This window comes from Miniopterus schreibersii (assembly GCF_964146895.1).
Source record: "Miniopterus schreibersii genome assembly, chromosome: 9".
Lineage (NCBI taxonomy): Eukaryota > Metazoa > Chordata > Mammalia > Chiroptera > Miniopteridae > Miniopterus > Miniopterus schreibersii.
This window is the reverse complement of record NC_138118.1, coordinates 70,977,475-71,121,653: the sequence shown is the minus strand read 5'-3', so window position 1 is coordinate 71,121,653 and position 144,179 is coordinate 70,977,475. Positions and strand designations below refer to the sequence as shown.

At 36.7% G+C, this 144,179-nt stretch overlaps 1 protein-coding gene across 1 annotated transcript; it reads right to left on the bottom strand.

Annotated features, from left to right (window-relative positions):
• Window positions 1-48,524: 48,524 nt before the first annotated feature.
• ITGB8 (integrin subunit beta 8) lies at window positions 48,525-124,946 on the bottom strand. The gene is made up of 14 exons (XM_081147444.1): window positions 123,426-124,946; window positions 99,332-99,417; window positions 92,599-92,770; window positions 85,237-85,483; window positions 83,689-83,854; window positions 82,935-83,093; window positions 72,730-72,825; window positions 69,433-69,522; window positions 65,802-65,936; window positions 63,030-63,435; window positions 60,185-60,410; window positions 57,288-57,394; window positions 54,141-54,304; window positions 48,525-54,044 (listed from the first exon to the last, which is right to left on the bottom strand). Exons 1-14 carry the CDS (start codon window positions 123,550-123,552, stop codon window positions 53,922-53,924), a joined length of 2,304 nt encoding a protein of 767 aa, XP_081003570.1. The 5' UTR covers window positions 123,553-124,946; the 3' UTR covers window positions 48,525-53,921.
• Between the last annotated feature and the right edge of the window lie 19,233 nt (window positions 124,947-144,179).

The following is a 144,179-nucleotide window of genomic DNA, read 5'->3' as shown; positions in this document are numbered from 1 at the left end:
ATGCAGACATATTGCCCCTCTCCTACCATATCTCAGGTGATACAGGCAATACCACTCCCCCAACAGGGAGATACTGTTACTGGTCTAATTTTGTTGTTTTCATTTTACATATGAGGCATTTGAGACTTGGAATTAACTGCCTGAGTCAGAATACCATGTCAGATGTGTCTGACCCCACAGGCATAAATCAAACCATCAGACTATCCTGTCTTCATTTTCTTTTGTCTGGAGGAAAAGAACCATCTCTAAATTTATTTTTGGATCTTTAGAGCCTGGCATAGTGCTTGAACAAAATTGAAATTGATGAAGATAACCTATTTTGTTCTGCTTGCTTTAATGTAGCATTTGAAATTTTTAATAGTTATTTGTTATTGCTACAACTAAGGGGAAGAAAAAGATCTAAAAGGAAATCACAAACAGCATAGTCACTTCCTTCTGATAAAAACAGTAGTTCATGGCATTAACCAGTATTTTATATTTTAGTAATATTTACAAAAGGATCATACTACTACATGGTAGAATATGATGGAATGATTGCCCTTGAACTATTTGGTTAGTCTATTTCCCATTCTATTAGACTTCTATATTTTATGTCCAATAAAAGGCAATAACATTTTCTTTTAGCTTACTCAGTAGAGGTTTTTTGAAGATTATGGAATAAAATAGGAGTAGAAAAGCAATCAGAAAATAATTTTAATTTAACTGAAGAAACATAATGGAAGAAAAATTTAAATAACATTAAAAAACTCTATTAGATCACTGATTGACCCATTTAAACCCAGCACAATTACACAACATGTCTTTAAAAGTATCTTTTTAAACCATTCTGTCATGTTTTTAAGCCTATTGTCATAAACAACAGCAACAGACATTCATGAAAATTTCAGACAGATGCAGAGAGATATAAAAACAGAAGTAAATATTTCAGTTATCTGAATTTGGTTTACTAGTAAACTTCATTCTTTACAACCTGTCTGAAAACCATGAAGTTTGCAAATACAGGTCTTATGCCTTAAAAAGATACTTCAAAGAGTCCATGTGTTATACTTCTGTGTTCATAGAACAGGTACACCAGGTCCTTGTATTTCCTCTTAACACATTTAATAGAATTGTTTATTGCTTTCCTTAGCTCACTACTTGTTAAAAGAAGCAAATTAAAAAAGGAAGACTTGGGGCATTACTGAGTGCATTGTTAGCAACAAACAGGACTTCAATATGGGAAAATATTTTTAAAAAGTAAGTTTAAAAACATAATTTAATGTCAAACAGCAGGGAGGTAGCAGTGTAGAAAGAATGTGGCTTTTGGAGACAAATAGTCCTGTGTACAAAATCTCCATCTACCTCTTGTTGATTAGCTCTGTAACTCTAGACAAGCTATTTAGAATCTCAGTGTCCGTTTTATCATGTGTAAGATGAAAATAATATAATCTAATTTGTAGAGTGGTTGTAGGGATTAAATGAAATAACTTTGCGAAATGCCTGGTCAACTTTTATTTTATTCTCAGGCCTAAAACTACATCTCTGTGTACACTTCAATAGCTTTCACAACTCAATGGCACCTAAAATAGTTCATGTTTATAATGATGACATACTGGATAGTTAGGAAAAGATTAAAGCTATAGCCAATATATTCTACTTAATTTATGCCAATATGTAATTCATGTTAGAAAAACACATCAAAATGATTATTGATTAAGTTATCCCTGGAATGGGCTACCCATCTATTTTTCTCTTTGGCTCTCAGCACCACCCTCTGGTGACTTGTATTCCACATTGCCCTCCTTCCAGGACCCAAGGTAGCAAGGCAGCCCACGTCGCAAATGTTGCCAAGGCACCAACACTAGGCAAACACTAGCTCTGGAGACTCTTAGTGGCAATTAGATGCTTAGCCCAGAAATGACACATTCCTTCCACTCATGAATGCATCATTGTCATATGGCCTCAACCATCCACAAGGGGCTAGGATGTGCAGTCTTGCCTTCTGCCCAGAAGGTAGAGGATTGGAAATATTTGGGGAACAGCCATATGACTAAACTCAAAAGAATTGATATTTAAACCAAGCTATCATTATATTTATTTTTAAGGAGAAAATCAGGATGGAACAGATTGGATACTAACATTTATCCATGAAAAAATTAGTCCCTTTGCCATCATGTGTGTATTTATATATGTATTTTATTTATTCTTTTAAAAATATATCTTTATTGATTTCAGAGAGAGGAAAGGAGAGGGGGAGAGAGAAACATCCATGATGAGAGAGTCACCATTGATGGGCTGCCTCTTGTGTGCCCCCGACTAGGGATGGAGCCCGCAACCCGGGCATGTGCCATGACCAGGAATCGAACCGCGATCTCCTGGATCCTAGGTTGATGCTCAACCTCTGAGCCACACCCGGCTGGGCTGCCTTCTTCTATATAATGTGTGTACCTCACATTTTCTTTATACATGCATCTGCTGACAGAGACTTAGGTTGTTTTCATACCTTAGCTATTGTGAATAGTACCACAGTGATTATGGGTGTATGGCTATCTCTTTGAGATAATTATTTAATTTTATTTGGATATATACCCAGAAGTGGGATTGCTGGATCCTATAGTAGTTCTTTTTTGTAATTTCTTGAGGTACCTCCATACTTTTTTTGCATAGTGGCTATACCAGTTTACATTCCCACCAACAGTGTACAAGCGTTTTCCTTTCTCCACATCTTTGCCAGCATTTGTTTTCATTGTCTTTTTGATAATTGACATCCTAAAAGGTGTGAGATAGTATCTCATTGTGGTTTTAATTTGCATTTCCCTGATGACTAGTAATGTTGAACACCTTTTCATCTACCTGTTGGCCACTTGTATGGTTTTTTTTGGAAAATGTCTATTCAGATCCTTTGCCCATTTTTATATTATGTTATTTGGCTTTTTTGCTATTGAGTTGTATGAGTTACTTTTATATTTTAGATATTAACCCCTTACCAGATATGTGGTTTGCAAATATTTTCTCCTGTAGGTTGTGTTTTTATTTCACCAATGGCTTCCTTTGCTCTGCAGAAGATATTTTGTTTGATGTAGTCCCACTTGTTTGTTTTAGCTTTTGTTGCCTTTACCTTTGGTGTCAAAAAAAAAAAAAAAAATCATTGCCAAGACCAGTGTCAAGGGGGTTATGCCCTCCTGCTTTTGTATTTTAATTGTTGGTGGTTTGGTTTTGTTTTGACCAAGGTATATTTTACTTAAAAGTTGGCTCTTACATATGTCTGGCCTTATTCTTCATGTTTGGCTTAACTAATTTTATTTTAGGATTGGGAGGTTTCTCTATTTGAGAGAAATGAAAATATCAAATAGATTTTTAAAAAATCTCACATGCTGGGTCTGTTTACTAGGTCATGGGTACTGAAAGTATTTGGTCAGAGAGGATTCTTTGGTTTGATCTGGGTTCAGAAGGGAAGAATAGTGAGATGGATTAGTATGAGGCCATGAATTCAAAGGGCATGATGACTGTACATAAGTCTCGTATTTGCCATGTCAGGGCTAATGCAATAATGGGGACAGATTAACAGTGTCCCCACATCACGTCTCCAGATAATGATGGTATTGTTAGTCACTGGAATTGTCAGCTCAGGAGGAGGAGAGGTAGTATAATTTTAGAGCAGAAAGGGCGTTATTGTAGATTATTATGAACATTTTTATGTTCATGACTATGATTAGTAAAGGACAGAAGACATGCTGATTAAATACGTTTTATTTTGAAAAACAAATCATATTTAACTTACCACATTTAATTGTATGCCTGTTGAAGAAATTTAGAATGTTTCTTTTTTTTATAACTCCAGAGACGAAATCAGATCCAAAAAGGAACTCAGTACTTACAAGGTCAGTACTTGTTGATATGTTTCCAAAAAAGTTCTCAACATTAGTGCACAAGAAAAAAGTTTTAACATTTCATTGAGCAAAAATATACAAACTGTTCTCTTGGGAGATGATTGTCCTTGACTAGGGAGAACATTCAAGGATGGAATGATCTGTATTCAGCTTTCCTGCTGATACAAGGTCTTGAGGTAGGGGTTATGACAGAATATTGCTGGTAGGAGTGCCTTTCTTGAGGCCTACCAGCTGAAGCACTTATATAGGGCAAACGTCTGCCTCCTTGCTGGAAATATTGTAGAGTAAGTGATCAGAATATTTGATTCACTCTACTAAAATTGTCATAATGGGGGTTATACGAAAAGTTACTGTGTGGTGAAAGCTAAAACAATGTCAGTATTAGTTCTTATGTTTCTAAAAACATTCTCAATATCAATATATAAGAAGAAAGTTTAAGTATATCATTGAGCAAAACTACATATATTGCTTCTTCAGGGATTTGATTGCCCTTGACTAGGGGGAAATTTTCTGGGGAAGAATTGTGTATTTTTACTCTAGGAGTTTCTTGTTTCTAGAGACAACTTAATATGAGGTTGAGCACATACTGGATCAATAAATCATTGGCTGAAGTTTCCACCTTTAGGCATTCAAGTTCATTACCCTGCTATGTACTATGAAGTAAGTATGAACAACAGCCTCTCAGATTTCCCTGCAATTGCTTATTCCTATGGGTTTATAGCAAATCATATTCTAGTAGTTAGCATGTGAACTGGACTTCTGATGAGGCTGCCTGAAGAGAAGAAACCTAAAATTTTAAACCAAATTACAAAAGCTTCAGAGTATGTTATCTTTCCGGCTCTCTTTGTTCATAATTCCTGAGTCCAGTGTGGTTTTGGGTCTGGAATTATTGTAGGAATATAGTGAGCTTCACTGTCATTAATCCTGCTCTAAAACTGATATCTTCCAAATCTATCTTGGGAATAGTCATTCAACAAAAATTTATTTAACAGGTACTTTGTGCCAAGCCCTGCCTAGAATGTAGTGTAGAAATTTTTAAAAAGAAAAGAGATATAGGATATAATGGTTTATTGAGGGGGAAGGACAGACCTATAAGGAAAAAATTATAATGAAACAATTATAATAAAACAGTTTCTTCAGCTAGGTTCAGAATTCTGAGGAAACCCAGAATAAATGGGATGTTGGGCAAGTTTCCACTGGAGAAGTGATGGAGATGAGCAGGTGTTTGTCAGCCAGGAAAGGTGAGAAGCCAATTATATTAAAGAGCCTGGAGCACTCAATGAAAAGAAAATAGGGGAGAGGTCAGTGCATATTGGAAACAAGAGTGGGGATAGTTGAGAAGCAGGGGTAAGAGAGGATGATTCAGATCATGTCATACAGGCTCTGAATTCCATGGTGAGGGTATGGACTTAATTATGTTGTCAGCGATGAGGGAGCCACTGTAGTTCTGAAGCAGAAAAGTGGCACGAACAGACCTCTTATTCAGAAACAACCCTCAGATTTACATGGAGGGTAGACTGAAGATAGGGAAGGAGCCTGAGCAAAGAAGATGAGTATTTCTGTGAGAGTTGATGGAAATTTGGTAATTGGCTGCTTAGAATACTGGATTGGCAGGACCAGGTGACTAAGGAAGAAGATACAGTCTTATATTCATCCAGTAATTATTCATAGAGCTCTTATTCTGTGCCGGACACTGAAGTAAAAAGACAAAGTCCCTGCTCTCACAAAGTTGCATTCTAGTGAGAGAGACAGAAATAAGTCCACTAATGTGCATCACCACATCACATCATGTGATGGTAAGCACTATGAAGAAAAATAAAGCATTTGCAGGAATGATGTTATACAACTGCAGAGTTGAACCCGTGCTTTTGGCCTGTGGGACAGTGCCTGAGACGGCCAGCTAAGGAAGCCATTCTAGGAGATGGGAGGGTCTAAGGGTATAAAATGGGGTTGCTTGATAAAATACAGGATACTCCGTGAAGTTTGAATTTCAGAAAAACAATGAATAAGCAACTAAGAAGTATATTTATGTTCCATTTAAAGAAAAAAATATTGGTTGTCTATCTGAAATTCAAATTTCACTGGGCATTCTGTATTCCTATTTGCTAAAGCTAGCACCCCTAGTGTAAAACCATTTCCTGTGTAGACCGAGGAGGGCTCTTCTGTCCTGAAAGGTTATCTCCGAGTTCAGGGCCCTGTTCCTGCTTAGGAGTTCTTTCTCCCTCCACACACGGCTAGTGCAGTGCAAAAGTCATAGAGCAGTAGTTGACCTGCCAAGTTACCTTCCTACCTGGCTTTTTTCTTGTAGGAATCATGCATACACCCTACTTGCATGACTTTTCTTTCTTGTACATATTTGACTCATAAAATATTACCTCGTAATTTCTACTGAGAGATGAATGATAGAGAAGATTAAAGTGTTATTTCCATCAGGGACATTTATACTATAGATAAATACCATCAAAATAACAGATAAAAATTAATTTTGAATAGTAGAATTTTAGAATTTTTTTGAGCTGTTGTTGGAGGTGGTCTTAGAGGCAAAAATTATGTTCTCTTAGCATTCAGTGTTTAGCCTCTCAGGCGTGTACATGTAAATCTGGGGTTCAGGCTCCAGAATTCTGGAGAATTTTAGGGGGAAAGGAGTTATTCTAAATTATTCAAGGCTCTTTATATCCCATGACCAGAGAGGAAAAACAGACTGTGTCTAACTAAAAATAAACACACTATGGAGTGCCTTCCCTTTGTTAGTGTTCCTTCTGCTAAGTGTTCTCACATGTCATTCTTGGAAAAAGTTCTGTGAGGTGGATTATATTATGTCCAGGTTTTAGATGAAGCAGTTTAAGTTCAGAAAGATGGTAAATGGCAGAGCTGTGATTCAAATTCAGGGTTTTTTGACTATGAGGCCAGTGATCTTTCTGTTACACCATGGTAGCAACCCACCTCCACAGCCCCCTCTTGGGAAGTCCCAGGATCCCTCTGAAGCTGTTTAGGGTGTGGGCCTGTGACATGGTTGAAGTAGTAAATGCCCTGTGGTTAAATGACTTCTGATTGAAATTTTTAAGAAAAAGCAATAATACCAGATTACTTCACTGTCAGAGATGGGAAAATGATTCAGAATCACATGCTGTTGGGAAACCAAATTTGGTTGCAAGCTTTTCTTTTTAAGAAGTAGATTTGTTCTTTATCTGAATAAAGCAAGGGTAGAGGGTAATTGTGACACCACCGTTGAGATCCATTTTCAGGGCTATTGGGGAGTTAAAAGGGAAGTGAAGCAAAATTGTGATATAAGGGAACTTCATCTTTGGTGCCCTCACTAACCCTTTAAGCAGCTTTTTTATTCTTCCTTCACCCTGAAGAGCCTGACTAGCGGTTTAGAAAGAATCTAAAAGATTCTTCTATTGTTGTGTTAGCTTATGAGTGCTCAAAATGGAACTTCTCAGGATATGAGGACTTTCATAGGGGTTTTATGAAAAAGGAATAAAGAGTTGAATTTCTAGATGGTGACATCCTAGTAGGTCAGTGAGGGAGGTCTTGTTGGGTGGGAAACCTCTGAAACCTTGCTTCCTAGGGAGTACCACAGAAGAGTGACTGTGAATTAGAGTTAGATAGTTTAGGTGTTGGTTAGTATTATTCAATTAGTAAGTCAAAGGCAAGACTCCCCTGACTTAAAAGTTATGGAGATATGGTGAAAATAAACAGAAAAATTGAAAACATGAGCTTAAATGCTATAAAGTGTTGATAAATATTAGGATCAACTTTTGGTCTATGGGAAAGAAAGACAGAATTTCCCATATAAAGTAGGAATTTGGGGATATGGCTTGGTATTTTTCATCTTTATGAAATAAGCAACTGAGAAAAGACAAAACTGAATAGGATTTTGTGCAGAAATAGTTAATGGGGCATTTTAATGCTGGATTTTTTTTATAGAAAATTGTCTGGAGATACTGGAATTTCCTGCTATGCACTTATCACTTAGACTAGGAGGTGTGTGGTATAGTAGAAACAGTCTAATTTTGGAGTCAGAAAAATCAGACTTTGGTTCTGACCTTACAGCAATTACTTAATCTCTTTGAACCTCAGTTTCCTCTTTGTTAAGATGAGAACAGTAATACACAACTGAGTTATTCTAAGAATAGTCTAAGAACTAAATGAGATGCTATTTATAAAATACTTAGTAAATACACACACACACACACATACACACACACCCATATAGGACTTCAGTGATATACTTCTCTTTCCGTTTATTTTAATAAATATTTTGTAAATAATCCTGCCTAAATATAATAAACTGATTAGTTATAATTCCTAGATCAAAGTTATGCCTTCTAGCAATGAAATAACATTAAAAAGGCCTGGAAATTAACAACAATGTGCACATAGAGTTAAAAAGACAGAATATTGCTTCCAGTTGCAGACGAGTTTCTACCTTAATTTGGTCATACTGTTTTTTTTATTGAGTTGGAAAATAGATATATCAATAGACATGTTTCTCCTAAGTATTTAGGAGGAATAAATTTTATGGACCTTAAGTCAATAACTAGTAGACTGTTTATATTCCCAAGTTTGATCTCCCTACATAAATTTTAATTCTCCAATTATTCAGCAAATATCTATGTAATATTATATATAGTAATATAGTTTATATTAAATGTTATATACTGTTACTTATGCTTATGTATACTATTTACAATAGTATATATAGCTATATGTCTATATAGTTAGCTGATACATAAAGCAAGTAAACCTCACTAAGTATGCTCTTATTGGCAGTAGGGATTCATGAAGTATTAATAGCAATAACGACAACCTATTTCCTGAATGGAGGAAACCCTTTTGGAATTGTAAACTTTGCAAAAGTTCTAACAATTAAATTTCTGCAAAAGCAGATAATCACAGTGGGACAGAGGGAAGGGGCTGCATTTGATAAACATGATTAACAGTACATGACAAATTATTACAATTAATGAAACATGTACCAAGAAATTAGGAACCATTGAACTTGAATTATCTTCATAGGTAGTTTCTAGCTTTTAAAATCTGTTTTAGAAGGAATAGCAAGGAGACTAGATAAGAGCAGGATAGGAATTGAAGGCTTAATCATGTAGCAATTTTAGGCTATTTTGAGGATTTCTGCTTTTGCTCATGATCTGAGATGTTATAAAAGAATCATTTTGGGCACTATGTTGATAATAGACTATAGGGAACAGAACTGAAGCAGGACATACAATTAGGAGGCTCTTATAATAATTAGGTGAGCAATGTGGTGACATCTGAGGTTGTAATAGATCCTCAACTTATTTTGAAGATAAACCCAATAGGATTTCTTGATGGATTGAATGGGAGAGAGTAAAAGAGTAATCAAGGGGAACTACAGATTTCTGCCTAGAATAACTCTGATTGGCAGCGGGGGTTCATGAAGTATTAATAGCAGTAATGATAACCTATTTCCTGATTGAAGGAAACCCTTTTGAAATTGTAAACTTTGCAAACCCAGTGAAGACTGTTTTACTAAGATAGGGAAGTCTGTGGAGGAGCAGGCCTTTGCAGGAAGGGTTTCAGCAATAAGGAATTTGGTTTTAGTCATGTTAAGTTTGAGATGGTTATTAAAGTATCAACTGGGAAGTCCAGAGGCAAATGGATAAACCTGGGGTTCAAGAACTGGAGGGAGAAATTTAAAACTGTCAGAGAAAAAAACCATGAAATTAAGATCACCCAAAGAATGAGAAAAGCTCTTAGGACTGTACTTTGGGGCCTCCAGCATTTAGAATCTGGGAAGATTGGGAAGGGCTCCCAACATAGATTGGGAAGAAGTGGCCAGTGGGGAAAGAGAAGACTCAAGGAAGAGTTTTATCTTAAAACCAAGTGAAAAAGTATCTCAGAAAGCAGGGAGAGACCAACTATATCAAATGCTGCTGGTCAGAGGAATTTAGGACTATAAATTTTTCAGTTCAGCCATGTGGAAATCATTTGTTGCTTTGATGAGTTGTTTCAGTGGAGGGATAGGGACTACCAGGATCACCCTTAACCTTTGCAGGCTACAACAAGAATGCAATTTGAGTCCAAGAACCGTATACCTACATTTTAAAAATTACTACTCAAGATAGCAAATAGTAGATATCTTCTCATTACAAGGCAAGAAGCATTTAAATAAAGGCCAAGATAATAGCAGAAACATTGGCCCTGATATAGTCTAGCCACTAAACCAATGCCAGTAGCCACTCGCATACACCCAAGCTTGGCAAGAGAAGAAAAGGACCATTTCTCATCTCCCCATCATCACAATTGGAAGTGTGCGAAGTCCAGAACATGCAGTATGGGTCTACACTCTTTCTTTCCTGAGAGTGCTAGCATTGAGTATAAACTTGTCAGTAGGATAATACACAGTCTGCTTATTTCTGGGGGTGCCAGGTGCCACAGGAGTCTCAGGGAACAGAGCTGCTTTGAGGTCCATGAGATTAAGGAAGCCATCTCATGGAGAAAGCCATGAGCCCTGTGGGGGGCCAAACTGGGGTGCAGCCCCTGCTGTGAGAGATAGGGGAGCCCCAGTCTCAGATGCTTTGTTGTCTAGAGTGAGCTCCCACTTTTGAGCTATCCTGATCTTGCACTATGAGATTTTCTGTTCCTTGCAGCTGAATGAAGTCTAATTGATTTATAGGCATTCAATAATTACCCATTAAATGGCTGAATGATAAGATAACATAATATACAGCCATTAATAATAGATACAGAGACGTAGAACCATGGAAGAGCCTGACTAATTTCAGAGGGAAGGCGGAGGTGGGGGAGTAGAGGGTGGGGAAAGGTTAACCAAGGAACTTATGTGCATATATGCATAACCTATGGACACAGACAATAGTGTGGAAAAGGCCTGTTGGGGCAGGTGGGGGCAGATGCTTGGTAGAGAGGATCAATAGGGGGAAAAGAGGGGACATCTGCAATACTTTCAACAATAAAGACAAATTTTAAAAAAGTGGTGGATCAGAGTTATAAAATGTGTTAATTATGATTTTATTTATGTGTGTGTTTATATGTGTGTAAATATTTAGTAAATGTCTAGACTATATGCATATGTACATGTCTTTATCCCTTTTCACCCAGTACACTACTTTGCTTCTAGCAAACACTTGATTGATACTAAAATATTAATTCGGAGTCTCAATCTAAGAAGCAGAATAGGTTTGTGTCCTCTTATCAACCACCAGGTTCACTCCAAGTTTCAACTTTCCCAGCCTGTGAAAAACCCCTTTACGTTTAGGACCCCAAATATTTATTAGAAGGCCTCTTTCCAAAATCCTGCTCAAAACTCTTGTTTTGCATTCTCTCTACCAGTCTTCATTAAGTGCTTCAAGAAGTACTTACTTTTTTCCCAAATCCGCTGAGATTTGTGCTTGCCAGGGCCATTTCCGATGATGGCTCTGGACACTTTTGCTCTCTACATCCACCTGCCTCCTAGTAGCCCTTCCATGCTGCTGCAACTCCGCATTCTCAGTGCTCCACTGACATGGAATTGTGGTGTAAACAAAGCTTTCATTAAAGCTTTAAGGACATCCCAGGAAGTACAATGCGGACAAGAACTTAACACGGCCTTAGTGGCCACTGGTCTAGGTCAGGCTTCTTCAGAGAGCGTCCTCTGCTGGATGTCTTGAGGCCCTGCAGGTTGGGAGTGGGGGTAGGCAGGGCAGCTTCACTTTCCCAAAGGGGAGAGTCCTCTTTAGATTTTCCCTTCTTTTTCTTCCTCTCGGCCACATCAGAGCTCCAATGTTTTCTGCCTTTAGCCTAATCCAAAGGAAGGAAAATATCAATACAAATAGCCAAACAAATAAACTAGAACAAACAACCCCATAATTGTCTCCAGGCCATTAGGTCTCAAATGAAGGCTGCCTTTTTATATCATGGCACAGATGGATTAAGGATATAGTCTGAAACATTTGTATTTAGGTACTTAATTCCTACAGACTTTCCTCTGTGGTTCCTTCTCCTTTGTTTGTTGAATAAATATTTATTGAGTGTTTTCTATGTGTCGGACACTCTACGCAGTATTTGGGATAGAGTGATAGATAACAGACACATCCCATATACTCACAGAACTTCCTAATATCAGTTTCCAGCTCCCTTGCTCAGGTCCAGACACCATCTCTGGCAGGAGAAAATGGTTTCTTGCTACGTTAGTAATGAAGAATGCTTGTGGGGGAATCTCTGAATTGTGGCTGGACCTGAAAATAAATAATTTCTAGTCTAAGGGAAGTATTTTTCCAGCCCAAGGTCTAAGGACAGAATGCATCAGAACGACTTGGGAGCTTACACACACACACACACACACACACACACACACACACACACACACTCCATATATATACCACATGCACACATATCCCACGGACAAACCATCCCCTCCCCCCACACAAACAACAGAGCCATATTGCTGAAGTTTCAAAAGGGAGTATTAGGCATGGGTGGTGGGTGGAGGCAGGAATCTTTTATATTCAAAAAGTGACTGGAAATCATAATCATCTACCAGATTTGGACACCAATCTAATAGAGAGACCAGTTGATAGGGAATCTGGAGAACTTGATTAGAAGGATGGTGACCATGTTCTCTGTGATAATCTATAGGGCATGGTAAACTAATGTCCCCCTTGAAATCCTTTATCTCCATAATTGTAAAGTTGTCCCCACCCTGAACCATAATTCAGATAGAATTGTCACTGCTTTCCCAGGTATGGAGCCTTGCTTGCCTTCCCCAGACCATATGCACATGGTAAGGAGCTTTCTTTCACTGAAGGCCCAGGAAAATCATACATATAATACCACATAGGAATTCCAGAAGTTGTGATTTTATGTAAATTGCATATTCCCATATTTGCTAAAATGTAAGCTTTTATAGATGTCTCCTTCAAATCTCCAGTTGGTATCTCTTCCCCATCTTTGGGAAAAACCAGCTGTGGACACAGGAAGAAAAGTTTCCATCCCTTGATACTTTTCACTTTGCCAAGCAAATTCCAGGGCCTGGAGGTTTGTCTGGATTCTAATAAGGCTCCCTCTGTCCAGGCTCTAGTTTCAAAAGAAGGAGAGAGTTTGATTTTCCAAGAGCCTAAAAAGCAAGCGCACATTGCCTTATTTTTTGCCCTGGAGACAACATATTAAGAAAGTGCAGTCCTGTTGTATACAAGTCTTGGATCAAAATTTTGGCCTAAAAATAGCCCAGGCATGACTGTGTTGTGGAGCATCTGATTCTCTTCTGGGCCTGGCTTATTTCAGGAGTCACCTTATTAGCTGTGCTGTCTTAGCAATCCCGATGATGGCACCAGCTGCAGTTAAATTACTTTTTATGTTTCTAATTAAAAATGTTTTAATTACAGTACATTTCAACATACAGAATATAACAGATGGTTATTTTTCTATCACCCAGACATTACAGTTCTTTCAGTTTGCCGTCTTTTTCTTATGAAAAAATTATAGATACAACTAAGGAAACCTCCATCTCCAGCCTTTCCATTTCCTCAGTCCCAACAAGAGCCACTATCCCAAACAGTTTATTATTTTCACTGTGTATGTTATATGTTCATAAACAATATCTAAATTTGTTTTGTCTTAAAGTTTACATAAATAATAATCAAGATTAAATTAAACCTCCATGAATTTTGATGAATATATATTTAAAACATAATTTTAATTAAAAAAACTCTTAAGAATAGCAGAATGGTCTTGATTTTTCCGACACACAGAGTACTGTACATTCAGTTTGATGGGACTAGACTATATTATACATATAATACAGCATAGGAATTCCAACATACAGGAATTCCAACATTCCAATGTCCATTTTCTAAAATAAATGAATCACACACAGTATCATATTTATGTATTTAAAAATGATTGAATGAAAGGGAAAATTCTATCCTTAAAAATCAGTAAAGAAAGGAAATGCATTTGCCTTGCTGTCAAAGAACTAATAATATGGCTAAGACATGACAGCCGTAAACAGTTGGGAAAGTGCTTCATCAGAGAGTGCTCAGAAAGTGCAAATATGGATTTGAGTTTGGGAAACCCAACATGCAAATTTGGAAAAACCCATCATCATGGAGCAGTTACAGTTGCTTCATGATCTTATTAGATTGCAAAACATGAAGCAGAATAGATTTACACATAAATTTTTCACTTTGCCACTGGGAAAATTTTATTACTGTTAGATATATGAGCATTTTGGTAATATATAAAAGTAGATAAAGTGATGCTATAATAATTTGTAAATACTTGCATAAAAAATAAGAAATACTTGACCAGTGATTTGACTTTATTGTTTCCTTTTTGGTTTTTTTTCTGACTTTAAAATCTGTGTGTATTTTTCATACAAAATATAGAGGAGATAGAAAATTATGAAGAGGAAATAAATTGCTCAAATTTTTTTCATCCTGAAATTACCATCATTAGTATTTTTAAAAATTGACATATGAATGTTCACTTATGTAATTATTAATCTGTAACTTCATTTCCTTTCATAGTTTTAAAATAATAAAATATATGATTATTATAAAAAATTCAAGCAATACACACATATACTTGCATTAAAAAGCCTGCTTTTGACTACCACTTCCTATGCAAATTTCACTTAACTCTTTCAAACACTGTTATTTTGTATTTTTACAGATATAGTCTATGCAAACATTTTTAGAACAATAGTTATTCTAATATACTATTCTGCTTTTTCATTTTCACTTAATAATTGTGGTAATCGTTACATTGGTCACCCCCAGTGAATTGTGCTTCCTGTAACCCATACCCTTTTGTACTACTCATTCCCGTTGTGTCTGGGCTTAGCCATGTGTCTTGCTTTGGCATTGGGACATTAGCAAGCTTGGTATAAGCAGAGACTTGATAAGAACTTGCACAGTGGGGCTTGTCCTTTTGGCTCACTGCTTCTTAGAACCCAGCTACCATGTTCTAAGGAAGCTGTTCTGTACTTCTAGATGAAGAGAAGCTTCATGGAAGGGAACTGAAGTGTTTCAGGTGACAGTGAACATGAAATGACAGATGCGTGAGGTCCTTTTGAATGTACCCGTCCCAGTTCACCTGCCAGCTGAATGCAGCACTATGAGTGGCCCCAGCCAACACCAGGAGTAAAAGAATAATTTCAGCCAATGCATACCATCCTGAGGAATAATAAATAATTCCTTTATATTTGAATGGTTTGTTATGTAGCAATAAATAATAATATATGAGTTTATTTTCATTCATCTCAATCCTTTAAATTTCCACTTAGTGTGCAATTATGTGAATATACAACCATTTATTTAGTTCCCACCTTATATTTTGTTTGTTTGCACCAACAAGATTGCATTGGAAATCATATTTAACACTAAGGCAAATATCTTAATATACAAATTTTTATGTATACCTCTGAATATGTCCTTAGAGTAAATTTCTAGATACCTCTGAATCAAAGACTAGTTAGTTTTTAAGGCTTTTGATAGATTTTGTCAAATTGCTCTCAAAGGGTGAGAGGTCTTTATTATTCAGAATGGGCACACTGAAGATAAGAAAGGCCACATTTAATCACTGACAGCTTGGACTCAGCCTGATTACCTTAGCTAATTACTTGCGTTAAGGGAATGGAACCTAATTGTGAACAAAAAACAAACTTCTTTTACTGTCTACTGGAATGAGAATCTACCTAGAATCAAGCATTGTTGGAATCGAAATTTATGTTTGGTAGTATCTGTTAAAAAAGTTGAGGAGGTTGTGAATTTCTCTGACCTCTTTTAAAACAATTTTTCAATATCTAGTTTAGTTGAAGATGCAATTACCTTTTGATCTAGAAATTTCACTTATAAGTGTAGCCTATGGAAACTCTCGTGTCAACACAGATATATAAACATTTAGAACAGTATTATTTATAATGGCACAACAATCCATTTGTCAATAGGAAAATGGTTACATATTGGTACAAAAGAATCATGCAGTGGAAATGTTATTACAGATACTTCTATTCAAGATGAATGAATCTCACAATGATCATCAAAAAAGAGAAAGAAAGTTGCAAAAATGTTCATATAGTTGAAAACATTTACATTTAGTTTTGAAAACATGACAAGGCTATGATACATGTTGTTTGGGAATGCATCTGTATGGAGTAAAAGTATAAAAATATATGGAAATAGCCCTGGTTGAGTGGCTAAGTTGGTTGGAGCATTGTCCCATATACCAAAAGGTTTTGGGTTTGATTCCCGTTCATGACACCTATGCAGGTTTGATGCCCAGTCAGGGCACATATGGGAGGCAACTGATCAGTATTTCTCTGTCATATTGATGTTTCTCTCTCTCTCTCTTCTCCTCCCTCTCCCTCTCACATGAACAGAAACATATCCTTGTGTGAGGATTAAATAAATATATATATTTATATATATGTGCATCAAATTCTTTTGCTTTCATGACTATATTAATATTTTATAACATAGCATGGCAGATCTTGACTTTGGATAAAGGCAAATTTTTACATATCTCTGTTTTCAGCATATTTTATGCAAATAGTTATTAAGAATAAAAATTCTAATTTCAAATGAAGAAAATTCATGACATGCATCTTGGGTTGCAGTTTAATCACTGTATACCCAGGAAGTAGTGACAGTTGCCCTGTGGAAGCTATTAGAGTTGCTGTCCAAGGTTAAATGAAATTGCAGTTTATCAGAGCAGCATTGAGAAAATAAGGGAATCTGTTCATGGCTCTTGATTAATGTCAAGCGTGATCAACACAAGGGGGTTCATTAAGCTATACATCACGTGGATGATTTAACATGTCATTGTGCCTGCTGTTGTCTTTGACTGTGCACAGCCTTGAGTTTCAAAGTTGTACTTCTGACACCATGGAGTTCTACACAGAAGCATCCCTTTTCCTTCTTTTGCTGTATATTTTCCATTATGTATACTTATTTTATTGGACATGTTAAGCATTTCATATAAATTTTTAAATGTGTTTTGGAACAAAAATGTATCTTGGCTTTTTAATGGGTTCCTTTCACAATATATGTAATAAAACTTATAAGGAAACTTTCCTCCTTTAGAAATTTTACTTTTCCCTAATCATATTTATGTCTTAAAATATGATGTGATTAATATGCTATTTCTTAAGTTGGGAATTGAGTACCTAGCTATATGTTGCATTATTTTACACACATTTCATATGTATTAAATATTTTACATACAGATTTGTTAAAGACTGTGTCAGAGCGGTGGGTAATGGGGGAGGTGTTAGGTGTACCTTCTGTGGTGTAATAATTCTTTGTGCTGAAATGGGAAAAATATAGGTAATGTCTGGGGAATCCCCTGTCATACGTACAATCAGTCCTTTGTGTCTAGTCCCTGCTGACTGGTAGAGGAATCCCCAGTATTTTGGAAATGTTTAGAATATCAAGAAAGTTTTTCAGTGGATAGGGCCTTTTCTCACTTCCTTTAAAGTACTTCCTAATATTTCTGTATCATGATAATGCATTTTTGGCTCAACTGGGAAAGTAATCTGTGGCTTATATTTTTACCCATTGAAGGGTCATTTTTTCAGCTTCCTATACAAGGAAATGAGAGAAGGTATTATGGTGTAATGGATACAGCATGTACTGTGAAGCCAAAACTACTTAAAATCAGATCCTAGCCTATCTCCCTGCGAGTTCTATCAACTTGGACAAGGGGTAAATTACTCAACTTTTTTGATTTGTTGTGAGAATCAAATGAGATACCCTTTATAAAGTACCTGATACATTGGGGCTCAGTCATGTCCTGTTTTTCTCTTAAGGATTCTAGTTTCTGAATCATTTGAATACCTACAATGATACAATTGTGCAATTTGTATTAAAATATCAGATTGAAAGTCATACATTGGAACCAAACCAGAGGTTCTCAGGGTACTTGTTTTTTTCCTCGCTAAATATTAAAGTGGAATGCTGAAACAGTCAGGCTACTTTCATCTTACTGTTGAATGAGCCGTTGTTTCTTATCAAAACTTAGGACTTTCCCCTCATATGGAACGGCACAGTATAGGGTTCTTTATATTAGAACAGATAAGACTACATGTCTTGGTATTTATACCTTTTATTTGCAAATTGGTATTTATGGTGAATATTTTCTTTTAATTGGAAAAATCATCGCATTTAAATCCATCAGAATTTTAGACTTTAAGTGGTCTTTAAAGGCCATTCTAAGCCTGTCATTGCTTCTGTTCCTTGGCTCCTCTCCATAGGTTTTCACGACCTACCATGGGGAGGGTGACCTCTGGGGCTTGCTCACCAAGAGACTTGATTGATTAATCCCCAACAGCACCTTTTTCCTGTCTTCCCTCTCTTAACTGTGAGGTCTGTAGAGACTTCATTCTCTAGTCGTCATACTCACTGTCTGTCCTCTTTCTCATCTTGCTATAGTTTTAAGAACTTAGGAAAGAAAAGTGACTCTTCTTCGGGAGGAATTTAGACTCTGCTGACCTCATCTAAGCCCCTCATCTTCTGCATCACAGTTTGGTCACTGTGTCTCACCCTTCACAACTGCTGTTCTGCTTTGATCCCTGTTATAAAATTGTTTGATTTCAATTGCCCTTTATAGGAAGAACTAGGTAAACAGAAGTTTAATAGAACCTAAATAAGGTTAAGCTTCTTTGGTTGTAGCAAATTTGAATGGCAATAAGGTTGAATTAACTGGCTTTTTACATTGGCAGGGACCTTATGCCAATAGAACTATTGCAGCACTACAGCACCAAAATAAACTGAGATAAGGCAGAAAAGAAAGCACCAAAATGCAGGACACCAATCAGATAAACAAAATTCCATTATTTTGACTTTCCAAAAATTCTGGAAGGTTAGCTCAATCCTATTTGGCTTATAAACAAAGGAAATATATGTTCACATCTCATAGCACACATTTTTTTCCATTTTTGTATCTTTCGGTTAGAATATCATTTGTGATCTATATTTTCATTTCCCTTTGTTATTCTTTACATTTTATTTGATTAGCTAATGCTATGTCTTCCATTATGGTAAAAATTCCAGAAAAGGAAAAATCATCAGATGAAATGAAAGCCAAATGGAAAGAAAGAATGACCATATGTGGCCCATTCAACAAAGTAATGACTAAAAGTTCAATATATTTGATGTCAAAAAATAATTGGTTACACATAAATACATTTTTAAAAACATTGAAGATAACTGTTTTAAGCACATTAGAGGAAATATTTGTTAAATATGTTTTGAATAAATGTATCTTTTTCACATTAGAAACTCCAATGAATTTTTTTAGTAATTTGAGGGAATACTTACGAATCTAAGTTTCTCTGTAGGTGTTCCTGTAGAATAGCTGCTACACTAAATGGGCTAAGATGGTTATGGTTTTAGAACTGAGGTGTACTTCACATAGATCTTTTTCTCCTTAGCTTTCTCTCCAGTGTTTATAAATGTTTTCCAATTAGCAGAGACTAAAATGAGACATGTAACATGTTTAACAAATGTGACTGGGACATCGAGGGAATCAATAAATGTTAATCTCTGAGAAGTTTACAATTAGATGTAGAGTAAAAGTAGGTTGATATTGAGGGTTCTTGTATGGGTAAAATATAGCAGTTTGATACACGGAATTTTTCGATACTTGTTTTGCTTTTTAAAAATATATAAATTGCTTACTTTTTCAATTAGTAAATGGGTGAAAGACGGGATAGATTTCCATTAGGGAATAATAACAACATTTTCAAACTAGGTTTTCCTAAGTAATGTAAACCTCTATGACAACACTAGATTGGCACTCTGCCCTAGCCAGAACTCCCTGTCACAGTGACCCTCTGTTAATGCAAAAAGTGTGTAGTTCAGATGAGGGACCTTGAGATAAATTAGATGTTGTTTCATGTGGCTCTAAGGAAAAAGAACAAACTTACTGCCAATTAAGGAACAAGTTAAAGTTGAAAATCTAGGAATTATACTTGTGTAATTTTATGTTGTATGTTGTTTTTAATTGAAATTCCATGTATAAGTATGTAATCATTTGTGGTCGAAGTTAAGCATCTAGCAGAAAAAGAGAAATAGCCAAAATGTCCAACAGTAAGGGAATGAGTAAGTAATTGATGATACATCTATACATGGCATACATGTATAAAATAATTAGTTTTAGATAATATTTACTAAAAGGAAGATGCTCATGATGAAACAAAAAGTGGAAAAAGATAAAATGGTATATGGATTTGGATATCATTTAAGAATATAAAAATATGCATATGCATAGAAAAACAAAAAATAAAACAAAATAGTGGATAATAATTGATGGTGATTTATTTATTTTTATATAATAATAATTGATGGTGATTTTAATAGTTTATTTTCATTTTACAAATTTTCTGATATATGTAACATCTAGTATATCTCTTTTTATATATATGTACCAAATATTTAATATATGTGTGTGTGTATACATGTGTGTGTCTATACATATACATATACATATACATATACATACACATATACATATACATATACATATACATATACATATACATATACATAAATGGAGGGGCTATTTTAAATTAATAGGCAGCTAACAACCACATACTACTGCCACTACTATTACTGCTGCTTTGACTACTACTAATAACTAACATTTATACAGAGCTATTCTTCTTCTTAGTCCCTTGCATATGTTAACTTGCTCAACCCTTCCAACTACCTGTTGGAGACAGTCCTCCACAGGCCTCTTGCTCTGCTCTCCATCTTGCTGGGAATGCCAAAAATGCAAGACCCTGATAGCACTTTACATAGGTCACTTTTCAGGATGGTGTTTGTAGTAACAACCTTGGGAGATGAGGTAATATCTTGCTCTGGAACAAAGAATAGGCTTGCTTTCAGACTGCTGTAGAGCAGCAACTTCCCAGGCCCAGTATTCCTCCTCTGTAACACAATGCACTGTGTGTAGGCATTCGTCTAGACAAACTTGCAGTGCCGCTAGGAACCTGGGTTCAGGGAATTGACACAGCAATGCTGACACTGTGTCTACGGCTTTTGCTGTGAGGAATAAAATCTTTTGTCTCTGATCCAGGAATCTTGTATCTTTTGTCAGTATACATGAAACTTGGCAAGTTAATTTGTGAGCTTTCCATTACTATCCCCCAGTATGTAAATGAGGAAAGAGAGTTACAGAGAGGTTAAGTAACTGGCTTGAGTTTATATAGCTAGTAAGTGGTAGAGTCAGATGTGGATGTGGTAGATGGATGAGCTCCAGAATCCAAACTCTTAATTAACTAAGACTGTCACTTTATAGCAGCTGAAACTAGGTACCTTGACAGTTCTCTCTCTTAAATTTCTTTCCCCTTGCTTCTAGTTTTCAGATTAAAAATTTCCCGTGTAATATAAACTATCTTATTAAAACAGTATAGGAAGATCTTGATTCACTGGGTCTTGGAGAGGGTTGAGATGCTACATTTTTAACAATTTCCCATCTGATGCCCTGGCACTGATCCAAGGAATCCACATTGGATAGCAAGATCAGCATTTCACAAACTTCTCGGTGGTAAGAATCACCGGGACAGCTAAAGTTTATAAGTGCTTTCAGGCTTCACCTTTAGCGGTTCTAAGTAGGTGACTTGGAGGGATGCTTAAGCTATTTATTTATTTATTTATTTATTTATTTAATAAGCAACCCAAGTAAGTTATCATTGGGAAAGTATAGACATGCTCACATGCTCTTCTAGATCAGTGGTTACCCAATATGACTGTACTTGTTAAAAGAACAAACAGACAAACAAAAAACAGTAATGTCTATAGCCGGGAATGAGACCCGGCCAGGTCTATGTTAGGGGCTTAAGAAATTGTTACCTCCATGAGGGCAGGGACCAAAGTTGTTTTTTCATTGCATTAGATAAAGGGCTCAGCACAGTGTCTGACAAAGTGAATACTCATAAAATGTTTTCCTATTGCCTTATTCTGGTATCCCCACAAGCCAGCCCTGTATTAATGAGAGCTCTTGTGATTTCAAGTGACAGAAACTCATCTTAAACCAGCTTATGTCAAAGAAGGAAATTTTGAGGTTAACAAAACGGCAGTCTAAGGTGGTTCTGATTTCATAGGCATAGGTGGATTCAGATGTTCAAACAATATTATCAGGTATAAGTTTCCTTTTCTCCCCACCCCTTCCCTCCTCTCCCCTCCCCCTCCCTCTTTCCCTCCCTCCCTCCCTTCCTCTTCCCTTCCTTCCTGCTACTCTATTTCTTTCTTTTTTTTCTACTTCAACTCTAATTTTCTCTACATGGGAGAAGATGTCCAGGGGCCTCTCCAGTTCTACATGCTCCTTAAATCTTAAATATCAATGGAAGAGAGAGTCTCTTTCCCCGATAGTGCCAACAAAATCTTAGAGAACGGCCTAAGTGGCTTATTCTTTTTTTTTTCCAATGGCAACACAGATGGTGTTTAAATCCCATACATGCCTCACCTTAAAAGTTATCAGTGTACCATGGAGTGCAGAGTGGCATGGATAGAATGGCATGGAAAGAACCAGGATTCTTATGAGAATGGGAGAAATTAATTCCTTGGAGGAGAAAGAAGGAGAGATTGAAGGTGGCTTCATGTACACCCCTGTTATAGCAGCATTATTCATAAGAAACAAGACATGGAAGTAACCCTAATGTCCATTGACAGATGAATGGATAAACAAAATGTGGTATACACATACAGTGGAACAGTATTCACCCTTAAAAAGGAAGAAAATTCTGCCACTTGCTAGAACATAGGTGAACCTTGAAGATAATATGCTAAGTGAAATAAGCCAGTTAGAAAAGCACAGTTACCTTATAATTCCACTTATATGAGGTATCTAGAGTAGCCAAATTTATAGAAACAGAAAGTAGAATGGTGGTTACCAGGCACTGGTGGTAGGGGAAAATGGGGAGTTGTTGTTTTAATAGGTATAGAGTTTCAGTTCTGCAAGGTAAAAAAGTTCTGGAAATTGGTATTTCACATCAACATGAATATATTATCATTACTGAACTGTATGCTTAGAAATGATTAAAATGGGAAATTTCACATTATGTGTTTTTAGCACAACTTAAAAAAAAGCTTCAGAGAGAAAGATAATTTGAGTTGAACAATAACATGAGTGGTTGCAATAAGTTGACACGAATGAGGAACAATTCTAGGAAATCTTAAACCAAGAGAATACCTTGGGAAAGGAGACAGATGAAAAATGCAGAATAGTCACAGATCAGCAACTACCCAAACACATATACACCAACAGGAGTGAGATCCAGCCAGGTCTCTGTTAGGGGCCTAAAAAATTGTTACTTCCATGAGGGCAGGGACTAAAGTTGTTTTTTCATTGCATTAGATAAAGGGCTCAGCACAGTGTCTGACAAAGTGAATACTCATAAAATGTTTTCCCATTGCCTTATTCTGGGCTCCCCACAAGCCAGCCCTGTGTTAGTCAGAGCTCTTGTGATTTCAAGTGACAGAAACTCATCTTAAACCAGCTTATGACAAAGAAGGAAATTTTGGGGTTAAAACAGGGTAGTCTAAGGTTGTTCTGATTTCATAGGCATAGGTGGATTCAGATGTTCAAACAATATTATCAGGTATCAAGTTTCTTTCCTCCCTCTCCTCCCCTCCCTCCCTCCCTCCCCTCCCCCTCCCTCCCTTCCCCTCTCCCTCCCTCCCTCCCTTCTTTTCCCCTGCTCGCTCTTTTTCTCCTTCAGCTCTGATTTCCTTTGTATTTTCAGTAGAACTCTCTACATGGGAGAAGATATCCAGGGGCATCTACAGTTCTACATGCTCCTTAAATCTTAAATACCAATGGAAGAGAGAGTCTCTTTCCTGATAAAATCCTAGAGAGCAGCCTAAATGGACATTTAAAGCTGGGAGGTGGTGGACATATATTTGTGCAGGATCAAATAGGCTCACTCTACATTCTCAGCCTCATTGCTTGACTCAGTGTATCATGACCCACCCTGAACTAGCAGTACATCCTCACTCAGTGCTATTGTGTTAAACCCTTGAATGATTTTACAATTCTTTATAAGATGAAGACCACATTTCTTTTTTTCCTCTTTTTAAAAGTATATTTTTACTGATTTCAGAGAGTGGAAGGGAGAGAGAGAGAGAGAGAGAAACATCAGTGATGAGAGAGTCATTGATCAGCTGCCTTCTGCACGCCCCTGCTGGGGACTGAGCCTGAAACCCGGGCATGTGCCTTGACCCGGAATCGAACCTCGAGATTTCCTGGATCGTAGGTCCATGCTCAACCTCTGAGCCACACCGGCCGTGCAAGACCACATTTCTTAATGTGATTTTTAAGGGCTGCTTTTCCCTAACTCTTTGGTCTCATCATCTTCCAAGTTCGCCCTCAGCACCTGCCTGCATTCCAGCCACACCTACCTTCTTGGCTTGCTATGGGCCTTTCTAACACCAGGTTTGTTGCCCCTTTCTTCTTCTATTGGCTAGCTTCTACTTTCCCTTCAACCTTTGGAAAAATAATCACTCAAGGAAGCATCTCTGACTGCCAAAACAAGGTCAATTTCTATTATTAGAAGCTTTGATAACACTGGAGAGTGAGTCTCTCCTGTGTGCAGTTATCAAAGGTGTGATTTCACATTTGTTCATGTGATTCTTTTGGTTAATATCTGTAATCCGTGTGGGGTCTTGCGCGTAACATAATATTTCTTGTTCCTAGTATAATGCCTGGCATACAGTAGGCACTCAGTAAATATTCGTCGAATAAAGAAAAAAATAATGTATGAAGCTGGACCACAAGAAGACTGGGTCCCAGGGTTGGTTGTGGTTGTCCCCTTACAGAATCACTTTCATGGAGAGGCATTTTAATGTTATTCTCTTATCAAGACCCCATGAAATGTACTAACTGTGCTTCCTGTAGATCTGTTGATGAGAACTTTTTCCATCATATTACTCAGTTTTCTATATAGTAAGTAATGAAAACTAATATATTTTTCATCCTGTTTTGGCATCACTTCTCTTTCCCAAAGAGAGTAATCTGTTTTCTTTCTTTTGTAAGTGAACAGTTAGGGGTGCAGTCCAAATTCATTTTCTTCAGGATTGAGGCACACACAACAAAGTTCCTGGGAGAATTAAAAGCTGACTGTCAGTTAATTCCCTTCCCATCCTCCCCCAATTTCCTTCTGCTGAAAAGAGCCACTGTCCCGACGTTATTCCACTTCTCGGAAACAGTCTATATCAATGATGGCCCAATTTGGGCAGAGTTGGGTGAGAGGTATAAAGACTTGTGTTATCCAAGTGACACAACTCTGCACAGCCACCCCAGCTTCAGTGCTCCCCATTGGGGATCCCTTGTTTGTTGGCTTCATAGCCCCAATTCTCTCTCTGCCCATTATACTTCTCTCTCTCCACCTCAGGAGCTAATCCCAAGAGCCCTCCTTAGTAAACTCCCTGAATACAAATCTCTGCCTAGAAGTCTCCTTTCTAGGGAACCTGACATGACTTTCTCTTTCTCCAAAATGAGAATTGAGTGATTATATTCCCCTTTTACTTTATCTAGAAACTTAGAAACCCAACTAAAGAAGCTCAGGTGGCTTCTATGATCCACATATTAAGAGATTTCATCTAGGTTGTCTATTTGCATTGCCTATATATCCAGATCCTCTCTTTTTATTCATATTATATATTTAAAATGTCCCAATTCCTTTGGTGAACAGGGGAGGATTTCAATGAGCAAACAGACCAAGTAAATAGGAATATAGCCCGGAAAACCCTATAAACACTAAGCACAGAGATTTAGGTTTACCTAGGGCATGTTGAAATTTCTTGCACTAAAGGGAGATAGATAAGCCCAATATACTGGGCATCTTGATTGTTTTCCCTACAGTGTTCTGCCATCAGGGTACAGTTATGACTGTTTGAAATAGAAGTTAGCTGGGCAGAAAAAGGAGGAGTGAGTACACTTGTCTTTTCCCTAAAATTTATTGCTTAGGAAGCAAGCTGGGAGAAAAGAAAAGCTAGCCACAAAATGGGACTGTATGGAGGCAGATGGTCCATAGTTCAGCCATCATTCCTCATTATACTCCTCTTAGACAGTTGACCTTAAATAACCTTTATCATGATGTCTGGATTCCGCACTATTTCATGCCAAGAATCTACTGAGAAACGAAGTAACGTGCACTGTTAAATTGCTTTTATAAAGTGGGTATAACTCTGCTTCTCAGTTCCTCATTTTTTAAACACTTGCTGTAACCAGAGGCAAAAAATGGCATGAGTATTAAATAACAGAAACATTCACTAATATAGTCATTCAGTTCATGTACATGAATCTCATAGGTTCATCATTTTTAGCACATAGAAAGCAAGGCTTTTAACACTGTGCTTTCACTTGGGTAAGTGAACTATATTCTCTGCTAACATTCCTGATAGACTGACTTTTGTGCCCATATAAAAAACAATTGCATTTTCTGATCCTATTTCCTTATTTGAAATTTCATCTCAAAAAACGAAATCAGACACACCTGCTTCCTTTACAGTGGTGGGGGGAAATGCCAATATCTCTTTTTTTCTTGCAATTAAGATCTTCCTTGAGAACACTGTGTCTCTTGAAAAGGGAACCCTTTACATAACTAAGGGACTTTGAACCTAGTGCATTTCCCATCAACGACAAATTACTTCATGAAGCCAAGAGTTTGCATATGATGTTTTTTAAAAAATACTTTGATTTTTAGAGAGAAAGGAAGGGAGAGAGACAGAGAGAGAAACATTGATGTGAGAACAGAACATCAATTGGCAGCTTCCTGCATGCCCCCTACTGGGGATCGAGCCCGCAACCCCAGTATGTGCCTTGATTGGGAACTGAACCAGCAACCCTTTGGTGCACAGGATGGCACACCTGCCAGGGCAGGCATATGATGTTTAATGTAGACCTCAGAGATCATTATAACTTGAGTACTTAGCTTGGTACTATCAGAGTGTCCTAGCAGAAAAAAGAGATGAAGTAATGCCAGAGGTTCATATAGACTATTTGCTAACTTTTTTACTAGTCTATGTTATGAATACAAATTAAAATCTGTTTATAAAAATAGTTGAATATATAGTTAAAAATTTATCATAATTGTCAGGCAGGAAAAGAATTTCTCCTTCAAAACAGTTCATCTAATAAGTTAACAAAATGCTAAATCATTAAAAATCTGTTCTTTAAATCAGTTTATTCTAAAATTATCCTGAAGAATGTGACTTTTAAAAAAATAAAGCATTTTTTTAACAAACTTTGGGAGATTAAGATAGTTACTTAGCAGAATTAAGATTGTGTTGAGAAACATGGCTTGGATAAATGAAGAACATTAGGGTGATGTAAGAACATCACTCTACCCCCTAGGAAGATAACAGAGAAAAGTGACAGAAGTTATGACCTCCTTAACCCAATTGCATTTTTAAAAAACACTATCTCGTCTTGCAATTTGGCTATAAAATCACTAAGTATACTCATAAATAGAGGATGAAAAGAAAAAAGAAAGACTGAGAATTTAGAACAGTTTTCAACCGCGGCACATTGGTGTGCTGCAAGAATTTTTAAAACATGCAATACCTTTGAGTGAAATCATATGGTATTTGTCTTTCTCTGACTAATTAATTTCAGTTAGCACAGTGCTCTCCAGGTCCATCCATGCAGTCACAGAGAGTAAGATGTCCTTCTTTTTTATGGCTGAGTAGTATTCCATGGTGTAAATGTCCCACAGCTTTTTTATCTGCTCATCTTCTGATGGGTACTTGGACTGCTTCCGAATCTTGGCTGTTGTAAATCATGCTGCAGTGAACATAGGAGTGCACATGTTCTTTCAAATTAGTGTTTCGAGTTTCTTTGGATAAATTCCCAGAAGTGGAATCGCTGGATCACTAGGCAGTTCCATTTTTAATTTTTTGAGGTAACTATTCTGCTTTCAACAGTGGCTGTACCAATCTGTATTCCCACCAACAGTGCATGAGGGTTCCTTTTTCTCCACACTTGCCAGCACTTGTTTGTTGATTTATTGATGAGAGCCATTCTGACAGGTAAGAGGTAATACCTCATTGTGGTTTTAATTTGCATCTTTGTGATGATTAGTGACACTGAGCATCTTTTCATATTTCTATTGGCATCTGCATGTCCTCTTCAGAGAAGTGGCTGTTCAGGTCTAACGAACAAAATGAACTAACAAGCAAAATGAGACAGACTCGTAGATAGAAAGCAGGCTGACAGGTGTTGGGGTGGGAGGGTTGGGGGTGGGTGAGGGGGTAGAAGAATTGAGCAAAAAAGAAAAAAAGTAACAACTCACAGACACAGACAACAGTGTGGTGATTGCTGGGGGTGGGGGATGGGGTAGAGGAGGGTGTAGGGGATAAATAATGCTGGGAGGAGACTTGACTTGGGGTGGTAAGCACTCAATATAGTGTGCAGGTGATGTGATGTGGAATTGTGCATCTGAAACCTGTCTAATTTTGTCAGCCAATGTCACCCTGATAAATTCAATTAAAAAAATCATGTTGTACCTCACTATTTAGTCAGGGGCACTGACCTCTTTTGCCTTAGATTGTCAAATAAAAAAAGAACACCAGCCAACACAACAATAGCTATCTGATGGGAATAAATCAAAACTATACCTATTTTTTGTCAGAGGTTTCATTATGTAGGCAATCATTGGCCACAGTATTGAACTCAATCTCCAGTTTCTCTCTCCTCTTCAGAGGTTGAGCAGATATCACTTGGCTCAAAGCCCTAACCCTGTAATCATGTGGATGGTCTTTCTAGCAATGCTAGTTTCCTTCCTGAGTCATCTCTTTAGCACAAACTGTGCAACAGACTACTATTTGTCACCTTGTTAGCATGAACTCCAGTATGGTTCCAAAGGCCCAGCATGAGTAGCAAAGACTTTCCTATCAACTCCCAGTAACCAGGGACAAAGGCCAGACAAATTCATTATTAAACAAAGGGAACCAAAGTATTATAGGAGAGTGGCCTTGTAAAGAAAAGAAGATGAAAGTGTGGTAACTGCACTTTAATTTTTAAATTATTTGTGTAATTATAATTATATAAATTATTCTGGGGCACAAGTGCCATTGGTGCTTAATGAGTCCAACTACAAGGTGCAGGTGTTGCTGGGCATTTATCACACAGACTAGTAGCAAAATGAATTTTTAAGAGCTCTCTTATTTTCAGAGTTTCAAGTATCCAGCATCCATTTTCATTTTACAAAGAGTGACAGGAATTACCAGGACAGCACAAAATACTAAAGGTGTTCGATAACTTTATATGATACAGAATATGGCAATTTTTTTGTAAAATATATTTTTTAAAAATTTCATTTTGATTCAGAACCAACCTCCTTGTGTAGATAATTTGATTTTTCAGATGGAAGTCAGGATTAAAATTCTGACTTATTTTGTGTTAATCAACTTTTTGCACAAGAACTGTGATCCATTGAAAGTACTAAAAAACTGATATATTTTAACATGATTAAGACACAATGATATTTACTCCCTGAGTTTTGTATTTAAATGTTTACAATTAAATGTTTGTGTAATGCTAATTTCTCTTTTTTTTCTCTAATAACCCACTCTGCAATAGATGCAATTTTAAGGGTTTGACAGGGCTGCATAAGAAAATAACAGATGATGTTTACTTGGTTCCAATTAAGAAATATGTGCTTCTAGCTTTTCATTTTCTACCTAATGACTTCCAAAACTTTAGACTGTAATAATCTTAGTTCATTTATCAAAAAGATAAGAAAGAAAGCTATTCCAAATAAATTTGTGGTCTTAGCTCATAGGGTCTGAAAACAAGTTTTGAACTTTAGTCTTTTTACACCGAAATGCTTTGTGTTTTCTAAAGGTAATAATTTTCTCAGGCTTTCGGAAAGTTTTCAGAAAGGTATTTCTATCTGGAGAACCCTCAAAATAATTTTTCTTCAAAGATATTCTTGAAGATGACTTGTAGAAAGGCATACTGATTAAAGAAAAATAAAGAGTAGAAGTAGATCTCATTCTTTCATTGGAAAAATCACTTGAATTACTAGCTGTGTAAGAATTTCTCCCACTCTTTTTCCCTTTCCTCCCTCCTTTCCTTTCTTATTTTGAATTATATGGTGCTTGGTGAGAGAGAAGTTCTAAATTTACTGATAAAAACTTTTTTCCTGCTAGTCATTTATAGTTATTTAAAATGCTGCTAATAATCTACCTAAAGTTGTTTCCTTGTGATTTTAAATTCCAGCACATTTTTTTAAAGTATATTTTTTGCTGATTTCAGAGAGACGAAGGGAGAGCGAGAGAGAGATAGAAACATCAATGATGAGAGAGAGTCATTGATTGGCTGCTCAACCTGGGCATGTGCCCTGACCAGAATTGACCCGGATCGACCCGCGATCTCTTGGATCATAGGTTGATGCCCAACAGCTGAGGCACAACAGCCAGGCTTCAGCACAGTTTTGAAAAAAAATTTTTTTCTGAAGATCCTAGAATAAAAAGTAATGAAGCTCTTTATTTTTGTGTGCTAACATACTTTCAGAAACTTAGCAAAATGCTTCATCATCCAGCTGTATAATAATCAAATCCAACATATGCTACTATTCATATCCTAAGCACGCAGCCCTAGGCAACTCAGAAAGTGTGTGGTTATTGAGCCAAGCTCCTTGTGAAACTATTTCTCACTCTGTTCCTTCTTGTCATCTAATAGAGTGGAAACAGTAGCTAAATGGAGACCTGGAAAAGGGCCAGGTTGGTAAGTGGAACGCCCACTGGAGACCAGGGCCTTCCCTAATCATCACTGCAAAACAGAGGACAGTCTTCTTTGGTATTTTCCCTGCCAAAATTAATAGCTCTGTTTATGTCCTACCTCCACAGGCCTAGAAACAACCTACCAGCCTTTCCTTTATCTGTTAATACATTATCTCAATTAAATATCCTCCTATAAAGGATCTGATTAGTGAATTCACACTGATAAGAAAATAATGATTGATAAGAGCCAAATATGTTCTTTTTAAAAATTTTTTTTATTCAAAATATTACAGTTGTCCCTTTTTCTCTGCATTGACTCCTTCCATCCCACCTCCAGCCCCACCCCTGTCCCCAGTCCCTCACTACACTATTATCTGTGTCCTTGGGTTATGCATATATGCGTATAAATTCTTTGGTTAATCTCTCCCCATGCCAAATATGTTCTTAACTCTCTTGGATACTGTACCTTAGAGATAATGCTTTGATTCAAAGGAACAATGTTTAATGAAAGGATTTTATAAATTTTACAGATGACTTGCTTATAACCTAACCAGCACAAGAAAATAATAAAAAATGCTTAGAATTAAAAGAGTAGAATGAATATAATAGAAAAATTTTAAAAATAAGTAACCTTCTTATATACAATGTATATTTGGTTAAAAGTTATAATGAAGGGAGGGTGTGGGTATTCCTTATTGCAGCAATTTTTGACCTTTTTCATCTCATGGCACATGTAAACTAATTACTAAAATTTTGTGGCACACCAAAAATTATATATTTTGCCGGTCTGACAAAAAATAGTATAATTTTGATTCATTCACACCAGACGGCTATTGCTCTGTTGGCTGTTGTCATTTTTTTAATTTGACAATCTAAGGGAAAGGAGATCTTTGCCTCTAACTGAATGGTCAGGTTTTGCATGTTTTAAAAATTCTTGTGGCACACTAGTTGAAAATCGCTGCTTCATTAAATAGCAAAAAAGAAAGCCTTCTAACATATACAGAAATAACCCTCCAAAACATTTCTGTGGCATGTGAATAAATATACAGCTTTGTATTGAGAGGTATAAAAGAATAATTGAATTTGCAGATTTGTACAGGAAGACAACATTTGTTTCTAAAGAGAAGATTCTTACTAAATTAAAATTTGAAATTTCAATGTAATTACTAATAGGATTTCTTTCTTGGGTGGTTGTGGGAATTGATGCAAAATTTTGAATTTCATTTGGAAGAATGAAATTAGCTAAAAGGATTCTGAAGAAAAATATAAAATGGAGGTATTTGCCCTAAAATGCATAACTATTGTGATTAAAATATTATGAGTAGATTGACAGAGTAATAGATCAGAATAGATAATCACCCTAGAATAAATAGAATAGATGGATAGATCATCATAGTATTTATACTTTATTCACCGCAATCACAAAGGACTCATTCCTGAAGACTTCCCATAATTCAACAACTCATTCAACATGAATCCTGACTAATGGCATTTCTGCTTTCCAACTGGAGCATAAGCTGTCCCCATTCCAATTCCCTGGGCCTCACTATTGTAGTCTACTTCCCCCTAGTCTTCCTTCCTTGTTATCTGGCTGCTGATGACAGGTCCACCTCCAGAGGTGGCTGGAAGAGCTGGAGAAGGCCGGCATCTTTCAATGATAGGCTGATGGAGTTGCTGCGTAAACTGACTCAGGAATGTACTTCAACATGCTAAAAGCCATATATGACAAGCCAACAATTGACATCACAGTCAGTGCTGAAAGGTGAAAGCATTTCATCTAAGATCAGGAACAAGACAAAGATGCCCACTATTGCCACTTCTATTCAGCGTAGTATTATTGGAAGTCCTAGCCAGAGCAGTTAGGTAAGAAAAAGAAATAAAAAGCATCCAAATTGGAAAGAAGACATAACACTGTCAGTATTTTCAGTTGACATGATATTATATGTAAAAAACCCTGAAGATTCCATCAAAAAACTGTTGGAATAAACAAATTTAATAAAGTTACAGGATGCAAAATCAATACATAGAAATCTGTTCTGTTTCTGTACACTAATAATGAACTATCAGAAAGAGAAAAGGAAGGAAGGAAGGGAGGGAGGGAGGGAGGGAGGGAGGGAGGGAGGGAGGGAGGGAGGAAGGAAGGGAAAGAAAGCAATCTCATTTACAATTGTGTCAGAAAGGATAAAAACCTAGGAATAAATTTCACCAAGGAGGTGAAAGACCTGTATATTGAAAACAAGACAATGAAGAAATTGAAGAAGATACAAGTAAGTGGAAAGATATTTCTTGCTCATGGATTGAATCAATATTGTTAAAGTCCCCATTCTATCCAAGGCAACCTACAGAGTCAGTGCAATCCTTATCAAAATTCTAAAGGCATTTTTCAAAGAAGTAGAGCAAATCATCCTAAAATTTGTATGAAGCCACAGAAATCTCTGAGTAGCCAAAACAGTCTTGAGAAAGACGGACAGAGCTGGAGGCATCACGCTCCCTGATTTCAAGCTATATTACAAACTATATTACAAAGTTATAGTTTTGATAAAGGGCACTAAAATATAATTATTAATATGAACTTTAGAGACAGAAATGGATAAATTCATTGGTCTAAGATTTGACTATTTTCTAGCAGTGTAACCTTGGGGAATCTAATTAATCCTGTTGTCTCCATTTTCTTATCTGTTTAAAGGAGATAACATATCTACTCATAAGGTTGTTTTGGCTATTAAATCAAATTATCTAGATAAAGTACTTCCAGAATGCCAGGGACATGACAAGAATTGGATGAAATCTAATTCTAAGCATTATTATCTTTACAACAGGTTTACATGTTTTATAAATAGTGAATCCTTATAACATTTTTGAAAGAAGATGAACACGTCATAGAGAAATAAAAAAGACACGTTAAATTTACAAAAGAGATTCAAATCATTAAGTGCTAGATATTTATTCTAAGCACTTTACATGCATTCATTGTTTTAGTACAACAGCCTTATAAGATATATACTATTGTTATTTTTATTTTAATGGGATGAGTAAAGTGAAGCACAGAGAGGTTAAGAAACTTGCCTGTGATCACATATGTAGTATTATTATTTTTTAAAATTTATCTTTATTGTTGAAAGTATTACAGATGTCCCCCTTTCCCCCCTCATTGATCCCCTTCACCCTGCATCTCTCCCACCCCCAGGCCTTCCCAATACCATTGTCTATGTCCATGGGTTATGCATTTCTGCATATAAGTTATTTGATTAATCTCTCCCCACTCCAGCCTACCCTCTGAGATTCCTCAGTCTGTTCCATGCTTCTATGTCTCTGAAGGAGTTTCAGTGATTATTAAAAAATATACTTTGAAAATTTGTTTATATAATGGAAAGTACAAAAAACTTTAAACTATTTTTAAATTACTTTTTTATTAATAATAAAATATTATAATGTTTTCTTGATGGAAATTGGTTGAATTATCCCCTCTCATCCTCACAAGACTTCGGAACAGTGTAAAAATTAAATTTATTTGAGTGAGTTGAATCATTCTTTTTTATCTACTTTCTCCTCAAAAAAACAAAATATTTGGTGTTTATGGAGAAGGAAATTGGGTGACTGGGGACAAGAGTAGGAGAAAGACTTAATAAAAAAGTTCACTAACAAAAAATTTTCAATAATGGTCTAAAATAGGGAAAATTATTTATGATATAACTAATACAGTGGAAAACTGGCAACCTAAAGGTCAGAAAAAAATGAGAGATTATGTAAAGAATTATGTAATCTACTCAAAAAATTTTAAGTGTAGGGAGGCACTTCATATTTTGGCATAAATGACAGCATTAGGGAGCTCAACAGCATCATCTAGAGCCTTATGAAATCCTTAAGTACTGTACCTGTTGTTATTCTATACTAATCAAGGCAGCAAGGCTGAGATTCAACATCAGAGGTGGTAAGGATGGTGTTTCATATGGGAAATTACCTTGGTACAATGGAAGCCTGCAAATAAACAATGAGGAAGCTTTCCCACTGGTCACAGAACAGAAAGACTCAGAAACTAAAATAAAATAATCAAAGCTTAACCCTAGCCGGTTTGGCTCAGTGGTTAGAGCATCGGCCCGCGGACTGAAGGGTCCTGGGTTCGATTCTGGTACCTCAGTTGCAGGCTCAGTCCCCAGCCCCAGTCTGGATGTGTGTGGGAGGCGACTGCAGCCACTCTCTGAAAAGCAATGGAAAAAATATCCTCAGGTGAGGATTAAAAATAAAAAATAAAATTATCAAAGCTTATGGTTTATTGAATCAATGTGTAAAATAAAGAGTGACAAAAGCAAGTGCAGAGAGATGGGGTAGTTTAACACACTTAGGAAAGGGTAAGGGTTAGAAGGACCACACTATGTTAATTTTATGTTATACAATGTTGTTTCTATGTTTTATCTTTCTCTCTGCCTTATCAGCCATCCCGCCATCAGTGTGATTACAAGGACCAGAGTTGAGAGTAAGCAAAACACTCAGCCAAGGGAAGATGCCTGGAGTCAATACATGAGTGTGCTATAGGAGAGACACAGGGGTAGGGAAGCCTGGCCACAGCCGTAGCTTGCCCATTAGCTTGCCAGCAGTTGTAGATTTTATCTGCCTGTCTCAAGTAGAGGACAACTAAGCCAGAATGGGTATCACCAATGGGTGGGGGGAAATTAAAATCTCATAAATATTGAGTGTCTCATGAATATCTGAGATCTCTTTGCCTCATAAATATTTAATAAAAAATGAATTTTTGGTTTCTCATGTGCCATACGAATATTTGGTACCTTTGGTCTTTTATTCCTCACCTCTGTTTATCACTTATGCTCTTTGTACTTTATGGAGGTCTAAGGTACCTCAAAGGTTACTAACCTATCTATGCATAACACAAATTAAGAGTTTCTCCTGTGTCTCATAAGCTACTTTTATACTTAATGTTTCTTATGAGTTTCATTTATTCTATTTGCTTCGCTTGTCTTCTATAGGAGAACTGAATGCTTTCAAATAATTTGGCAGACACACCTTACAAAGGGGAGGGTGTGAAGAGGGACAGAGAGGGGTCAGGGGATATACAGAGGGAAGGCTTCTGTGTGTTTGTGGAGATTAGTTCCTCAGTGTTGTACGGTTCTGCAGGAGCTGGCAAATGATGAACAAGGCACAGGACTCCTCTTTCTTCTGGGTATTTCCTATTCCCTCGCAGATCAGATCCTCTGGATTTTCTATACTGGTTCTCATGAATGATTTATAGAAGGAGTCTTTTTAAAGAAGACTTTTCATAGAGCTATAGACTTGAAAAACATTCCTTTTGTAAATTGTTTTCTGTTGTTTATTCTTCTCCCATTACATCTTTACTAGAATAAATTATTTACTTTAGGTTGACAAGGCTTAACTAGAAAAACAGTAAAAATTAGAGTATCAGAAGATAGACGAAAGGGGAATACAGACTTTTTTAGGCAGATGACTCCTAAATTATTCAAGGCAGAATTAAGACTTGCATGTAGAATTTGATTGTAGGTAACACATAAAACTGGGATTCATCAAGTATTCTAATCTGCAATTCCTATTGCAATTGATTTTTGTTTGTAATTCAAGGTATACATTTCCTTTTGACCATTAAGTGCTATAAATTCCAGCTGAACTTCAGTTAGCTGAGTACTAAAGCAAGGGAGAAAAATCCCCACTATCATTTACAGTATGAGACTTTTTTCTTTGTTTTTCATCTTGGATCATGGAAATCACCAAATTTTTACTTCTGTGTTTTAAGATTCTGATCCAGAGGTTGGGGTGGAGAGGTAGTGCTAATCCAACATTTGGAAATTTCTGTTTACCCAGGCAGTTACTCTGTACTGTATTGCCACACTAAGGCAAATAGATTTTAAACAGCATTATTTAACAATTTGCAGTTCCTTACCCAGGTAATTTAATAATCATCTGGAGACTGTTATGGAGGCCGAAACTGAAAATGTCCAAGAGCCTGAGTAGCAGAATACTTCCATGGAAACAGGTCCCAATTTTATCACAGGAAATCCTGACAGCACCAGAAGCTGCACTGTTCAGAGATCCCATACAGTTTTAATTAGAAAAGCTGTCTTTAACCAATTCATTTTTAATTTTTAATGAAACCCAATTTTCTAGATTTTAACTGGGTTTTCTTTTTAAAGATGATAAGAAAATATTCAAAATGATTTTTACAAATTATTCCATAATTGTTTGATAATGAAACTGGTTGTGTAAAACTATGCAAAATAGTGCTAAATTAATTATGTGATTATGTAATCATGTATTTTAGTATTTGTATATTGAATAGCACTTTTTTGTGGTGGGAAGGCAGCTGAGTGTGTGTGTCTGGGGTGGTGGGCTACAAAGAAATAGGGATTTCAACACAAGAAAGAGTAAGTATATATAGGATGTTATGTGTAATTTAAATATGTCAAGTGGATTTATTTTTTTATCTCCACAAAGCTGAACACAGTGTTTCACACAAGGTATTTCTGAGCACTTATAGAGAAAATAAATATAACATTTTATCTTATTCTTTCATCCATATTTTCACAAAAGATTTTCAGAGAAACAGGATGTTCTCTTTATCTTTGCAGTTCCATTAAAAAAAAAAAGAGCACGGTCTTCCAGAATTGTTCCAAGAGCAGTAAGGGTGGGAGGAGGATTGTCTATGAGCATAACATTACTGGAATCTCCCCAGAACTAGAACAAGAAATTCCCTGTGTTATTGTACTGGGAGAAAAACACCAATTGTAATACTCAAATATACTACTCTGCCTTCCCAGTACTTTCTCACATTAACTCTTATCTCTGTCCACTGATCCCAAGCAATTTCTCTTATTGACATGGCTTCTTGCTAATAAAAATGGATTGGAAGAGTGCTCAAATGGTTGGCCCATGAAGAGGGAATTTAGATAACTGGTTCATGGTGTAGGTGGAATTAGATTAGACCTTGAAGAGAGGGGGAGATCCAGATAGGTGAAGGGAAAAGAGCATTGTGGGTCAAAGGATGAGCAGTCAAGTAAGATAGATAGGACTTGTGATTGCACCTTGTGCAAAATGTGGTTGAATATGTAGAGTGAGATTATATGGTGGGTCTTTAAAAGCACTTAGGTTATGGTGAGTGCCAGAGGGAAAGGGGGTTGGGGGAAGGTAGAAGAGGGTATAGGGAGGATAACTGGTGATGGAAGAAGACTTGACTTGGGGTGGTGAACACACAATACAATATACAGATGAAGTGTTATAGAATCGTACACCTGAAACCTATATAATTTTATTAACCTATGTCACCCCAATAAATTAAATAATAAATAAGAAACAAATAAATGTCAAAAAAACCCCATCTGGGTTAATTCAACATTAAATCAATGAATATAAATCATATCAACAAACTAAAAAATGATCATGTCAATAGATGCAGTAAAGATATTTGAAAAAATTCAACATCCAATCATGAAATAACTCTCAGCATATGAAGAACAGAAGGAAATTTTCTCAACTTGATAAAGGGTATACATATAAAAACCAATAGCTAATAACTTAATGGTGAAAGACTGAATGCCTTTGCTCAAGAGTTGGAGACAATGCAGTGTCTGCTCTCGTCATTCTTATTCAGTATTATATTGGAGATCCTAGCCAGTACAGTAGGGTAGGATAAAGAGTATAAAAGCTATACAGATTGGAAAGGAAGAAATAATATTATTTTTATTTACAAGTGATATGATTGTCTAAATACAAAATCCCCAAAAATCTATGAAAAAGCTACTAAAACTAATAAGTGAGTATAGCAAGGTCACAAGATAAAAGGTTAATACACAAAAAAATCATTGCATTTCTCTATACTGACAATGGAAAATTAAAAATCTAAATTGATAAAATAGTACTATTAAAATTGCATTAAAATGTAAAATACATAGAGATAAATCTAACAAATTACGTGTAATATTTGTATGATTAAAGCTAGAAATCATTAATGAGAGAAATCAAAGAACATCTGAATAAATGGAGATATATCTTGTTTATGGACCAGAGGAATTAAGATTATTAAAATATCGATTCTCCCCCAATTGCTCTATATTCAGTAGAGTCCTAATCCTAACTTTAACAAGTTTTCTTTTATAGAAACTGAAAAATGTATTTTAAAATGTATTTAGAAAAGCAAAGTACCTAGAATAACCTAAGAAATTCTGGTAATTGGAAAAAAAGCTAGAGAATTCATACTACCTGATTTCAAGATTTATACGCTAAAACTAGCATAATAAGGCCAATGCAATATTGGCATAAGGATAGACAAACAGATCAATGGAATAGAATAGAGCCTAGAAACAGAACCATACACATAAGTCAATTAAGTTTTTTTACAAAGGTGCCCAGTTTATTTAATGGGGAAAGAATAGTCATTGTAAAAATCATGCTGAATCAATTAGACTTTCAAAAAATGAACTCAGACAATATTTTTTTAAAAACCTCAAAAATGGATTATATACCTAAAAGTAAAACCTAAATTTATAAAACTTCCAGAAGAAAACATAGGGGAAAAAATCCATTGACCTTTCATTAGGCTAAGATTTCTTAGCTATGACACCAAAAACATGAACCATAATAGAAAAAATAGACAAATTGTACTGCATAAAAATACAAATTTTTTTCTCTTGAACAATTCTATTAAGAAAAAAGCCAACAGTTGGGAGAAAATACTTGAAGAAAACCTATCTTATAAAGGACTTATAAACAAAGGATAGAAAGAACTCCTTAACTCAATAACTATAAGACAAATAATCCGTTTTTGAAAAATAGACTGAAGAGCTGAACATTTTACCAAAGAAAAGATATGAGTGGTATGTTATATATTGTTGTGTAACAATTTACTAAGTGCTGGCTTAAAATAATGATAAACATTTATCTCATAGGTTTTGTAGGTCAGGAAATCAGAAGCAGCTTACCTGGTTGTTCTGGTTTTCATTGAAGTTGTAGCCAAGAGGTTGGCTGGGTCTGCAGCCTTCTAAAACCTTTAGTGGGGCTTTAGGATCTATCTTCAAAATGGCTCACTCACATTGCTGGCAGGTTGGTGCTGGCTACTGTCAGGAGAACTGAATTCTTCATTACGTGGCTCTCTCTCCATAGGGTTTTTTGAATGTTTTCATTACATGGCAGCTGGTTTGCCTCAAAGTGAGTGAACCAAGAGAGATCAAGGAGGAAGCAGCAATGGCTTTTATGACAGCCTTAGAAGTCACACACACTATTATTTCCACAGTATAATATTTGTTATACAGCTCTTTTAAATTTAGGAGCTAGCTGTGTAGAGGTGTGAATACCAGTTATCTAGGGATCATCTGGGGAGCCATCTTGAGTGTTCACCACTAAAGAAACACTTGATAAGTTTTCATATCTTTAGTCTGTAGGGAAGTGCAAATGAAAGCCACAAAGATAAGAGCAGTACACATCTATTAGAATGGCTTTTAAAAACCTGACACTACAAAGTCTTAAGGATGCAGTGCAACTGGAACACTCATATATTGCAGCCGGGAATGTAAAATGGTACAGCCAGTTTGCAAAGCAGTTTGGTAAAGTTAACCATACACTTACCATTTAGCCTAGCAATTTTATTCCTAGGTATTTAAACAAGAAATAAAAAATAAGTCTGTACAATGTTTTATGAGAATGCTTATAGCAGTTTTACTCATAATAACCAAAAACTGGAAAGAGTACAAATGCCCTTCAACAGTGAACGGATCATCAAATCATGGTACATTCGTACAGTGGATTCCTACAATTGTATAATTCCATTTTTATGACACTCTGGAAAAAGGAGACTATGGGGACAGAAATTAGATAAGTGGTTGCCAGGGGCTGAGGATAGAGAAAGAGAATTGACTATAAAGGGACATTGGAAACTTGTGGGTATGATGGAAATGTTCTGTATCTTGATTCTGGTAGTGGTATACAACTATATGTATATATTTGTCAAGATCCTTCTGAAAAGAGTGTAGTTTTCTATTATACTACCGTAAACCTGACTTTTAAAAAAGCAAGTGTAATTTATTTAAATGTTATGCTAGCTTCCATACTTTAGTATTGCTATGAGAAAATTAGGTTTGGGTAAATGTCAGGTGAGTGCTATTCTGAGGGAAATGACAAGTAAGAAAGCTGTTTAAATAGAAACAGACAACAGACTAACAGTTGTCAGGGGAGGGGGTTTGGGAGGCTGGGTGAAAAGGTGAAGGGTTTAAGCTTTACAAATTGGTAGTTACAGAATAGTCAGAGAGATATAAATTACAACATAGGGAATATATCAATAATATTATGATAACTGTGTATGGGGCCAGGTGGATACTTGAAGCATCAGAGGTGGAGCACTCTGTAAAATGCACAATTGTCTAACTACTTTGCTGTACATCTGAAGCTAATTCCGAATAATATTGAATGTAAACTGTAATTTTTGGGGAAAAAAGCTGTTTGGTTATGGTAGGAGAAATCAGTGATTGTATTGAAGAGGAAGTGTATTAGGTTTTCCAGAGAAGCAGAACCAATAGGGGATGTGTATGTATGTATGCATGTATAATTAAAAGGATTTATATTAAGGAATTGGCTTGTATAATTGTGGAGACTTGATAAGTACAATACCTGATGGGGGAGGCTAGAGACTCACGAAGGAGTTGAAGTTTGGCTTCAGAGGCAGTCTGCTGGAGAAGCAGAAAGAGCTGATGTTGCAGATGAAGTGTAAAGAGCTGATGTTGCTCCAGAGGCAGTCTGCTGGAGAATTTTTTCTTGCTTGTTGGAGTTCAGCCTGCTGTTCTACTTAGAACAGACTGATTCAACTGAAACTGATTGGATTAAGCCCATTGTGGAGGGTAATCTGCTTTACTCAGAGTCCACTGATTTAAATGTAAATCATACCCTGAAATACCCTCACAGAAATAACCAGAATAATGTTTGACCCAATATCTAGGCACTGCATCTCAGTCAAGTTGACACATAAATTAACCATCACAGAAGAAGACTTATTGACTGGAAAGGGGCATAAAGAACCTTCTGAAGTTACAGAAATATTCTATATCTTAATTGGGGCGGTGGTTACATAGGTGTGCACACTTATCAAAACTCAAGTTGTAAACTGAAAATCTGTGCATTATATTGTATGTAAATTACACATAAAAAAATCCTAAAGGGGTACTTGGCAGCTGTGTCATGATTGATGTGATATGTCATACAGAGTATATGTAATGAGAATGTGTATATATGTATATGAGTGTGTGCGTGCGTGCATGTGTGTGTGTGTGTGTGTGTGTAAGGGTTTGTGGATAAGTGAAGATTTTCCCTGCTATGACATTTGTCTCCTTTTTTTCTTGAACCACCCACACCCATTGTAAAGACTCAATGACACCTTCACTCATCATCATTTTTAAGAATGCATTACTTTCTCCCTACTTCTTTGGAAGTGCGTGGGAAATTCTTCATCTATTCTACTCTTGTTTTCAAATGATTCCTGACTAATTAGGCAATTTATCTACCCATTTCTAGAATAGAGAGTTATGATATATGCTATTCTTAGTAAATGACTGAGGAGCTAGGAATAAACTTAAATTGCATATTTATCTTTTATTTTAAAAGGCAGTTTAAAAGATGACATATAGTTACCATTCTAGTTATTCAATTTTGACTACATATTTTTTACTCAGACTCAGTGTCATCAGATTGAAATGAAATCTTGAAGTTTAATAATTGGTCTTTCACAGTTCTTCCAAGGGCAAAGGAGAGCACCTTTTAAATGTTAATGTAGCCATTTTAAATGTTGGAAAACATCTTGTATTTCTGTTTTTTTAAAATAAAAGCTCTTAGTCAAACAAAAGGAAGCTCGGAAATTACCAAGTGGAAAGTAGCCTGTATTTGCAAAATCAATCTGTAGATTAAGGTTACTATTGCTTTATACAAAGTAATCTCATAAATTTTAAATGCACCAAAAAAAACCAACCTCCAGTCAATTTAAAGAACATAATGAATAGCATTATCGAACATGTTTTCAATATATACATTTTGTGTTTTTTTTTCAGATTCTCTGGTCAGGTGAGAAGGAGTTGTTAGATCCAAAATCATTCTTGAGAATGATTATTTTTATATAGTCTGATATTATTTTGATACTTAGAAGGAAAAATGGCATTTATTTATTGTTTCAAATTATACTCTAACCTATGGAATAAGAATAGACACTTAATTAGAATTAGTATAGGCACACCTAGTTCTAGCCATTTATCCTCTTTAGTTTTCCTGGGAGGAGACAGGACCCGGGCCATAGCCTTGTGAGATGAAATCCCTTCTGGCATGAGGCAGGCATCAGACTTCTCTGTCTCCCAGATGCAGAGAATACATTTCAAAGCTCCTAGTGGTTCCCTTGAAGCCCTGCTAGGCTGGAGGTTAGAGAGGATATCTCCCTACCCAGTCCTCAAAGGGGTGTAGTAGAGACTTAAAGCAGGGATCTTTCAAATAACTTTTTAAAAAAAAAATCTTTCCTTTCCATCTCTGCGTCTCTGTATCCTCTGTGGCCCAAGGGATCCAGAGTACCAGAACAGGTTCTCAGTACCATTTCTTATTCTTTGGGTCTACCTTACCCTTGCATACACATATATACATATTTCCTTTCTCTTTTGCTATTTATTGACACCATAAGGTGTTTTTTCCCCCTTTTCCTGGCCCAGAAATACTACCAAAATAAGTGCAGAATTTAGTGGACTAGAGACAAATTGGATGCATGCCTGTAGAGCTACATTTTTTTTTTCGAGATGAGATAAAAATTGGATCTAGGGCAAGGGAGAAAGGACTGTTTTAGATATGAGAGAAAAAGATAAACAAATGTGATTCCTCAAAATGTGACAGAGCAGAAGGATTTTCTACTACAGTGACCAGGAAGTAGAAGGAAGGGATGCTGTGCGCAACTGTTGTTGGCGTGACTTGTGTTCCCTGAAGACAACCAACAGACCTAGATGGTTATGTTTCTTATTGATTGATTGATTGATTGATTGAGAGAGAGAGAGAGAGAGAGAGAGAGAGAGAGAGAGAGATCATAGTGAGAGAGAACCTGGCCGGCATGGCTCGGTGGTTGAGCATTGACCTATGATCGAGGAAATCCTGGTTCGATTCCCGATCAGTGCACATACCTGGGTTGTGGGCTCGATCCCCAGTAGGGGGCATGCAGGAGGCAGCTGATCAATGACTCTCACCACAGATGTTTCCATCTCTCTCTTTCCTTCCCTCTCTCTGAAATCAATAAAAATATATTTTTAAAAAAAAAGTGAAAGTGATACATTGATCGGTTGCCCCAACCAGGGATTGAGCCCCAAAATCTTTTGGTGTATGGGACAACATCCAACCTACTGAGCCATCTGGCCAGGGCCAGATCTAGATAGTTTTAAGTGTCTTTGAGAGAGGAGGGAGAGAAGTTACATACTTTGTTGGAGGTGAGAATATGAAGAGATTTATTCCTATAAGATGAAATGCACAGACCATGTTAGGAATTTCCCTATTCTTTAAGGCAGTGGTGGAGATCCTTCAGTTGTTTCATACACACACACAACTCTACATGCATTTAGCTTTTGCTAAGAATAGAGGGGGTTTCAGTGACGGAAAAATGAGACATGGCTGTGGATAATAAAAGTATTTAATGTAGGCCTCTACAGATGTGATGTTAGGCTTGTTATAAAAAGTAATTGAAGTCAATCTTATACTTTTAAACAACATACAGAGAATTATTTTATTACTTTGATTTTAACTGTAACAAATACAGACACATTTTAAGCCCAATATTTTCTCAGGGACATGTCTGAGGGGCTCATAGAAAAGAGCGTATCTTTGGCTGACTCAACACTTACTTAATTGAGTACCCACACTGGATATTAAGTGTCAGGTACTGGCCTAGGTTCACTGGTAAGTATTATCTATCACTGTGGCCTCCTGATGCTAGTTTTTACTCTTTATGGAAATGATTCTCAAACTTTGGCAGGCGTCAGAATTGCTTAGAGAGTTTGTTAAAACACAGATCACTGGGCCCCATTCCCAGAGTTTCTGATTCAGAAGATTTGGGGTAGAGACCAAAAGCTTGCATTTCTAACAAGTTTTTATGTGACACTGATGCCTTTGGTATGGGGACAACTCTTTGAGAACCATAATTTATCTCCAATTTAATAGGGAAAAATGTAGAAAAATTGTTGTTAATGGCAAATTAAGATTTTTTTAAAAAATAAATGTAGCTCAGAACTTTAAGCAGAGCTTTTTAAAAATTATTATTATTTTTAATCCTCACCAGAGGATATTTTTCATTGCTCTTCAGAGAGAGTGGGAGGAGAGAGAGAGAAACATCGATATGAGAGAGACACATCGATTGATTGCCTCCTGCATGGGGCTGGGCATCGAGCCTGCAACCGAGGTACATGCCCTTGGCTGGAATCGAACCCGAGACCCTTCAGTCCACAGGGCAACGCTCTAACCACTTAGCTAACCAGCTAGGGCATAAGATTTTCTTAAGTGGATAATTATCTCTCATGACTTTAGTGATGGTCAGAATGTATTTTGTAGTCATAACAATGGAAAAACAGCATAGAGAATGACAAACCCCAATAAAGAAAGAATTTCCCTTCCATCATTATAGTCTGAGAATTTTTTTAGACTTTAAGGCAATTCACTGGAAGAAGTCTAAACAGCACCAGGTCCTAAGGACTAAATAATATACCAGTCCAAAAAAGTGCTAAAGGATTACGAAGTTGAAAGCCAAGGTACCATTTGTTTTTTTGCAAGCAACCTACCACTGCTTCTAATTATGATAAAAATATTTATATATAAAGAACTAGATATAAAGGAGATCCTGTGTATCTTTTAGATAGGTTTACTTTGATAATATTAAAAGCATCATCATTGACATGGTTTAAAAATTTACAGCTTTAGTTTTGTCTGGCCAAATATTTTGATGAAGTTAGAATTTAGTCTAAAAATCATGGATTGGCAAGAACAATGTGGTGTGTGAGACCAGATTGGGAGTTTTATCCAATTTGGATAGAAGTCTATAGTGATTTTCCGAGTTGGCATTAGAATTGTCTTTGACTAACTCCTTTCCTTATCACCTATATCTAGACAGTCCCTAAGTTCTCTCACATTTTCCGTGCAGCAGTGTCTCAGATTCCCTTCCTTTGTACTTTTGTCTAGATCTTTACTTCCTCATGAAAATTCTCCAAGCTCATTTGGCTGACTCCTCTGTCACAGTTTGAAATGTACCCCTATTGTACTTAGACCAATCCAAACCTTCCCAGCATAAACATTTCTTTCTACAGTGGCTCCTCTTCCATTATAATTATGTGAATTTCTCCCATTCGAAAAACAACTTATTTAACCATCTCCTGTTGTTAAATACTGAAGATGTTAACCAATGTTTTATATTTGGTATCATATCCTGTTCATTCTTTTTCTCAATGAATTTAGGAGCAATGATTGTGGCACATTCATGGGTAGGATATATCCAACTATTAAAATGATTGTTTAAATTCTTGATATGGAAAATGTTTGAAATGTTTTTGAAGAAAAAATATTTATACCAGACTCTTTATAGCATGTGTTTCTTAATTACAAATAACTTATCTATCATCTATCTATCTATCTATCTATCTATCTATCTATCTATCTATCTATCTATCTATCATCTATCTATCATCTATCTATCTATCATCTATATCTATCTATCATCTATCTATCTATCTATCTATCTATCTATCTATATCTATCTATCATCTATCTATCATCTATCTGTCATCTATCTAATCTATCATCTATCTCTTTATCATCTATCTGTCATCATCATCATCATCATCTAGCTATCTAGCTATCTATCTAGCTATCTAGCTATCATCTATCTATATCATCTAATCTATCTATCACCATCCATGGCAATGGTCAACTCTGGGTGTTTGGATTGGACTAGTATGTATTTTAGGATGTTTCACAGTAAACAATAAAAGTTATAAAGTACATAATAAAATAAAAAGAAAATATGCGTACATCTGAAAGTGATTGCTATTAGAGAGTGGGATTTTGAATTTTTTTTCTGCTTCTGTATATCTCTAATTTTTTTATTACACTAGTACTAAATAGTATTTAAACTTAGTATTAAGTAGCATTTAATAGCATTAAATATTTAATAGTATTGAATATTATTTACATTTAGTATTAGAGGGTATACAATTAATTAAAAGGGTTTAATTAAACATTATATTTATGTAAATATATGCCAGACCATATGTAATTTCCGCAATATCTCTTCTGTGAAAAAACTTTAGAGCTTTATTTTCCCTAGTATCCAAAGTTCAAACTTGTTAGTCTGGAAACCAGGCTCTCCATAACTTAGGGCCTGTAGGTTCTTGGCTTTCACTATCCAGTGTTTCATCTCAACAAGATTTCAGTGCTCTTGGATGGAATCCCAACTCTTTTTCTGCTTCACCATTTCCCTAGTTCTCCTTGACACTCACCTATCCTCCAGGCCTAGGCCAAATGCTGTCTCCCATGGTCTAACTCAAGCATCTGTGTACACTTACGTTTTGTTTTTAATTTTTTAAGGTCTGTTTATTTCTTTCCTATGTAGTATTTGTACGTACATATTATTAGCTTCTCAATTTCATTCATTGCACATGTGTTTCTTGGGGGGGAAATGGGGGTATAGTTAAACTAGTAAAATCTATCCTCTCATAACGTATGATTACTCATTCATGAACTGTACAACACATATGGGTATGAATTGTCGCTTGGCCACTTGCTGACTGCGTGCATTTAGACAAGGTATCCAACCTCTCTCTACTTCGTTTTGCTTATTTGAAAATTTGAGGAAATGGTATTTAGTATTGCTAAGGATTCAGTGTGACAATTATATGAATATTATAGATTATCTGATATAACGTCTAATGCAGTGGTTTGGCTAAAAAGAGATTGTTTTCCTACCAGGGATGTCTTGAGGTGAGAATTTGGTAGCTGAAGGGGAAGCTCTGACAATTTCAGCACAGGCTTCCTTTGCTAAGATGCTGCTCCAGTTTTCCCAGACAACAAAAAGGGGGGGAAAAGAAGTGAGATCTGGGGTTGCACATATCATTTCCTCTCCCATTCCACTGACCAACATTTAGTCCCATAATCACATTTAGCTGCAATGGAGTCTGGGTAGTTAAGTCTCCCTGTGTGCTCTACTCAGGGGGGTGGGTCTTATTATTTAAGGTAGAAGGGAAGATTGGGGCCAAACGATATTCATAATAAAATCAGGATTCTGATCCTGAAAGACTGTAACTCACACCCAACTGGGTTGTGAGACCTCCGATAGCTTCCTACTGACTTTTCTAGTGCAATCCTATCTATAGATATGCTACACATACCTTTTCCTTCAAACTGTTAAAACTCATAAAGGACAGGGAATCTGTCTACTTGTCTTATTTAACTTTTAATGTGTACCCTTATATTCTTTACTTTCTCCTCTAGGTTAAATAAAGAAAAACCACAGCACAGGGGTATTCCATAGTTTTCAGTAGTTTAAATATGGCTCTAGAGAATGTGGGATTGAAGTTGGTGAGCATGTCATATTTGTATCCGGATGCTGATAGAAGGCTCTGGCTGGTAGAAAAAGCCTGATTTATCTTTTAGCTACTTTTTCAGTTCTTTGTAATTAGGATATTCATTCTACTTCCATCATTGCACAGCAGTCAAAAGGGAAGTAGAGCAATTAGCATTGCCCCCACACCTTTGTCATTGGCCCTACAATTTTCAAGAAGTAGTAGTCTTTGAGATTATGTAATATCCTCTACTAATGACAATATATGAATGTTATTACATTTCCTTTTGTGACAATGTGCTGTTGTCTGGCAGTTTTGAGGGTCATGTAGGACACAATGGTAAATAAAGAAGAATTCTTAGATTTTTACATTTTTATTTTAAAACAAAATTTTATAGTAATTAACACCTACTTTTAAACAGAATGATGCATTAATTAAATGCCTTGTCATAACTATTATAAGCTCTGTTAGAAAAATAGACATCTCACAACTACAGTGTCAGCTCTTTAATAAATACATAAAACAGCAGTTAGTAGTCACTCAATTATATGAACAGCTTCATAGTATATTATGTGAAATTGTCATATTCCTCAGTCTTCTGTGTCATTTAAGGAGACTTAATTTTATGTATAATTCAAAGCCAGAAGTAATAAGAAACTTGTTTAATGAGAATTTATTTCTTAGAGCTGTTTTATATTTAAATATTTTAATTTAAAAATACACTCTATGTTAAAAATTTTTTACAAAGGCAAGACTTGTTAAATGAAACAAATAAGGTTATATTACTGATAATTTAAAAACATTTCAAAATTTTCTTTGCAGAGGTTTAAAAATGAAGTAGCTGTTAAATGTACAATAGTTTAAAGTTATGTTAAATATACACAAAATGAATTTCTATATTAATACGTGCAAATTTATATTTTCTTATAATTTAGAATTAAAATATATTCAATATTCTTAATAAAATTTATGTACCATGCTTGTCATTGTGTGTAATTCTTACCAAATCACATTTCTCTATGGTACAGTGTAAAGTTAGTAAAAGTTCTTTATACAAATCACATTTTCCATCCTTGGTGACTGTAGGGTTTTTTGGTTTTTTTTTGTTTTAATTGTTGGGTTAAATAATTTTAACTGAAGTAGGTTGTAAAGGTTAGAGACCTGGTTAATAGAAATAGCTTATAAAGATAAATTTTATGGAGGAAAGTATTTCAGGTAGATAAAAGTAGTGTTGTTACTCTCAGGTATTTTATTAACAGCTGCCCAAATAGCTGAACAATTGTTTCATATAATTAAAATAATTTAAATATGCACTTTTATGACAGTCATTACATGGGCTTGAAGGTAAATTTATCAGAGCCAAAGAAAAAAGCCACTCAAAAGAACAGAAATGTTAAAGAAGAATAACAAAGTAGAGGACTCAAAGAGAAAGTTTTTGTTTTTTTCCCAACAGCACTGATTTGTTGTATCATATTTTTCTTCTGTCACTGACATAACACATATGAGATGCCGCAAAATCTAATTATTGATGGTTACATGTACCATTCTTCCACCTAATTCTGTTTAACAGCGAGATGATAATATAGAAGTATTCTTTACAAAGGAATAGAAAGCATAAAAAATTGTTAACAAGACCCGGAAAAACCCACTCATTCTTGTCAGTTAAACTAGGGTTTGCAGAAATCATAACCATTGGCATAAACAGGAGGCAGAAAGAACTTTTATAACATAAAGGTCTGCAGGATGTGAGCTCATAATCATACAGTTAGGATCCATGTTGAGTTGTATGTGATCTAATTGTACTGAAAACTGGCTCATGTTATCATAAATAAATTTTCAAATATTTTTAAGAAAGGAATGTCCCTATACCCACGAACATTTAGTTAAATTAATTAGTGTACTATTTATTCAATCACAACCTTCAACACTACATCTAACAGGCCAACAGTTGCAAGATACATCACAATTTCAGAGATGTTATACTGAAAGAGTAGATGTCTCAGAATCAATGAAATATGAATATGTATAATCAATTACCCAGAGTAAATTTTCCATAGAGGAATCATTAAAGAGAAGGGAAATGATCTGAAAGCTAGTTTTATATTTCCTTGAAAAGTAATATATTTCAATTTGCGTTGCATGAAATGGAGTTCTTAAGGTCAATATTTATTGATAAGGACAATCATAAATTAAATGTTAAGAGCAACTAAAACAGAATACAATCTGCACATGCTTGAGCTCCCAAGTAGCTATATTTCACTCAAAACTTTTATTAAAATATATAGGCCTCAGATCCTTTAAAATTGAATCTCTAACAGTTGTGATAATTTAAAATTCTTAGTTTTTAATGGATCTTCCTTTGTTCAGGTGAATAGATTCAAGTGAGTTTTAAAATTAAGTGATGTTTGGAAATGAGGAACATTACCATTGCATTTGGTTACTTTTCACAATTAGGCTTATTGAGTTGGAAGTTTTAGGGCAATCCCTTAGGAAAGGGGAGTGGAGAAAAACAGGAGTAAGGCAAGGGAGCAAAAGCCACAGAGTTGCTATCCCAGGTACCTGGAGGAATATAATTCTATAGAGAAAAATTTCCATAGTCCATCATAAAACTATTTCAGTGTTTCATAGGTACCTGTTGTCATACATAAGAATATCTTCAATGGAGATTAAATATATATTAAGAAATATCTGGAATTTATTCCTTAGTGATGTATACACTGATTTTAATTTTGAGTTTTGAAAAATTTGCCTGTAGAAAAAAGTCTATTTTGTTTAGCTTAAGTTTTTTAAATCTTTATTAACCAATGCTACTTTGAAAACTTAGGACTTAATAAGGTTTTTAGTGAATTTCTGAGTCTTGCAGAGAATATCTATGACTTCATAAATATTAACGAATTGGAAAAGACATCAAATGCTTATAAATCCATGAACACTGCAGTGTAAAGATGTCCCCAGAGAAATAAAATGCATACAGTTATATTGTAGTGTATGGCACATTTCTAAGTCATTACATGGCACATGTAATTTAAATGTAAGTCATTTAGGGCACAGAAATGCTGTCGTACCAAAAGTGTTCAAGTTCTTAACTTTGTTAACCATTAAAAATTTCATTACTTGTGTTTAATATCAGTGAATTTCAAAAGGCTCCTCTGGTCATATTGAAAATACGCTCTATTTACAAATATTTTATCTAAGAATACCCTGTTTTCCTTTACCTTTTAATTAATTCTAACTAGTCAAATATTAATTCTCTTCTCACAAACCATTAAACAGGAACATGCCAATTATTCAAGTAAAATATAAGCTCTAAAATCTTTAAGAATTAGATCTTTAAGTAAAAAAAGAAAGAAAGAAAGAAAGAAAGAAAGAAAGAGAAAGAAAGAAAGAAAGAAAGAAAGAAAGAAAGAAAGAAAGAAAGAAAGAAAGAAAGAAAGAAAGAAAGAGAGAGAAAGAAAGCGCACATCACCAGCATAACTACAGTCATCATCTAGCATTGAACTGCCTATCAGGAAGTTTGTCCCTTCCTAAGATAACAGCGTTGGTGCATTATAAATTAGTGCAAACTAGTGAGAATGTCAAAATATAAACCCTGGACTTTTAGGGTTTCATTTTACTTTGCTCTTTTGGATAGTTCATTCCACATGGAAATTAGTTTACAAACATCGTAATGTTCATTTTTTTAAATTGCCAGCATTTTAAGAAATGGATTTTTCCCACTTTTTCCTTTTGGGGGGCTGTCAGGTATCCATTTATTTTCTTTTGAAAAAGGATGCTACATGTGACAGGCAGACTGCAAAATACGATTTTTACATTGTCCTTGGTGGTCAAGGGGATCTTACACAAGTGAGTCAGAGTACTGAATTATGTCAATGTCCCCAACCTCTCATTTGGGGAAGGAAATACAGTTCAACTTAGAGTCACAATTGCTTGGCTATAGGGGATGGCTAATGGAGCGCTGCTGTGTTCGTTGGCTCCAGAACAACTTACTATATGTTTTAAAATGTTCTTTAGGATAGAATATGAGGTGGAGGGTTAGTCTTCATTGAAATGCAAATATCTAGCACTTTGATTAACCCAAGTGCTGGAAGACAAAAATCTGGGATGTTAATTATAAGACATTGTTGTCATAGGCAAAGCTCTGTACTGCACACAGGATTACTGGACTTCTAGCCAGTAAAATCAGACTAAGCCTGTAGGGCTATGGTAATTGTGAAGATGCCTCCATTGGCCTCTGTATTAATCTCTGGTTGAACACTGCACAGCTCTAGGGGGTGCTGTTCATACAGGCTAAGGCGTGAATGGATTTCACCCCTGTAGTTAGCTCTTCGAAGGTGATTAGCAGGGAAGATTGGAAGCTAGTCACGGCCAGTTCAGTGTGGATGACTCTTTTCTGCTTTGCTTTGCAATATTCTCATGCTCATATACTTAAGACTTCAGTAAATCACATTTAAAAACACTTGCCAATTACATATTTTAAAGACTCTAGAGGTAGCATTATATTGTGCAATGAACACTAGCCTGGCAATAAGAAGATAGAAGTCTTCGAATGCTGCCGCTTAATCACTGGGATAGTTTTTGAGAAATCACTTAAAACTTTCTGAGCCTTTATTCTCTGACTGACTAAAAGGATGAATTAGCTTTTTTCTAAGATATTGTCTATCTTCCCCCAGTTGCATACTTTAAAATTCTGGCCAGTGGGGTTGAGGTGATAAAGGGAAAGAATGTCCATAGGCTTCATGGAAGGGCAAAAATAATATAATTTACTATAGCTTTTAATTTGAAAAATGCTAATAAATAGAGTAAATATCTGAGAAAACTCAGTCAAAAGTGTGGCACTTTTCTTGAGGAAGAGTTTCTCAGTATCTTGTGAATTTTAACCTGATGATTAGACAAATGAAATGGTGAAACAGTCCATCCAGTTTACCAGGGAAGAAGATATAAAACTCCACATCTCCAAACAACGAAGCTGTTCAAATTGTGATGTTACTTTACAGTGTCCCTTATTAAACATTCAGCTTTTAAAACCAGTATTCTAATAAAGTGACATTGTATTAAGTTTTTATGGCAGTAGTAACTTAGCACTTATTTAATCCAGTCATCTGTGACATATATAAACTTATCCTGTAAGAAAGAAAACCAAACTCTAAAGGCAAAGAGGAGAGAATGTTGGAATTAGTATCCATCTTGTAAAAAGAAAACAAACACACATGCATAAAACTAGTTTCAAATGCAATATCCCTCAAGATAAGGTTTTATCTGTTCACCTCTTGAATCAGTGGATCACTAACCATTTATTCATCTAGCTGTTCTTGTCAATTTGCTGCCAAATTTTGAAGAGTTTGGCAACTTAGTATAACTGCCGTATTATTTTTCTCATTTGCACCTTCAGTGCAGGGATTACTGTACCCTTGCAGTGACACAATGCCCAAACTGTCTCAAAAGCATTGCGTCTCTCTGGGAAGTGTAGGAATGGCAGGTACCTGTAAAGTGTAATCAGTGCTCTTCAGATGATCTACATTCTATGCTGATCTAAATAAGTTATATATTACAGTAAAGTGCTACAACGACACTAGTTTCAAACAGTAGTAAGACACATTTTTCTCTGAAAAAGTCAGCAGCGATGTGAGTCACATGATGATGAGGATGCTTGTCAGTCTTCATTCTAGCGAAAACCAGCAACTAGCACGATCTAGAACAAGTTGTCTCCTCCTGTGACTTCTAAAACTATAATTTTTAGGAGCAATTATTAAAAATCCAGTTTCCATACAGTACTTTTTATCTTTTCAGAAGTTGCACCTGAAAGTTTCATGAGCATTTAATTTGCTGATATCCATTTTTATTTCTTCAGGCTTCTCACGTCGGTAGGTTACTGCTCTTGTGCAAACACTTTGCAGAATCAACTTGTCCTTGACAGAGAAGAAATATTAGCATTAAGTAAGGACCTAAATACAGGAAGTAGACAATGACATGCTGATAGTAATTCTTTTTTAGAATTCACTGACCTTTTTTGAGGCCGACACCCTGTAATCTGCTGAGGACTTTATTTTATTACTATTCCATTGTAATATCACCTGTCTAATGATAAGGACTTTAAGCAGCCCAATCAAGAATGTAACTATGAAAATGATGAAAAATATCCTCAAGTAGCTTGGGCTAGAGAAGCATTCTGTAATGAAGCAAACAAATGAATGGATTAAAAACTGTAATTAGTAAATCAAGGGATTCCAACAAGTAAACAGTGTTTACCATCTCATTTAACAGGACCAAAGATATTTAGAAATCTACATTTTGAAAACAGATAACTGCCATTACTGTCGATTCAAAGAGAAAATTCTAGAATTTTTATTACATATTTATTTTTAAAATATTTTCAACATAAAACTCTGCTTTGTAGAATAGCCACAATTAAGGCATTTAGTAAGTATTTTTTGCAGCTTGATTCTTTAGTAGTATTAACTGGAATATGGCCAAATTCCTTAACCAAATATAATTGTATCCATGATAGAGAAAGTGACAGGTTTTGTGGTGTGTACCCTTGATCACTAGTGGAAAATAGGATTTAAAAAATTATTTAACAACTCTACTCGCTGGCTTATGTTTCTCTTATTATACTCACTTTTTATTTGTTTCCCTCCAGTAATGGAAAATAAACATCTGCAGAAGCTAAAATCGGTACTACTATAGCAGATGAGTAATTATTTCCATTGAAATTGCAGTGTCACTTTTCATGATTATTACACATAGCTCCTCCAGGAAATAAGAGTATCCAATTCAGGACAATACACAAAATCTCTCTCCTCAGATTTATTTATTTATTTATTTATTTATTTATTTATTTATTTATTTTACTTGTCTGTTAACCAAGTCTGTTCTGCATCTAAACATTCCACTTGTATTTTTTCTAGAATAAATAATTACTAGTTGGAAAAGGATATGCTGCATTAAGAGGAGGGGCATGTCTTAGCACTAGACTTTTGGCAAACTCTAATTGGAAAGTCTACAGACTCTGTGACTGCCAGAGGTATTATTCAAATCTGAGAGGAACATGGTTGCACAATATGCCAGTATTCCACAGAACTTACCAGCTGTCCCAGACTCACAAAATAAACTCCTGGCCTAAAGAGGCATGTGTTTTTTGCCTATTCTCCAGATTTTGGGGACTTCACCTAAATGTCTGAAGGTCTCCCTGGGAGGGCCTTTCGGGAGGGGACCTGCCAAGACTTAGAAAAGAGATCACCCAGTCATGGGTGATTTGTGTCTGAATTCCCAGGGATGACCAAGCATGCTCTTGAATAATCCAAGAGCTCAGTAACAAGGGCAAGGGCTCCTCCCCAGGTGGGAAGACAGTCATTTCCTGTTGGTCGATGGTAAGATTCCCTGAGAGAAAGGTTAGATAGAGTCTGGAGAACTACTAATTGGAATAGAAGCACCAAACGCAAGATGCAACTTTTCCCTCATTACGAGTCTTTCACACACACAGAATCCAAGATGCTCCATTCAAAGGTGATGCCCTTGGAGTCTTTCACAGTGACCTTGAAGTCTGTGACATGCACCCCGTTCATCCTGACAGACTGTCATTTCCCTTGGCTGACTTAGAACTACTCAATCAGCTAAGATCCTTATAGGGGGCATATGGCTTGATCCCACTTACTGGCTTCTTGCCTAGAAGCAGCTTAGCCAGAAAGACCAAAGAACACCCTTTAAGTGTGATTGAGTGGATAGATAATAGAGGTGGCTAACAAATGCCCTTTCCCTCTCCTTGCACAATAGTTGTGAAGAGGAGGGGATTCCCCTAGCTACCGATACATTTTACAAATGTTTCCAATGGGTTAGGATAGAGGACATTTTCAGGGCCCAAATCCAGGTGCATTTTTAAATGTCATTTTGGATAGCCAAACATTAAGCCTTGGCCATGACTATCTTCTTAGTTTAGGTCAAGCAAGGGCTTTTCCTAAGGAGCTTTAATGGAATACTTTTTGTAACCACACTTAGGTCACAGTAGGTTTGTTTACTTAACATAATAAATGACATGTTGACAGGAAGGGCTCCATTTATTAGAAAAAGCACTTGGCTTTCTGGAGTGATTGCTACAGCCCCAGCTGGCAGCACATGGGCTCTTTTCAGAGCCAAATTCAGTATGGGCTAAAATCAGTATAGATGTGAGGGAAGGAAGCAAAACTCTGGAGAAAGTTTATTATTTTGTGAACTCTCTCTAAGATCTGGAATTATTCTTATAGGTTAGAAGAGAGACTGGACATAGTAGTAGCAGTAGGAATGCTTTCAGTGAAGACATTATTTCAAATTCATGTGTAGTTTAATACCTTACACCCAAGCAAGGCAGGGTGCTGACTTTTGGGTTCTAATGAAATGGTCTTTGAACACAGCTTTCACATGTTTCTCTCATTTATGTGTCATCTTTTAATTTACATAATTCTTTCAGGTTCACTGGCTCATTTAATCTTACACAGCTCTGAGATTGGTATTACCATCTCCATTTTACAGATGAAAAACTTGAGGCTCAGGGAAATATTGTAAAAGGCTCATATTTCTTAGCTACTAGTGTCAAGGGACATATCTTAAGCCAAGGTCTTCAGACTAAAAGTTCCATACCCTTTCCATTGTGCCACCTTTATAATCAATCATTCACCATAAATTTTATATCAGAATGAAAAGTACCAGGAAGGAATGGCCTTTTTGAAGTTACGCATTTTTAAAAAGCAGATCATTGCTATTTAGACTTTTTTTTTGGCTTCACCTGAAACATGAAAATGTTGGTTTGACATGAGGAAGGTTATAACTGGAAGCAAGTTTGGTTTATAAGGGATAATTATGGCTTCATAGATGTCTCTAAGGGTGAAATGGACTCTAAATAAGAAAATCCTTGGCTCAATGAGGCCTCTCTAGAAAATATGTTTGGTGTATACCCACAGAAGTGCACAGCATGGGAATTTAGCTGGGTAGTTGAGATGGGATATCTAACAATCAGCCAATTGTGACAAACATACTCAGTTGATTTTTTAGAGTACTATTTCTGGGAGATTGAAAACATTGAAGCAGTCAGTCCATTCTTTAAGATGGTTGATTTTGGACCCTTTTGGGGAACGTGATTCATTACTTTCTCAATGTTTTGATTATTAAGTTTGGTTTACCTGATGTTTGGTCCATATAATGCTGTTCCATGAAAGCACATGAGGATTTACACCGATCAAGTATAGCTTGAGACAGATTGTGGGGGTGAAGGCATTGCACACAATTCCTGTAAGGGGAAACAGAAGTGAAAACATAATCTTTAAAAAGCTTGTAGCCTGTAGTATTTTCTACAAGAAATGAAATAAAATAAAATACTGTTTTAGGACAGCAGCCTTGTGAAACTGGGAAAGAAAACTATGACACTTATTTGTAATCTTGGCTAAATTTTGTACTATGGGAAAGTTATTTTCTAACCACTTAACATGGTTTAATAATGTATGAAATCAAAATACTGATTTTTCTGCCTATGCTTTCTTTTAGGATTTTTATGGTTTCGAGTCTTACATTTAAGCCTTTAATCCATCTTGTGTTTATTCTTGTTTATGGTGTCAGAAGGTGGTCTAGTTTCACTTTTTTGCATGTATCTGTCCAATTTCCCCAACACCATTTATTGAATAGACTGTGTTTACCTCATTGTATGCTTTTGCCTCCTTGGTGTGGGTTTACTTCTGGGTTTTCTATTCTGTTCCATTGTTCTATGTTTCTGTTTTATGTTAGTACCATGCTGTTTTGATTACTGTAGCCATGTTGTATAGTTTTAATAGTTTGATATCAGGTAGCATGATGCCTCTGACTTTGTTCTGCTTTCTCAAGATTGCTGTGGCTATTTGGGGTCTTTTGTGGTTTCATATAATTTTTTTTTATCATTTGTTCTAGTTCTGTGAAAAACAAACTTTGGTATTTTGATAGGAATTACATCAACTCTGTGGATTGCTTTGTGTAATATGGATGTTTTAATGATGTTAATTCTTCCTAAGCATGAGCAGGGTATATGCTTCCATTTATTTGTATCTTCTTCAGTTACTTTCTTGAGTGTCTTATAATTTTCCAAGTACAGGTCTTTTGCCTCCTTGGTTAAATTTATTCCTAGGTATTTTATTTATTTATTTTTTATGCAATTGTAATGGGACTGTTTTCTTAGTTTCCCTTCTTGATAGTTCATTATTGCTATAAAAATGCAATGGATTTCTGACCTATTATGCTAAGTGAAATAAATCAGTCAGAGAAAGACGAATACTATATGACTTCACTTATATGTGGAATAAAAAGGACAAAACAAATGAACAAACAAAATAGAAACAGACCCATAGATACAGAGAACAGACTGGTGGTTGCCAGAGGGGAGGGGAGTTGGGAGACTGGATGAAAAAGGTGAAGGAATTAAGAAGTACAAATTGGTTGTTAAAAAACAGTCATGGGGATGTAAAATACAGCATAGGTAATATAGTCAATAATACTGTAATAACTATGTATGGTGCCAAATGGGTGCTGGAAATATCAGGGGAAACACTTTGTAAAGTATATGATTGTCTAACCACTATGCTGTACACCTGAAAGTAATAGAAGATAATATTGAATGTAAACTGTAATTGAAAAGTAAAATTTTTAAAAATAACTATTCTATCTTGAGAAAAAAATCTATAGGAAATGAATAGATACTCTCTCACACACATGCATACACACACAAATAGCATAGATGCTTTAGAAGATGACTATTACGACACTATTAGAAAAGTTTAGCAATGAATACACAGTTCAGATTTTGGTTGGTTTCATTATAATTAACTCCATTATTATGCATCATTATGTTGAATTTCTAAGAGAAACACATAATTTGCTCTGCATTCTTTAAAAATTTTTACTTAGCTACCAATCCCAGAAAGTGAAGGTCATATAAATTTCTTTTTTAATTTTTAAATTTTATTTTTGTTTAAAATATTACAGTCATATAAATTTGAATAAAACAAGTTGGAAGGTACAGTGATGTTTAGAGTAGTGGTCTTTGAACTCAAACAAACTGTTAACTGGAAAATTAATTATTGGCACAAAACAATAATGCTACCTTCATTTAACATATCACCTTTCATTTATCCATCATTTATTTCTATAATGTTTCATAACCACCATCATTCAATGGTAATAGCTAACATTTTTTTCTATGATTACTGTGTTCTGAGTTTTATTTTTTTAATTAGAATCATCTAATTCTTTCACAGAACTATAACAAGGTATTATTATCCTCACTTTTGATATCAGGAATATTGACAGAGAATATTCTCAGAAAATTCACAGAGAATTTCAACGACTTGTCCTAAATCAAACAGCTAATTAATAGTAAACTGTGAAGCACGCAGCCCCTAAATCATCATATTGTAAACCTTAAAGTTGCATAGGTTATATGCCAATTATGTATCAATCAAACTGGAAAAAAACCCAATGAACCCTTATGAATACTGAATATTATTCTTAAAAAAATACCACCTAATTCAACAAAAGCTAAGGCAGTGAATGCCTAGATAAATTCTGATATTCCACAGCTATCTAGGGGCCAAAGATTAGAATCTAAGTCTTAAAATTCCCAAATCCCCCATTCAGTTCTATTTCAGCAGGATGATAACAATTTATTTGGAGTAGAAGATCCAGTGCTTCTAAGATTATGGAAGGCAGAATAAAAAAGGAGAAACATGCCTTGGCCAGTTTGTCTCAGTGTTTTGAGCGTCGGCCCTTGGACTGAAGGGTCCCGGGTTTGATTCCGCCCAAGGCCGTGTACCTCGGTTGCAGGCTCTATCCTGGCCCTGATCCGGACACGGGCAGGGTGCAACCAATTGATGTGTCTCTCTCACACCAATGTTTCTCTCTTTCTCCCTCTCTCTGTCTCTGTCTCTCTCCCCTTTCCACTGTCTCTGAAAAGCAATGGAAAAAATATCCTCAGGTGAGGATTGAGGAAAAAAAAAGGAACAAACACAGCTATAGTGGAGGACTGTTTTATGCATGTTTGGCATCAGAGAACACATACCAGTTTTCATTGCAGGCTGTGTGACACGTGGGGCAGTGCTCACAGAAGCGGCCGATGCTCCTGGGATCGGTGCACTCACACTTGCCGCAGACACAGGTGCCTCTTCCACTGCACACTTGCCCCTTAGAATTGATACAGTGCTGGGCTGAAGTTGACGGGCACTGGCACCTATCTCCTTCCCAGCCACCGAAGCACTGGCATCTGCCTGCTTCACACTCTCCATGCCCTGCAGCAAAGACACCCCAGGACCTAAGTTATTGGGGCCCCCGACTTTGTGAAGCATTTCCAAATGAGAATTCCCCTGCCATCTCCATGGAAACACACTGACAGTGAAGTGAGTGTAAATAGCATCATTTTGTATTTGTCTGACCTAAACAATGCCAGGATATAGGAGTGTCTATCTTCAAAGCTGTTCTAGTGCAGATAATCTGATGCTATTGTATTGTGCTGGTAATTGTGAAGTCTGCCTTGCTGCAGTGACTGCCTGACTACTTGAAGGTCACTGTACATTCAATTTTAAATTTAAAACACAAATATAAAGAAGCTACGAAGGTTGAAGTAATGTTAATTGCCTGACTTGAAAAATGGGTATTTGATGAATAGCTTCCATAATTTATTTTGTCTCTCCTTATTGCCAAGGGCCTGGGATCACTTTGAAAGTTCGTGAAACAAACCCTTCTAGTGTTTCAGTTCTGCTACTGCCATGTTTAAAGGTAAAATTTCCAGGGAAGCCAAACTAATCCTTTCACATCTTCAGGACATTATTGAGCAGGGCCTGTCAAAAGTATGCTGTGCACTATTATTACAGGGTAATGAGAGAAATCAAGGCGGTGGATGTGGGTTTTGGGGTTGGGAGCATTTATACAGACAAATAAGTTAAGGGAAAACAATGGTTATATGTAGTTAATGGATTTTAGACTGCAGAAATATCCAAAATTTAATATGCTAATGTGAACTAGAAATCTTCAAGAGGGGGTACATTTTACAGGGTTATGTAGTATTTCTCAAGCTTATTTAGCCACAGACATTTTCCTTCCTTCCTCCCTTCCTCCCTTCCTTCCCTCCCTCCCTTCCTTTCTTCCTTCACTCCTTCCTCTCTTCCTCCTTCCCCCTTCCCTTTCTTCCTCCCTCCCTCCCTCCCTTGCTTCCTGGCTTCCTTCCTCTCTCCCTTCATTGCAGAGCACCTCACAAGGTAACTGTTCCATAGAGTGTACTGTTGGATCGGCTTAATTTGCTAAATGTAAAACTAATGAGGTCCAGGCCAAACACACGCCTGCCAGACCCTGTTGCCTGTAAGCGGGCTGCATGACTGATCCTAGGCAGCCGACCTGTGAACATGTGTTTTTATTCTCAAAGGAAACCAGTGAAGAAAATGCTTGTCGGCCTCCAGTTTGCACTTACAATTTATACACAAATAATTCAAAGCAGATTCTCAACTGCCTGTGTGTCAGTAGTATCATAATCATATAGAAGAGGGTCAGTACATTAATTTGTGATATTTTACTATAAACAGAGACTGGGATTTTCAGTATATTTCAAACTTCTTTGAGATATCGACAACTGTGGGAAAGGATTTCAGAATTCTTTCTCTTCCCTGTCCCAAACAGGATTAGCTCTAAAAAATTAGCAGGTAATTACTGGTTTGTTCTAGTCATCTATAATTCATTTTACCCATACCAGGTTGAGTTGAATAAATGTTTAAAATATAAAATATTTTGTATATATAATAGAATAAAAATGCAATTTACCATCACATTTTTATGTGATATAGGGCAAATTTTTAGCTTACACAGAATAGAAAATTTATTTTGTATAGTTTTTTTACTTTATGCTTATGACAATGAAATATTTATCAATAATTTAATTAATATTTAAATTTATTAATAAAATGCAAACACTAAAAAGTTGTTTTAACAAGTCAGCAGTTCGATTCCTGATCATGGCACATGCCTGGGTTGGGGGCTTGATCCCCAGTAGAGGGCATGCAGGAGGCAGCCGATCAATGATTCTCATGATTGATGTTTCAATCTCTCTCTCTCCCTTCCTCTCTCTGAAATCAATAAAAACATATTTTAAACACACCATAAGTGGATTTAGCATGTTGTCACAGAAAAATTAATTCATTTAAAAACAATAATTTGTATTAATTTTTAAATGCTGCAGATTTTCTGGACTCTAACCTCTAGATGGCAGTAAACTGAATTAGCCAAAAAGTACTTTAGATGTTTTTGTTTTAGAATCTGGTCTGTGTGGGGCCTCTGAGACTAATCTTCTAGATTACTAATGAAACCAGTATTTTCTTGAAGAATACTGTCTTTTGACAATTTTGTGTCTGATATTGTTCCAAAAATAAACTGGAAAGTTTTAAATAACTACAAATTTCTAATACCATCTATAATAATGCATTAAGAATTTTCCAATGAATGAAAAGTACATTTTTATAGCTCACTGTCCTCTGAGCAAGCTGGAGGGAGTAACCACTTATGAAAATGAATCAGATCCTTCTAGAAGAATACTCTGATTACAGAAAGCCTGTTGGACATCATCAGTAATTTCCTTTTCTGGTATCTATCTTCACAAGGTCAAGGCATACTTGAGAATAGCAATTAATTTGGGGTTTTTATTTTTAACTATTTTATAAAATTATTTAAAATAGAAATATCAGAATCTTGTGATATAAATCTGTTGCCATGCCCTAATTTCAGGGACTTTGAAACTTTAAATATTAAATTCAGATTCAGGGTTAGTAATTATAAAGATGTGATTTAAAGACACTTTAACATATATACTAGTTTAATAGTGATTCATAAAAACTGCATGTGTAATATTATATATTTATACTCACCAGCACACAGGCTTCCATGGTGATATGGACAAGAAAAGTCATCCTTTTCACAGTATTTTCCATATACTTTTCCAAGCTTAATTTTGTGACACAAACATTTCCCACAAATACAAACTCCTCGACCACTGCAAACAGGTTGATCCTTGTGTGACTTGCAACTCTCAGAAGGGAATTGATCTTCATCAAAATGACATTTATTCTCATCACACTGGAAACATTTGGAGTCTAGAAAAGTTTCATCTACACACTTTCTTTTAGGTCCTCTGCTGTTATCACACTGACAGCTGCAGTTTCTGTGTATATGAATTTTAGTGGTTTCATTGAAACCAATAGGTTTGATTATTGCATAGTTTTTTCCTCCTGTGACATCACATTTTTTCATTGTAACTGTTACATTGAAAAAAACCTAAATTTGGGGCAGGGTAAAAGAAAAAATATATGTCTTGATTATTTTTATCACCAGTATTATATCTGTTAATGATATTTTGAATCAATATTCCATCTTATAGAAATTAATATTTATAAATTACACACGTACTCTTTCATACATACATGTAACATCCTTCTTTAATTTTATTTATTTCCTAATTAATAAACTAGAGAGTGAAAGGATTCAGTGACTGCTACTTGCTTAGATTATTTGAAGTGTCTATTCTACTTTCAATTATTAATTTATGTCCTCAATTGATTTCTTAGCAAACTTGAGAGAGACTAGATCATTTTCCAGATTCTGTCCTTAACATGGGGGTTAACAGAATATTTGATACTAGGGATAGATCAAACAAACTAGATCTCAAGGGTTTAAAACAGTAGAATCCCTTGAGATGGGGTGTTCAAATGAACAATTTTAATTTTGTTTCTGTTTTCTAGGGGGTCAAGTAAAGTTTCAGAGTTACATTTTAGTTTATACATGGTGTTTACAGAGGAAAACATGAGGCTTTCTCTAAGTCAAGGAAAAATAACCTAGGACTGTAACTCTCAGATCTTCAGATCTCAAGGCAAGGCCATACATTTGTCTCAGTGGAGATATTAGCCCCGAACTAAGAATCTGGGCTGGCAGGAATTGGTTTCCTCATGAAACTACAGAATTTCTTTCCCCTGCCAAAGTTTTCCTTTTTCTCAGTTTTTTATTTATGCACATGATTGGTTTAATGTGTCTGTTTATATTTGTCAGTCCACCTTATGAACTTTAGGTACTTTGGCAAATAAGGTTATATGGTCTTTTCCATGTTAGACTGAAATCTGTTACAATTTAAAAATAACATGTGCTAGACTCTTTGTTTGGAATGTAAATAGATAGATATAAATAAACATATAAATATAGATATATATCTATCCATATAAATATATCTCTCTATATCCCAAACCAAAAGCCTAGCACAAATATATATATATATATATATATATATATATATATATGCATTAGAAATCAGAATCAGTCTCATAACATTAAAATCAATACAGTTGGTGTTGTATTTTAAATATTTTTGTCTTTAAGAAATTAAAGGAGTAACAGATGCGTATGATAATGTGGGCACTGTCAGTATTAATAGCAGAGCAAAATGTAGGGTTTATATAATTAAGAGGTCATTCCTGACAGTCAGACTGTTTATATTACTTGTTGTGAGGGGAGTAAAGGGATGGAGACAAAGACAAAGAAAAAAAATGTAAAAAGTAAGGAAAAACATTCTGCCAAAACCGATTTTGAAAGAAAGAACTACTTCTAAGAAGGTAACCCTTTCTCAGAAAGTAACTTAGTGCTATCTTTTGTTACCACAAAGTTTTCTCTATATTTAATGGATATCAAATATGTATTTTGTAAATTGATATGTAATGTGTTTTTTTTTGAGAAAATCCAAGGAGTGATTATGGGGGAGCCTACAGAACTCAAAACTAGCAATAATTAATTTCAAATATACAGTTTGCTGGAACAACTATACTACCTGCAGATTCTAAATTTACCAAGAGGGAAAAATATATTCAAACTAAAGAGAAAGGAAGATTCTCTTTTATTCAATCTTAGGACCTTAGGACCTTTTATTTTTATCTCTTTGAATAACTCTTGTTCTTTTTCTCTATATCATGAAATTAAAATAATTAATAACATCATACAGTCTTAGATATGGAAGCAAATGGGATTATAAATCTTCTAGTCCAAGCTATTTATTTAAATATGGGGCATCTGATGCCTCAAGAGGTAAATGACTCGCTGAAAATCACTTCATCCAAGAAGAATTCCCTGTGAAAGCATGTTCCTGTGTGTTTGCTCTCTGTAGTGCGGGTCCCAGGAAGGTCCTTCTCTCCTGCGGTCCTGTTCCTGATGGTTCTCTAACCTGGGCCTTGCTTTCCCACGTTTCACCCTTTTTTAGTTAAATGATGACACTTCTTTTTTATTGTTCTTAACAAATTTCCCTGCCTCCTCCTAAATCATTATGAGTGTGTCAGAACAATCAAAATGAAAGATTTTGGGATTCTCAGTTTCAATCTACTGCTCCATCACTCCCATTCTTTTCTGCAGCTTCCTCACTTTCAGTTTCACATTTGCTCTGAGAATTTTCAGATTTGAAACCAAAAAGATACTATCATCATCAGAAGTACAGACACTACTTATTTGAGGAGATGTGATTTCCTAATATGTAATGGCTGTGACACCTACATTTAAAGATATTACTGCTGAATAAGTATTTAATATATATACTTATTTATTTTAACTTGAGGGTTATGCCAAACATCTTAGTTTACTGGACATGGGAAAAACGCACACCAACTTACTTCGTCATTGCTCGTCACATTTCCGCATCCTTCTGTGCCTGGCCTTCTGGTCCCATCTGGACAGATGGCAGTGATGTTCAAATGGATGCCTTTCACCTGGTTTTCCACTTGAACTTTCACTTCTGAAATAAGTTTCTGCAGAGGCATCATTTTTTAATTTTATGTGATAGCAGTATCAAATGTAAGCAAGTAAACAGTGTCACTTTTATCAAATCATTCTAGATTTAATGAAAAGATTCTACCTCTATAAAAGGATGAATAAAAACATCAGTTCTACATAATGAAATACGTAAGAAATACTAAAGATTTTAACCTGTCTGCATTTAATTGCTCTATTTTTTTTACTTATTTCCATGTATTTCTTGCATTTTGATCACTTCAAATGTAAATCTAACTCAGACTGTGTTACAAAAATAATCATTTTTGATCCAGTAATCTTTATATATTCTGTGATAAAATTTAAATAAAACATTGAGAACACATATCATCAAAGAGAGTAAATCTTGACAGCTTAAAATCTGAAACATGTTTCTGACATTTACAGATGTTAAAGAAACATTTCAGTTTCAAATACTTTAGACTCTCATGAAAGCTAAAATGCCTTATTGACACAGAATTGAAAGGAAGTTTTGGGGAGCCCATTTCTATACTATAGGCTTAAGAATTACCTGCCAGATATGGTCCTATAAATTCTCCATGAATGGCCTAGGATTTTTGCCAAGTTCCTGGGACTTGCTTGTATCAATCAAATCTGTTCCAATTCTTAATGCTGAAATAGATCCCCTTACTGAGCAGAAAACCATTCACTCATTTATGCAATCTTTCAGAAACCATTTATGTAATGCCTATCATGTGTCAAGCACACACTAATTTCTTCCATCACAATCTCTGGAGTTTCAAAAATTCTTGCTACATTAAATACATATTGTAGACTTGTGTGTATTTAATTTTATAAAACTAAAGATCTACCACATGCAAAAATCCTTAACATATATTGTAAACAAAAGGAAGAGAAAAGATGACGTATATACCTAAGGAAAGAGTAACTAGATACGAAGAAAAAAATTAATTTCTAATGTCTTCTAATTCTTCACTTGAGTAATTTTTCTTCTTCAGTTGTATAAACAATAAAAAGATATATGCTGATTAATAATTAATTATGGAATTATGGTAGTAAATCTTTAAAACAAGATACTTCCTCAAATTAGTAAATTTTATTTGGATTAGGTAAAACTGGCAGGCACATTTTTTATCTTCCAAAGAGGTCATACATTGTAATCACTTAATTGAATGATTTGGGCAAACCAACAGAAACTTCTAATGGTATACAACAGGTGTTGACATGGTGATGGTTTGACAGATTAGAAGGAAATCCCTAATATAATGAGTGTTTTCAGTTTGCCCTTCTGAAATTCTGCTTCTCTTAAAATCTTGAGCTAGTTATACCAATGTTTTTTAAGCAGGGTGTGAAGACAAATATCTAAAATGTTGACCAGTTTTGGCATTTAGAAGTTAAGCTCCAGACATAGTTATATAAACCTCACTTTTAATATCTAAAAGGTATAGAGGCAGAATCTATTATTTTATAATGTATAATTCTTTTTTAATTCAATATAATTTTTTTCCCTTCTTAATTTCAGCTAAATCACTATTGCTTTTAGAGTTATGATTTTTATATAATTTTGATTCTACTGACTGCTGATGTAAAGGATAAAAAATAAAATATAGTAACATTCACCATGTACTAAATTTGTATGTGCTTTTATAAAATTCTTAAAAAGGAAGTGCAAAAGATGAGAATTTAGAATGAAAATATTTTTATTTTTTTCGTCGATGAATTGTGAATTGTTTCTGTTGGACTGTGAAAACAAAATGAAATTTCAGAAGAATTTTGAAAATATGGACATATATAAAATAATAACAGAACCTCAACTTAAGGAGATTCGTTAGCTAGAGTAAATTTTTGTTGGATTTACTAGTATTTTTCCATTGTTTAAGGTTAATCAAAACTGCAGTTAGCTTAAGGCTTCAGATACCTATCCTAGGCAAATAAGGAACATGAAACAAAATGCTGTTCTCTTTTCATTGGTGCAGTTTGATGCTCAGGCAACTCTGTTAATTTATATCCCTTGATTGGGGTAATAAATGGGTTCATACTATAAAAACGAGGGTGGCTTCTAATACTTATTTTGATTATTCCTGGGAACAAACTATGGTTGGGCATGAATTGTACACGTTCGGTATTCTTTGATAGAAGCTCCCTCCCCCAGCCCTAATGTTCTTTGGTAACAGTGAGAAGGAAATATAATTAAAAATGCACTTCCTTATTTCATTGAACGTATTTTCAGATATACAACAACTGTTTTGGCAAAAAAATCACAGGATTTATTTTCCTTTTTAAAACAATTTTACAAGATTTATTTTCCTTTTTAAAAAATTTCAGAAGATTAATTTTTCTTTTAAAAAAAGGAAGTTTAAACAAGACCTTCATTTTCTATCCTGTGTGTACTTTCTTCCTTTCTCGTTTGTAGCCGTATTGAAGGCAGATGTTGCATGGAGAAAATGAGAAGAGAAGCCTGGGATTTCTCACAACGCTTGGCCTACTATTTCTGCTATTCAACCCTACCCTGCCAGAAAGAGAATCAGAGAATTTAGGGAAGTGAAACTTTATTAATGGTCCCTAAATTCAAGGTAGAATAAAGCACAACTTTGGATGCTACGTAAAATTAAAAAACCAAAACAGGTGGTATCACCTGGGGCCTAGAGTTAAGGAAGCCTTAGGTTCTGTTCCTGCCTCTTCTGCTTATTAGTTGTTTGACCCTTGGTTAATTTGTGTAGCTTCTTTCGGGTCTACAAATACTCAGTGGGAATACTAACTCCTGCCTTAGAGGTCAATTATGCATATTAAATGAGGTCATGTATGGAAAGTAACTTGTTCTTAGTGGAATTAAAGTAACAGTTACTATTATTATAACATCCTAACAGATAATTCTTTCTAGGAATGACCTAGGTTGAAAGAGCAGATGTTTCTTTAAATCTTGGCATTTGGCACCCACTCTTCACAGACTAGAGACAGCATATAACTGTCCATAAAATAATCTCTCTTTTAAGGTGATTCTTTTGCTTAAAGTAGTTTTATAAGACTGCTAAAATAACTGATTGGACAATCAAGTGATTGATTCAGGAAACCTATCAGAGTCCTCTTAGTAATCTCTGTATCCCAGAGAGTTCATTTTACCTGACAGGTTGCCGCTTTAAATAAGAGTATGGATTTCTTATTTTATCTTTTTGACATAGGAAATTGTGAAATTTCTTGGTAATAAAGTATATTCTATAGCTGTGATTTGGTGACTCAGTAAATATTTGATTTGGAAGGAAATTTAGGTTGCCTGTAGCCTAACCTGGGTTTACTGTCTGTGAGACAGTGAGGCACAGAAGGCTGAAGTGACTTTTCCCCAATGTTCTACGGCTGGTTAGCAGTAGAGCCAGGGCTGAATTAGGATCTTAATTCCAAATGTAATGTTCTTTCCTCCACTCCTTGCAGGATGATACAGCACTAGTTTATACCTTGCCACAGAAATTGGGGTTAAAAGTTTATTTTAAAAATTATGTGGAATACATATGTACATACCTGATAGGCTTCTACTACCAAATTATTGAGGTTTGCAGCTTTGGATTCTATTTCACCAGCAATGGTACCAGGCAAGAGGGGCAGAAGGTCCTGGAAAATATACCAATAATATTTATTAATGACAGTCATATGCAATGGTTTAGCAATCAACAAATAGTAAAAATTCTTGTAGTTACCAGTGGAAGGTTATATTACATGAATCAAAAAGTATAAGAGAAAAGAAAAATAAAAGCAACCAACTAGGGCAGCCAAAACAGATACACCTGAAATGGTAATGTGTATGTGTATGTGCAAGAGTGTATGTGTATGCACAAATTACATGCTGACCTAAAACCCAATCAAAGTACAGACCAGCATTTCCCAAAATATCTTCAATGGAGCATAGTCTCAAGAGATTTTAAACATGAAAGGGTTCTAAGGGCAGATAAGTTTGCCAAGTTCTACACATGGTTTCTTCCACTTAGAGACTCAAAATGTACACTTGCAAGTTAAAAGTTCAGAGAAGTCCTGCAATTCAGAATTATTTAGCATTATTTAATGCAGCATTTCCCACCATTTCCTTAATTACAAAACTCTTTTCTCATGTAACATATATAAACATTTTGCAGAATGACTGTTCATGGAATGAACTTTATCACATGTTGACCCAGACTGGAGAAAGAAAATCATAGTCACAAGTGGAAGCTTCATGGAGCAGGTGTTCTTGATGGATGTTCTTAATTACTGAATAATTATGGAGAAGACTCTAGGTATTCCTAGTGAGAAAACGAATTAGCAAAGCCTTAAAGGTTTATCTGAGTTGTATGTGAAATAAGAACAGAAGAAACCAGTCTGATTGGAGTGAAGGATGTATAACTAACTTCTAAGGAATCAGATTATGAAAAGTATTGAAATCCGTTTATACACTCATTTTTTATCATTCACAAGTTTCATTAAATTCCGCTGTGTGCCAGCTACTACTTAGACACTAACAATTTTGTATCTCAGGTAATAGGGAAAATGTATCACCTACAGATTTTTAAAATCCATTTATAAAACTTTTTGAGAACCTATTGGATACCACTTTGGAGATGCTAAATTGCTAGGCCCACCTAGTATCCATCCTTAAGGGTCCCACAGGTACATAAATGACAATTTCACAAAACAATGTCCTCATGAAGCAATAGAGAGAATGCACAGACCCTAAGGAGAGGGGTGCCCAGCAAGCATTTGAGGGTTGGGGAAGGTTGCCAGGGACTGTTTCCTGGAGGAGGTGACACATGAGCTGTGTCTTAAGGATGAATAACAGTTAGCCAAGTAATGAGGGTGAAGGGCTTCCAGGCATGGTGGTATATGGCAAGGACATTGGCACAAAGGAGAAAGAGCCTGGTAAATGGTGTGTACAGAAGAATTAGAAGCATGGCTGGAGGGACAAGTGAAAGGCAAAGAATAGTGGGGGATGAGTCCAGACAGGCAAGCAGGGATGAGATGATCTCTTAAACGATGTTAAAGACTCGATCCTCAAAGTCAGAGGGAACCCTAGGAACATTTTACTTTAGGGAGCACTCTGGTCCACTTGTGATTTAAGTAGATCATCCTGCAGCCAGGTGGCTGATGGATTTGGGAGATGTGTTAAAAAGCTGTTACAACTCAAACAAAGGTGGTTGATAGAAATGTCTCTGGGCAGTGAAAGAGACTTTGTCTTTGACTGTAAAAGTATATACAGGACTCACAGTACAGCCTGTCAGGTTTTCAGAACCTGTTTATCCTTACTTTGCACACAATTCAATTATGGTTTATCAGTCAGTGTAAATTTTTTTAACTGAGCAGGAAGAAACTGCTAGAGCCAATAACACCATCAAGAAATAATAATTAGCAGAGAAAAATGAGGCAAAAGCAATGGAAACAGCATAAGGAATATAGTCAGTAACATTGTAATAAGTATGTTTAGTGACAGATGGGTAGTATCTTATCAGGGTGAACACAAATCACTATGTTTTTGTACACCTGAAACTAATATAATATTGTATGTCATCTCTAATTGAAAAAAAAAATTAACCCCTCTCCCCAAAAGCTACACAATAATCTGAAATTCAACTATTAAGCTTAGAGGTTGAGAGCATAGGATTTAGAATGTTAGGAAAGTTTGGGAAAGTATATAGCCTCCCTAAATGTGTTTCCTCATCTTTAAAATTGGACATATTATTTACACTACCCTCATTGTTATGAGTTGTTAAGAGCATTAAGTGAGTTAATAAACTCAATGCCTGACAATAGTAAGTATTCAGTAAGTGGAAGCTGTTAGTGTCATTAAAAAAGTGGTTTGGGCATTGGATTTGGGCAAGAACCCCACTTCTGTGAATGTTAGTGGTTGTTACATTAAAAGGGTGCTCCACGGGATATACAGTTGGGAAAACAATGAATTAATAAAGTTTAACTATGATGTCTAAGGGAAGAAGTGGTATGATTAAAGAAGTGCTTTCAGGTGGTCAGTATGGCAGCCAGGTATTAGGGAAGCTGGTGGACGGAACATCAGCTCTGGGCAAATGGGTTCAAGTATTTGTTGAAGACAAATGAAAATGTAGTTTCTCTGAAGTATTAAAAAGTAAGTAAAGGGCATCAGGAGTAAGGAAGAGCAACAATGACAAAGATAAAGAAGATACAAGAACAGACATGTGCAGTGAAAATCAGGGTATCACAGTATCATGGAAATGAAGGAGAAAAAAGTGTTTCTCCGAAGAAAGAGCCTAAGACTGCAAAAAGAAAGCTATAGTAAGGTCACAGAAGAATAGTTCTGTGTTGGTGAAGGGGGGCAGTCCCATGGTGCTGCCAGATTGACATAGCTGCCAAATGTCTGTTCTGCTTGTGGGTCTCTCCTAGCCTGAAGGATTCTGGACAAAACAATATTCTTATGCAGGAAGGCTTTGGACTAGTCAGCCACTTTCACGGTTCCTCCTGTTCCTTTGTTGGATGACTTTGACCAAACCTAGGTATGCTGGTGCTAATTAAGTTGATATTCCCAACCCAATCTAGCTGGAGTGTGAACTATTTTTTACCTGATCAAAGTCCTTTCAATTATTGTCACAGTTAGAACCACCCTCAATTTCGGTGCCCACACTTGGTTCTAGGTGCTGTAGATAGAATTTATACTTAAACGCTAACTTAAGACACTTTGTAGTATACATTAGTTAATACAGTATTCAATTTAGATTGTACGAAGTACATAACTCTAGAATTCTTACTTTTGGTACTAAGAGGTATTCTAGTCTCAACTACCAAGGCAAACATCTTAATTTTTATATTTGGGAATGAACATACCTTATACCAATGAAACTGTTTTCCTTGAACTGCAAAGATGACATTAATGTTGTTGTCTATTAACTTTTCTGAGAGTTGGCCTAGTGAGGGATGTTCCTGTTAACGGACAATGAAATAAAGAAGGGAGTGAAATTTAGTAGCTTGATCCCACACATATCCAAAAATTTCTTATAAAGGAAACCATATGACTGACATAAAAACATGTTTTGTTGGAAAAGGTTATGGCTTTACTAGAGACATTTACATTCTTTTAAAAAATAAGATCAACATCATTGTATTAAGGATATTTTATAGACAAAAGTTCTATAAAAACATATCTCAGAAAAATGAAAAGGGATGAATTCAACATAATACAAAGTATTTGGCACATTTTTAGGTTAACATTGGGGTTAAAGGGGTATAACTGAAAGATAATTGAATATTCAGACAGAGACACATTAGTGACAATCACATTCTGAGGCAAAATTCAGTAAAATGTATTGAAATGCAAATATTTGTATATACATACAGATACACACACATACATATATATATTTGATATATAACATGATATAGTACAAACTTTATTTAAAAGCAAAAAGCCCTGTACTCAAATCCCAAGTTGTCACTTTATGATAAAAAAATTCTTTCTCATGTCCATTCCCTCCAACATGTGAATGGTATCTGCTTTCCATGCTTGGTGGCAAGATGAAAAAGATAACAGTATGTGAGCTACTTAGTACAGTTTCCTGCATAGAGTAGGTACTCAAAACTAATATTAATTATTATCAGAATTTTTACTTCCCACAGCTTATACAAGGTATAGGTTACAGTTCTTCAACTTATTATTCTATTTAAACTTTTTATCCTATATGTATATATTATAAATCTGTTTTACTTTGATAAATAGAGCCAACTGTGACATTCTTTGTGGTAGTGAGAAAGTTTGGGATTAGTGGAAGGGGAATAAAATTTAATTTAGTAAATATGGGAAATCTGACAACTTAGAAATTGCTATACCTGAAGTTACATAGTTAGATACTTGATATTTTTTCTTTCTATAAATACTCTTCTAGAAATTAAATTAATAATCTCAAATAACAACTTCATACTAGACACCTCTCAAAGACAGGTGTCAAACTTTACCTGCAGTGGTTTTCAACTCTCCATTGGTGCCTAGTTACATTAGCCAAGGATCATGTGACTGAGCCTAATCAGTAGCATGTGATTCAAGTTCAAATTACTATGTAGTTTTTACTTCCCCTTCTATCCTCCAAAGTTAATTGTGTTTTCTTAAGGGGAAACTTTTGCTAAACCATCTTGGTTAACATTTCTGTATTTTGGCAAATATATGAACTTAGTAAAAGAGCTAAAAGTATTAGTTTTGCTTATAGCCTAAGTCCTGTGACCCACATATTAAATTTATATACACATACATAGGAAATAACCTTGTGCTTAATAATACTATCACTAACATGAGCAACTTCTATGATCTGAATATTTGTGTTCCCCTCCCCAAATTCATGTGTTGAAATCCTAACCCCCAAGGTGATGATGTTAGGAGGCGGGCCTTTGGGAGATGATTAGGTCATGAAGGTGGAGCCCTCATGAATGGATTAGTTTCCTCATAAAAGAGGGCCAATGGAAAAAGCTCCCTTGCCCCTTCTACCATGTGAGGTTACAGCTAGAAGGTGTCATCTATGAAACGGAAAGTAGGCTCTCACCAGACCCTGAATCTGCCAGTGCCTTGTTCCTGGACTGCCCACCCTCCAGAACTGTAAGGAATACATTTCTGTTGTTCATAAGCCACCCAGCTTACAGTTCTTTGTTATAGCAGCCCAAATGGATTAAGATAATAACCATAACAAATATGCCTTTATTTTTATATAATCCATAGTTGATGTGGTAGAAGCAAATCAAATTTTCATGAATTGCATTTAAATGTGATATGAAACCAATTTATGAATAAGTTAAAAAAGTATGACCACATGGATTTCCATAAGAAAAATTTTGCCCAGAGCAATTCTTAAAATAATTTTAAAATAATAGAAAAATAATCCCCCAAATATAAATTCTACCAGATAAATTCTTATTCCTTGTTCCTAATAATATGTATACTCTTAAAATAGATTTATGACAGTTTGCATAATACTAGTAAATTAAAGAGAACGAGTAAAGGAAGGGTAAATCTAGTTGTACTGGGAGTATTTTTTAATGGCAACAACTACTTTTCAAATATTTTTGCTTTGACAAAAAAAAAAAAAAAATCACAATTTGCCAAGCATTCCCCCTTCTTAATTTTTAAAACCATTCATATTTTACAGAAAATTTAATCCATATGCTTTTAAACAGCTTATACTTAACTCACATAAAATCAATATTTAAAGAACAGTTCAAGATGTAAGCAGCTTTTGGAGCCTTCTTAATCTCTTTCCCCTTTCAAAAACAGGAAGTCACATTGATCAAAAATACACAAAATTAAATCTAGAAAGTTCTAGTTTGGTCAGAAGGTCATTTTTAAACGGGTGAGTTGGATTTTTTATCTTAAAAGAACACTTTTTTTTTTTTTAATGCAGAAAGAAATCTGTTTTTTAAAAGAAAATTCCAAGTACCTTGATGCAGATTTGTTAAAATTACAAATGTTTAACAGATGTTTAAATAAACCACTGTTGACAGGAGAGCTGTGGATTAATGGCCATTGTCGGAACCCCTTCCCCTTTCCTCCATGAAGAACATTATCTTTTAGGTATTTTATCTTTTCTGTCTTGTATTTCACTAGCAGGAACACTCCCTCTCAGCCAGCTGTTGTAGTGACGTCACTGTTCCTCATCCCTAACTCCCCCTTTGTCTAACCCAACGCATTGTTTCTCTAAACTCTGAAAATAATTAATAGAGATAACAGGCATTCCAGGAAGAAAGGAAAGCAATGTGCCAAGACAGCTGCTATGTAATTACGGGCAAAAGGATTCCTTTCACATTTTCACCATCACCTTCACTGTGACTTGTGGGAAATAACTTAAAAATGTCAGAAGGGAGGAGTAGGTAAGGAAGATTCACTGAAAGCGATTTGGTTAAAGAGACAGCTGTATAGAGATGTGTGGAAGAATTTTAATGTGCATATGTAGTGGCAAGGAAAGAAGTGTTTAAGATTTTAAGATGCTCTTCATGAGAGTAAGATTTACAACAAAATTTTGTAAACTAATGTAGAATTTGTAGTATTGGATATCATGATATGCAGAAAAAACCCAGTGTCTTCATTAAAGCACTCAATTATCTGGACTATTTTTTTACAGTTCACTTTTTAGAGGAAAGAGACAAATAACATGAAAGCAATCTTATAACAGACTTATTTAGAGATAATGCTTTTGTGTGTCTTCAGACTATTTTCTATGTACATGTCTACACAATAAAATTGCATAGACCAGGGTTTCTTACCAGTGACACTATTGAGACTTGGAAACCAGGTATTCTGTGTTGTGGGTAGGGGACTGTCATGTGTAGTGGAAGATATTTAGCAACATCTCTGGCTTCTATTTACCAGATGCCAGTTTCTCCCACCTCTCCCAGTTGTAATAAGCAAAATGTCTCTGGACATTGAAATTTCTTCTGGGGGGCAAAATCACTCCAGTTGAGAACCATACCAAGAGTAGGGTCTCTAGAAACAGACAATTTGGGACCTCAGCTCCTGGCTTTGCAATTACTAGCTATGTAACACTGGCCAGCTGTCTTAACCTCTCTGTGATCCAGTTCCTATATGTATAAAATAGGTATAAATACTAGTATCTACCTCTCAGAGTTATGAAGGGGATTAAACGGGTTAACCTGTGTAAAGGCTTTGACTTACCATTCTGTAATTATTAATCTTAGATTAGCAATGAGTAGAAGCTCATGTCCGATGTCACAATGCTTGGCATGTGTCATAGGCACCACTACTTAGGGCTGTGTGACCACACACAAGTTCTTGACTCTCTCAGTGCTTCTGTTTTCTCATTCATAAAATGGAGGTAATAACAATATCTATACCTCCCTGGGTTTTGGGTGGTGTTATGTAAATGTAAAGGACAAACACCACACAACCACCCAATAAAAGACAGCTTTCAATGAAAGACTTAATAAAACACATTTGGAGGCCATTACTAAAGGCTAGATGTTGGGCTCTTGGGTATTGCTTTGTTTCACTTGTCTGGTTTATGTACCCTTCGTACAAGGCCCCTGAAGTGCTTTGAGTTTGTGGCTCCTCCCCAGCCCAGTATCAGTTGTCATCATGATATCCTAGTTACTGAAGTGAGGGGCATGGACTTTTTGTAAGCTTTTCCATCAGTGAGAGTGGTAATAAAAAGTGTTGTGCTTAGATGTGAACTGAAACATATAATTTAAACATATAATTTAATTGAAACATTTCACTTCATGAATATTTGCATCAAATTTTGTTTTCATTGTGTCACTTTGGCAAACCATTATTTTTTCTCATTATCAAAGCCATTATAAAAGCAGTGAAGTCTAAGCCTGGCCCCGGTGACTCTGTGTGCAACTTTTGCTTTCGATTTAAAAGAAAGAAATAAACTGAATATTGTTTGTAGAGGTCATTTCCTGGCTATTTTACTGCTAGCATGAGAAGCGTTCAAAATTAGGTATATTCTGAAGTTACTGAAGTCATTGTTGTTCTCACAACATTTATAATTTAGAGCAGATAGTTCAGAGAGCAGTAAGCTGATATCAGGCATTTTGTTAGTTTTAAAAGTTGTAAACAATATTTTAAAAAAACAACTGCACGTGGACTTAAAACTCTTCAGGCACATTCTGCCTGGGTGACATTTCTTTTACTTTCCTGATTATGCATGTTTATAAGGCCCAAAAATGCTAATACTATAAACTGACATCATCTCTTCAATTAATTAACAAAGTTATATTTTTATATAATGTTAAGCTGAGTCAAATATAGTAAGAATCATGAAATAAGGTGAAAAATTTTATTATATACTTTAGTTTGGCCATATTAGAAATAGTTATTATCCTGAGACTAAATAAATATTAATGTCTTTTTCCCTTAAAATTATTGTTTTAGTTTAGATGGCTTCTCCACTTGACTTTAAATAACTATTGTGCTGTTAAACCTCAGTTTGTGACAGCAGGTAGCAGATTTGGGGTCATTCTAGATCTTTGTTTTCTCATTAGCTATAGGATTTGGTATTATGCAAAATTAGGAATACTGTATAGATTTGGGCTGAAGAAGTACATCTTTTTCAGGTTTTTAAAATATCCAGGGAGAATATTCAGAGTTGAATATGCTTAAAATATTTTTAAAAATGACTTCTAAAGTAGCTTCTTTCAGTGTCGTCAGAATCACTTGCATTTACTGGTTTTCTGAAGGGCAGCCAGTACTGAGTTAGTATGAAGATTGAGGCATATGGGGCAAGCTAGAGATCTGAGAATCAGGTACCTTGGGCAAGATCTTTATTCTCCCTCTCCACTTTATTCATTGTGTATGGGTGTGATGATGCCTAACATGTGAAGCTGCCTTGGAGATTTAATGAGCTAAGGTATGTGAAGGGTCTGGCAGATGTCCCAGCTCAAAGTCAATGGTAATAAATGGAGGCAGCCAGCACAGCATCAGGTTGAAGCACATCAGTGGATTCTGCTGGTACATAACTTGGGTGCGGATCTTGACTCTGATATTTGTAGTAGCTGTGTGACCTTGCATAAATTAACCTGATATCTCTAAATTTCACTTTCCTTAACTATAATGGGTTGTGGTGAAGTCTGGATGAGATAATATAAGCAATAGCATCAGCATGGTGCCCAGCACAAAATAAGTGCTCAGTGAATTAATATGTCTATGAGTAAAATAAAAATGTGTCTAGAACAAAGAAGCTTAGAAGCAGAGAGACATTTAACACTTTCTGAAGGTGAAGAGGTGATTTCTTAGGCGCAGAAAAAGTAGTTGTCTCTTTACTAAAAGATTAAGCTTGTATCTTTACATGGAGTGCTGTTTGATATTAGAATATAGAGCAAAATGTCAGAAATAGCCCAATCAGGAAAAAAATAAAACACAGATGGTTATAATAACTTTATGAAAGTCTGTTAACTCAGGTAGCAAAGTTATGGATTAAATTAATTAGTAAAGTATCTTCTCAAGCTCCATTTCTCATCTGCAGTCCTGGAAGAGTTGAATATAATTCCAAGTAGTTGAGATACATGGTAAAAAGACAGCTTCCACAATGGTTTACTATAAGTCAAGAACATGTTAAACAAACTTGCATGAGAAGTTAGAGGCAGAATATTAACATTTTTTACCCATAAGGAAGCAAAACTCTTGAGTAATGCCAAATATGCCTTCTGCAGTTCAGCTTTACTCCTCTAATATGGTGATCAACTCAGAAGCTATTCTATCCAAATGAGGCTACAGGAGAGGGAATGAACTCTGAAGCCAGCAGAAAGGAAATTCTGAGGAGGTATATGATAGGGGGGATGAAGGATCACTGACCATAATATGATGAGGCACAGAAAAAAAAAAAGAAGGCCCAGTACAGAAAGAAACACCAAATCTAAATGACTAAATACAATGAGAAAAGTAGGGTGAGATCTCACCTATCTGCATCCCTCCATCCAGGACTGAGGCTCATAGAAACATTTTTAAAAAATCCCATAAAAAAGGGTTCATTGCATGACCTGTGTGCCTCTTCCAAATACTTATTCCTTGGCCCCTTTTATTGTTACTGGAGACCTTGGTATTATGCTTGGCCTCTGCCAAGGGTGGGGTGAATGATTGTGAGGGCTGAGTGAGGTTGGGAACTACTCTGGAGGACGTGGGTGCACAGAGAGGGTGAAATTCCAGACTCTCAGTATTAATAACCTATCTTCTATACCATGAACAATTTTTATATTAACACCTACCATTTTTGAAAGAATACCATATTTTAAACTGCCGTTATTACTGGATAAATTATAAAATGATATTACTACTGAAGATTTTCATTCCAGCATGTAGAGAAAAAGCCATGGAAAATGTATAACATCATTTGCCATATACAATATTGCAATAATGTGTAAATATAAGCTATTTTAAATTATATTTTTTGTAATTTATGTAAGCCAAATTATCTACTTTATTTCTTCCGTAAGTAAGACTGCAACCAGAAGTCAGAGCAAAAATTACAACAAGAATTTCATTGCTCTATTTCTTCTACTTTTCCCTTGACACACTGTGGCAAAGTTGTTAAGAATACAGATTTTAATAAAGATTGAACTGGACTGAGCCCCAACTTTGTTACTTACTAATTTTTGAGCTGTCTGTTCTTGGTCAACTTAATTCTTCTACCCTTAATTTTTGTGTTTATAAGAAAAGGATAATTATGACTGCTGTAAAGCGTTTTTGTAAGGTAAACTTGATTCTGTGTGCAGTGTTTGCTATCGTGGTTTTGGTTAGTAAATACTCAAAACAAGATAGTTGTTATTATTCTGGAGTTCACATTGAACTGGCTATGGATTCAAGTAGCAGAACTCTGGCCCAGGTAATCTGAACATATAAAAGGTGTTTTATCCTTAAAGTTGTTTCCTTTGCAAATAAAAGAACCATAGTCTTGGACCAAGAAGTTCAGATAGCATTCAACATTGGCTTCTGGAGATAAAGCCAGGAAGCAAAGTGTTTGATGGCTTGTCTAACATACCTTTTAAAAATTCTCTATAATGGCCAAATAGGAGGGGATGGAGGTCATTTTAAAATGTGCAGGTAAATATGCTTAGAGTCAGGTTCAGGGTAGGTGTGGATATAGGTTTCAGAGCAATAACACATCTTGTATATATAAATGCATAGTCAAGGGGTCAATCAAAATGCTTCAACTTTTATTTTAGGGAATGTCCCTAGAAATGAAGGGAATGAGAATTTTTAGGAAGAGGATTCCTTAAAACTTAGACATGGAATGAGAGAAAAGTATTTTTCTAAGGTATTAACAAAGACACTCCTCCTTGGTTTACTCAGTACACATCAGTGACATGTGGAATGTTCATTCTTTTAAGTAAGTGGAATGATGTGGAAGAAAGCAAGTGAAGTTCATGATAGATTATACTAATTCCTGATGTCATAAAAACAAAATACTTTGTAAAATTCCACCAGAATTAGAATTTATTTCCATAAGGTTATATGGCATGACATATGTCTAAAATTATGAGAGCATTTCTTTGCCTTAAAGAATCCTTTCTAGATGAGCAACAACACCCTCTAAAATACAATTACGGAGAGATGACTTCAGTGACTTGGCAAAACTTCAAAAGAATAATGCATTGCAATTTGAAAATAATTCGATTATTGTTTTTTCTTTTTAAAAAAGCTTCTCCTTGTCTCCTCCTCCACTCCCAAGTAAATAAATTTAAACTCCATCTCAGATTAAAAAAGGCTCTGGTAGGAAAGAAAGATAAGAAATGACTAAATTGGAGTAGATGGGTTTATCAAAATGAAATGTGGCTGAGTAGAAGAGAAATAACAAAGGGAAAGACAGCTGGACTAACTCCAAATCCTAAAATGAAAAATTCAAACTCTAGTTAACTTTTAAAATCTTTAAAATGTGAGGCTGCCTTCAAGAGACTAAACCAAACCAAAGGTTAAACTTGTTTTATGTGGTATTACAATTGCTTCAATAAATCTGGTAGCATGTTCCACATTAACTAAATTTAAACAACTTAAATTTTACTCATGGGAACCACCCACATTTCAGCATAATTTATATGTTTTTAATATTTTAGTTCCCAAATTGGGCATGAAGTGCCTTGGAGCACTGCAGTACACTCACTAGGTCACCTTGAAATGTGTTAAATTTTCAAGGGAAGCACAGTGATACTTTGCATTTCTCAGGTACCTGGAGGTAGTTCACAGTTTTTGTTGGTTTTTTTTTTCAGAGAGAGGAAGGGAAAAGGAGAGAGAGAAACATCAGTGATGAGGGAGTCATTGATAGGCTGCCTCCTGCATGCCCCGCACTGGGGATCCAGCCCGCAACCTGGGCGTGTGCCCTGACTGGGAATCGAACCTTGATCACCTGGATCATAGGTCAATGCACAATCGCTGAGCCACACTAGCTGGGCGGTAGTCCACAGTTTTAAGATTACATTTGGCTCTGTTCCTTTAGAGGACATCATGTCTTTATAAAGCTGTGCAGAATTAAAATCAGTGTGAAGCAGGAAATAAGGGTGGTGATGTCCAATCTGATTCCAAGGCTTGGAAATTCCCATCAGTAACTGATTCACTAAGAATGACACAAATATAGGGTTATGTGTTTCAAGATGTATATTATTTTTTAATGGGCTATTAAGTTTTTAGGACATAAATAGTTAAGTTATTTCACTACTTAAAAAGCAGAATTGTCAGGTTTTTGTTTTGTTTTGTTTTTGTTTTGGCCTGGGGCGCCAGGGAAAAAAATTACTGACACTAGAGTGGGAAGATCTGAGAAAGTTTGGAAGTTTCTGTTCTAACATTTGCATGAATGTATAAATATGTGTCAATGTCAGACATAAACGATGCTTTGTGCATTTGATTTTCCACATGTAAAATAAATAATGCTGGGAAAGATATGACACTAGGAGAGTATATGTAAATATGTGATTCAGAGTTGAAACACCCTCAGGAAGCAATCCAGATATTCGCTGATTAAAAAAAAGAGTCCCTAAACATAGATAAGCTTCACAGGGAAGGAGTGAGCTACAGAATATTGAAAGTTGGCTTTATTTTACCCTTTCCCCCCTTTGTCTCTACTTAGATTCTACCTGTTATATTGTGAGGTTTCCTCAGGTCAAATAGACTTTTCTTACCAATCCTTAATATGTTTTTAGATACCAACTCTGCAGAACTAGTTAATTTATATAAAGCAAAGGTGTATATATATATATATATATATATATATATATATATATATATATATGTGTGTGTGTGTGTGTGTGTGTATATAGGTCCTTCAGTTGCATAAAAAGTAAACTCTTCTATCATTTTTGTTTTCATAAATTATATAGTCCTTTGCAGCACATCAGAAAGTCAGCTGCTAGATGTTGTCACAGTATTTTAGCTTTATATTTCATTGATCAGCATTTATAGATTACATTGTTCCAGAACTTCTCTCTCATGGCTTACCCTATGTGTGATGCCTGTTGTGCTAATTTCTTGGTACAAGAATATCTGAATTGCCCATTTAAACTTATGCTTCAACCAAGTCATAACTACTAAAAGGCTACAGCTACATTACCATGCTTGTTGATCTGACGTAGATGTTGTTTTTCAGATGGCAGTTTCCATCGTTTGGCACCACTATGCCTGCCAATTTGCTATCAAGAGCAAGATGAGATGTCTGGTCTGTCATCACCAGCAGCAATCTTTTAGCTTCCTTTCGCCATCCAATATGACTCTTAAAATAAACATGTAATTAGAGCTTGTACAATAACATAGATCTGTAGTGTGGTCTTCATCTTAAGTGAACGTTAAGTTCAAGTGCACAAACATCAAGCCAGGCTAGAAGGATGTGTGTAATAAACAATGCCGTTTCTTAAATAGAATTAACTTTTATTTGTGTATTCTCTATTTTCCCACAGCCATCTGAGCACAGTAGCTCATGGCTAGAGATCTCTCGTGCTCCCGCAGTGGAGAATGAGGGAAGTATAAGAAGCGCAGAGCACCCAGTGTGGTGTGAGCAGGGCAGAGGCTCCTCCTGGCTCTTCTTTGGATGGTGGTGAGAGGAAAGAGCAGCCCTTTTGGAAAGGATTTTCCAAGTGCATAAGTTATTCTTTCCCTTTTATCTTTTCCTATTTATAACCCACTCCAAATTTAGCCTCTCTGTCCTGAACACATGCCAAAATGAGTAACACTGGTGACGAATAAGAGATAGAGGTATTCATCTATGCTTTGTTTTCACTCTACAAATAAAAAAGAAAGTGAAAATCCTATCCTAAATTCTTGGGGAGTTCCGCATTTGCATAAACACTCAATGGTGTGAGATGTCTTACCTCACAGACAGCTGCCTGAAGCATAGCATCAAAACCTCCTTCAGGTGTATCGATATTTCCAGAGATCTTCTGTCTATGAACCGCCTTTTCAAACTCAGTGATGTTCTCTGTCAAAGACAGCACGTGGATGTACCCATGAGGCGGCATACAGTCTAAATTGTAGTCACTGTGTGGGTTAACAAGAAATGCAGTTTCTATTTTGCTCTGCTTCCTTCAAAGATCCAAAATACTACTCACAGTAAAATTGTGTGATTGGTGTGAGAAGGTAATACAGTATTTTTTTTTGTTTTGTTTTGCCAAGGAAATTTTATCAAAGAAAACCTGTACTTTTATAAAGTCAGAGGAAAGTTCAATATTGGTGAATATTTCTTTGCAAGTAGGAAATAGGACTATAACAGTTTGGTGTTCAAAACTAAAGAAGATTAATGTTTCTTATATAATATAGGACACCTAAGGGATTTTATTATCCTAGCATGTAGTGTTAATTTTTAAGAGGAGAAAAGAATTTGTAGTGATTTCTTATCACGTTTGACCGTGGAGCAACTGAAAAACACTTTTTGGGAAATTTTTTTTAGGAATTTAGTAAAATATTATACTATTAGATTATTTTAAAATATTGTGCTATTTTTAAAGTGATCTTGGTGTGCAATTATTGCTGAGCATTCAAAGTTCATTAAAATAGTTTTGAGAATTCCATGATGTTCCAAAAAGTGAGACTCTTTCCTCAGGTGCATCCACACAGGGAGAAGGCTCATGAAACTCCCCAGGGAGATGTTTCAGTCCTGCTCTACTACATCAGAGCTGTTTTGGTGAATTACAGTGTGTACTGTAAAGTGATCTGGGCAGTTTACAGAAGTAGGAAAGATGTTGAAATGAAAAGTTTTGTTAATGAAGAACTAAACATTTATATTTCTTTCTGAAAATTCAACAGGTAAATTAGACTATTGTGTGAGAAACTTGTATTTTTAAGGTCAGTTTTTGTTTTAGAGTGGGGCATATGCTGTTTAGAATTGGACTTCCATAATGATAAGAAAAAGGGCTCATTCTAGAAGGCAAATTCTCATCTTTTGCCCTACCCTCCATGTGCTAGCTGAGTTTTCTTTGAAGTCACATCATAAGTAATAAAATCATCAGCAGTCACAATACAGTAATAGGAAGGTAGATACTGGCAACATAAGTGCTATGAATTCAACAAAGCTTAATTCAACACATTTGAAGCAATCAAAACAGAAATAACAGAATTTTTGAGGAGGTATTTATATACATGGAAGCCTGATTATTGAAGATTTGCTCAAAATTGTTCATATTATTTGTGGGTTTTTTGGTGAAAAAAAGTAAGTGAATGATATTTGAAAATATATAAAAAAGCCCAAGCAACAGGTAATCTCAGAAGTTTTCAGATAGGAACATACTTCCCCTCAAATATTTTTACTTCACATTTAATAAAACAAAAATATAAAACTTAGCAATTCCTTTAAAAACAAAGTGAGATTTAATAATAAGAAAATTTCATTTAGCACTATGAAATCCTCCTCAAACACTAGATACCTGCATTGATTATGAATCCTTTCTGGGTGGATGCTAATGTACGGTGAAACTGTTTTATCAACGTATGAGCCAAATCCAAGACGGAAGTCACGGGAGAAAAATGCCATTTTTTTAGATAAATCATTCCCAACAGAATTTAATTTTTCAATATTATTGTGCATTGATGCTGAGACATCGACCAGATAATAAAGATCCACAGGATATTTCTTCAGAGGATGAACTTTCAGCATAAAATTAGCATCAGCTCCTAATTCAAAGGAAGACAAATATATTTATTTTAAACATCTCAGGATAAACTGTCAATGATTCAGATGCATTTTAAATATAAAACAGTAATCACAGACTTGTGCATAATGAATGAAATCGGGACTATTTTAGAGTAATTTTAAGGCAATTTGAAAATCACACAAATTTATGAGTTTCCAACTTCTACAGTGCAACTCTGTAAGACAGACAGAGATAATATCAAATGTACCAGCTCAATATAAATGTAATAGGGAATGTATTTATTACCAGATGAACCTGTATTTCTAGTATCTTGAGAAGCACAGTCCAAGACAGCAAGCAACATTCTATTTCAAGAGAGAGTAGGTGGCTACGTTCATTTGAAGGTGACTTTCAGGTTTGAAGAGAACCAGAAAGGTATCTTAAGAAAAATCCTCTCTTATTGGATGCAGGTATAAATTCATTCTTTTGGATTAAGGCATATTTACCTATGAGGTGTGCGGCTCTGTTACCAAGACACTAAGCTACTCAAAACAATGAGTACCGCATCAAGAATTACTTGATAAGATCCTTCTCAGCAGTTAGTTGAGAGAAAGAATGGGAAAGTGGTCTAAAGAACAGCACCCAGCAGTGCCACATTGAGGACCTGGGCAATGGAGGGGACAACGTGTCCAACTCATCCTGGGTTCTCAATAAACGTATGTTGAGGAGGGATTACAGAGGCAAGGGAACTGAATGAGAAGAGGGTCTCCACAAGGAGAGCTGTGGGAGCCCCCCAGGACAACCCTGGAGAATTGGTAGCTCTGTGTGTGTTTTTAAGTAGATGGTGAAAAGTTATCAATTTAAATACTTTGTGAATTTTACTTTTGAAAATAATAAAGCATATGCTTTGTAAGTCATTAATTATTTGTCCATGAAGAATATTTTGAATGGAAAAAAATTTTTAATAAACACCAACTTGTCTGCGTAATTGGTAGCCTGCTCTACCTATTAAAGGAATCCTCTAATCTATCAAATCATAGTTTCAGTCTTAATGTGCTTAAAAGTAGCAATATTTTCTCTTAAATTATTTCACAAGTTAGATGTTTTTCAGCCAGATTAAGGAATGTATTCAAAATAGTTTTTTTCCTGGTACTTAATAATTATGGGACAAAGGGACTACTTACTCATCCCTAATTTGCCATTATGTGGAAGAAACCCCTTTACTGTAACATGCCTAATTTTTTGGCCCAAGAGTTTGGAAGGAGAATTTGGAAGAGTATTTATGTTGTCCATCCCAGCCAACTCTCTCATTCCTTAACATTTAAGAGCTGGGCTACCTCCAGAGAGGCTCTGCTTTCGGGTATTTGGTGAAAAAGTCTGCCCATGTGGAAGTACCCTGCAGTTTGGGTAGAGAATTTCAATTCAGGAGAGTGGCTGAATTTGACAGACAGGGCTGGATTGATGAAAAACAGAAACAGAGTATAACTGGGGAGTGTGGTTCATGAGGAGGAACTTTAATGTGTGGGTCAGTATTAAAACATTTTATTTTTACTTTTTTTTTTTTTACAAATTGTGTAGTTGTTTTGTAATCATTGACTTGGACACACGGCTGAAGGCCTTAGGCACTGGCCACATGCTATTTTCATCTTGGTGAATCATTGCAGTTTATGGTGGCTCTGTCTAAAGATGAATGTCTGTTTTTTATACAGTCATTGCAAAAAACCAGTTAAGCGTATTGTGCAGGTTGTTATATTGTTGCTTATCTCAGCCAACAGGCAGAGTCTGTGAAGTATCAGTAAAACACAGTCCTTGGTGGCTTAAGCTATTCAGGGAGCTCCAAGCCCCCTCACCACACACCAGCTGCTCATAGCCTAGCGAGCAAATCCTGGTCTTACTAGATGTTAGTAATTATTACCATTACTATTACTGGATTATAGGCAACATTAGGGTAAGAACTGTTTATCCATCTCTGAAGCCTCTTGGTTTTATACATGCATAGCGACTTATAAATGTTCTTCAACTAGGCAATATTTGAAGCACACTTATATATAGCCTTTAAAAGGCCCGCATATTTACCACAAAAAGAAACTAATATCTATGATTTAATTCCCACAGTTTAGGGGGAACTTATTTTCTCTCTTTAAGAGGAAAAAGTATCATCTTGCCCCACAATGTTTATGCTACTACCATGTATATTATTATCTCCAGGAAAGCTTCATTCTCATGTCTTTTGAGATTCTAAAGGCTCAGATCCTTGTTCCCTTCAATTAACTTCAAAGGGAAGAAGTGAGCCTATTACGTAGAATAAGAAAGAAGACTTGGAGGAAAGTTGAGACCTACTTACAGCTATTGCCAGTATTGGTTTGAATAGCCCAAAGAATTAATTAAAAGTTGTTAGAATGATTTTGAGTCACACAAATAATTGTGTGAGCATCTCTGAAGTACTGGCTACAAATGTGACTGGACATTAAGAAAAGATAATTTTAAAATGTTCTGCATAAGATGAAATTGAAAAACCGTAACAGAATGTGTAAAAGTGTAGCAGGAAGAAAGAGCAGCCAGTTGTTACTAATTATACTTGGGCAGGGGAAGGAGAAGGCCCAAGAATGAGACTGGTTTGAAACAGGAAGGCACAGACAGACTCTAGCACAATTCTGAATTTTTGTGGTGGGTAAAATGGGGTGTATGTGCAGGAGTGGGGAGAAAATGCATAATTTTTATATTTTTATGGGGGTTTTTTTGGGGAAAAAATGAATTTAGGAAGGATACCTGAAACATCTTACATTTTAAATTAAGCTGCACCAAATAAAGGACTTTTTTCTTTACAATATTAAAATGGATCAAGTTTGAAATATTTTTTGAATTAATGAAGTATAAATTATACTAATCTTTATCATATATATTGTATTACTCTGAAGCAGAATTAGAGAATTCTCTTCTCTTTCCTGTCTTCCTAAAGATTTCATTTCAGTTTTCATAGGGAACATCAGCTAGGATCAATAACCTATTTCTGTTACTATTTTTCCATAAGATTGATAGGTAAAAGTAAGAAAGAAAAAAAAAAGTATAGTTTAAGAAGTGAAAAGTAAATGTCATTTTCACAACTTACTTTAAATATTTATTATATATACACATTTTTATATAATCCTACTAACATTCTTTTAAAATTTGTCAGTACATGATATTGAAATATCCGTGAAAAAAAATTTAAGTTAATAGCTGCTATATTTAAAGTGATGAATTTTTATCAGTTATGAATAAAGTGGTTTTCTACAACTAAACCAAATAAATAAAAATTGATATTAGGAGATAAATATATTTTACACTTAGGTATGCATTATATCAAACCCTCAACTCTTGTACGTATCATGGTGGAAAAGACTGACATTATGAGGAGTGATGTTTCTATATATGTGAAGTTGGTACAATTTAGCTTTATATTTTATGCCCCAAAGCTGGCATGTCTTTGATGTCACAAGGCATCATTTAGATGAACTTAATAAATCTGATTTCATGACTCTTTGCTATATATGCAGATTATAAAATATAGTTATGTCATAGCTATGTTGGAAAGATGACTTACATACACTAGACAGTTATACCAATCTGCATATGTAAATTCATATAGTAGTGGGAAACTGAATAAAATCGAGCCCCAGAATGACTGACATAGACATTAAAACATTTCTCTTTTCAGTCTTCTGTTACTCATGATCTCATCCATACTGCCTTCGCTTGCCATCTCATGTTGATGTCTCCCGTGTCTCTATCTCCAGCCTGTATCTCTCCCCTGAACTTCAGTCTCATACAAATAATCACTATTTCAAGCTAAGTCGTCCCAATTTGAACTCATTACCACCCGGTCCACAGAGGGCAGCCTTCCGCCTCTCACCTAGCTGCATGAGCCAGAGCCCACGTGCACCCATGTTCATCATCAATCACCAACCTCTGAGGATGCTGCCTCCCCATTATTTCCCAAGTCCGTCCAGTTTTTCCTGCCTCATTACCGTTACTGTCATTATTATCATTACCATTACTATCATGTGGAAACAGCACAGAAACAGCTTTCCAACTTTTGAACTGTTAATTTATAATCTTGGGAGGATTCAGTCACCCTTATATCTACAAAAGGGACCACGATAAATTCATTGAAGTGTATAAATCTAAATGTAACAAACCAGTAGGAAAAATGCACCTTGTAATTTAAAACCTTCAAATTTTTTTTAAAAGACAGTTTTAAAGGACATAGTCATATTAATTAGAAGCAAATAATATATAAGCTTCATGTGTACTTGTATCTTGTTTCGTAGGGTTTCCCCATTTCTTGAGTCATTTTTTAATCACGTTTTCCTACAAAATTACCTATATTATCAAGATTTATACATTTTACCGGAGATTTTCATGTTTAGCATTTCAGAGTCCTACCCATTATTGTGCCTCTGGTCACAGTCTGTACAGCTGGGCTATTTGCTTTCTGTTCTCTTTTCTTTTTTTAAAATATATCTTTATTGATTTCAGAGAGAGGAGGGAGAAGGAGAGAGAGAAACATCAATGATGAGAGAGTCATTGATTGGCTGCCTCCTGCACACCCCGGACTGGGGATCGAGCCCGCAACCCGGGCATGTGTCCTGACCGGGAATCGAACCTCAATCTCCTGGATCCCAGGTCGATGTTCAACCGCTGGGCCATGCCTGGTCAGCTTATTCTCTTTTCCTAATTAGATTTGCCAACAATTCACCCATTTGATTGGGGTTTACAGAGAGGCAGCTCTTGGGTTTATACATTCATTTTACTTTTGTATTTATATTTTACATTTCACTACTTTTGTTTTACTCTTAAGTTATGAATTCCTTCTTCTTATTTTCCTTATGGTGATTTTGTTTCTTGTTGTTCCTATATCTTTACTTGGATATCTAGTTCATTTTCTTTCATTCTTCTTTAATAATAAAAGCATTTAAAGTTTTGACTTTTCCTGAGAATAACTTCAGCCACATACCATTTAGTCTGTGACTACAGCTGTTATTTATTCCTAGGGATAGAATTTATTTAGAAGGTTTTCTTAGTTTCTTTGTCATTTCATATTGGTTCATCCTCTCATATTGATTCCAAATTTTATTGCGCAGTACTCAGAGATATTGGCCTGTAAAAACAGTTTCACTTTTTGGAATTCAGTTTTCTTGTTTAAAATGTGATTAATTTCTGAAAATATGTCATGGCCTTTGAAAATATTATTTTATTTATCAAGTGCTATGGACTGAACTGTTTGTGCCCCTCCCCATTTATATGTAGACGCCCTAATACACAGTGAGATGGTGTTTGGAGATGGGACCTTTGGGAAAGAATTAGGTTTAGATGAGGTCGTGAGGGTGAGGCTCTTATGATGGAATTAGTGCCCTTATAAGAAGAGACACTAGAGAGCCCTTTCTCTCTCTCTCTCTCCCTCCCTCCCTCCCTCCCTCTCTCTCTCTCTCCCTCTCTCCCTCCCTGTCTCTCTCTCTCTCTCTCTCTCTCTCACCCTCCCTCCCTCCCTCCCTCCCTCCCTCTCTCCCTCTTTCTCTCTCTCTCTCTCTTCCTCTCCAGGAACTGAACCAGTTATCACCTTGATCCTGGACTTCCTAGCCTCCAGAACTGTGAGAAAATAAATTTCTGTTGTTTAAGCCACTCTGTGTATGGCAGCAACAGAAGGTGGCAAGTGTCACAATCTTACTTTCATTTTCTGGGTACCCTTTTCCAACTGTTGCTCATATATCTATACTATGTGCCGTATAATTGTCTTATATGGTGAGGAGCACAGTTTTATTTATTTTTAATTTTTTTCTTTATTGTTGAAAGTATTAAAGATGTCCCCTTTTTTCCCCCTATTGATCCCGTCCACCCGGCATCCACCCCTACCGCCCAGGTCTTCTCCACACTATTGCCTGTGTCCACAGGTCATGTACACAGTGGTACCTCGGTTTTCAGATGTAATCTGTTCTGAAAGACCATTGGAGTTCTGAAACATTCAAAAACCGAGGGATCAACAGCTCACCGCTAGGCCTCAGGACCTTGCACTCGGTGGAAGCCGTGTGGCATGTTCGACTTCTGAGGCGTGTTCAAAAACCGTAGCATTTCCTTCCAGGTTTACGGCGTTGGTAAACCAAAATGTTCATCAACAGAGATGTTTGAAAGCCGAGGCACCACTGTATATGCATTTAAGTTCTTTGATTGATCTCCTCCCCCCGACACTCCCCACTCCCGCCTTCTGAGGAGCACAGTTTTAATTGGAAGCTGGAAACATGCTTAAGGCCCCAAAAGAAATGGACTTTGTTTATCTGGTAATCTAAGAGTGTGGAAGAAATAGTTCAGCTTTGGAATAGGGAGGTTGTGTGTCAATAATGGTTATTTAAAATTTTAATGACAGGACAAGACCGCCCAGAATGAAATAATGAAGTCTTGCATACTGGTTAAAACGAAATACATTTAATTGAGTGATGCATACCTGTATACCTGAACTTATCTTGCCATATGAGGTAGTACATTGGGATTCTCTGGTACTGGAGGAAAATGAATAATTTCTAGTGGCCTACTACAAATGCCAGACTGTGGAATACAATGTGATGGAAGGGCAAGTACACAAGAAATATAGGAGGAAGAGTGTGTATTAATCTCAGGGGCCATTACAAAGCTGCTCAAGTTAATTATGACAATTATGAATTATAGTTTTGTGTCTAAAAGTTTATCATAAAGACTCTAAGGACTTAGCCTAATTCTCATCTCTTACTAATTAACTATTCAACTAATATGTTCAACAAATACTTATGGAATGATTACTATATGCCAGCATTCTTCTAGGTATTAGAGAAACAGAGTGGAATAAAATATGTTTTCTTTCCTCCAGAACTGGCAGTAGAGCAGGAACACAATTACACTACAATGTGATCAAGTCTAGAAACACATAATTATAATATAGTGTGGTCAGGTTTGCTAGAGTGTCTGAGGCCACACAGCTAGCTAGCTATAGGCACAATAAAGGCTAGAATTCTGATTTCCTGATTTTGAGCCCACTATTATTTTCACTACGACAATACTGCCTGCCACAAAATATTAACAGTGAGAAAATAAAACTAAATGTAATTTCAAATTAAGAATCATAAATTTATTTGGAAATCACCAAACCTGGACGCAGCTGGACCAACACGTCTCCTGGTGTCACCTGGGTATTAATTTCATTTTCAACTGGTATTACATGCACAGACGGGTATTCTATTGACTCAATCGAGCATCCTTTACTTATTAAATTGGAAACAGTATCACAACGTTCACTCCTTGATCCACCTGAAATGAAATCCTGTTTAAAAGAAGGAAAATCACTGACATTTTTAGTGCATATCATCTCAATTATAACCAAAGAAAACCACATAACAAATGTTGCAAAGAAGCCATCTTCTAATCTTGCACCACTTATGCAACTGTTCAAAGTAGCTGCATGTTTCCAATAAAAGTACTGACAAATTTGTTTTAAGTAAAGCTTTAATTTCTAAATCTTATTTAAAAAGAAGAAAATGAATATTAAAGAGGAGATTTAAACCACTTACTTTAAATATTGTTAACTGGTCACTGTAAAATTATACCAATTTAATTCTTTCTAAATATTTTACTTTGGAAAGACTGCTCCAAAAGAAAATTTATCTCAAATGGACCATTCAGTGGTTCTAAATTTGAGCCTTAGTTCTCAAAGAATTCAACTGGTATGTTTATTATATACTGTTATGTTTGGAATATGAGAGCAAGTCCTCAGATGTCACATGCTTAATTACGTACAGAAAATTCATCAGAGAGTGAATTGGAAATCTGCAGCTCTTAGACTATGAAATCTGCCAACTTCTTATACACAAAAGAGTAATTCAATAAACTAAGGATGATCGATGCTCATAATGAGGCAGGGAGGTAAGATGGCAGCTCAAATTCTCTTGATTTTGCAACTGAATCTAGAACTTTCATTACCATTCAGCATTGGCTAGTTGATGTTTATACAATAACCATCCAATAAATTGGAATTAATGGAGCAACCTTAAAATTTAGTTTATCTTAGCTGAGAAAAAAAACACACCTGATGTTTTTATTCTTCATGTAACCATTCAGGTTTTTTCCTAAGAACAAGATATATATTGACAAGTATAGAAATATGTTTTATTATATATAATGTTGGCTTGAATTATTTGTGATATTTGCTTACACATTAGCTAGATATTTATTTGCTCAGTGATCTTCCTGGCTATTTCGATCTAGCATTCAGTTATTCCTCCTTTAGTTCAGCTGATTCAGAGGACTGGATTTCCAATCAATTAATCATTCAATCAAAGAATGTTGATTGGATACTTACTCAGAGAAGTTTGTTAGGTGCTGAGGATACAGAATGCAACAAGATAACAGAGTTCCCTTCATCAAAGAGTCAACAGACCATCAGTGAATCCAGCCATTAAGCAAGTAAATGTAATTATCACGGACATTAAAGTTACGGGACGTACATATTGTCCTAGGGCTCTGGAGATTATTAATCTTAATATGAGTTGAATATGAGATCACTCACTAATGATGAACAAAAACATCCCTGGCAGTGGAGAGTAATTAGATGGCACGGTGATAGGCAATATAAAAACATTCATACAAGGATTTTAATTTAATTCTCATCTCAATTTAGAATAGGAATGGGAAAAGCCATGGCTTGTTTTTGTATGGCTTTAGTGCTAAAAAAATGCTTTTTACATTTTAAAAATGCTGTAAAACAATAATAAGGAGAACATGCAACACAGAGAGTATGTAGCCAACAAAACTTAAAAATTTTTACTATGTGACCCTTTACAGCACTGATCCTTAGAGTGTGGAGAACACTTGTAATTTAAACATAATTAAAAGACAATAGAGAATATTTCCTTTTCAATCAAGACTTTCAGGTGTCATTTGGTAAAGGACTTCGTGGAAACAGAAAATTCAACTTGGTTTGCTATTGACCATACACCTAGATTTTAGCCTGAAGTTTAAAGTGTTCAAAGCCTTAATTTTGTGTATCCAAATGTATCCTTTCTATTGATAAAATTTAGAGGTACTGAATGTGAGCTGTGGTTTATAAACAACTTGGAGAAAGTTGTTTCTCTGGTTCCTCAGAGAGAGGTGGCATATACTTTCATCATATATGTTACTTTCCTTCAGAAAGCCTCAGGCCAGATTGGGATGGGGGATCCCACCTGTGCCGGAACCTGAGGAATATGTGTTCATTCAGGCCTCACACGACAGGACACAGACCAAGGGCCACATGTGTTTTACAGATGTAAAAATCCCAAGCCTTCAAATCAGAAAAGGAATAAAATACAAATAACTCTGATTTTTCTTTTCAGCCAGGGATTTTACTATTTGTATAGACAGAATGGAAAAGAAGTGAGTGTGGTTAATTCACTGCTACTATACATCACACTATGCCACTTGACCTTTGAATGTCAAATCGGTTTGCTGACACAAGCCAAATAGTCTCAATTATTCTTCAGTGTCTAAAGCAGCGTGGCTGTTTTTACTCCACTGTAAAAATAATGTTGTACACCTGAAACTAATATAATTTAAAATTTTTAAAAAGAATGTGAAAAGGAGATGGGATATTGTTTGCATTTTCAAGTAGCATGGTCAGATGACATTTGAACAAAACTGTGAAGGATCAGAGAGTGAACTACAGGGACTTCTGGAGGAAAAAAAAAACAAACACATGAAAAGCGAACATACTGTGTAAATGCCCCAGGCAGAAAGAAGTATGCCTGGCTTGGGCAAGGCCAATGCAGAGGCCAGAAATAATAATAATAGGAATAAAGTAGCTAACTTCTGTCGAAAAAAACACACCAAGTTATAAAAACATTGCCAATTTGACAATTAGGTTTGAAAAGGAAAGAAAAGACTGTGGCATCAAAATAAAGAATGGAATGCTGCCCCTATCTACTGTGGCCTACTTTCCACTTTGTATAAAAGAAAAGAATTTCAAGCCACACCCGTTTAATTTTTGGTGTTTTGTGGCATTTTAATTTCTTCTAATTCTTATGTTTTACTTTTTCTACAAGAAATACTCCAGCAAATTCATACTTTGATGGTCTACATCTAAAACCTGTTTGGTGGTGATGTTTTGTTGAGTTGTACACTTGAAACCTGTATGGTTTAGTTAACCAATGTCACCCCAATAACCTCAACAACAACAAAACTAGGATTAGATGTTGAGTTTTTAAATTTGGCATCAAATTCTATAGTATAAATATAGTTATTTTGAGGTTATTAACTGAATTGATATTATAGTCATGGAAATTTTATGTCATATAAAAATTTCCTCAAAAGTGTTTCATTTTGTTTATTATATAACTTAAGTATTCTTGTTCTTTCTAAAATATATTACTTCGTATTTTAAAAAAAGAATAAAACCTATTTGGAAAGAAAAGCCCATGTTGACGTTACCCTGGTTGGCTTTTCCTCAGTTATTTCACCCATTTAATGGAATAATCTGGGGAGATAAATAAGAAAAGCGTTTTCTCCTACTCATTTCTGAGCCCTTCTGAGTTTCAAATTGACAATCTTCACAGAAATGAAAATTATATCATCTTCTTTATGACAGTGAATGCCCTTTGTATCATTTTAATATAATTATGCTGCAAGGCTGCCCTCTAAACTTCTGGCTATGCAATCACAACCTGTATCTGACATATCAGGCAGGAAAGGAAGAAAAACTGGTCAAGTTTTTCACATATGCTGAAAAGGAGCATGAGGCATTAAACTAGGTAGTATCGCTAAGATTCCATCTTAAATATTTTTCAGTTGCTTTTATGTAGCATGGAGAGAAAGAGAAGGCAAAATATATATACACTGGCATATTTACATGCTACACAAGAATGCAGGCAAATTGAGTAAATATCCTGTGTAAGTTTTCTAGCAATCTTTTACTTTTTGTTGTTGTTGAAGAGAAAGAGACAGGGGTGAGGGAGAGGAAGCAAAAAAGAACAGAGAGAGAGAGAGAGAACACACAGAGAGGTTTTTAACACTTTGTTATTTATAGTACAGTTGTCATTCTTATCTTAGTACTAGTTATTTTATCTACTATCTGGTCCTAGGTTTAATTTTATTCAGGTCATAATAGTCTCTTAGCTAAAGGGCTTACAACAAACTGATCATTAGTTTAGCTTCAGGGCATGAATACTAAAAAAAAGATACCAATTCTATTTCTTTAAACTTTTTAAATTTTATTTTTTAATTACAGTTGACATTCAGTGTTATATTAGTTTCAGGTGTACAGCATATAGACATTTATATAATTTATGAAGTGATCAGCCCAATATGTCTGATACCTTACATAGTTATTACAATATTAGTAACTATATTCTCTAAGCTATACTTTACATCCCGTGACTGTTTCATAACTGCCAATTTCTAATTCTTAATTTCTTCACCTTTTTCACCCAGCCCCCCCAAACCAACTCCCATCTGGGAACCATCAGTTTGTTTCTTTATCTATGAGTTTGTTTTTGTTTTGTTTGTTTATTCTGCTTTCTAGATTCCACATATAAGTGAAATCATATGGTATTTGTCCTTCACTGTAACTCATTTCACCTGGGACAGTACTCTCTAGGTCCATCCGTGTTGTCCCAAGGGGTAAGGTTTCATCCTGTTTTATGGCTGAGTAATATTCCATTGTGTATATATGTACCACTTCTTTTTTTATCCATTTGTCTTTTGGCTGGCCTATTTAATCCACTTACATTTAAGGTAATTATTGAGAGGTATGTACTTACTGCCATTTTACGAATAGTTCTCTGATTGTTTTTGTAGTTTTCTGTTCTTATTCTCTTGCTCTCTTCTCTTGTATGTTGATGACTTTCTGTGGTGTTGTGTTTGGATTCCTTTCTCTTTATTTCTTATAAGTCTCTTGTAGAGTTTTGGTTTGTGTTTTCCACGTGCTTCATATATACCAAGCTATGTTTATAGCATTCTATTTTAAGTTAATAGTCGCTTAAGTTCAAACACTTTCTAAAATCACTACCATTTTTACTCACCCCCTCCATGTTTATGTTTTTTTTCATTATATTTTACTTCTTTTGTGTGTTTGTATGTATCCCTTAATTTACTGTTGTAATTACATATGATCTTCCTACTTTTGCCTTTTAACCTTTGTACTAGCTTAGTGTTGGTTGATCCATTGCTTTTATTATGTGTTTGCCTTTGTCGCTGAGATTTTTTTTTCTTTGTGAGATTTTCTTATTCATATTTTTTATTTTTTCTTCTTCATTTTGAAGAAGTCCCTTTAACATTTCTTGTAATACTGGTTTGATGATGATGAACTCCTTCAGCTTTTCTTTTACTTTTGACCAGCTTTGAAAATCATATAAACCAGGCTTAATTTGTTACTGTTTATCTCTTCTAATCATGAACAGATAAAACCGTATCTTCCTTCCTTGTCCCTCCACCCTTGCTGATTGAGGATGATAGACATCAGTTGCATGCGTGCCTAAGCAATGGACAATCTTTCAAAATTTATTACTACGTTCTTTCTCTTGATGATGTCTGGTCAGCCTGTAGGAGTGGACAGCTCCTTTAATGATGTGGCTAGTGGAAGCAATGAGATTGGTCCCAGGAACTTTGGAATTGTCCTCTTATGGGATTGCCTGGCTCCGTGGGTTCTGGTAAAGCACCACTTAGTTTTGAGTGACATCTGATTTTTTCACTGGTAAAACCCAGTCTACATTGAAGAAGCCTTGAGGCTCTCAGTAGGAGGAGTGCTTACTTTCAGACATGGCTGCTGTTTTGTGAGCCCCACTCCCCCATGCCTCTTTCTTGACTTGATTCATAGAATAAAGTAATGTCCACCATCCTTTGCTACTTTTCACCTTTCTTTTTCTTCCTGGGGGATGCACAAGAGCAAGCAGTAATAAGAGAGGTTGAAAAGATGATGGTAGGTGCAGTTTTTGAGCTAAATCAGAGGAGCTAAAGCTAGAGATTTCCCTTCATGTGAAGCAAAAGGCCATTAAAGATCTATTTGTTCCAAGTCTTAGGGGCTACATAAAATAAATGCAGAACTGCCTAGGCCCAGTCTCATAAAAGAAACCCCAAATTAGCAGATGGCTTCTTTATTGCAACTTATTATAGAAGGTAGTTCTGATTGAAGATTACCAACAACATTCACAACACAACTTTAGAGCCAAGGAAGAAGGAATGCATTATAATTATTTTACTAAGAAGTTACTGGGATAAGTTTCTCTTGTTAGAATATAAAACACTAATTTTGAACAATAAACATTACTGAATTATTTTCCATTCCGCAGAATTTAAATGTGCACAATATCACATGAGCAGGGTCGCGTGTCAAAAAAAAAGCACCCCATTTTCCATAAGTAACTAAAGAATTGATGCACAATGTTATGATAGAGTAAATGACTTACCTTCAAGTATTTTAAATAAAAATGAATGAAACAGACCAATAAAATAGCTTGCTTTTTTTAAATAAGCAAGTACAAGACAACGATCCAGCTTGGATATATAACCTAATGCCCCAAGCTGCAGCAAGAATTTCACACAAAGCCTTCTGACCTAGCAAAAGTTACTCTCAGTGTTTGCCAATTTTCTCTATAGAACAGATGGAAAACATAAAATGGTTTGCACTTCATTTCAAAATTACCATAATTTTCCTAATAAAAAGGTTATACTTTATATTCAGCCAGATAGGCTGTTTCCAAGCATAAAACCAAGTAAATTTTTCCTGATGCTCATCAGTATCCTTTTCTTGATGCACCTTCAAGGTACAGAATTTCAGGGCAATGAAATTATGCTAGAGAGAAGGGCAACTGTGAGAAAAACAGAATAGAGCAAAAAAAGAAAGAAAAAATGGGCACACCTCTTGAGCACACCATCCACATTCTGGACCCAGCGCAAGGCACCTGGTGCAGGATACTGCATTGGAAGATGCACATCTGCTGTTTTCTGTAACGCAAGACAAGATGGGGGGTTATGGTTTACTCTCCTGTTTGGAGGTATATAGAATTCTAAACGGAAATGTTTTTTGAAAACCGAAATAAACTGACCAACAGTTTTAAGTACATGACATCAAAAACTATACAACTTCTTTGGGAAGATACTATTAATAGATACTGCATTTCCCAGAGAGTTATTTTTGGATTTTATTATTTGGGGAACACGAGAGCAGTTAAAATGTGATTTTAGCTAGGTTTGGGGGTTTGGCTTGAATTCTGCTGCAATAGGAGAGGACCCTCCAAAGTGTTTAATGTATTCAAGTTTCACTGTATTTCATATTATCTGAACTAATGAGGTGTTTTTGGATCTAGGATTTTTCCTGTAAAAATAATCAACACAGACCTCAGTCTCAACGTGTAAATCCATGTTGAGTCATAGTGAATGAACTTTCTGAGAAATAATCTTGATGGACATATATTGTAATTAATTTGTGTTAATATTATTTTGCCTTGAAGGACATCAGGACCAGATATGATTTAGTATTTTAAAGATAAAGTGGTTAAAATGAATCGGTTGTTTTAGTTATTTTCATTTCTCTGACTTGATCACTTTAACATCATGACCACGTCACTTTTCCATAGATACCTACACTTGGGTGTGACATTTTCATAACATAGCTGTGCCTGGAAACTATTTACCTTTACCCCTCTAGCCACTAACTACTTATACCATTAAAAAAAGGCTTATCATTATAGACTTAAACACATAAAATATAATAATGAGTCATAAATTATTAGGAGTTTTTAGTGGACTAATCACATACTTTCTATATTCTTCTTACATGCTTCCTACATCCCACCCTTTACTATTTACTGTGAAATGTCCCAAGGACACTGGAAACCACAGAATTATGTCCAATTCACAGGCACACAGTAAACAACGTAGACATGCTGGCTGTAAGGAGCTGGCAATCCAGGTGAGAGGAAAACTAGAGAAACAAACCATGAAATACAGTGTGATAAGCACAGGGGATCACCAAGGCACTATGAACATAGTGAGGAGCTTCCCACTACGCCTTAGAGGGAAGGGTGGGGGTGAAAAGGGCGTGTTTAAGGATGGCTCCCCAGAGGCAGTGGAATCTAGTATATCTCTTTGTCATCTCATTTTGTTTCTTCTAATCTGTGTTTATCTCTTTAAAAAAGTGTAATAGGCACGAAAGAAGACGGCATGTGTGCGCACAGTCACACGGACATGCAGTTTGAACGAGAGAGCCCACAGTCTCTAGCCGTCCCCATCCAATTGGTTTCTCTTTTTCTTCTTTTTCAGCTTGCCCCAAACATTCTAGAAATCAGGTCTAAAACAGCTCTTATCTGGAGGTAGTATGGGATGGGAGCTGGCAGTGGGAAGAAAGAGAGAGGACCTGTAGGGGTTAATCATAGCAGAGAGGTGCTAACTTGGATGGTAGTGAGTACTCTTCCCTGTAACCCGACACCGAGGAGTTAAGCTGCAAGTACCCTTCCCTGACATCCCTGCTGCTCTATTATCTCCTGTGTCCCCTTGCACCCTTTGTCCTTGGCTTTATATCAACTCTTAAAATACATTATCTAAAACTTCATTAATATAGTCACTGGCCTAGAATTTTCTTCACTGGCCTAGAATTCCAAGGACAAAAAATAACTAATGTTTTGGGCTCCCTTTACTACCAGTGTGGCCACCTAACTCTGAAGACTCCATAGACTAAAAACCTGCCAACTGGCTTAGCCTGGAAAACTGTAAAATCTGCTTATTCCTAAAGTAGTCAGAAGAGCAAGTGACCTTTTTACTTGTTCCCAGAAAGAAAACCACTTTAGGTCTAGAAATCAAGCACATTTGCAGACCTAACTTGACCTTTACCAACTCTTAAGCTTGACCCAATTGGAACAGGGAATTAATTTTATTACAGATCAGACTTGACCAAGCCTTTCACTGAATAGGTAGGACTTTTGCTCTGGCAGTTAAGACTGTAGTCTCCTGGAAGGGAAGCAGCAGATTCTATGACATTCTGCTCTTCATGTTTGTAATGGTTTTCTCTGTCCTAAGTTAACCCAGATTCAAGTTCAAGTCAGGCTCCCACTTCCATAGCACATGAGGTAAATAATGAATGTACAAACAAAACTCTGTTCTCTTTGTATTCTGCTTTCTTTAATAAGTTCTTGGTCAACTTCTGTTCTTAAACTTCAGATGCCTCAGGATGATGACTCAGAAGGGGAGAGACTTTGGTTCTGTCAGTACTTCCCAGGTTCAAAGGCTGACATTTCTCCACATCTATGTAACTACCAGAAAGTGATCCCATAAATGGATATGAGGAGGTGGGCCTCATGGTTCTGCAGAACTGGAAACTGGAGGAAGGCCATAAATTGGACTCCATGGGAATAGTGTCAGATGTAATTGCTGGAGAGCGTCATCGTTAGACTTTACAGAAGACAAGCCAGATACACTTCAGTAAAGAAAATTGTAAGGATTTTCTTTTTAATTTTAAAAGGTGCAAGTCATTAAATACCTAACACAAAAGTATAACATCAATTATAGCAATTCTTTACACTAAATAGACATGCGACTGTGGGAGCTATTTGTCACTATGTGTTAGGAATCTGTGTTTCTATCATATACACACTTCTGTGCAAACAGAAAGCTTTACACTGCACACACATCAGTGCAGGACTTCTGTTTACAGACACTGACAGTTTGTCATCAGCCTCTGGGTCTACTCAGTTCATTCCTATCCCTGATTCAGTGTCACAGGAAGGCTACTTTTTAGAGGTGGTTTCCCAGCAGCTCTCATATTCTTCCGTCTATGATAGTGGCAGGTCCTTGTCCAGTTATTTGTCCAGTGATGTGGCATTAAACACCTTGTTCTTTATGTTCTCGCACAGTGTTTTCATTAAGGATAGTTTTTTTTATGGATCATACTGGAAATCCTTAAGCCAATGGAAGCATTAAACCACATATCCTCAGATCCGTCTTTTGTACTTTTTTTTTTAGCCCTAAGTGCCTCACAAATCACATGTAGTTAAAAAATGTGCTGTCTTGACAGAAATCAGTAGAAGATTAAACATCATAGTGTCAGTATGTTTGTATATTCTGAATAATTCTATTCCTTCATCTCTGAGAATGGGCTGAGAGCCTTACTTTTTCTCATTTTGTTAGAACTGGAGGTAACAGATGCGATGAGGTAGCATTGCTAAATGGATACTGGGAACAAAGTTCCAAATTTTCATAGCACTCCTCCATAGTAGCTATGTGCCCTTAGGCTAGCTATCTAAATTCTCTGAGGCTCCTTTTCCTCCACTGTAACACAGGGCTAGCTACACCTATATCAAAACACCAATAGGAGATGAAATGAGCAAGTATAAGCATGCCAAGAATAGTGCTTATGGTATAGTAGAAACTCAGTAAAGGGACTATTGTAGTGTTATTATAATTAATATTATATAATTTATATGTGTGTATATATATATATACACACAGATATATATATTCATACATATACTTGATTTAATTCTAGCTTTCATAAAAGTAAGGCATTATAAGTCTTTAAATTTGTTGTAAATGTAACTGGCTGTCTTTAAAATGAAAGTCACTTGGGTCATAAAGGCAAAAGTTTAAAAATATAGCTAATATATAAAAATCACTATTAAGGTAAAAGTTACTGTATTTTAGTTATTGATTTTTAAAAGCCAATTTAGTCAAGTATATACATATCAGTTCAATCTATCACAGATACAATTTTGGCGTGACTATAATTGGATTTCTGAAGATGTCTTCAAACACCTTCAGTTTGTTCGCATTTGCAAAGTGGACATTGGCTTAATCTGAATAATTTTTGAGTTATTTCCCAGAATTAAATGTTTAGGACATGTGTGAAAAGATCTCTGTAACTGTCTTTCATGAAGTATGATAAATATCCATTGTTAACAGGATAGAGTACACAAAAATCAAGAAACTGCATATTCATGACACTCTCTTGGGTGGTCTTTAATTTAGGTGATGGGTTTATTCATATTATTTTGAGCATATTCAATCCATAGAAGTGAAAGGAGGAAGAAAGTGGACAAAAATATTAAAGAAGACAATAGAAGAGTCAATGTTTAGATTGGGATCTTTCTATAAGGCAAGTGATCAGATCAGTAAAAGTTTTAGGAAACATTTTTAATGTTTTTCTGCTCTAAAGTCTATGCCACAAAATTTTAACAAAATTTAAAGGATCTCCATAGTTTTCTGGAAGAAGGAACAACTAAAATTGATAAATATTCATTGTAGACTCCCCTATTACTCCTGGTAGAATGATTTGTAAAAACAGAAACGCACTATTTTTTTCCAGGCAGTATCCTCTTCCTAATTACATTTACTCTACAAATTAAATTAAACTTGGATAACTATAAAAGCTACTTCCTTTAAAAAACAATAACAAAGTAAACACTGTTATAATGAGTACATATTATACTCTGATAACATTCAATACCAGGCAAATTGACCACAGATAGAATAAAGTTTGCAGTGTAACTTTGGGGTCTCCTTGCTCTAGGGCAGGGGTGGGGAACGTCTGGCCCCCTGGCCATATACAGCCCGTGAAGTCATTTAGTCTGGCCTTGCCAAGGCCTCTCCAAAGAGAAGCAGTTCCAGCCATCACATTAGGGGTGAGTTAATTAAATGCTTCACCAAATATAGCAGGCTAATTTTTAAGCTGATAATTTTGTATGGCCCTCGAATGATGTTATAAATGTCCAAATGGCCCTTGGCAGAGAAAAGGTTCCCCACCGCTGCTCTAGATGTTCATCATCGTCATGTAAATTTTATAGACACCTTCAAAATATATAACCTGATAATTGAAAGCTCTGTTTCTCACAGAAATTTAAAATATGCTATCGTTTGATAAGAAAAATCAAAATGAAGAAATAGATCTTTTGCCACTACCTAGTTATTCCAAGTTTTGATTGAGGAACTGTTTCCTAAAAGCCCCTACAAAAATATAGGGAGGGAAGAAGTTGTTAGGGCTACTTCTTGGAAAAGCAGGCACAGGTAACAAAACCAAAGTCAATTAAATTTTAATAAGGGTTAATTAAAGGGGCATGGGAGAAAAGGCAGAAGCATGGGAAAGGTAGGTCTGAGTAGGAAGCTCTGAAGATCTGGAGATGTATTAGGGGGAAGGTAGCGCCTGAGGCAGTGTGTCAAAAGAGGGAGCAAGGAAATAGTACAAGTACTGGTATTTCTCTCTTCTGCCTAGTTTTTTCCCATTAAACTTCATATAAACATAATACAAAACTGCATTCTTTATTGAGTAGCATTTTTCATTGGCTCTTTCACTTAGTATTCAGAATATATGAAACATAATTTTACTGTTGAAATAGACAAAGAAACAGATATAGTTAAAAGAATTAAAGTAATAGATTTGTGGCAGAAATTCAGCTTACTATTTTTTGCAACAAATGCATATGTCTTCTGTGTTCATACATAATTCGTTGAAAAATTAATTTTAATTATCATGGTTTGCTACAAAATTATACATCCAGAAAGTACTCCTTAGCAGCAACACCCAGCCTAGAGTATTCCTCTCCTCTACGTCTACCATATTTGTTTCAAACTAGTAGCAAACAAGCAATCAGCCCATGAAAATGAAGATGGGTATCTTTAAGGGGGAAAACCATTTTGTCTAAAGAATTTGGCCTCTACTTGTACTTGAGAAAACATACACCCGTATTTATGTTCAGTGAAAAGCAGCGTGGATTCATTCCTTGTCCTCTCTGTCAGCTGTTCCGGCGATCAGGTTTGATGGTCTCAAGGTGCGTTTGGAGGAATAGGTGGTGGTATGATGATGTTCAGTTCTTACATAGGGGCTCAGAAGAAGGGGGAGGGAATGAGGACATCGTGAGGAAAGCTAACTGTCTTAGCTCCCCAGAGGAAGAACCTGAGATAGACATCCTTGGCAAGTGACTTACTGAAAGGGAAGTGAGGTAAGGGGTCAGGACTGGCAAGGCGCTAAGCAAAGATGTTATTGTAGTTGAAGTTGGCCTCAGCCTGATTCCACCCAGAACTCAGAGCACAAATGACACAACGATGTTGTGCCACTTTGGGGCAGGGGGTAGGGGTCTGGCTTTTATACCCTCCCATCAGCCTGTCACTGATGAGGGCAGTCTGGAAGGGGCTGGAGGGGCTAGGGTGGGTTAACCTCATGCATCTCTGAGCCATGTGGTCTGCGTTGACGGAGGACAATTCTTTTGAGAAGGTAGCAGCTATGAGCCATTAATGGCCAGAACTCAGAGCAGCAGGGGATAGTGCACCAGCTGTACGAAAGGATGTCTAGACCAGCAGCGGCCTTCTTCGTACCCAAAGGATGCTTTCTCACTGAAGCCAATGCTCAGGGTTGCAAAAGGTAAAGGAGGCCTGGGCCACTCACATCTCTGTGGAGTTGCTGCCCCCATTCTCGGTTGTCTCTCAGAACTGTTTCTGATGTAAGAGGAAAATTCATCTGCATTTTGATAATAAGAGAAAGACTTGAGCAGGATTAATGTGAATGCTTTTTTAAGAAATTTTAAGCAGAACATTACTTTATATGAAGTAGACCATACACTTTGAAGAGGTGGTTTGTTTGTTTTTTCATGTTTTCTTTTTCCTTGGAAAAGAAATTGTATAACTTGGAAAAGTAAGATACTAGGCTGACAGTCCTTGGAGGACAGGTGTTTATGTTTTTTCTTTAGGCCCCAAATCTGAGCCTAGTGCTTGGAACGCACTCAATAAATGTGTGAGGAACAAATGATAGCCTAAATTGAGATCAACTTGGCAGTTTAATTTCTTAGGTTTTTATAGCTCTTGATTATTTACATTTTAAAATAATCTTCACTTCCCAGACCTATTTATTGAAAAGGGCAATATAATTATGTTTGCTTAATGATATACATCTGTATTAACTCATCCTGATATTTCTAAGTGTGAAACATGAGTTAATTCAAATTTCTTTATAATTTCTTTATAATTGGTTTTCTGGTATTGTTCTGCTGATTTTTTTTAAAGCAAGGCTAGTTAAACTCTGAATATATGATGGAATGATACTGAATTAAAATAGGACCTTTTAAATGCTACCATTATCAGATGCAATACCATGACAAATCAAATTTCAATTCAGCAAGTTCCCCTCCTTTCCTCCCCCTACATAAGGTTAAGTAATTTCTTTTGGAGAAGAATGTCCATATAATACCCTAGTTAAGAAATAGCATTTTATCTTTGCTTCTCATTAACCAGGTTTATTAAGCTTTTATTATAATCTTTATGTTTCAGAGACAAGTTTCAACCTCCCTTGTTACATAGCAAAAATTCATGTGAATTAAGTAGGGTTTTATGCTTAGCATAAAAATTTCTAGAGAAGCAAAGCAGGGGAAAGCCACTTTCAACACTGGGCAGGTTAAGAAATGTTAGGGCAGTGCTACACATTCCATCAGTCTGCCCTGCCCTGTTTGGGGCAATCCCAACATGAGTCAGAACTTAAAGTGGGCTGGGATGGCATAAAGCAAAACTCTGTTCATGACGGAATATATAGGAAGAACCATGGAGAAGCCACTGATGACTCTCATTTGTGTTGAAAGAGGCCATCACAAGAAGGGTGCTCTTTGTTACTCATTTACACATGTTCTAATCAGTTTGCAGCAAACACTGGGCAATTGTATAACTTAAGCTGTACGTGAGCCCACGTTTTAAGTTGAAAGGGGGCACTGTTAATTACACGGGTGCAGCAGGTGTGTACTGGAATTCCTCAGGTAAGCTGGGGTCCATGGTCACCCTAAGTGAACAGTAGTAGTTGGTGGTGTAGTTCAAGAAATAAAAACAATAAGCAAGGCGATCCATGCTGAGGTGACAGGACATGTGGAAGGGGAAAGAGAATGCCAGAGTCCGTGATGGAGGAATCTCTCCACATTAAGGAGGGTCTGGCAGGTGTTGAAGGGTCAGTACAGCACGGAAATCTGGTTAAAATTTATTTGTTTTTAGATTATATGCTATATACACCTTGATATATACTCATTGATTTGGGAAGGAGATGAAAGGGTATTAAGAATATTTGTCATTTGCATGTGAAAATGACTTTGCAGTTCATACTATTTCCTAGACAGTGAAGTTTCCCTTGGTGGCCAAGCAGGTATCCAACATACAACATAATCATTCCTGAAGAGGATCACAGTTAGTTTTGCAGTTGCCCCTTTACCTGAATATATCAGTTTGTCTTCTGACACTCACTCAGCTGGTGGGAATTTGTGAGAAAGTGGGAGAAACTCAGGAAGAAAGAAGGGGGTCAAAACACAGCACCTCTCAGTATAGTTCCAGACTTGGAACTACCAAAAGGATCAAAATCTGAAGGTTCAGGGAGGGCTCCAGAGGCCCCCCTGAGGCAAATTCTGGTTAGGGCTGCATTTGTCTAACTTGGAAAAGCAATATTAGTCATGTGCTTTGTGTCTTGTTTTAACTGGAACTTTTCCATACATTCCAACTGTCCTGTTTATGAGGCACACTCCCTTTCTGTAAAAGCCAGAATATCCACCGATTTCCCACTCTGTTGCTCTAAATAATGTTTTTAATCTAACACACTAGAGTTCCAGGGCTCTTCCTATTTTCCTCTCCAACTCTTGGCAGGTAGGAGTTTCCTTTCTCCCCTTACCAAAAAAAAAAAAAAAAAAAAAATCACACTGCAATTCATGTCAAAACCACAAATGCCATAGTGAAGGAGGTAAAAGAAATGCCTCAAGAGAGTAAAAATGCATTTTCTACATTATTTTTAAACCTGAAGCTGTATCACAGGTGTGCACTTGATTAGAGCAGCAAAGGAACACCCTGTATTGTAAAGAATTTTGTTCTATAGAAAAAAATAAATTAATTAAAATCCAAAGTGAATTTTAGTTCATTTAGCATTTGGTTTTCCTGTAATTACATTTGAAAGACCAAAAAGGTATTTATTTATATTTTACTCTGCCACCTGAAAAATCAAATCTATATACCCAATAGGTTAAAATGAGAGAAAATAAAAATAAGTATTTATTAACTGATTACTCTGTTTTGGGTCCTGTACCAAGCACTTATATATATTATCTCATTGAAACTATGAAAATCCTATGAGGAAAGCATTACTATGCCCATTTAACAGATGGGAAACTAAAGCTTAGGCAAAGTAACCTCCCAAAGTCACACAGCTAGTAAGTACAGAGACCAAGTCTGAACCCAGTTCTGACTACAAAGCCTTTTTTTCCCCTTAAACACTATATGCAGTAGGGAATACCAAAAGAAAGACAGTTATAGCAAAGCATGATTTAAAACCCTTGCTAATTATACTATCATTAGTCCTTGAGTGATGACTAAAAAGTAATTCCCACGTAGGCCAAGATAATTCTTTCACACAAGTAGTATGATATTACTTTTCCTCTCATTAGTCCCACTTTAGAGATGAAGATGTTAGATTCTCCCCATAGGATTATTTTCTATCCTCAGTGCCAAAGACCTTCCTAAATGCTACAGTGCCCTTTTCTAAATTCATTTTGTTTCCATGCACAAGGAAACTTTGAGTTTTAATGCCAAAGTCCCAGCCTGAACATCTCACCAATGCCTAAATTAGACTGGTTGGCACTTGCTCAGTATGGGGGAGCGCTTCTCCATTTACAACTGTGTTTCCCCAGCCTCTTGCCAGGGGATGGCTCTGGGCTGCATGCTAATTAGGCAGAAGCACTTGAAATGATGTTTGTAGTTGCTGTTTCCATTTGTGAACTTCCAGTTCTGCCCTGGAAGCCAAATCTGGAATAGGGCAGCAGGCAACTTGTTCTATTCTCTGCCTATGTTCTGACCTTGGCTTCATAATTTAACTTTGCTGAGGTTCTGCTTCCTTGCTGATGAGGGAGGGGAAATGCTCCTGCTCTTTGTGCACTATATCCATCCCCTGAGTTGTAAAAACAGTTTAAAAAGTAGAGTAATGATGTGATGCGGGAGAACATGTGCTCTACAGCATGTGCAGTTCTTCTAATTTGTGGGAATATTTTAAGATGCAATATATTATAATATGAAAGGTTTATTTTAAAAGGCCATCCCAAACCCTATCTGTTAGGTGTATCAGTTGCCCAGTAATGCAGAATCATTTGCTGTTTTATGTTTTAACGTTGTCAGCAGAGAGACACAGCAAACATTTTGGGGCATGGAAGTGTTCTCTATGCTGATTGTAGCGGTAGTTTCATGGGTCCACACATCTGTCAAAACCCACTGATTGGCACTTTAATTAGATGCAGTGTATTGGTGTAAATTATATCAAATTTGATCCAAATTATTATTTTAAATTTTACTTTTGGGCTCAAAGGAAATTCTGAATTATAGTGAAAAGATTTTCACCTAAATATTTTATAGGATAGAAATTTAATCTTCCATAATACTTTAATTATTTTAAATTATTTCAGATAGTAATTGCCCAGTTTAATTTCATTGGCTGGAATCTTACTAGGTACTTCTTTTTTTTAAAAAAACACACACATATCTTTATTGATTTCAGAGAGAGGAAAGGAGGGGGGAGAGAGAGAGATAGAAACATCAATGATGAGAGAATCATTGATCGGCTGCCTAGCCCACAACCCAGGCATGTGCCCTGACCGAGAATCGAACCCCGATCTCCTGGATCCTAGGTCGATGCTCAACCGCTGAGCCACGCCTGGCCAAGCTAGGTACTTCTTTATAAATTTATATCGATTACCAATGCTTTGCCTCATAGTCTTCAGTGTGACTTCCTAAGAGCAAGGATATTCTCTTACAAAACCACCACAGATTAATTCAGGACATTTATTATTGACACTATATCATGAACTAATCTATAATCCATATTATATTATGAAATTTTTGTTCCATAGTCTTCATATTTCCCAAAATGGTCGAACTACTATTTCTCCATCAAAGCTCATCTTTGTCAGAGTTCATCATTCTTTGTGTAAATCTTCAACCAATGCTTTAATCTCCTTGTTCTCACTGGCTGCTTGTAGAGTTCTCCCCCACTCCCTACCTCCCAACAGTATCAACCTCTATTCTTTCAAAGTTCAAAGCTCTTATTTAATGTGCCCCTCCCCACCTTTGCTCCCATCACCAGAGACTTTTCTAAAACTTATATTCATCTTGCTGATGGTTTTCTACCTCACTGGATTCCATGTAATCATCCAGATCTTCCTCTCATCACACTGCCTTCACCTTGGACAGAGTCATTGGGAATTCCTGGGGCCAGGGAATGTGGTGGGGAATTCTCATGAGCTAAAGGGGCCCCTGGATCATGAAACCATAAAAGAATTCCTAGGCCCAAAGACCAAAGAGAAGCAGAATGAGTGACAAATTCAGGAGGAGCCACAGCGTGGGACGGAAGGCAGGCTTCTGAGCCAGCAATTCTAAATGTGAAGTTGGAAATAAACAGAAGTAGATCAGACACAAATGGGGTGATGCAACAGCTTAAATCTTAGCATCTGAAACTGCTTTTATGGGGTACTATCTGTCATGGGTGTATTAAGGATTGGGTGTCTTCCAAATTCCTTTCTTACCTCACCTAGCCCCTAGGCCTTGCTTTTATTCATCTCTTGTTGACTTTCCCTCATCGTTTCTTACATTCAACTATTTTAATTCTTTCTTCTCAAATCCCCAAAAAACTTCTACCAAGTCTGCATACTTAAACACCTCGCTAACCGGTCACAAGATAACTCGTGTCTGCCCTTACATTAATAAGTAATTTTAACACCTTGCTGACCAAAATAGCCTGCCACACAGGCGATTTCTGTCTCAAAATAGCTGGTCAGCAACGTGCTATGACCCTAACCCTACCTTTGTATTACCTAGAATATCTAAACAACTTTATTTAAAATATACTTAAAATTGTTTTTGTTCTCCTTTCAGAGGGAGAAGAGTTTTCCTTTTTGGGAAGATCATTACCTCTCTCTGTTTAGTGAATTGCTCACTCAAAAACAAACAAAGATTTCCTAATTTTACTTTGCAACTAGCATTTAGCAATGTTTAAATGTCCTCCATCACTTCTTCCACCTACTTATCTTCTTATATCTTTGACTATTTTTACATCTCTCTAAACTATTCCTTGATGGCTTCATGAACTAACATGACTATAAGTCTCACCTTCTTACACATGATCACCAACTAGTATCTGTAGCCCCAAACTCTCATTCAAATTTCCATCTTGAATTCTCAACAAACTGTTGGACATTCCACTTAGATTCCTGCTAGAACGTCAAAATCTGAGAGTCTCAAGTAAAAATTATCTTCCTATCCATTAGTAGCTCTTCCTGACTTGACTGACATTTCTGTTAATTATTGCTATTTTCCTGGTTATTCTGCTTTAAATCTTTGTGGTGAACCTTGACTTCTCCCCCTACTATTATCCCAACAACCTGAGAGTCACCAAGACTTTTTTGCTTCTACCTAGGTATCTTTAACATTCACCTCTTCCTTAGTGAACGTCAACCCTAGTTTAGAAACATTATCATTTGCTTTGCAGGGGTGGGGAAACTTTTTTCTGCCAAGGGGCATTTGGATATTTATAACAACATTCATGGGCCATACAAAATTATCAACTTAAAAATTAGCCTGCTATCTTTGGTCAAACATTTAATTAACTCACCCCTAATGCGATGGCTGGAACTGCTGCTCTTTGGTGAGGCCATGGCAGGGCCAGAACAAATGATTTTTTCAGGCCATATAGGGCCAGTGGGCTGGACTTTCCCCACCCTATTGTAGCAACTTTCTCACAGTCTTTTACCTCGGTCATCTACCACTAAGATTCATTATACCCATTAGTGCCAGATTCACTTCCTGATACGCTGTCCTTAATGTATCACATTACTACCCTACTAAACAATCAAATAAAAAGCCTTTGATGATTTATTTCCTGCCACCTGAATAGTAAAGTTCAAACAAATCTACCTATATCTAACTCTGTGCTCTCTTTCACTTCTCCCCTGATGCCCTATTCCTGACCAGTATGTCTGCCTCCTCTCTCTGCTAGCTGGGCATTTCCCTGTGTTACAATCCTTCCAGTCCTCCAGTATGCAATTTAGAAACTTATCTCACTTCCACATCTCTGCCATCAATTTCTTCCTGCTCCCTTCGGATATAGCTGATCTCTCCACTCTTAAAAATTTGCACTGTGATCCTTACATTCTGCATTGAATTAGAGTTATTTGTATGTATGTTATTTAGTTATTTGTGTTTTGTTTGTTAAGTTAGCTGTGTGTTTTTCACAACTGTATATAATTTACATATTACACATATGGAAATTTATTTAGCAAGAAGCAAATTCCCCCAGGAAGATGATCTTAGGTAGTTTGGAAAGTCTTCAGTAAACCCTTTCACTTCCAAAACAGCTGGTTTGTGCCACCTTCAGGTATAATCCTCAGGTATTGTGCGCTTCCGCAGGAAGTCAGCTTCGTCATCAGGGGTCAAGGGAATCCCAAGGCATTCAGAGAAAGTTCATCTCCCCTTGGCAGAAGATCGGGTAAAGTGAGCCCTGTCAAACCAGAACTAAATCAGGCTTCCTCACACCTCTTCCCTTCCTTCCACTGGAATCAAGAACAAGCCCAGAACCTCTCCCTCCCCACTCAGAGCCTCACTTCCACTGTCAGCCTTGAGCACACAAAGACTAATCTCACTTATCCATGTTTATGTCAGTCCTTTCAAGGAGTCTGAGACTTGCAGATGGCCCTCATCCCCCAACATGCTCTAATCTCTATATGGCTCTACACAATCTCGTCTTTCCCCATCTACACTCCTTTACAACTCCAGAAACCCTCTCCTTGTGCTCTCCAAAATTCATAGTCCATTCCCAGAAGAATTCCCTGTATTAGTTTTCTATTAATTTTCCCATTCCTTCTTGCTCTGGCTCATCCCTGAGGATGAGGCATCTCACTGACCTCATGAATAATGGCTGGTGTTTCTCCCACAAGCCTGAAGACACTGGGCCTGGAGGCAGATAGCTGGCCTCCTTAGTTGCATTGCCACTTCCAGGGTCTTCCCCCTCCCACATCTCTAATCCCTCCCAGCTTTCACACTCTGCACTCAGGTTATGTCACCCATAACCCTGAATTATTGCAGGCATTTGATGACCCCAGGGCGATGCCTTCTCATTTCTAGAGGATTTCCACTCCTTGCCTGTTGCTACCCTCTCCAACAGTACTGTTTCAGTCCGTGGCAATTTCAGCGCACAGGCAGGTCATCTTTGCAATACCTGGATGTCTCACTTCCTTGTTCTCTCCAAGTGTTTTGTCCTTCACTCTGATTTAACTACTTGCTTCCATGGCCATGGGTTTAGATCTTGCCATTACCAGTAACTGCAGCCCCTCTACAGTCTTGATTTCCCACATCACCCTCTCTGACCACCACCTCCTTTCAATCTAACTCACGTCTAGGATGTAGACACCAACAATCTGCCACCTCCAGTCCTCCCATCCTCCCACCTATTTCACATTTCTTACATCCCCAGAGATCCTCTCTTTTTTTGACCCCCTTCCAGTTATCCACAAGGCTGACTCTGTCACCAGCCTTCAAAACTCTGCTCAGCCCTGGCAGTGTGGCTCAGTTGGTCGGAGCATCATTCTGTGCACCAAAAGGTGGCAGGTTTGATTCCTGGTCAGGGCACACACCTAGGTTGTGGGTTAGATCCCTGGTTGGGGTGCCTGTGGAAGGACCAATTGATGTATGTCTCTCCTACTCTCTCTCTCTTCCTCTCTCTAAAGTCAATACAAAAATAATTTTAAAAACTTTTCTCAAACATCCCTTCTTAATTAGATCAATCCCATCTAATCCGTTTAAAATGGCAACTCCCATCTACCCCCTAATCCTGCTCTCCTATTTCCCATAGCACTTACCACTTTCTAACCTACTGTAAAATTACTTATAGTCATGTTTAGTTTTTATTTTATTTCTCCTGCATCCAAAATATAAGACTCGTGAGGACAAGGTTCTTTGTCCTTTGTTTCCTAAGGTCTTTTACATATCTTGACCAGTGCTTTTGACCCAGTCATCAGTGAAAAAATATATGTTAAATGACTAGCATTTATTGGATTTTAGTTTAAGTTATAGAATCTATTAGATTATAATATATGTTTAAGTGCCAACCTATTAAATTATAATATGTTTAAGTGTTTGCCTTTAAAGTGGCATATCATTGAGGTAGATGCTGTCCTGTTCATATTTCCTTCCAGGTGTGGGGGCTTGGCATAGATACCACATTCTAATGGGACAAAGCAGACCATAGACAAAATAAATAGAATGTACAGCAAACTAGAAGTTGCTATATGTCTAGCACCTTCTGTAGAGAAAAACACACTCAGATGGAGAGTAAGGAGTGCTGATGGGCAAGTCAAGCTCTATGCTATAATTCTCTGCCAAAGCATAGGAAACATTATAACAAAGTATTAATATTTAGAAGACACTTCAAGGTTCTCCCTTGGTATCAGGACACATTTGACCTATATCCTGTCTGAATCAGAAGAAGTCTGAAGCCCTGCAGCACTAATGGCCCAGACCACCCACATCAGCTTCACATCACTCTCTTGTGCTATGTACTCACATGGTTCCCCAACTGTAGCTTTCCCATCTGCATGAAGTCTTACTTGTCCTCTGCTCCCAGTACTTGTGCAAGCCTAATGTACTGAGTAGGTGCTCAAGAAATACCTTTTGATTTATTGATTGAATGATAACTGTGAACCTTCCTCAAATCTCAAAAGCTGAATGATATACATACCATGACAGGAAATTTTACAAATACATCTTTAAAAGATTTTCAGAAGAAAGAGTGAAAATATGAATGATCATGGATTTAACTAACTAAAATAATACCTTTCATATGCACTATCGGTAACCAGGGTTTTACTGTAACTCATTCTCATGGGCAGCTCTGTTAGTCTCATTACAAGATTCCTTGATTACAAGGAAGAGTGGGCAAATATTTGGTTAAAAGAGGAAAGGACATTGTCATCTGGGAATAGAAAGCAGAAAATTCCACTTCTTAAGGAATTTGGAAGTTGTATTGATTTAGATGGCATTCATCCATCCATGAATTATTTGGTAGTTATTTGATACCTGCTATAACCATGACATTATGTAGGGGATTAAAAATAGGGTACCAGTCTTGTGAAACTTATAGAATGACATCAAAAATTGACATATAACAGAACCTTAACAAATGTGCTACAAAAAGGAATAGGCAGGGTGCTATGGCAGCAGATGGCAGAAGGCTGTCACCTCAAGGGGAGACAGGGAGGGTCAGTGAAAATTTAAGGAATTTGCCAGGTCCTTTTATACATGATTGCCTCTCTATTCTGTCTGGCTCCTAAATATATGCTGTCAGAAGTCACACAGTGTTGTTAGGTTGCTATTGAGAGTCAGCCCATTTAGCTGGATCAGTAAAATATGGCAAAACAGCAGCAATCCACTCAGAGAAATGAAATCATCTCCCAGCATCCACCGCCCCAGGTCCAATCTTTGATATCTGAGCCCCTGTTTTCTACTCAGCTTCCCCTTGTACTTCAGATCTCTTTTGTCTTCCAACACGCAATTACCCTTTTAGGTTCAACTCCTACACTTCTACTAAATGCTCCCAAGCTGCCTTTTTAAAAATAAAAAATAAAAAAATAAAATATATATATATATATATATATATATATATATATATATATATATACAATTAAGTATGATTATATTTGAATAGGTAAAAAGGAGTACTCCCTCACCATGACAGGCTATAGAAAGCCTCTCTACCCTGTCAGACCTACATTACAGATCCATTGAGTTTGCAGAGATAGGCCAGTTTATCCACTTCTCCTGGCCTGGAGGGCTCTGCTCTATTTCCAAACAAATGACAACCAGAATCCAAACTCTGTTCCTAGGCTTCTGTGCTCTCACCTGTGGCCTTACCTCCTGAACAACCCGAAATACCCAGCTTTCCAGCACACTTCGCCTTTGCACACCAATGACTTAGAGAGGGGATGAATGAAAGGCATCTTTCCAAATATGCCATTTGGTAATATCCTCTCAGATTCTGGAATTCCCTGCCAGTCTCCCAGTGTTCATGTGGTATCTCCTATGATCTCTTAAATGGAGGTGGCCACTGTATATCTGGGTAATATCCAGCAGCCTGCCTTGTTTAACCAACTCATTTGGACCATCCTGGGCCATTTACTGTACAGCATCCTCAGAACCCTAGAAAAGTGAGTTTGTGCTATTATGGGTAAAATTCTTGGGAACCCAAATTTCTTCATATATAGGAATGCCACTATACTAGAGAGGTAGGCTTCGAAAGTTTGTGTAATTCCATATTTCTTGGGATCTTCTAGGTGGTTAGTTCCCTGTTTGTCAATCAGGACCCCTAACAAATTGCCACTATGGCAGCTCTACAGAACTTGAAGGCCCAATTCTGGGAGAGTACTCTGGAGCTTGAGTTCTTTAACACAGAGCTAGAAGCATCTAATTTGGTCAAAGGGTCAAGGAAACCCTGGTTCCATACATGAGATTTCTTGTTTTTAAAAATAAGCCCAAAGGAATTGTTAAGTACCCATGTAGGAGAAAAAAATCTTATGCCATCTGGGCAGTATTTTAGAAGTCTATCCTGTAGGGAATAGGTGTGTAACACCAGTGACAATTCTAACTGACCAAACATTTCTGCATTGCCAAGTAATTCAGCCAAAAGTAGTATTAGTCTTTTTTAAACTTTAAAATAAAAAATATCTCTGGGAGGCATAATTTGTCCAAAAAGTCCTGATATCTGAAGTTTCATAATGCCCATAAATCAATTTCTACTATAATAAGTCTATCACTGGATAATCTAGTCTGCAACCCTGTTCTCAGAGAGCACTGACCTGTGGCATCTATGCTATGCTGCCCTCCAAGCAGCCAAAGGTGAGCCCTGGACATGTATATCAACACCATATGCACCATGATAGGGAGCTTTGGGCTTTATTCTCCAGCTGTTCTATGCCGCCCTCAGTAGGGCACAGGTACATGCTCAGGAACTCCCTCCCCTTCTCCCACCTCTTCTGAGTTCCATCAGATGTCTCCAGCATCATGTGGCCTGGGTGGGATTCCTTAGGAGGCACAAACATGCTCATACTCTGAATTAAGGACTAATGCTAATAACATTTCGTCCTCATTTCCATTACCAACCTCAGAGGTCAGGCACCGTGATTATGTACATTGGCTCTCACCTTAGTGCTCTGGTTCTATGTGGTTGTGGTTGAAACACTCATTCAGAAGGACCTTTTAAACCAAAACTCAGAATGCCTGAAACTGACTCCCTTCTTGAGTGTCTTTTTCAATGTTACTACCTTCCAGATAAATTCTCTTGAAACTTGAGCCTCATGTATCATTTCCAGAGAGTTTTCTTTTGCAAATTATGGTGTACTTGTCTTCAATTCACCATAAAAATCCAAGCCAAATGCACAAAAAGACAATAGAGCAATACCTTGGGAGGTATGCCTTGTACTAAGGAAGAAACCCGCTAGATCATTTTTCTGCCAGTAATACAGTTCTGCTACAATGAACTCTTTGTTTCCAACTAGAACAGCCAGTCCTACAGCAATTCCTGCACACCCCAAAACTTCCCTGCATTCTTTGTTCTACTGCAGTTAATGAATACCTTTACAGCACCAGGCGTAGCCAGCCTGGCCTCCTAGCCCCACTCAAGCAGGCAATTAGGAAAGACATTCCTTAGTTCGGCACTCCTTAAGGTACCTCCTGTTAACCTAATTTTGTAGAATTTTGAATTTTTTTTAATTATTTTTTTCGTTTGACCTCATAATACTCGAAAGCTCCTTTGAAGCATAGTGGTAATACCTCATTCCATAAGGATGAAGCTTTCGACCAAGCTTCTTTCCCTATCCAGTGTCTGTAACAGTTTCTAGGGGATTAAATATATGGCCCTCACTGAAATCAGAAAAAAAAATGCTGTATGTGGGAAACTGTGGTTCAATTTCAAGGAAAGGACCCTGGTACTTTGTGTTCACGTGGAACAACAGTATCTCAACTCTGGCTGCATTTGCCCACCAGCATATCTTGAAATACCAGCTCTTTTGGTTCTAAAAGGAATTTGGGTCCAAAACAACACAAAATATTAAAACTTCCCTGGCGAAGAGCCACTGCATACCTCACATAGTTAATAAGAAATATTTGGCACATTTCTTCAGAGCTGACGTATTTCTCGTCTTCATACTCTGTCTTCATTACTATCCTATCCCTCCATCTGCAGACTCGGTCTCTTCCATGGATTGTGGCTTGAACTAGCCTTGGCAGCTATTGAACTACCTGGGGCCTATGATTTTTTTTGGAGGCAATTTTCTAGACTAATCAAACTGCACCAATACTGATCTGGAATGGCAACAGACTCTGTCTCTGACAAATATAACAGTATTTGTTGATTAAAACAAAATAATAGAAAAATAACAAAAATACCTGGGAGAGATAACACATTTCCAAACCCACTAGAGTAATGATGGTTGGCTTATTGATCAGCTCAGCATGAAAGACCACTCTTTGAAACCTCATATGCTGTCTTAAAACATGAACTTTTAGTACTTTGAATAATAGCACTCAAAATAAAAGCATATTTTAAAATCATCTTAAGAGTATATATCCAATAAAACCACCATAATTTAACATTTCAATTTTACTTTAATGATCTTATTCTTATTTCCTAAACTGATTTTAGTTGGGAAACTTTTAAAGTAACTCAGGAAAGACAATTTTTAAAGTAATATATGTACTTTATTAATGCAGTATATAAAAGTACCTTTTAAAATAGCAACAAGTTTATTTTTGAAAAACATATTAGGGTGTCTTAGCTTGAGTAATAACATTCAACCATGGGATGGTCTTTGGCAAGACAAATGCATGTTATGTTAGATATGAAAATGCAGCTATAATTCTTATCCCAGACTAGTTCATGGACATATTGAACTCTCCATGGACCCCGCACAATATGATGTAACCCTCCTTAACCCCCTCAGACCTCGTCCCTCACTATTCACCCCTCTTGCTCTTCTCCAGCCACACTGGCCCTGTTTCCCTTTCTCCAGCACTCCAGGCACACTCCAGGATCTTTGAGCCTGCTATTGTCTCTATCTGGACTCTTCTTGTTAATACCTATATGGCTCAGTCACATCAGGAAAGATAATTTTAATATATACTTAATATTAGTAGTTTCCTAGCACTCTTACATTTAGAGGTTGGGACCTGAAGAACTGACATCAGAGGAGAAGGAGCTTAAACCCAGAGAACGTGGGTACAGGAGGGAGTGGTCAACAGTGTTCACTTACTGACAGATAATGGGATGAAGACTATGATGTGGCCGTGGGGCTTGGCGGTAGGCAGCTCCCTGTGTTTTTAACAGAGTAGTATACTTGCGGAGGTGATAAACAAGGCCTGACTGCAGTGGACTCCAAAAGCAGGTGTGGAGAATTGGAGACAGCAAGTATAACAACTTTTTGAAGAATGTTGGCTATTAATGAGCGTGAGAAACAGAAGGATCCTACACATGTATGGATATGCATATGCTATAAGTGATCCAGCAGAGGGGAGCAAAACTGATGATTCAGGAGACCAGGGTAACAATCCTTCCAACAGACTCAAACAAGGTGCACTTGCTGTGATTCCATCGGGATAAAGCAATTAGCATTTGGCCGGGGAAGTAGATTTACCCATGTTATTTTTTCCTTCTTCATATACATGCATATCAGAAAAGCTGTTACATATGCATATTTTTAAGAAAAATATTTTTAATGGAGCCATAGTAGAACCATTGAGAAGTAAATGGTTGAAACTGTCTTTGCTTGTTGAGTTCCCATCAGAGATAATGAACAACCTTGTGGCCCTAAAACTCAGCTAAAGAAATCCATGCTCTGGGATTAATGAGTGTGTTACTCCTCACTAGTATTTTGATTTACTGAAATATTTTGGAGAAAATGATATGAGATATTTGCTTCAAAATAATGTAGTTGGGGAAAAGAGATAAACTGGGTGGGGAGAGAAATGAAAAAAGTTGGCCCTGAGGTGATAGTTCACTGAAGCTGGGTGATGGGTATATAGCGATTCCTTATACCATTCTCTCTGCTTCTGTATGTGTTTCAAAATTTCCATAATATAAAGTTCAAAATTAGAAGAAACATAGTTTCAATACCATGCTTAATTCAAAGAAATCCATTCAATGGTGAAATTTCAGATAATTTGGTAACAGGTGAATATTTGAGGGCACAGGAATTTTTCTGGTATTTTCAAATCTTACCAGTTACTTTGTTTTATATAGTGCACAAACTTATTTTTTAATCAGAAAGTGTCTCTGTTGCTTTACAATATAATTAATTTGGATGCCTATTGTACAAATAATTGGAACACTGGATTTTTATAAACGAAGGGTTGGTTCTCTTAAATATCCTCTCACTTTAGGTAAGCATAAAAACCCCGAGAACACTTATGTTATAAAATATGTTCTGAGGTAATGTAATACTACAGTTAAAAAACAACAGTAATCCAGGTGGTGTTACTTAAAAGACTAAATACTTGATTATACACAGAAGGTTAAATTAAATTGCAATCATAGTTTCCACTTTTAAAAACTTCTGAAATTTTTCACTCTTATATTGCTGTATACAATTTTAGTTAAAAAAGATTTTTAGCCCTGGCCGGCATGGCTCAGTTGGTTGAGTGTCATTCTGTGCACCAAAAGGTCGCTGGTTCAATTCCTGGCCAGGGCACGTTCCCAGGTTGGGGGTTCGGTCGGGGTGTGTAGGGGAGGCAACTGATCGATGTTTCTCTCTCGAACTGATGTTTTTCTCTCTCTCTCCCTCTCTCTTTCTCTAGAATCAATAAAAACATATTTTTAAAAAAGATTTTTAACCTTTTAAAACTAGCAAATGTAGAAATAACTGTTGCTACATTAAGTCTTCTTCAAATATTAACCACTAGGTAGTCTTTAGTGTTTTCCAGTTACTCATTAACCATTCTTTAGTGTTATTGTTACTCAATTGTCAGTAATTTCCACCAGGGAAAATTGAATAACAAAGTCCAATAAATTTTCTAGATCAGAATAATATTCAGGTTTTATTAGTAACATTCCTCTTGCTCAGGATATATTCATTAACAAAAGTCCATATGTAATTTGAGACCTATAAATTCTACTTCAAAAATTAAACCCAAAGTTACATTGTGCAGTTTATGGTTTCTTTTGTATGGCTTTAATGCCCTCAACATTTCCTTGGTGTAAACTACTGAGCAAGGGAACAAGATTTCCTTTGTAACTGATACCTAAATTTCTTTTCTGCTTTAAGCGTCTAATTTGCACTGCAAAGACATATAATTTGAGCCTTGTAGCTATATCACAAAAGTACAACAGTTTATTCTGATCTTTAATTTTCTGAGTTGTGCTGGCTGTAATTTAAATTTTTTGCATGTTTTTAACTGCAATGCAAACCAGTATACATGAGAAACCTTTGTATATTGACAGAGGCTGGGAAAAGGATGCCTTGTTCTGATTTCAAATAAGGATGCCCTTTTCACAACTGCAGGTGCAAGGGAGCTCATTCATAATATTTGCTTCAAATCAGTTATAGTTACTGGCTGGAAATACAATGCTACTACAGGAGAGCTTGACTAATCTTTACAAGCACAATGAATAAAAATTATTACTATTAACAAATTCTAGAGGCAAGTAGGACTTTTCCCTTTGCCTACATATTGGGGATATAATATATGCTGTCGACACAGTTTTGGTCATTTTACTATTATGTGTATGTGTTTACTAAATCTAGAAAAACACTTTGTTAGTTATTAACACAGGATGGAATTATGCTCAGTGGAAAATCTGCTGTAACAAATTCATGTTCCACTTAAGAGATAATTGATAATGAATGTTACTCTTTCCTTTCCCTAAGTTTCACTTATTTTTAAATCAACACATAAGCCAAAAAATAACCACAAGATAAAAATTTACTCTAATTGCTCTCATTTCGTAACTGGGTAAGTCTCCTTTTGAAACATATAGTAGATAACTATATAAGCAACAAATAAGTGAAGCTAGCTGGATGTTTCCATTAGAAACCTTCATTTATAAGGTTATGACTTTACTGTTTTAATTAGCTTCAGGCAGAAACTTGGCACACCCAGTTCAGAACATCAGAGAAAATTTTAGTCTACAAAACAATTATAACTCTCCTTCAACAAGAGAGGTCAGAGAAAGGCTCTAACAGAATTTAAGGGCTGGATGGCCAAACACAGATAAAGTAAATTAAAAAATAAACTGTGGCAATAATCATTGCATTGGCAAAAGTAAGTGTTTGGTTTATGTATGAAACCAATAAGAACTCATCCTAAGTTGATGGTTATTACTATTACTCTGTGTTCTACTGTTTGCTAGCAATGCAGTAGCGTCACCTTACATTTGCATATAATTCAAAAGTGCCCACACACTTTTGCACTTTTAATTCATTCAGGCTGAGCACTACCATAGGAGAAACTTGTAAGCTGCCATCGTTTGCTTTCATGGCCTCAAAAACAGAAGACTCCCATTGCACCTATTTACCCTCAGCCTTGAATCACATGCAAGCTAGTGGTTAGACCCACATGCTAAAAAGATGGGGGCCCTCTCTGAGGATGCCTGCAAGGATGGGGCAGAACCCCTAAACTGGCTGCTGTTAAATACCACCGCCCACTCTTCCAAACGTCCATTCTGTTACTGCCTCTCCAGCATCCACGAGCAACACACCGTGTCTCCACTTATAATTAGTTATTGCTGTCACTCCAGGGCGGAAATGCTTGACACCTGGCCTCCCTCAGGCCACATGCGGTGGGGGACACTTCCACACACCACCCCTCTTAAGTTCTAAGGGCAGATGGAGGGAGACTGACACCGGGCCACTTACCTGGCCGGGATGCTCTTCCTGTCAGCTCAAGACCTTTGAGGAAGAGAGGAAAACAAAAGAAAAAACACAAAAAAAACTTACCACTCTGGCCCAGTCCAAGACCAACTGCAAACACCCAGGCCGCCCGGAGGAACGGGGCAGGACCTGGCCGGCAGTTTTGCAGGCAGACAAATGCGGCAGTAAAAAAAGCCAGGGCCGAGCAGCACATAATGCAGAGCAGCCCGCACCGCGCCTGCCGCCTGGCTGCTATCTGGATGCGCGCTCGCGCCTCCGCGGCGCACCTTGGGGCCCACGGACCAAATGTCGCTAAGACGTTTCCAGCAGGCCGGGCAGGCGGGCCCCGCGGCTCGGAGCGAGCGGTGCAGGTACGCTGGCCTGGGCGCCGCTCGGCATCTCAGGGCCCCCGCGGCCCTCCCAGCTCCGCACGGCTGGTCCCGAAACCTCCGCCTGAAGCACTTCCTCCGATGGCCAATGGCTCGGGTTGGCGACGCGAGCGGGGCTCCGCAGCCCGCTCTGGGACAAAGAAAAGAGCTTTTGTTTCTCTCCAGCCGACGGGAATTCTGCTGCATAAATCAGCTTAGCGAAGAGCCAAACACAATCAAACCCAAACAAAGCCCGAAGCTGGGGGGAAAAACCAGCCTAATGTACATTCACTGGGTGATGCTGCTTCTGTGGGAGGGGACGCCGGTGAGGCCAAAGGGGAAAAAAAGTCGGCGCATCAGTCAGCGCGAGCTTCTTCCACAGGTGGGCAGGGAGGCCAACTCCACTTAGCTGAAGCTCTGCAGCCTGGTGAGCTGAACCGCGGGCAGAGTCGAAGCGGCAGCGTCCTGGGCTGGCCGGAGGAAGCTCGCGGTGCCAGCAGCCAGGGGACGCGGCTCCGGGAGCGCCCTAGAAGCCCCCGCCGGCGCCGGCAGACACAGAGCGAGGCATCTCGGCTCCCGGCTGGGAGAGGAGTGGAGCGCACCGCCGCGAGCGCGGGATGTTCCGCGGGGGTGCCGAAGCCCGGCCTCGCGGGGCGGGAGCTTCGTGCCCTCGTTCTTTTGGCCCCAGTGTACAGCTCAGACGTCCGGCCGTCTAGAACCCGGGCTGCTGGCGAGCTCTGGGGTGCACCCCGCGAGGATGAGAGGGAGGCGACTTCGGGGGGGGGGTTGTGGTCCTTCCCGCGCCCCCGGGTGCGGAGGGGGGCGTGGGGGGCTACTCCCGAAGTGCTGATAGTTGGGCGCGCTCCGGCTGAGTTGCTAGGAAACCGCCCCACGCTACGGAGCGCCGGCCCCGGCAGCCTGCAGGGAGGCTGCAGCTCTCAGCAACAGCAAAAGCTCGGAGCAGCGTGGGCGGGACATTAGTGAGGCATGAAGTCACCGCGGCCCACACTCGCTCTTTGTTTTGCTCACTCCAGCTCTTTTTCTCCCCCTTGGCTCTGATGGTTGCCATTCCCACAGTTCGCAAGGATTCTTGTTGCGTAGCCGCGCAACAGGAATCGCACGCTCTGTTCTCTTTCCCTCTCCTCCCGGAGTTCCTGCACCCCAGCGCTCGCCTACCGGGTGTAGAGACTCGCTCAGCACGAGTGGCAGCTGCGCGCAAGCCCCAGCCTCTCAGCCGGGCTCTGCGCACTCCTTTGTTTGGAGATACTCACTGCTCCGCAGCTGCCGCATGCAAAGTGGAGTCCCGGAGCCTCACCCCACCCCCAACACCCTCTGTTCAGCGGGTGCGCACTGACTACTTTGCCTGCAGAGTTAGGAGCTCATCCTTTGCCCCACCCCAAGACTGTCCTGCGTCTCCCCATCCCGTGGAGAGTTGGGCCGGTCTGCAGAAGCTGTACTCGAAGCCGCTGGCCGAAATTTCTCGCGGCTCTTCCACTCGGATCATCAACCCTGGGCTGGACAGCCCTTGTTTTTTCTAGGGTCTGGTGGTGGCTCTGGGCTTTTGCTATAACATGGGTCTTTTGACGTTAAGTGTTACCTTCCCAGTAAACGGAACAAAGAAATTACAAAGGCCTGCGAAACAGGAGAGAGAAGCTAGGGAAGGAGATGGGAGGGCATTTCTGTCTGCTTGCAGATCAGAAATTCAGGTGCTTGCAGGGAAGGGGTGTTTTGCTGGGCAATGGTCAGGGAATCCGCGCGTCTCCTTGGGTCCTGTCAGTACCAGGCTAGGCCGAGGGAGAAAACCCAGTCCTCCGGATCAAAAAAAAACAAGGCGCTGTTTCCAATCAGACACAGGGTGATGCTTCTCTTCTGCCTCTAGGGGCAGGAGTGGTTTGCCCTGGTAAAATCTGGCCTCTCCTTTCCCACTAGCTGCGTGCTGACCTCTTGCTTAGAGCAGCCTCCTCTTACAGGCATCAGATCCGTCCAGCCAGGTCAAGGTGAAATATGTGGGAGTTTCCCTCCTTACTTGCTTGATAGTTTCCATCTCTGTATTTGGAGTAAAAAAACAAGTAGGAGGCTTTCTCTGTTTTTTTTCTTTCTGTTTTCTATTTGTTAACTGAGTGAATGGAAAGTACCTGATTAATAAACCACAACATTGAAAACTCCCCCTTTTCAGGTGTGGAGTGCACGCTGAAGCCCACAGAATTAGCTAAGCAAACCAGGAACCCAGCTGGAAAATTACAAGTGCCTTGAATCTACAAAGCAGGTTTCTTTCAGAGACCAAATGAATGATCCAAACCTGAAAAACTGGTACTTATAAACACAATTCCACTATAGACAATGTACTCTATGTACAATGAAATCCAGCTCAGCTTCATTATTTATTTTCTTTCCTTAGTTCCAAGTTTGAGCAACTATAGTTTTGATTTTCGTGGTCTTCAAGGACCACTTCGTGGCCTGAGAAGTGGCTGGATGGGGCTGAGGATTTGAAGTCTGAACACAAAATGAACATATTCAAACCCTAATTAGTATTCTTCAGTGGGGTAGCATGTATATTTTCCTGAGATTATTTCACAGTCCAAAGAAATGCAGCCACCCTTGAGACAGTGCAGTGCTATAATAAAGAAAAAAAGTCAACCCATGATACCTATAAGGATGTGCGTGTAAGTGCATTTTATGTTGTAAAGAAAGACTTCCACATTTTATTTTATGAAGCCCAGTCAAAAATATGTCAGGATGCCACTTTTATGGAGTTGTTGAAGAGTAAGCACAGTGCCTTTTATCACCACTTCCTAGTTGCAAAGAGGTTACAATTGTGGTTATCAAAATAAAATAAGACAGAATATCCCAGTTGTGAGACTGTGATCCTTGTAAGTTATTTACAAACTAGTTATCTGTACATCTTGAGCTATAAAGATAAAAGTGAATTCTCTCAAGCCCTGCAAATCATCTGTAGGGTTTTCTTACAGTAAATGTAACTAGTGGCCTAGGAACAAAAAGTTTCCGTGTTTCCTATAAATGTCATTGGTCACCACAACTCATTCTTTTTCCTGTAAGGAAATGTACAGCATGTTGTGAAGAAATGTGGTATTATCTTCCTCATATTACCTGAATTCAAACAGAGAAAAAATGTTCCCGATTAATTCCTGTCTTTATCAAGTTCTCCTGCCGTGCTTTGAAATTTCTGACAGCTAATTTTTTATCATTTGTGGTAATGAGAGCAAATGAAATTCACAGATAGTGTAAAAGTAGTAACATTTTAGCTATTCATTCCAGCCTTCGTATCATCAGATTCTTTTAGTTGCTAAGTAAGTCATAAAATTAGATGAATTAAGTTTCTTTCCTACTTCTTTAACCTTGACTTCTCACTAACTCAGTTTATGGTGAGAATGAATAAGCTATAGAAAGATCGCAGGAATGAGAGAGACATCTGGGAGATTGCTCCTTTTCATGTGTATCCAGCCTTTTAACTAGATTTTGTCCAAATTACTGACCTCATAATTACAGTTAAAACTATATTCACATTTTAATATTACAGATGCTCCTCAATTTATGCTAGAGTTATGTCCCAATAAATCATCGTAAGTTGAAAATACCATGTCAAAAATGCATTTCACATGCCTAACCCCCTGAGCATCATAGCTTAGCCTACCCTATTTTAAGCATGCACGGAACACTTACAGTAGCCTACAGTTGGGCAAAATCACCTAACGCAATGAATACACTGTAGAGTATCAGTTGTTTACCCTTTTGGTCACGTGGCTTATTTCAAGCTATGGCTAGCTGCTGCCCAGCATCATGAGAGGGTATCGTACTGCGTATCGCTAGCCAAGGAAAGATCAAAATTCGATGTATGGTTCCTACTGATTTCATATTGCTCTTGCACCATTGTAAAATTAAAGAATTGTAAGTCATACCATTGTAAATTGGGACCATCTGTACCAGAAGTTGCTATCAGAGATATTCAATAAGTTTTAACAGATGTTCACAAGCTGTCTATAAGCTTGCTTCATCAACAGCTCTTACAGATGATACAGCCCAGACAGTCGGATGTATTATTGTGACCATGACTTCAAGCTTCTTCCAATGATAAAGAACATAAGCCACTGAAAGTTACTTTTCACTGAAATATTATATAAATTAGTGTTACTCATACTCTGGACTGTACACTGCCTTGTACATAATCACCTGTAGGGTGATTCCTTAGTTCTGTTCCAGGAGATTCTGACTTTGCGGATCTGGTGTGGTGCCCAGAGATATGCATTATTACAAGTGTCTCAAATGGTTCTTATGCACTGAGGTTTAAGAACCCCTACTATAATGGATGAAGACAGAGATTCCTCAAAGGCCTCATGTGTGATTATTGACAAACTCCAGTATCAGGTGCAAAGTCAAAGAAAAATGAACTGCTGGATCCAGTGTCTGAGATGTTCATGTTTTAGGCTACCAGATTTCCATAATTAAGTTTGGAGAAAAATGCTGGGTTAAAGTTAAATTAAATTCTTTACTGGAGGATTTTCCAGAAACTTAAACAGGCCAACATTCAATTGGATTCTCCAAAGGAAGATTCCTTTATTTGGGGAACATTTTACAGACTAATTTTCTATAAGGCACACTGGTGAGACTTAATCCTACTTTACAAATGTGGAAACTAAGAACAAGGTTGGTGAGGAGACTGACCTCACTTCAGGAGAATTACTGAGCAGGTACAAATCAAAGCTCTGATTCTTCTCGACCACCTCATATCATGATTACTTTTGGTTTCAAGTAAGAGAGTCAGACTGTGGCTGCCTTAACTAAAAAAGGAAATTACTGGAAGGAGATTGGGAGCTTACAGAATCAGATTGAATAGGTCAGGGTTGAATAGGCCAGAAACCAAGTAGCAGTAAGTGGCCAGGTAACAAGAATACTTTCTAATCATCCCTCCATTTATGGACCGCTTGTTCAAGATTCAGAATCCTGGTTGGCAATGTCTAATTTTCAGAACTTTAGTCGCATATCAGTCCTCTGGCTTTCTGGGGGTGAAGGGTGGGGGGGAGGAGCTCTTGCCTTTGGCTTTCTCAGTGGAAAGTCTAATACTGTTTCCCAACAAGATGACATAAAATTGTCTTAAAAGTGACCAACACTCATTATGCACATATCCTGATTTCCACATGCTACAGCGTTTCATTACAGTTTGATTTGAGGTAATGATGCAGCTTTGATTTAGCTACCCTGCCCACTAACTGATGCTTTGGTTGGCAGTAGTAGTTATCTTCATGGATACTTTTGAATGAAACAAATTATCTGTGCATAGTTTCACCCCAGCTTTGTGTTATTCTTACATAGCCTGCAACAAACCAATGCTTATTTAGCCTTTAGCTCCTTACCAGAATGATTATAGAGATGTGGTGTCTGAATTAATTATTTAGCTTTGTGAAATTCTTTATTGACCAAGTCTGCAGCAGATGCTTTGTTGATCCCCCATGTCCCTCCAGGTGCGCTGATTCATTCCACACAGCCAGAAGCTCTTTGCAATGAATATTTCTCAACCAAGGACTAACCTGATGGGAAGTGGGGTATAAATACCCTAGCCCCCTTGCTCCTTGTATGGAACCACTTTGGGCCTTGTGTTCTACACTAGTGCTTCTCAAACTCTTGTTGGACCAGTCTTTTACGTATTTTCAATCCATCATGGATTGGTACTTTCAAAAATGAATTATTTAAAAAATGGGTGTCATAAAAGTATCAAATTGTTATAAAAATTTCTAAATACTTACTTTTACTTTTTATACATTCTTTGTACTGAACCCGTCTCAAACAGTTCAAGGACTGGTACTATCACACACCACGTTTTGAGTAGTATTGAACCCCCTTGCCCCAGGTTCCCTTGGGAGTAAGTGCCGTCGCCCACAGTGATAACTATTCAAACATGTCCTTCATTGTCTGCCCCCCCCATTTCCCTACTGCTTCCGGTATTTCCTTGTCTCAGGGTGCTCTTCTGGGGGACCCTAAGACAAGTAATTAATGAGCCCGGAAACTACTGCCTGTGCCCTCCATGTGTGAACTTGAATTTTATTGTTATCTAGCTTATATAAAGCAGCCAACAGAATGAAAAGCACTAGGGTTCTGGAGTCTGAAGAACACTACGCTTGAACCTGCTACTTAGTAGCTGTAGAACCATGGGCAAGTTATTTAATATCCTTGAGCCTCAGTTTACTTATTTATGCAACAATGAAATTAAAATAACTTCCAAAACTGCAAATTATATACCAGGATACTACTACAATTCTATTAGAGTGTCCAAAATCCAAAACACCAACACCACCAAATGCTGGTGAGAATGTGGAGCAACAACTCTCATTCCCAGCTGGTGGGAATCAAAATGGTGCAGCCCCTTCGGAAGACTTTGGTGGCTTCTTATAAAACTAAACACTCTCATCGTATAATCCAACAGTTGCTCTTCTTGGTGTTTATCCAAAGGAGTTGGAAACTTATATTGACACAAAAACCTGCACATGGGTGTTTATAGTATCTTTATTCAAAATTGCCAAAACTTGGAAACAACCAAAATGTCCCTCCACAGGTGAATGGATAAATAAACTGTGGTACGTCTAGACAACGGAATATTATTCAGCGCCAAAAAGAAATGAGTTATCAAGCCATGAAAAGACATGGACGAAACTTAAATGCACTTTGCTAAGGAAAAGAACCCAATGTGAAAAGGCAATATAATGTATGATTCCAAATACATGACATTCTGGGAAAGGCAAAAATATAGAGAGAGTAGAAATAGCGTTGCCAGGGTAAGGGGGGGAGAGTAGGATAAATTAGCGGAGCACAAGATTTTTAGGGCAGTGAAACTACTTTATAATACTGCAGTGGTGGGTACATATAATTGTACATTTGTCAAAACCCATAGAACGTACACCATCAAGAGTGAACTCTAATATAAACTATGGCCTTTGAGTGATAATGATGTATCATTGTAGGTTCATTCATTATGAGATGTTGACAGCAGGGGAGGCCTGGGTGGGGGGCAGTAGGAGGCATATGGGAACTCTGTATTTCCAGTCAGTTTTGCTGTGAAACTAAAACTACTCTAAAAAGTAAAGTCAATAAAACATATACACATACACACACACACACAACTGCCAAATAAGATTATTATGAGAATCAAAGTCAAGCTCATTAATGAAACATAATAGAACCCACCATATATTTTCCCAAGGGTTTTTGCCATGCTAATTTAGATCATTTAAATTTCATAATTGAAAATGCATAAATGCTTATTTCAAGACTTTCATGTTGTCATAAAAAAAACATCAAATATCTTTGCTTTGCTTTATACATAACTTTCCTTTTCTGGTAACTATACAATTCTTTACCCACATTAATAGATGTAGTGAGCATGTCTTTATATAGAAGCCTGTAATCCTAGCATTCTTTATGACAGTCTAGTTTTATGTCTCCTTAATCAAACCAAATTGTTCCACAATCTTTTCAGCTTGAAGTCATCCTTGTACAGTTTGACATGACACTATATGAGAGCTTTACCAATTTGTACATGATAAGGATGACATACTTAATCCTGCCTTTCATTTACAATTTAACATATTTAAACTTCTATGTAGTCAGGAGGGTAAGTAAATATATATGTTTTAAATATCATTGCTTTATTGCTCAGTACTCTAAATGTATTGCAATGTTAAGGGTCCACGACTGGTTCTCCGAAATCAAGGTATCAGCAGACATTATAAATATGACAGCTCACTGCTGACAGGGTTCATCTGTTGGCCATGGTGGCATGTGGGCTGATTTGCACATCATTACACAGCTAAAGGTCTTTGAGAACTTCAGTAACTCGCAGCGAGCCCTCGACTAACACTCCCCCTTTCAGCATTTTCTCATGATCGCATTGCCTCTAGAGAATGAAGTCACTACAAATGTTAAATTATTCTAATCAAATTCACATGGTATTTTTATTCTTGGAATGCTTCCATTCTTAGCCCCCTTCTCCAATTTCCAAATTACTTCATGTTTCACCTTGAAGAATGTGACCTTTTAGCATAGCGAGGAAATTCTTTGTAAATTAGGCATAGGATATTCAATTTAAACACTCATTTAATAAATATGTAAATATTTATTGAACATTTAGTATGTGTAAAGTGATAAGTCCTATGGCAAGTACAAGCATCAGTAAAACCCAATCTTTTCTCAAAGATATTATCTTACTTGTAAATAATATGTAATAATAAAAAAGACGCCTGTGTTGGTAAATAGAATAGCTCAGAAATATATCCTAATATCAATAATAATTTAATACAACACAAAATATGCTTTGAAATCAATGGAAAGGGCATAAGTAATTTAATAAATGGTGTTGGGATGACTATTAGCTGTTTGGAAAAAAAACATTAATTTGGAAAGCACTTTATACCAAAATACATTCATGATGGATTAAAGGGTTTAGTATAAAACTACAAAACTATATATGTAATTTTTTCCAGTACTGGTAACAAAACTTATTTCTTTTTTTTTTTAAATTTTTTTTTTACAAAACTTATTTCTTAATGTAAAAATAATTTATCCAATTTCAAAGAACAAATCAACAAATTTGATAATGATTTTTTTAAAGCTTAGGTGTTTATAAATATTTCAGGAACAGGTAAAAATACATACCATAGAATAGGTTCCTACAACTGCATCAGAAAACAGTCTACAGTAAATAAATGGGCAGAGAGTCTCAGCATGTGCTTCAAGGACAGGGAACACAAACACTTTCTCCTTGGTGCTACGATACATAATGAATATGGTAGTCTCTCTGTCCTAGGACTTCATGGTATATTGAGGGAGACAGTCATTTAAAAAATAACTGCAATAAAGGATTATTTGATAGCAATATGTTTGTAACATGTGAGGTAGTATAGGGGAATGAGAAATTTACTGCTTCTGGGAATCGGGAAAGTCTACATGAAAGAAACCTGTGCATTTGAAGAGTGAATAAGGAACGGATACTGGAGTAATGAAGAGAAGGAAACTGAATGTACAGGGGTCTGGAGGTATTAAGTTTTATAGTGAGTTCTAGTTTGACTGTGAAAGGAAGAAGCCAATGATGAGACTAGAGAGGACCATGGAGGACTCTGCTGGCCAAGGACTTAGACTTTCTCCTATAGATGGTGAGGAGTCATTGAGAAATTCTAAGCAGGTAGATGATTTGGATTGGGTGGAATTTTGAATACATCACTCTGGTGTTAGTGTGGAGAATGAATTTGAGAGGATGAGATTGAGGTAAGTGTAGATGAGAGGTGAAAACTAGCTGGGCCCAGAAAGTGGTATTTGGTAGTGGAGAGAATATAACAGATTCAAGAGGTATTTAGGAGGTAAAAAGAGATATTTAGGATATATTTAGTGATTACCTAAGGAATATCAGAGGAAAACTAATATATACCGGGGAAGATCACTTAGAAATGGCCTGCAAGAATTTCAGATGGAGAAATCAGAAGGCAGTTAGAAGTATAGGTTTGAAGCCTAAAAGAGAAGTAGTACTATTATTATAGACTTGGGAGTAAAGATATGCAAGATGGTACATAAAGTCATGAGCATCCCCTATGGAAATATATAGAAGGATTACAGAGTACGGCCAAGAAGAGGAATGTGGGAAACTAACAACTGAAGGCCGAGGCACGATAGTCATTGAGTCAAGATAACAATGGGAGTAGAGACTCCCTAATAAACCAAGGGAACTGAAACGTTTTGAAAAGGAAAGAATGATTAGAAGGTCAGATGCTACAGAAAAGTCAGCTACCACAAAGGCTTCCAGTTCTCTACTGGATTGGAACCCAGGAGGTCCCTTTTGCTAAGGAGAACATCCTCCGTGAAGGACAGCTAGAGGCCAGACTGCAGGACATGAAAAAGCTGGAGACATCTTTTGAGATGCTGAGATGAGAAGAGGGTGAAAGAGGTCAGAGACTCACCCAAGAGAGCGACACAATATACATTTCTTGAAAAATCTTTATACTGCTGAATTTCATATTTGTATAAGATCAGCATGGAAATATGACATAAGCCGTATCGGTAAGACAGCTTACCTGTCGGCAGCTTACCTGGGAGTAGCAGTTGATATTTCAGATTTCAGTCTAAGAGGAAATGAGTTTTATATATATGTAAAACTTGAATTAAATTTTAGGAATCAGGCTTTTATAATACAAATGAAAAAATTGAATACTAGAGAAGTAAAGTGAATTAAAGTTGCTCCACTAATTAGTGACAGAGGCAATATCATTTGGTTTTGACAGATTTGATTTTCATTCATTAAATACATCAATGTGCCAGGTACTATGTTAAGCACTTTCTATTTATATTATCTTTTAATCATCAAAACTAATTATGACATCGGTACGATTATTATTATTAACATTTTAGAAAAGATGGAACTGAGTCACAAGAGATAAAATAACATGTCCAAGATCACATTGTAAATGGTGGGCTTAGGATTTAAACCTAGGCAATCTGAGTTAAGAGCTAATGGTCTTAATCGTGACCATTTTCTAGCAGATAGAGGCACACACACTGCACAATTAGCACTCAAAACTGCTAGCGACACTCATGTTTCTCTTTTATAGATAGGAAGCATAGTTATGACATTAAAGATTCTTTCTGGTTTTGGCTTTAGTGGAAAAGAGTTAAAAACAGAAAAGCTACAACTAATAATTATTTAGAAATTTAATTTATTAAATTGGTGTTTTCCTTTGACAGATACATTTTGAAAAGAAAAGTGTAGTTGTTGTTTTAACAACAAATGCAATGTAATAATAACATGTTCAGAAAAGCTTACTGTCATGATGAAATAACACATTTTTGCCAAGGTAATTATTATAATAATGGGCTATTTCACATTTTTTCCTTCTCCACCCAAGTCATTTTTAAAAAATGAGCAGACATTCATCTGCTTCAGATCTGAGGCACATGGCAATGCATATGCCTCACTGATGTTTTCTGGTGGGGGGGTGGGGAGCAAGGCAAGTCCTATTTAGAAGGAGATGAACCTCAATAGGAGAACATCCTATCAACAACTTTCATCAACATCTTGAACTATGTAAATTATGTAAATTATTTTATTTAGCTTGACACTCGAGTGGTGAAATTCTAGAAATGTTGACTGATGTTTTTATATCCGCCTTAAGCAATTAATGGAAACTAATAAATAGAGCTGATATTATTGGTGGAGAGGTGCATAGCAGACTGAGCTCATTATACAAGAATTGACTGCTCATCATTTACTATATGGTGCTGCTTACTGACTTAAAAATTAACTAAGCCTTAGGGTTTGCTTCCATCCCAAATAATTGCAGAAGAATGAAGTAAGAGTCTGGCACCAGATGCGTTTCTTGCCAGAGCACAGCAGGCTAAGTGCAGGAGAGCATGTAGACCAAAGGTTCTTAGTGGGCAAGGGGAGAGGGTGCCCACAGAATCACCTGCCAGGATTTCCAGCTTCACTCTCTAGACTCCATCAACACTTCTCCCTGAGTTAGGAGTCAGAATCTCCAGGTAAAGGGCCTAATATCTCTGGTGCTCATGCTTAGTTGCCTGTTAGAATCACCCAGGTGTTTTTAAAAACTGCTGGCAACCAGTATTTTTTTTTTAATCAGAATCTAGAGTTGGGGGTTGAGCTGGTATAGAGTTAGTATTTTAAATACCAAAATATTATAGTAAAAATAAAAATGTTGGAAAAAGTTAAAATTTGACAAATTATTCTAATTTTTAGCTAGGGTTGAGCACCACAGGCTCACCTATGTAGGTTGAAAATCCTCATAGATAATTCTGATATTCTAATTCTGACCCCCTACCCACCCAAAACACCATTTCCTCAAAACCTGGTTGAGAACTCCAAACTTATATGATGGTGAAGAAAATCATGGGTGAGAATGGAGTACCTCACTGCTGGGCCATATCTAGGTCCATGTATCTCAAACTCTGCACTATTTAAGGCTTCATAATTCTTTGTTTTGGGGGGAGGGGCTGTGCTGTGCATTGCAGGATGTTTACCCAGCATCTGTAGCTTCTACCTACTAGATGCATTTTCTCCCCAGTTGTGACAATCATTAAATGTCCCCAGAAATTGCTAAATGTGCCTGGGGGGAGCAAAACTATTCCTAATTGAGATCCACAGATCTAGGGAATAAACTAAAGTGAGACCTAGCAAGGGGGTCTGGAGTAGATCTGGCTGGAAAGAACCAGATATCCTTAAATGCAAACTGGAATGCATGAAGGTTTATCTAGGGCTTTATGCTGCATCTAAAGAAGCCACACGAATATTTGGAATTTGTTCTAGTTACCTATTTCTCTGTTAAAAAAAACAAACAAAAACACACACCACTGCAAACTTTGTAGCTTAGAACAGTGACAACATTAGTTTTATTCACAGATCAGAAATTTTGCCTTAACAAGGTGAGAGAACTTGTTTTTGCTTTACTAGGGTTGCCCAAATGCTGAGGCTCGAATCATCTAAAAACTCACTCACATGTCTGATGGTTGACGGCTGGCTGTCAACAGGAGTTTCATTGGGAGCTATAGCTGAAAGACTTGCACGTGGCCTTTCCTTGTGGCTGCTTAGCTTTCTCACAGCATGGTGGCTGGATTCCAAGGGCTAGTCTCCCAAGAGAGCCAGGCGGAAATTGTGTTGCACTTTACTCACTGGTCTTGGAAGTCACAAAACATCACTTCCACTGTAGTCAAAGTCTGCCCAGATTCAGCGAGAGGGAACATACACCCCTTCTGGTGGAGCGATGTCAATGTTGCCTTAAAGGAAAAGCATAAAGGATGGCATGTGTTGGTACAGTCGTCTTTGGAAAATGCAATTTGCCCCAAAGTTGAAAAGACAGATTACTTAGGATTGCTTACCTGAAATCTTATGACAGTGCTATCTAAAGATTCTTCTAAGGACCACCTATATCAATAAGCTGGGGAGTATTTGTTTCAACGGCCAATTTCTGGACTTACCTCTTAAAGGTTCTCACTTGACAGGTCAGCTTTAGGCATCTGGTACCTGGTTTTTCAAGAAGTCCTCAAAATAATTCTTATGCACATGCACGTTAAGACTGTTCTTTGTTTATACAGATGCTTCAATCATTTACACATTTCTATTACATATTTTTGAAGTTCCTTTCATGAAACAAGGTGGCGATACAGAGAGAGCTTTGAGGAATGTAGCTTTCAGAAGAGCTGCTGCAAACTTGTCTTCGCGTTTGTAATATGCACATGTTACTTGTCAAAAGACACTTTGAAAGCAGTGTTGCTGATTGGAATTTTGTGGACATTTGATTTGTTTTAGTTTCCATGCATGTCAAAATGAAAAAAGGAAAGAGATAACATTATAGTACAAGTCAAGAAATTTGGGATTTTTGTTTCTAGTCTAGTTTTATGGTCAAATTTTATATGCTTTCATGTTATATTTGAAAACTATATTTTAGGCATCAAACGAAAAACCAACATTTATAATGATGCAGTTGAAGTTGTGTCCTAAGGACAGATCCTTTTTAGAAACTTAAAATGATAATGTATATGGTAATGTGAATTCCATTTTCAAGGAGCATCATAAAATAATGTGGGAAATAAGATGCTAGCATAAGACATCTCCCTGATTTGAATTTTGCTGATCAAGCAACTTCAGTGACCTAAAATATTCTTGTGAAAACAGCATGTAAAAAAAGCCTTTGTGCAATCAAAATAGAATCCAAAAGTTCATACTTTACTTGGAGTCTACTACTCTTAACTTCCATGAAAATTTGATAGCAGGGTTCCCAGCTATACAGCAGAGGAAAAACACTGTGTTAGAATGGGTCAGAAGTGGATGGCTACAGTCTGGCACAATGAGAACTAGGAGTAACTGGAGCAACAACAACAAAAATGTAAATATTTCAAAGCAGAGTAGTTTTCAGTTTTTCAAAGTAGGGAAACCCCTTTTTTCTCACTACTTTTAGAGGTACCACTATATTACAGAAGTACAGCAACTATTTTTCAAAATGGTGAGCCTGAGTTTTTGAAAAGTTTAATTTATTTAAAATATATTCTGTTTAAGAGATCAAGAAGTATTTAACAGTTTCAGATAAAAGCCTTTTAAGTGATTAAAATTAAATAAGCTTTCAAACTACCATTATCCATAAAGTTATTTTTGTTGTAGATTACTTCATTTGCAGAAGATGCTAGATAATAAGTGTTTTTTTGTTGGTGTACTAATAGGACATTCTAATAAGATATTTACATAAAACTATTGTTTTTTGCTATATTAAAGCTTAAGTGTGACATGAAATCTAATTTATGTGTTTAAATCTAATATGGAAATCTATATCAGCATTTCAAAGCTATATTTATATCAGCAGATGCTAACAGTCTGGCAAGAAATGGCAGAACCAAGGGGTCATCTGACCTATCTCCAAGTCCTATTGAGTCTAATGCCAGAATTCATCTCAAGTGTGTTCACTTCTCTTTGCCTCTGCTGTCACTGCCCTTGTCCCTGTCACCATCAGGGCTCCCATCTGCATTTCTGTTCTAAACTTCTGTCTCCATGTTCTCTAGGCTGCCTCCAATTCCTTCTCGACATAGCCATAAGGTCAACTTCCTAATCTGCTATGGTTGTTTTCCATTTTATTTCAACTAAAACCCAAAGTCCTTAACCTACACAGCTGGGTTCCTTCCTACTTCTCCAATCCCATCTCATGCAATTCTCCTTTGCTTACTCTAGATCCCTTGGACCTCCCTTAGTATTTTGGCCTTTGCACAGACACTTCCCTCTGCCTCCATATTCTTGGCAGAGCTGGCTTCTTATTCTTTAGGTTTGAATATTGCCTCCTCCAAGAGACCTTTCTTGATTACCCTACCTATAATGTAGGTCTGTTTCTCCTCAACATTATCTTCTATCACAGTGCATGTGTTAAGTTTCTTTGTAGTTTTCATCATAATGTGATTTATTTATTTGTTTGTTTGTTAGTTTTTTCCCTTACAAGTCCCATGAGGGCCAAGCCCAGTCTGCTTTATTGAACACTCATAATGGTGAATATCTGTCACATGGTGAGTGCCTAAAAACATGTTTTGAATTAATGGATAATAAGTAGTGGTCTATACACAAATCAAGGGCTAAATAAATGGAATCTATAATGGCAAGTATTCACGCTAATAAAACATGTCTACACATTTAAGAATTATTTTGGTGATTCATAGATACTTTATGTGTATGGATTTTGAAATGAGAAATTTGTAGAGTTTATATCTAACTTTTTGCTGTGATATCATAGATTGTAATCATTTAATTCTCAAAGCGTGACCCTGTCAGAATCCAAGGAGGGGGTTGGAGGTGCGTGCTTGCTTGAATCAGGGCTCTCTTCGGAGGCGAATGAAGAGAATGAGAATAGGATGTGGAACAGGGAGTTGTAAATACCAGGGCCTGTTTACTCGCAAGCATAATCATGAGGTTACACCTGTTATTAATGTTATCTGGGAAGTTGAAGAGTTTAGCATATACATTACATTCAGCAATGGTTCCATAAACGTGTTTGGTCCAATTAGCTTGGAAAGGTGTAAATGAGAAACATTTCTCTTTACTTAGACTTTTAGATTCACTCTGTGGCATCCAATTAATGATCATTCTCTCCAGTTTATGACAAAATAGAAGTCAGTTTCTTACATCATTGGCAACTGGTGCATGCTGCTTGAACCAGAGACCATGACTTAAATATTTTCCTATTTCTAAGATAGGAGTAGGATTGGGGGTGGTCCATAATAAGGACATTCTTTCTTGAATGAATAGAAAGTTTTCAGACCACTTAGAGGACCTAGTTTAAATTGCTTTTGTATACAGAAAAGATTGAGAAGTGGATACAATTATATAAGCTTCTAATGTAAATACACAAAATGAAAAAGAAATGCTGAATTAAGTCTCTTTACCCTATACTTATATAGAAACGCGATCATACAGCCAACAATTTTATTACAAAAGGCATGCACAGTAGGTCTTATGTAACATAAAACAAGAAAGAAACCTTTAGGTGGCGGCCAAGAGCTATGATTATGAATTCCTTAGTCTGTTTTTATGAGAATTTATGATCTTGTTTGAAAGTAGTCATGTTAAACCGGCTATTTAAATCACAGTAATTCAGTACAAAGCAAATACAAGAAACAGAATTAGGCCTAGAAAGAAATGGGTTTTAATGTTAATATCATGAAACAATCAATCAAATCTTAAGTTTGATTAAATAACAAGTATTCTGATTATGAATATGAGTTAAGAAACCGGATCTGGAAAGATAATTGTTTGGTATTTGAGTCATCGAATTGGAATTAATTATCTTTGGCAGTTAAATAATTGTTTTAATCTTGAAAGAAATTATCTTTAAACAAAATGGTAGCAGTTTAAGAACTCAGAGAGTGTAATAAAAATGTCAAAATTGTCCAGATGCTCATTGTGCGTTTGGAAACTCCACTAAAAGTTGACACAGGCCTCAGAAAAAAAGGTCAGTGATCTAACTCATTCTTGCACCGTCTGCCAGAAACTATGGCTTCTTAGAGTACAAATGTGTTGTTTCTCTTCTCTTCTTTCATTGCTCTCTGAAATGAAAGTTTATGATCAAATCCACCACATACCCCTTTCAGTTCTAAAAAAAGGGAAAGATAAAAAAATTTTTTTAAAGCATCATGATTTTGTGATGGTATGCACTAATTTCCCCTCCCTGCTTGTTCTTTTCATTAACATGCATGTCTACTAGAAGAAACATTTTTAAACATCACTATTAGATATTGCTTTATAGTAAGTTTCATTTAAGTTTTTTTTCCATTAATGATAAATTCTGTTAACATTTACATTTGTGACATACCCGTTTGACAACATTTTTGGCAACATAGGCTAAATTTGGATATTTGCTTTCAATTTATGAGGACTTTTGTGATGATATTTCTCTAGTTCAGTTCTTGTCTACTTAAATAGCACCTATTTAACCTCAACTGAATGCACATCCAGGATCATGGAGGAGAGAAAACAAATAAGAGATAAACTCAGTATGTATGGAGTTAACAAGCTTTCTAGATGCAACAAGAGAACAGAAACAAAATGCTATAGCAAAAACCACACATTATTGTTGAATAATAAAAAGAAGACACGGAAAAGTGTGGATTGATATTAATAAAGAAAAGTTCCATAGTCAAGATAGACTGGTGGTTTCCAAATATATTATTGAAAAGTAAACATTTTAATTCCTAAGAAATTCTGTTTCATTACTTAATGTTAGTATTCTAAAACTATACTGAAGTAATATAGATGAAACAGTAGCATTGAGCAGTTCCTTATATTCTAAACTACATTAGTCAATGTAGATGGTGACAGACATCCTCTCCCAGAAAACCCCTTAGTATGCTGCTGGATTACATAGCAAGCTACACAAGAAGTAGCCAGAAATTATTTCCGTTTTCTAACAGTTTGTAATATAAAGTTGTCTAGGAATAAAGTTGGGCTAAAAATCTAGAAAGTTGTACCAATGGGATTTATGTGGTAGAAATGTAATATTTTCTATGTCACCATCAATGTCTTCAAAAATGATTTCCTGAGGCTAGGAATCAGGAGGGGCTGGCTCTAACCCTGACTCTGTTGATATATATGGTGATAAAATTGTGATCACAACGTTGGAGACATTGTGGGTTCAGTTCCATACTACTACAAAAAAACGAATATCACAATATAGTGAGTCACACTATTTTTTTGTTTTCCTAGTGCATATAAAAGTTATGTTTACAGTATACTATAGTCTATTAAGTGTGCAAAGCACTATGTCTAAAAAATGTACATGCCTTAGTTAAAAGATACTTTATTGCTAAAAAATGCTAACCATCACCTGAACCTTCAATGATTTGTAATATTTTTGCTGGTGGAAGGTCTTGCCTCAATTTGATGGCTGCTGACTAATCAAGGTGTGGTGGTCGCTGAAGGTTGGGATGGCTGTGGCGATTTTCTATAAGACAACAATGAAGTTTTCTGCATCAATTGACTCCTTTTCATGAATGAATTCTCTGTAGCATGAGATGCTCTTTGATAGCATTTACCCACGGTAGAACTTCTTTCAAAATTGGAGTCAGTTCTCTCAAACTCTGCCACAATTTTATCAACTAAGTTTATTTAATATTCTAAATTCTTTGTTGGTTCAACAGTCTTAACAGCATCTTCACCAGGAGTAGATTTCATCTCAAGAAACCACTTTCTTTGCTCAACCATATAAGCAACTCCTCATCTGTTAAAGTTTTATCAGGAGATTGCAGCAATTCAGCGTCATTTTCAGGCACCACTTTGAATTCTGGTTCTCTTGCTGTTTCTACTACATTTGCAGTTAGTTCCTCCATTGAAGTCTTGAACCTGTCAAAGTCATCTATGAGAGTTGGAATCAGCTTCTTCCAAACTCCTGTTAATGTTGATATGTTGACCTCCTCCCAAGAATTGCAAATGTCCTATTGGCATCTAGAATCATGAATGCTTTACAAAAGCTTTTCAATTTACTTTGCTTAGATCCATCAAGGAATCACTATCTATGGCAGTTATAGACCTATGACATTTATTTTTGAAATAATAAGATTTGAAAGTTGAAATTACTTCTTGATTCATGGGCTGCAGAATGGATGTTGTATTAGCAGGAATAAAAACAACACTAATCTCATTGAACATCTCCATCAAAGGTCTTGGGTGATCACGTATATTGTCAATGAGCAGTAGTATGTTGAAAGGAATCCTTTTTTTCTGAGCAGCACGCCTCAGCAGTGGGCTTAAAGTATTATAAACTGATGTGCTGTCATCCACACTTTGCTGTTGCATTTATAGAGCACCAGCACATTAGATTTAGCATAATTCATAGGGGTCCTAGGGTTTTTGGAGTGGTAAATGGGCACTGGCTTCAATTTAAAGTCACCAGCTATATTATCCCCTAACAAGAGAGTCATCTTGAAACCAGGCATTGACTTCTCTCTACCTATGAAAGTCCTAGATGACTCTTTCCAATAGAAGACTCTCTTGTCTACACTGAAAATCTGTTGTTTAGTGTAGCTACCTCTGTTAATTATCTGAGCTAGATCTTCTGGATAATGTGCTGCAGCTTCTACATCAGCACTTGCTGCTTCACCTTGTACCTTTATCTCATGGAGATGGCTGCTTTTTTAAAACCTCTTCAACCAACCTCTGCTAGCTTCAAACTTTTCTTTTGTAGCTTCCTCACCTCTCTTAACTTTCATAGAATTAAAGAGAGTTAGAGCCTTGCTCTGAATTAGGCTTTGACTTAAGGGAGTGTTGTGCCTAATTAGATCTATACAGACCACTAAGCCTTGCACCATATCAGTAATAAGGTTATTTTGCTTTCTTATCATTCCTCTGTTCACAGGAGTAGCACTTTCAATTTAAAATGAGTGACATATGACTTCTTTCTTTCACTTGAACATTTAGAGTTCTTTATAGAGTTATTAATTCGCCTAATTTAATATGGTTGTGTCTCTGGGAATAGGGAGGCCTGAGGAGAGGGAGAGTGATGGGGGATTGGCCAGTTGATGAAACAGAACACACACAACATTTATCAATTAAGTTCTCCATCTTATGTGGGTATGGTTTATGGGGCCCCAAAACAAGTGCAATAACATCAAAGGTCACTGGTCACAGATCACTGTAACAAATGTAATAGTAATGAAAAAGTTTGAAATATTGTGAGAATTACCAAAATGTGACAGAAACAATGAAGTGAGCAAATTCTGTTGGAAAAAATGGCATCAATTTGTAAAAATTCAGTATCCGTGAAGCACTATAAAGCGAAATGCAATAAAACAGCGTATACCTGTACATTGTTTCTCTGGAAGCATCTTCCTTCTCTGTAACATGAAAGTGGAGAGTTAGATGATCTCTAAGTTTCTTCTTAAATCTAAACTGTTAGGCTTCAGGATTTTTTGAGAATAAATCAAACATTATCAATGCAAAAATATTTTTCTATCTGATGAGAAAGAGCATGGCATAGTATCCGTGAGCAGTGCAAAATGAGTCCAACTCCATACAGGACCCCACACATAGGTCAAGAATGGCCTCACAGCCCAGCCAGGCGTGGCTCAGTGGTTGAGCATCAGCCTAGGATCCAGGCGATCAGGGTTCGATTCCCGGTTAGGGCACATGGCCCAGTTGCGGGCTGCAGCAGATCAATGACTCTCTCATCATTGATGTTTCTATCCCTTTCTCTCCCTCTCCCTTCCTCTCTCTGAAATCAATAAAGATATATTAAAAAAAAAAAAAGAATGGCCTCACAATTGTGTAATGCTCAGCTTGCATGGCTGCATGTTGGCTCTACAGTTAGATCAGAAGTAAAGACAAGAAGATATAGAAAATTCCTCTGTACTAAAAAAATTGATATAATCATGATTTCATTTCCAAGCCATGGTCTTTTTTAGAACCTGGGGTCTTTAATCAAGATAAAAACTCCTAAATACAAAA

Coding starts and splice junctions, on each gene's coding strand:
- ITGB8 (XM_081147444.1), bottom strand. CDS start 123,552: ATGTGCTGCTCGGCCCTGGCTTTTTTTACTGCCGCATTTGTCTGCCTG. Junction 99,418..123,425: donor TCTTGGACTGGGCCAGAGTG/GTAAGTTTTTTT, acceptor CTTGCGTTACAG/AAAACAGCAGATGTGCATCT. Junction 65,937..69,432: donor TGGTAGTAGAAGCCTATCAG/GTATGTACATAT, acceptor ATGCCTCTGCAG/AAACTTATTTCAGAAGTGAA.